A 143,197-nucleotide genomic window follows, 5' to 3' on the forward strand; every position below is an offset into this window, starting at 1 on the left:
ATTCAATTTAATGTCCAAAAATAAGGAAAGTGTTGGGGAAGCTAAAAAAAATGTTATGATTACCTCACACTCATTTATAAAAGACTAGAAGAAAAGTAATGGGCCCTATCAGACGTCGGCCCATAAATTAAGTCAGGCCCAAAAAAGTTCAGTTCAAACAGGCTGTGGTTTGCCAAGGCCCAAAGTGAAAGGCATCCAAGTCATATGTTTTTGCAAAAATACCAATATTCCACACATTGATATTTCTAATCCATTTCGTTGACCAAACAAAATTAACAATTGTAACCACTCAATTTATTAATCTTCATTTGAAAATTAATTTTATAAAATATTATTTAAATTCAAAATCGTTTAATCATTCAAACACATAAAATAAATGGACACTTCATTATGAATATGCTACTTGGTACATACACCGTTGATAAGCTTTATACATTTGAATGACTAAATGATCTTCGATTGAAATAACTTTTTGTATGGGTGATCTTCAAATAAAGATTAAGAAATTGAACAATTCCGATTATGAATTTTGCAAAGTCAAGATACGTTGCTCATTCCCTCAAAAAGAAAATGCAAGTATTATCCCTTTAATAGTGCAAATAAAAGTGCCGTTAGGCCAGAGCGAGTTGGTAACCTTTGAAAATGTTCCACAGTAAACTAAATATGCATGTTGAAGACTACCACATGCAACCATTACCGATGTTTTTCATGCATCAACTGCCATAATATCATGATTTTAAATGGCAATAATGATTTTTTTTTCTTTTTTCCCAACTAATAAGTGCCCCATTTTTTAACAGCAACCGGACCTTGAGATGGGTTGCGGACGACCCATTTAATTAGGACTTACAATTTGTCCCAACTTCTAAAGAGTCCTAAGGTTTGGCACGTCCATTTTCGGACCACCAGAGAAGTCATAATTTTGGGCGGTCATTCATTTCATATGGAAGTGTGGCAACTGCCAAAGAAAGCAACATTTCACATTCAATTGCTACTTCTTTTGTTCATGGTTCAGGTGGTGGTTCCTATTCTTTGTTCATTGTATCTCAACATGTTATTCTAGTATCCAATTGTTATTTAATATACGTTGTCTACGTGTTAAGTTCTTAGTCAGATCAGACATGAGGAGACACGTTAAGAATTATCTCACATTGAAAAAGAAAACTTTGCCTACAATTGGCTTGTAAAATCTCACAGAGTCGAACTCAAGTTGAGGCTCTTTTCTAGGACTTGAAAATAGGAGTTTATTACTGTTCTCTCCGAGACAGCTCAAGAATAGACCTTGACCTTAAAAATCGGCTTGTAAGGAAACGGTATCCAAGAGCTCTTAAACCACTATTTGCGAGATATGCTATTTTTCAGATGCAAAATAACTGGGTCTTAAGAGCACCTCCAAATGAGATGTCAAATTTTAAATATAAAATTTAAGTTTGACAGCCTATATGGCACCGTGGCATGTTTTAAAGTTTTTTGTTTCACCCGATATGTTAAATTAAACTGTGATATCATATTAAATTATTATAATAAATATTTGCAACAAAAATGATAATAAAAATTAATAAAATACATTTAATAATTAATTATAAAAAAAAGAATTGAAGATGTTGTCAATTTTGACAACAAAGACTAGGGTTGCCAAATGTTATGTCTCATCAGATTTGGTTTTTCGATTGAAAAACATTGTTGCTGTCTTCTTCTTTTGTTTTTTTTTTTTTTTTTTTTTTAACTGTTAGTACTGATTTGAACTCTTTAGAGATGCTCCAACACGTATTATCATGTAAAAGACAGAATTTAGCTGGAGTGACGAAATATAAACCACCCAATTGTGATCTTGTTAATTACCATCCATATGCATAACTTGTTGGACCTGAAGCTAATATTCTCATGGGCTCCAGCTCCGCTGGATGCCAGTAGGCAAGAATAAACCTTTTCCCAGTCGGATCTTCCTCAATATTTTGATAACGATTTCTTTCGTCTTAAGGGCATGGACCATACAGCGCAGGCACTCTAAATTTAAACCGTGCTGGTGAGGAAACTGCCATTAACACATCTTCGCTTACAAGTTACAACGTACCTTTGATCAATGGATATTATCACATCATCTCACAATTGTTTCTTGTGACTCTTAACTCCTATGAAGTATATGAGCAATACCAATTAAGGCTAATAAAAAGGCTTCTTTGGTTCTTTCCAAGGAGGCATGTTAGGCATGGTCGTCCATATACAAAATTAGAGACAATCGGGTGAGAGCAGCTTATAGTGTCTGAAACAAACTACAACATTTTAATTCGTGTTGGTCAAGGATTGCCCTTAGCAACTTGCTAGTCCATCATGTCTGAGATTTTATTATAAAATGACTCGGTACAATCAAAGTAAACCTCCTTGATATAAGTTGTATTTTGTTATGTCTAGTTTCCGATCAACATAAATTTTGTCATCTCTATCGATCCCTAAAATTCATGTAAGCCCAAATGAAGTCAGCCCATGCCCGCTAAGTGATGCAACATGGAAGCTTGGAGGATTCTTTCTTAACATTGTCTTAAAATTGAACGGTTGACATTTTGTTAAAATTAAGAAAGATAAATCAAACAGTTTACAAAAAGAAAAAGAAAAAGAAAGATAAATCAAACTAAAATAGGGTTTGCAAGAAGACGAGGAAGGGTTTTGAATGTATTTGACTCCGTGTTTGGTAACAGGCAAATGTTAAAACGACGTGTCACGAGAGAAAGCACACTAAAAGTCAAAAAGTGGCTAATGACGGGACCGACCATCCTCCTTTGGCACAAAACACATTCACTAAAAGGCTAAAGTTATGGATCTCTGTTTTATTTCAACTTTAGACTTGCAGCTGGAAGCTAGGGATCCCGGAAAAACTCCTTTTGAGGAATGGACGAGACTGGGTCATTTCTCATGAACAATAGATGAGGAACCTGATACTACCACTTTGGTTTGGAATCTACATGTTGATGCTCACGATTTTGGTGTTCTAAATGTAAATCCGTCTAGAATTTCCTAGTGATCAACAAAGTGCTTGGCTTATAGGTTAAGTAACTTAGGTCTTATTTATTCATATGAGTAATAAAAATGGAAAACTTCATTTTAATCCTTAAAAAAATATGAGGTTTAGACTATAACCTTTTGTAAGATTAAAATCCAATTTTAGTCCTGATAAATTTAATCATCTCATTTATTATTTATATTTTGATGTTTTATATATCTTTTTCTTTCCTTTTTAATGTATTAATTACATTTAAATATAATTTTCATTTCATTCATCATAATATATTTTAATGTCTAAATCTAGGAAAACTAATTTTTTATAATATATTCCAATTTTGTATGTTCTTCATTTAGGTATATTAATACATTTGAATATTTCGGTATATTAATCAATACAAACATATAGGTACATTAATTCAATATAATGCATTTTAGTATGTACATTTTGGTACACACATTTGGGTATTGACTTTTAGGTACATTAATTCAATATACTATATTTTGGTACATACATTTTGGTACGTGCATTTCGGTATATACATTTAGATACATTAATTCAATATAATACATTTCAGTACATACATTCAGGTTCATTATAATATATTTCGGTACAAACATTTAGGTATAAACATTTAGGTACAAATATTTCGGTATAAAGAAGTCAATTTTCTATATTTCGATACAGTCATTTCTATACACTTGCATATTTACATATTTTTGTATCACAAAGTTCTTTTAATATTTTCTCATTAATGTTCTTTATAATTAAAGAAGTAAATATGTGCATATTCATAAAATTAAAATTTAATGTGGAGAGATTAAATAAAAATACAAATTAAATAACAAAAATTAAATATAAATTTTAATAAAAGTACACTTCAAGGGATTAAATTGAATATGTAATCTAGTAATAGGTTTTTTTTTTTTTTTTTTTTAATTTTAATATTTTGTAAGGACTAATGTTCAAAACCCCCTAAAAGAAAGGCCAGACCCTCATGAGTAATCGTCTATTCATGCAAGACTTATTATACATTAACGATTGATAGTCGCTCGTGCACGAATAAATGACAGCCTATTTATGCAAAATGCATTAATACTTGACGGTCTCTCCCCACAGATATAATCATACAACTCAAGCTCATGTATACTACTCTGCTTCTACCTTAAACCCTCGTTATTTAGCCATCTCTTCATTTTAGTGAAAGATGCAAAACGCGTTTCGCAACTTACATAATTTTTTGGCACTATTTTTTTTTTTTTTTTTGGTTAACGTCCACTTGTTACGTACCAATCCAACTAATGCCACTTGAAAGAAGGTTTTTAAAAATGTTTAACGTTGACTTGTGAGTATTAAATTGACTAAGTGCTTCGTTTTTGTTGTTTCCGTGGTTATATGCACTCCTCCAGCTGGCTTCTCAACCTTCTCTATTATGAAAATTCTAGTACACTTTAGGATATTTTATATTTTAAAGTAAGATGTCAAATATGTCAACTTGGACTAAAGATATCAAAGTTCTCGAATAGAGATGTCATAATTGACGTGGCAGATGATTATTTGACTCCTTGTTTTCTAACTGTCTTTTTTTCCAGTAAACAAAGATGAAGCTAAGTGCCTTTAATTTGCCACTCAATACTACGATCTGGTGATATTTCTCTTCATTTAGAAATGAGAAATCTTCGGTTTGACTCTCATGGATGGAGAATTCGATACCAAATTAGGTTGCCGATAGTATGGCTTAGCTGAACTCCACCTCCTCTTAGGGTAAAAATATCGATGTACTAAAAAAAAGTGCTTTTAATTTATTTTTTACTCACTTTCAAAAAATAATACATGTTCCCATTGACAAATAATAGAATGAAAGCTAAAATCAATTGTAATTATCTTTTAATAGTAATTATGGGGCCAATATATTAATAAAATAAATATTTGATACATCGATAAGGATAGGGAGACTAAATTTGGAAAAAATTTGTAGACCTAATTTTGTAAATTAAATAACATGGAAGTTGATGATTAAATTATATCTTAGTTATTGATTAACGTGCTTGTTTCTTATTGATGACACATCATTTACTTTGCAAATTTAGTCTAAAAATTAAATTTTGCCATATCATATTCGATGGGGATGCTCAATAGGTTCATTGTCTAAAATCAATCTCCTATTTATTTTAGGGTAGTCACCTCCCACAGACCCTTGTCAGTTTTTGCCCGTTGATTTTTTTTAATTTATTTGATTCGACGGCCAGAAATTGATTGGGGTGTGTGAGAGGTAAAAATGGGTACACGAATAGCATCAAAGGTGGAGCCAGAATTTTAATATTGGGTGAGCTAGCTAAAATTAGTAGTATAAAATTATTATTATTATTATTATTATTATTTGCCTACATAAAATTATATAATAATCAACATGAAACAATGACAATGGAATATAAATTATTCTCAAAGTCGTAACCTTTATCAACAAATTCAAGGACTATATAAATAATTAACCTACTAATTAATTCAAGAATAAGTAAATAAAGAGATTAAGAATGTACCAAACGTGACATTCATTGGAAAATCTCAACGGAAAGTAAGAAAATTGTAGTGATAAGTGTTTTTTTCGAGGATTCAAAAGAAAATTTTCTTTTCGTTTCTTGAGTAAGAGGCACAGAGGCTAGATTGTATAATGTAAATGATCTTTTTTTTTTAATATCGAATAGGATAAACGGATGGGGAAGGGAGAGAAAACTCATTTATTATTTTTAGCATAAAAAAAAATTATTTATTAACTATCATGCACTAAATATACATTGAATAATAACTTGTTTTAAAATTGGGTACTTTATATAAGCTTCATGCATTAACATAAGCCATTACAACATGAGTTTACGAAAAACCTTCCTAGGCAACAACCCATCTTAGCTTTGTGAGTAGAGCTCCGCCAGTTGCACCACCCTTTATTTTATTTTTACGTTTAAGCAATAATCTCTCTTATTTTATTTCACCTACCAACCCCTCGTACTATAAATAACCCTCATTTCTCACGTCTAAAGCACCATGCACACAGACACAAAAAAAAACGCTTCTCCTTTGCTCACTAGAATACGAATCTTTCCATCTTCAACGTCTCATCTTCTTCCTGGCAAAAATGAAGCTCGTCTTTGCAACCTTCATGTTCGTTTGCCTTTTCCTCACCTCCTCTTTCTTTGAGGCATCAATGGCTGGTTCTCGTACGATCCTTACTTTTTCTTTCAACTAATTACTCTTTTTATGTAACTAATTAACCATGTTTCTCTTGAGTTCATAATATTGTTCTTTCCTCTCTTAGTTTGTTTCTAAAACTAAGAATACGGCAAATGTGAGTTAATCGTCAGGATAGTGTGTTCACTTTCTTACGGTCTAGTTCGAGTACTCTTTTGTCGATTAATTTAGAGTAGTTTAGACTAAAATTTTATCAAAATGAGTTATGTAAAATGCATATATGGTATTCTAATTAACTAATTAATCTATTTGTATGAATTTTGCAGCTTTTTGTGACTCCAAGTGTGGGGTGAGATGTTCAAAAGCTGGATATAAGGACAGGTGCTTGAGGTTCTGTGGAATCTGTTGCGAGAAATGTCAGTGCGTTCCATCGGGGACTTACGGGAACAAGGACGAGTGCCCTTGCTACAGGGACCTCAAAAACTCCAAGGGCGAGGATAAGTGCCCTTAATATTGATTCCCTTTCCTTTGTGTGGTGTTGGTATGCATTCGTGCCTGGGACGTACCCTACTAAAATAATGACGAAAGTTGATATTATTGTGTAATTTTTATTTATTAATCTAAGCCAATGTTAAATTCGATTTCAAGTAAGCAGATTATTGTTATTATTAGTATGTATAAAGTTAGTTATTTCATACAAGTTAAGTGAAATAAAGTGGAGGTTCGTACCAATGTCAAGGTGCATTTTTTTTTTCCAAGAATAATGATTTTTCAGTAAGAGAAATGCTAAAAGAACGCTGACAAAAGTGGAACTTTCCAAAAACTTTTGACATAATGTTTTATAATATTAGCATAGGAATTGATGTTTCTGTGAAGTGACAGAGAGTTCATAGATAGTTATACTTTAAGAGAGTTCCCTCAACATTTCTCTTTTAGTAATAATTTAGCAAGACTAAAACAACTTTGTCATTGTAAACAAGCACTAACAACGTTCCTCACTTATTTTAAGATTGAGTTAGTTAAGAGTCTTAAGACCATTCATTCATGCATTCGAGGCCCCGTATTTGCCTCTCTCTCTCTCTCTCTCTCTCTAAAATTGATGTTTGTTTGTAACAATGAAATATTGTATAAAATTAATGAGAAGCTCATAACTCATCTACATAAAAGGAGAACATCTTGTAAGAACGAGTTTATTGCCACGCATAAGTGACTATCTATTTATCTAAAATACATTAACCATCTGATGGTCTCTCTCACAAATCTGATCATACAACTCATGCTGATGTATACCACTCTTTGCCTTTACCTACAACCTTATTTGTTATTTAGCCGTCTCTCCATTTTAGTGAAAGATACTAAACGCGTTTTGTAGCTTACATAATTATTTGGCACTTTTTTTTTTGGTGTAAGTCCACTTGTTACGTACCAATCCAATGTAATGCCACTTAAAATGAGGCATAGGCAAATTTGAAAACGTTTAACATTGACTTGTGGTCAACATGAAATTGACTAAGGCCATCTCCAACCGAAGGGTTCAGAGAGCCAAAGGACCGAAAATAGTCCAAAAACAGTCTCAAATTGAGGGCTAAGCCAAAGGACTCGTGGGCCTCACGGGATAAAAAAGGGCCAAAGGGCCAACGGGCTAGCCCAACCTAGCCAGCTAGCTAGCCCTGGGCCGGGCCACAATTTCAAAACCAACGGCTAGCTGACGTCAGTTACCGTTGGATTTGAAATATATATATATATATATATATTTTTTTTTTTTCGGCCAAATTTTTTTTTTAAAATTTTCATTTTTTCCTATAAATACCTAAGCCATTCCTACACCATTTGGCACATAATTTTCACCATTCCATACTATCTCACTTCATTCTATTTCAATTATTCACCTTCTGTTTTCTTACCTCTTCCAATAATCTTTCCTTCTATTTTTTCAATAATTTTCAAATGACCTCATCTGCAATGAAAGGTAGGGCTTAGACCTGAAAAGAAGATGAAGCTCTTTGCAGGGCTTATAGATGGATCTCGGAAGATAGTGTGAGGGGGAGTTCTCAAACAAGTGAAGGTGTTTGGACTCGTATGTCCAAAAAATACTATGAGTTCTACAAAGGCACCACTCCACTGAATACCCGAAACCACGAGAGTTGTTCTTCAAGATGGAATGAACATCTTCATCCAAGTTTGAATAAATGGCATCAAGCACTATTAGTAGCAGCAAGAAGATATGAAAGCAGTGCCAATTACTACGACGAAGTATGTTTTCACAATTTATTTTAAATATTTAATTATATTACATTTGATTTCATAAATTAATTTCCTTTAATTTTTGTAATTATATGACATTTAATTTCCTTTAATTTTTGTAATTATATTTTCTAGGTACGCCAAACAGAGGAATTGCATATGGAGGGCAGCTCGAAACCCTTTCAGTATCACGGTTGTTGGGAAATTTGTAAAGGGTGGGTGTTATTTGAAGATCCACCACAACATAGGGTAGGTCCTACAACAGTGTTCGGAACTGTATCCTCAGCCGTAGATGGGGATGAAGATGGATCTCCTACCATTCAAGAAACAAGGGTTGAAATCCATCTTTGGGTGAAGGTTCCATACCTAGGGCTATGGGACGAAAAAAGGCCTAAAGGTTGAAGGAAAAAGGCAAGGCAAAAGATGATTACGCCGCTCAACAAGAAGTGGTGATGTCATTGCGATTAATGGCGGAGCAAAATGCCATTGCCGCTAAAGAAAGGAACCATAGGCATGAAGAACGGGCCAAACAAATACAAGAAGAGATGGTTGATAGGAATATGCAAAGGAACACTTCGGATTACACTCCAATGAGTAAGGCCTATTTTGATAGGAAAAAGAGGGAAATTATGGCCCGACAACAGTTGTTTACCTCCGACTATACTCCTACAATGGCAGATGATGAAGATGATGTTGATTATGAACTTTAAATTTAAGTTGTTGTAGTTTTTAAATTTAAGTTGTAGTTTTTAAATTTAAGTTGTTGTAGTTTTTAAATATAAGTTTTAGTTTCTAAATTTAAGTTGTTGTAGTTTTTAAATTTAATAATAAATTATGCTTGACCCTCGGTTGGAGATGGTAAAAAATATGATCCTACACTGTTCATTAAACTATTAATTTCTTGGAGAGCCAGGGGGCTAAAACGAGCCCTCTGGCCCTCATTCGGTTGGAGATGGCCTAATTTCTTCTTTTTTGTTGTTTCCGGGGTTATATGCACTCTTATTCCAGTCGGCTTCTCAACCCTCTTTTGTTATGAAAATTCTGGTACACTTTAGGATTTCTTATATTTTAAAGTAGGTTTTTTACTCAAAATGTTATCTGAGATTGACATAACTCCTCATTTTGGTCATTGAGATTTGAAATCGATAGATCCCTGAGTTTGTCCATCATCAATCATTTTGATCATTCCGTGAAAAATCTCTACTATATAAGGATTAAATGATAAAAAAACCCTTATTTTTGTCAAATCATGTTGGCCCATTGTTTATTAAATTGAGAGTATAAAATCTCCAAGAACATTTGAGAATCCCTTTACAAAAATTATCCAAAACCGCCTTAATAGATTCATTGTCTGAAATTAATCTCCTATTTAATGTTGAAGCAATAATCTCCCTTGTAAGAACTATTCTCTGATACTTAATTTTTTTTTTGGTAAACTTTTCTGATTCTTAATTTAAAGAGGAATCTAGAATCCCTTGCAATTTTTTTTTATATATTTTAGACTAAATATGTCACATCCCCGCCAGGGGGGACCACTTTCCGGGCCCGCTCCACCACTGTAGCACGATATTGTCCGTTTTAGGCTCCGACTACGCCCTCACGGTTTTGTTTCTGGGAACTCACACGAGAACTTCCCGATGGGTCATCCATCCTGGGAGTGCTCTCGCGCGCTACTCGCTTAACTTCGGAGTTCCCATGGAACCCGAAGCCAGTGAGCTCCCAAAAGGTCTCGTGCTAGGTAGGAATGAGAATATACATATAAGGATCACTCCCTTAGGCGATGTGGGATGTCACAAAATATTTGTGTCTTTTCAAGATTTAATTAAGGTGTTTTCACCAACAGACAACTCAGCATTCTCTGTTAGTTTAAATTACATGTAATTATTGTATTTTTTAAAATAAAATGTTAATTAATTATTATTAATTTTTGAACCCTATTAGTTGTTTGATGTGTTTTTTTTTTCCTGATTTACTGGGATATTAGTTATTAACTCTATTATCTCTTTTTTCAATTATGTTTTATCGATCAAAATAAAAAAATTTATCCTACAACATTAAACATTATCTCTTTTCCAAATGGATTGTTTTTATTGTTTTTTTCCCCAATGGTTGGTGATCCAACATAAAATGTACTGTGAATTTTTTTCCAATTTTTTTGTCAAACTATTTTTCTTTGCTGTTTTTTGACTTATAGTTGTTGACATACTATGTATATTATATATTGGGTACATTTGAATTTGTAAAAATCATTGATTGGTACGTTTATTTGCGGTTTTGGTAGTTTGATTTAGCATATATTGTTGATATTGGTACATTATTTTTAATTTTGGTACATCCGATTTCATATACATTATTTATTGGTACGTGTGAAGACCTGTGTTTTAAAAAATATTTTATTATTGTTGAAGGAAATGCTTGGTTTTTCTTGTTTTGAACTTGCAACTTTTTGTGGTATTTTAGTTTCCTTTGCTGATATTTATAGGAAGCCAAGGGACCCTCCCCTTTCAAGGCCGAAGGCTCTGCAACACGTTGGAGAGCTTTTAGATCCCACCCTAAAACACCTATTCTCCTAGAATTCTAAAATGATCCTCTTTCATATCTTAAAAATATATTTATTTATCGTTATGGTTATCCTAACAAAGAAACAAATCATTTGTTAGCCACGTTTTACATGCTATTTACAAATCTATCGTTTGATAATAAAAATTATTTGCAAATTGGTGGTAATTATCTATACCTTGCTGCCCAAGTGTTTCTTATCTTTCTGTTATTTTTTTTGTCGTCATATTATCTCTCTGTTTATTGAACCATCTCTTTCTTCTCTCGTTGCCGACGTGTTTTACTTACTTTATGTTAGTTTTTTCTTCTTTTTTTTTTTGTTGAACAAACGATGTTGTTTACATTAAAGGTTGGGGGAGTGGGCTAAGTCTCATAATGGGTGAGCAATAATAATATGATTTAAATTCATCTTTGGTGCGAATTGAACATAAGACCTCTCATTTATAAGTAAAGAGGACTACCACTAGACTGTATTACTAAGTGGTTGTTGGTTTGTTCTTTTAGCTTTGCTATAAATACCGTGTAACTTATTATTATTCCTGGCACTGGTAAATTGCACGATGGTGGCAAGAGAGGCTGTAATGCCTCTATGAGTCTTTCTGGCCCCGAAAGTGAGAGGTCATACGTTCGATTCTCGCCAAATGCGAATTTGAACTACATTATTGCTAGCTCATTGTAAGGCTAAGCTCACTCCCTCCCCTTTAGTGTAGATAATATCGTTTGTTCAATAAAAAAAAAATATATCACCTTGTTCGAACAAACTCCCTTCTTCCCTGCTTTATTATTTCAATTGCTTAGTTATTTTCTTAGTGTAGCGTTCCTTATGCAAACTAAATTTTGATGACATAGTCATAGAAAGAGAGAGAGAGATAAGATAAGCATACGGGCTAAGAAACCAGAAGCGGAGAGATGGAGAGGTGCTTCCTGGCCGGTGGTATATGTAGCTTGCTGAAAATGGGGTAAAGGTTCCATATTTTCTTTTAGTCATTCCACAGCTATTTTATATCTCTCTTGTTTAATATTTGGTGATTTTCTATATGGTATCTGTATTCCAGAACTAGGTTTATATGGTTTCAGTTTATTGGATACCCCCTTAATGTTTCTTTTTGTATACAAGTTGCTAGTCTGTTCTTGACATGCACTTTATTTAATGGTTTGACAAATACAATTCACTTAGAGATTTGTACTTTTCCAAACAACTATGTATTGTATATCAGTTTGAAATGGTTTTCTTATATATATATATATATGTGTGTGTGTGTCATGTGAACTAAAGACTTAAAAAAAATGTAAAAGTATTGGTCAAAATGTTTGTCTCTTCATCCTATCACTATACACACACTATATCAACTACTTATGTTACTTTACCAAAACTTTGAGTTGCTTCATCACTACTGACAGGTCCTGAATTCAATAAGATGAAAATAAGTAGTTGTTTTGTTGTCAAGTGAATCAGAAACAGGTTTTGGTCTGTCTGGTTTAATGAAATCTGATTTATCAAAACAACTTTAAAATAAATTGTGCTTTTAGTTTGTTTGATATGATACGGGTTTATATATGAGCCTTATATGTATACATACGTGTATTTATGTAAACTATTTTAGTTTTGAAATTGAATGGATATAAGTTTTACATATATATACACACGTCTCTTATATCTAACTCTTAGATAGGGTGTACGATTGAAATTATCATTATTTAGTTTAGTGCTGACTTGCACCATGTGATTACGAACGTGCGAATTGGACCAAGGTGTAAGTCAATGACGTAGAGCTTCATTTTAACTTTGAATCAAGGATGGAGGTGGTTTTTGGGGGGGGGGGGTGGGGGGGGGGGGGGGTTGGGAAACCTTCTTATTATTGTTATAACATATTGTTTTGATATAATTTGGATATGAATGTTGATTCTGAATGCGAACTGAATCTTAATGTATTTTTTGGATGATTAGTTGATTATGCATGTTATGTGAGGAATGAAATGGAAATTTGAGGACTACTCATGTGTTGGAAATGGTTGGATTATTGAGAAGGGAAGTTTGGAGATTATAGTAGTGGTTAAGATCTTTTGTGTAGTTGAGCCTGACTCTTGATAGATACTAGGTCTCAGGTCAGCCTAAAATGCACATGATCTTTATCGGGTAAAATATTATTTATTACCTATCATGCACTAAATGTACATTAAATAATAGCCTATACTAAAATTGGGTGGCTATATAAGCTTCATGCATTAACATAAGTCATTAAAACATGAGTTTACAAAAAACCTTCCTGAGCTTAAGCCAACCTTAGCTTTGTGAGTAGCTCCGCCAGTTGCACCACCCTTTATTTTATTTTTACGTTGACGCAATAATCCTCTTTATTTTATTTCACCTACCAACCCCTCGTACTATAAATGCCCCTTATCTGTCACGTCTAAAGTACCACACACTCGCCAAACAAAAAAAAAAAAAAACGTTTCCTTTGCTCACTGTAATACGAATCTTTCCATCTTGAACCTCGCTCTCATCTTCTTCTTGGCAAAAATGAAGCTCCTCTCTGCAACCTTCATGCTTGTTTGCCTTGTCCTCACCTTCTCTTTCTTTGAGGCATCAATGGCTGGTTCTCGTACGATCCTTACTTCTTTTTTTTCCACCAAATTACTCTTTTTATGTAATTAATTAACGATATTTCTCGAGCTCATAATATTGTTCTTTCATTTTTTTACCTCTCTTAATTTGTTTCTAAAACTAAGAATATACGGTAAAATATGAGTTACTAATTAATGACGATAGTGTGTTAGCTGTCTTACTATCTAATTCGGGTATTCTTTTGTCGATTAGAGTATTTAGAATATAGTTTTGTTAAAGTAAATTATGTGATAATATGTATATATATATATATATATATATATATATATATGATGTTCTAATTAACCTATTTGCATGCGAATTTTGCAGCTTTTTGTGACTCCAAGTGTGGGGTGAGATGTTCAAAAACTGGATATAAGGACAGGTGCTTGAGGTTCTGTGGAATCTGTTGCGGGAAATGTCAGTGCGTTCCATCGGGGACTTACGGGAACAAGGACGAGTGCCCTTGCTACAGGGACCTCAAAAACTCCAAGGGCGAGAGCAAGTGCCCTTAATTGATTCCTTTTTCCTTTGAGGTGGTTTTGGTATGCATTTGTGCCTGGGACGTATCCTAATAAAATATTAACGAGAGTTGATATTATTGTGTCAATGCCAAATTCGATTTCATGTTAAGCAAATTATTGTTATTATTAGTATTATATTTATGCATAGAGTTAGTTATTTCATGTTAAGCAAGTGAGTAAAGTGGAGATTCGTATGTTAAGGTGTATTTCATTCTTTTTCAAGAATAATGATATTTCAGTAATAATTTAGCAAGAGTGAAGAACCCTCCGCCATTGTAAGCAAGCACTAATACTTAATATCGTTCTTGCTAATTTTAAGATTAATTCGGTTAAGGTCATTCATTCATGCATTCAAGTCCTGTGTTCGAGTTTCTCTCTCTAGTAATATGACCATTTTATACATAACCGTGAACTCATATATAAAATTGATGAGAAACTCATAACACACACATATGTATATGAAGCTATGGAATGATAACAACTTATATGAATGGATTTACCACTACGAGGTGTTTCGATTCTATAATACAATGTATAAAAGAACTTACATATGATATTGCATTATTGTATCGGATCACAAACAATGACGGGAAACCTTCCATATATATTCATATAAAGGAGGGACATGCTGTTGGATCTGGTGAAGGATGTAGAAGAGATTATACAATTGGTTGGAAAATTCAAAGAAAAGACTTTGTGGGACAGGTTGACAGATATGCAGGGTAAAGACGTAACAATTTCACATGCATATATTGTACGTCTCATCTCTTCAGAGGCCATTTTGTCATGCATCCCCATCTCCAACTCTTATGAGACCCGAATAAGGATCCTTTTCGGATTCTCTTTGTGAGGATTTCAGAGATCTGCATATCGTGTCTGTCATCGTACATCGTACGGTCAGAAATTATTTTAAATTAAACACAAACAATACCTGATAAAAACTAATTGCACGATATACGATAAACAGATACGATTCACGGATCTCTGGAATCCTCACAAAGAGGATCCGGAGAGGATCCAGATTCATGACACCCAGTTAACTCTCCGATTGGTCCTTTGCCACGTCATATATATTTGCAAGACCCAGCTTGTTACTGACTTGTTCTCATCAAAACAAATTCTGATCTAACCAAGTAATGCCATGGCTTGAATGGTCGGACCATCCAACTACTTATAATTGTGTATCACACATTCAATGAAATATTCCTAGTAAATTACAGTAGGTGTAGCTTCAGCACTACATATCATTCAGTGTTAGATGTGATTTAACCGTTAGATTTGATTTTCAAACTGTTAAAGATCTTTTATTTTCAATCTCAATAATCTATTTTCTGTATCAATTAATGTTATGTAGTGTTGAAGAGATTTCCATCTCCTTTGTAAACAAGTGAACCGGTGTCGAACCTAATTTTTTATCTGAAGTAGTTTCCAACACTCGATTTTGTTTTCTACACTCTCTTTCTATTTTCCGGTAAAGAGGAATGTGGAAATGACTTGCAGTCTACTCATTAGGTTCCAGTTGTTGCTTTGCAGCTAGCATATACAGATGCCCCACTGTGAACAGCCTTCAACTTACAGATCACTTAGGCAGATATAGCTAGCTACTCTGGTTGCCTTCTTCAGGAGAAAAACAGAAACTCTCCTTGCCCCCTCAAGGACAGTATCCAGCTGTGGCTGGCACTTTTAGACGAAAAACCAATGCCTGTGCTGGTAGGGTTTTCCCTTCCAAGGACAAAATTTTGTCTCTCACAATAATTTCCGCAAAAAGCAAGCCTTTGGTAGAACAATTAGATCCCTCAAGTTGATGCAACTCATATGATTTGTGTCATGGACGTACCATTTACCGTTTACGGCATGATTATAACGATTTTGTTTTTATTTTTTTACAATCATTGAGGGAATAAATCTAAGTGGAGGAAAATAACAAATAAAGAAAATTGGTGAAAAGGAAAGATGGAGAAATAAAGGAGAATGCTTGAAATAAAATTTGAAACTGATGACAAGTTTTTAGTTTTCCTTTTATGTACATACATTTTTTCCACGTCTCACCCACCATCATTCCTTCATGCTTAAAATGGTGTATTGTGTTTGATCAACTTTATTAGACTCTCAAATTCAAGTGTATTTGATATATAAAACCTTTAAGGAGTCAACGAAAATCACCTATATTAAATAAAGACTTTTATGACTTCCAAAAAGTCTAAAATTTCTATGTTTTTGTGAGTCTACAAAAATCCATGTAGTTAAAATTTTAAAGGATTTTCAAGAGTCATGGATTTTGAGTGCTTTTATGGCAAGCTTTTTGTCATAACAAATCCTACCTATCCCATAAGATTTTAATGGATTTCATTTTTCTCTATTTTCTGAGGATATAGTACACCACCCAACATAATGCAATGACTACCATTATCAACACTTCCACCACCATGTCATCACTACTTCCTCCTCCATCCCCGCCACCATTATTGTACCATCATTGCCATGACCATCATCACCACCCCTTCTATGATCACCACTTTACCATCACCATAATTGCCACCTTTACCACCATCATCACTACTCCATCACCACCGTCCCCATCCCTACTCCACCACCCAAACATTACCCTGCCACCACAATCACCACCTTTACTATTATTGCTGCCACAAAAAAATACCAACTCTACTACCACCATTTTAATAATGAAAACTGAAAAATAATAATGCTTATTAATAAATTGGTCATTAAAAAAAATCTATGACAATACACAAAAGATTAAAATATTATAGCATTGTAGAATTTTGCAAAAGTTTATCATTTAACTCATTTCTTTTCCACAAAAGAATATCAATAAAATATAAAATTTTATAGAGTTTATAATAGTCAGTAAAAGTCTATTACATTTCAAAATCTACTAAATTAGTAAAAGTCTGTCTCTTTAAAAATTCTACAAAATTCTCTATAAACTACACCCTTTAATCTCTCTTTTTTTTTTTCTACTTATATCCCATATACGAAGTAGTTTCCGAAACACTTTTCTTCCCTTTGCACATTTTTATTTATTTTCTAAATTTAAATTAAAAAAAAAAATCAAAGCAGAACTAACAGGCATAGACAAACAGAGTGTGCAGGTAAATATGTGCCTTTTCCTTCCATAAATAATTTATAACAAAAGGACGAATCGAAATGTTGGTCAAACGTTCATAAACTTAAAATAATTTGCTCTCATATTTGCTATAGTTTGGTTGATTGTCAGTAGCGGAACAAATGGCTTAGTGCCGTTGATTTACAACTGATACTATGCGTTGACTTGACTTCACTACGCAAGACTTGGACTTGAATCCAAGCACTGACCCTGAAAATCAACGGATTTGCCGTTGAACCAAACCGAAAGGACAAGTCATATACAAATTAGCTGAAACTCCCAAGAGTATCATTATATGTACCTACAAGTAACGGGACAAAGCTTTTCAACGGTTATAAACGAAAAATCACAATTTAACGGTTATTTTAACTCCGATTTTGATGATTTTTTATAACTACACTCCTTGACCCTATATGAATACAATGAATGAATTCGATCTTCAATTTAAAATATTTACACAAGTGGATACCACAAAATCTTATGTTATACTTAATGAAAGTATAAATAAACTCTAAGTGTTAGTCAATCTATCGTTTTGATGGGATACGAATTCTCCAAAACTAATTTCAACGATCCAAACCGTTAAAATTGTTTGTATATGCTTGGAGATCACATCAGCAAAAAATCACAAAAAAAAAACATTCAGAGATCAAGTAACGGGACAAAGCTTTTCAACGGTTATAAACAAAAAATCACGATTTAACGGTTATTTTAACTCCGATTTTGATGATTTTTTATAACTACACTCCTTGATCCTATATGAATACAATGAATGAATTCGATCTTCAATTTAAAATATTTACACAAGTGGATACCACAAAATCTTATGTTATACTTAATGAAAGTATAAATAAACTCTAAGTGTTAGTCAATCTATCGTTTTGATGGGATACGAATTCTCCAAAACTAATTTCAACGATCCAAACCGTGAAAATTGTTTGTATATGCTTGGAGATCACATCAGCAAAAAATCACAAAAAAAAAACATTCAGAGATCAAGTAACGGGACAAAGCTTTTCAACGGTTATAAACGAAAAATCACAATTTAACGGTTATTTTAACTCCGATTTTGATGATTTTTTATAACTACACTCCTTGACCCTATATGAATACAATGAATGAATTCGATCTTCAATTTAAAATATTTACACAAGTGGATACCACAAAATCTTATGTTATATTTAATGAAAGTATAAATAAACTCTAAGTGTTAGTCAATCTATCGTTTTGATGGGATACGAATTCTCCAAAACTAATTTCAACGATCCAAACCGTTAAAATTGTTTGTATATGCTTGGAGATCACATCAGCAAAAAATCAACAAAAAAAAAACATTCAGAGATCAAGTAACGGGACAAAGCTTTTCAACGGTTATAAACGAAAAATCACGATTTAACGGTTATTTTAACTCCGATTTTGATGATTTTTTATAACTACACTCCTTGACCCTATATGAATACAATGAATGAATTTGATCTTCAATTTAAAATATTTACACAAGTGGATACCACAAAATCTTATGTTATATTTAATGAAAGTATAAATAAACTCTAAGTGTTAGTCAATCTATCGTTTTGATGGGATACGAATTCTCCAAAACTAATTTCAACGATCCAAACCGTTAAAATTGTTTGTATATGCTTGGAGATCACATCAGCAAAAAATCACAAAAAAAAAAACATTCAGAGATCAAGTAACGGGACAAAGCTTTTCAACGGTTATAAACGAAAAATCACGATTTAACGGTTATTTTAACTCCGATTTTGATGATTTTTTATAACTACACTCCTTGATCCTATATGAATACAATGAATGAATTCGATCTTCAATTTAAAATATTTACACAAGTGGATACCACAAAATCTTATGTTATACTTAATGAAAGTATAAATAAACTCTAAGTGTTAGTCAATCTATTGTTTTGATGGGATACGAATTCTCCAAAACTAATTTCAACGATCCAAACCGTCAAAATTGTTTGTATATGCTTGGAGATCATATCAGCAAAAAATCACAAAAAAAAAACATTCAGAGATCAAGTAACCGGACAAAGCTTTTCGACGGTTATAAACGAAAAATCAAGATTTAACGGTTATTTTAACTCTGATTTTGATTAATTTTTACAGCTACACTCCTTGACCCTATATGAATACAAAGAATGAATTTGATCTTCAATTTAAAATATTTACACTAGTGGATGTAGATATCACAAAATCTTATGTTATAATTTATATACTTAATAAAAGTATGAATCAACTATAATATTAATAATTATATACATTAATTTAATAATTTTATATCCCTAAAAAGTAAAAACTATAATAATTATATATATTAAATTAAATTTAAAAATTGATGACCATTGGATCGGTTGAGATTAAAAATTGATGACCATTGGATCGGCTGAGATTAAATTTAAAAATAGCTTTGTTGTGCACACGAGATTGGCTATTTGGAAAAAGAGGTAATATATTTTTATATGGTATAGTATTATTATTTTATTTCTTTTCATAATTATTTTGTTTAACTTTTCATAATTGAATGATTTTTAATGTTTGCTTTTTCTATACTTAGTTTATGCGGAAGAGAGTTCTGACGTAAAAAAGCTTACTGAAAACATCTTCAACATAACTCTTGAAGGTAATAGATCAAGCCAAAGTTCCAATACAATTTCATGATGATTGATGTAAATTGAAGATTTTGTAAATGGAGGTGTAAACTTTTGAGAAAGACTTATAATCTAAAAAACAAAAACTCTTTATCCTTGCACATTTAATATTTGTAATAGATTAGTAGTGTATGTATTATTTTTTTTATTAGGCTTTTATTTTCGAGTGTAGATATAGTACTTGAACGAGAAATGTTTTAATGTTTTGAAGTAATATTTATGTGGCAATGTGTAGTATGTGCAAATTTAAAAAAAAATATTTTTTTCTTAACGGGTCATAACGGGTCGGGTCACTTTACCCATTGGGTAAAGTGACACGACCTGTTAAGGACCCGTTAAGATAACGGGTGTGACACGACACAACCCGTTAAGATAACAGATGTTACACGAAAACGACACGAACACGATAGACACGATCCGTTTGCCAGGCCTAATGCTCATATTACCACTCTTTGCCTCTACCTACAACCTTCTTTGTTATTTAGCCGTCTCTCCATTTTAGTGAAAGATGCAAAATGCATTTTATAACTTACATAATTATTTGTCACTATTTTTTGGAATTTTATCCCATCCAGATCTACTAGGATTCTCACATCTTAGTCATTCATCATGTATTGTGTGATCAGAAATCATGTCTTTTTTATATTTAAAATTAAACACAAATAGTATCTAACGAAAACTGATCACACGAAGTACGATGAACAGCTAAAATGTGATGATCCTTAAAATCCTCACAAAAGATATCCGATGAGGATTCTCTTCCCATTTTCTTTTGTTTAAGTCCCCTTGTTACGTACCAATCCAAGTAATGCCACTTAAAAGGAAGCATTTAAAAACGTTAACATTGACTTCTGGTGAGTATCAAATTCACTAATTGCTTCGTTTTTGTATTTTTTTTTTTTATTGGGTCAATGCTTCGTTTTGGTTGTTTCCGTCGTTATATGCACTCCTCCAGCTGGCTTCTCAACTTTCTTTGTTATGAAAATTCTAGTACACTTCAGAATATTTTAAAGTATTTGATTTTTTTTTTTTAAACAAACGATATTAACTATACTAAAGAGATTGGGGAGTGGGTTAAACTTCACAATAGGTTAGTAATAATGTGGTCCAAATTCGTCCTTTGGCGATAATCAAACCTAAGACCTCGCACTTACAAGTGAAGAGGAATACTACTAAATCGTAGTACTAAGTGGCTAAAGTATTCGGTTGTTAAAGGAGATGTCAAATACGTCAACTAGTTCTTGAAGGTATCAAGGTTTTCTCAAAGGGAGATGTCATAATTAACGTGGTAGTTGAGTCTTTTACTTTTCCGAGTGATTTTTTGCTTTCTAGCTGCCTTTTTCTATAGCAAACATAGATGTAGTTAAATGCTTTTAATTTATTTTTTTAATACATGTGTTCATTAATTGACAACCAATAGAATGAAAACTAAAATCAATTTTAATTATCTTTTAATAGTTAATGTAACTATGGGGCTGCCACTCAATATTACGGTCTGGTGATAGGGGTGGGCACTTTGAACCAAAAACCGAAACCGAAACACGAATCAAATCGGACCGCACCGAAAGTTTTGGTTTTGCAGTTTTGAAACGGTTGCGGTTTCAAAACCGAAACACGGCAAAGAAAACGGTTTGGTTTCGATTTTGGGTTTTCAAAACCGCACCATATATTGAATGTTATGTTTTAATTAGTCCAACTAGACTAGTCATCCAATTTTGCACCACTATTCGACATCAGTGCCCTGAAACTCATCTTTATCTCTCTCTTTCTTAGAACTCATCTTCATCTCTCTCTCAAAACTCATCTTCATCTCTTCCACAGTTGACATTAGTGCCCTGAACTCACTGCTTGTATCTCTGCATGCGACCTGGCTGCTTGCATCTCTACAACTTCAGTGCTTGCATCCCCAGATCCCCTTCATCTGTAAGCCCTGAACTCTGCAAAACAGACTTGACAAATCACTCACCTGCATTTTTAAACCCATTAATGCATTGGTTATTTGGTGATGAAGTTGAATTTTAGTAGATGTGATGCGTAAGGATTTAAACCCATTAATGCATTGGATATTTGGATGTTGTCTCAATTTTAGTAGTTGTCATTTGCTGCAGTTTTGGTATATGTTAGCTACTGTTTTTTTTTGCTGCCTTTTTATCCATGGATGTAGTGTGGTTCTTGCCATCGCAGGGCTTTAGTGGCCTTGGTGGGACCATTATATCCATCCCATGGCTTCCAGCATAATATACATTACTTAACTGTACAAATCCTTTTACCTGTAGAACTAAATTAAATGAGAAAATTCTTTTATGTGCAACAGTGTTTATTGATGAACATTTCAAATGGTGCAACTGCTACATAGGAATGACGGTCTTATGCATAAATAAAATAGGTGTATATTTTAAATTGTACATTTTTTTTCTTCTCAAAAATCAAACCGAACCGAACCAAATAGTTTGGTTTCATTTTGGTTTTGACTTCAAAACCGCACCGAATCGCACCTCAAAAAGTTTTGGTTTCGGTTGCGGTTTTACTTGAAATAGCACAGTGCCCACCCCTATCTGGTGATATTCCTCTTCACTTGGAATTGAGAGGTCTTAGGTTCAAATCTCATGGATGGCAAATTCGATACCAAATTAGGTTGCCCATTATGTGGCTTAGCCGAACTCCCCCTCCCCTTAGTGTAAAAATATCGATGTACTAAAAAAAAATGTAACTATGAGGGTCAATATATTAATAAAATAAATATTTGACACATCTGTGGGGTAGGGAGACTAAATTTGTAAACTAAATTTTCTAAACTAAATGACATGAAAGTTGATTATTGAATTATCACTTAAGTGTTGATTAATGTGCTTATTTTTTATTGGCGACACATCATATAGTTTGCAAATTTAGTGTACAAATTTAGTCTACCTAACATTATTCAGGAAGAAGATTTAACATCTATATTGAATTGGCCACATCATTCATCAAATAAAATTATGCCATATCGTATTTGATGAGGATGCTCAATAGATTCATTATATGAAATCAATCTCCTATTTATTTTAGGGTAGTCACACACCCTTTTTTAACTCCCACACATTCTTGTTAATTTTTGTCCATTGATCTTCTACAATTCATTCAATCTGATGGTTAGAAATTGATAGGGGCGTGTGAGATGTAAAAATGGGTGTGTGAATAGCACCAAGGGCGGAGCTAGGATTTTAAACTTAGGTGCGCTAGCTAAAATTAGTACCATAAAATCATATGTTTAATTTTTTTTTGCCTACATAAGAGTATATAATAATCAAAATGAAACATGATAAGAGTATATTTATGCGACTTTATTATCTTATTTATTTGCATTTACTTAGTTTATTTCCATTTATTATAGTAATTTAAGTTATTTTTGTTTTATTGTAGGTTCAGTTGGTAAAGATAACAATAAATAGTCAAATGGAGCAATTTGGAGCAGTTTTGGACTTGGATTTGATAGCGTGCGTGGATAGCATATACGCCGGACGTTTTTGGTGTTTAAAAGGTGTTAAACATGTGCTAAAATTTGGAGAAATTAAAGTTGAGGGTTGGAAGGCAAGAAATTACACAAGAAAGAGGAATCCTAGTTTGAGAGAAATATTATCTTATTCTATCTGATCATATCTTATCTTATCTCCAGCTGCAAGGAAGAATTCTAATCACATTTCAACACTCTCCACCTGTTTCTTAGGGTTCTAAAATAATTCAAAATGCATAATCTCTTCCTTTTTGGATTCAGTCGTGCCCTATATAAGAAGTGTGTCGTGCCTACCATTCATTTATAAAAGCTGCTGGAGTTTTCAGAGTTATTTCCATCTTTGTTTTAAGTTTCAATGTTTATTTTTGATTTCTTTTCAGTTATGATGAACATGTGTAACTAAGTTTCTTTTTAGCTAGAGGTGAATTTGAAGTCATGATCTTATGTTTTATATAAATTGATTACTTCTAGCTATTGTTTCTTAAAACATGAATGTGATTTACTTATCTGCTTTATAGAAAACTTATTCTTGGATGTTTATTAAGGGTGCACACTTAGTTTGCAAGGATTTGATGCTAGAATATAAGGGAATTTCACCTAATCGTTATGAATTTATTATTTGTAAGTAGTAAAAGTCATTAGTCATAATTGAGTTAAGTAAATCCTTGGCAGGAGTATCATGCTTTCATAGTTATGAATGTTTTGGCAATGCTTATGATTTTCATAGAATTTAATGATCTTCCAAATGTATCTTTATCATGCTTTTCATAGTTAGGGAACTTGAGAAGAATAATTTAGTCGCATCACTGAGTTCAATTCAATGAACTTAGGAAAATCTATGAGTTAATTAGTGTTGTTAACAGTTAATTTGGGGCATTGTCTTTCTTGGTTTATAGGAAGAATAATTAGAAATCGATTTGTATGCATATGATTCATGAGTGGAGAAGAATCCTTTAGCTATTCTTTCATCCATAGTTTATTCACAACTTAATTTACTTGCTGCCATTTACTTTTGTTTTAATTAAATTCGTCCAAAATTCCCCAGTCATTGTTTTGTTGTTAGTTTAACTTAATTTTTAGTTTTATAAGTTTAATTTGTGTTGATTAGCATCCCTTCTAATCCCCGGAATAGAACGATCCCTACTTACTCGTACTATGATTGCATAATATACAGGGTTTAATTTGTGTGTTAGTTTCTACCACATCAAAATAACAATGGAATATAAACTATTCTCAAAATCATAACCCTAATCAACAAATTCAAGGACCAAATAAATAATTAGCCTACTAATTAAGTCTAGAATAAGTAGACAAAGAGATTAAGAACGTACCAAACGTGACATTCATTGAAAAATCTCAACGGAAAGTAAGGAAATTGCGAAGGTAGGATTTTATGGTGAATCCAAAGAAAATTTTATTTTTCGTTTCTTGAGTAAGAAGCACAAAGCTAAATTGCATAGGGTAAAAGGCATTTTCTTGAACAAATACAATAAAAGAAAAAGAAAGGGAGAGAGAACTCATTTATTATTTTTGACATAAAAAGTATTATTTATTACTTATCATGTGCTAAATATACATTAAATGATAACATATACTGAAATTAGGTGGGTTGGCTACATGCATTAACATAAACCATTAAAACATGAGTTTCCAAAAAACATTCCTGAGCTATATCACCTTAGCTTTGTGAGTATCTCTGCCAGTTGCACCACCAGCTGCACCACCCTTTATTTTATTTTTACGTTGAAGCAATAATCTCCTTTATTTTATTTCACCTACGTACCAACCCATCGTATTATAAATACCCCTCATTTCTCACATCTAAAGCACCACACACTCACAAAAAAAACGTTTCCCTTGCTCACTAGAATACGAATATTTCCATCTTCAACCTCTCATCTTCTTCTTGGCAACAATGAAGCTCGTCTTTGCAACCTTCATGCTTGTTTGCCTTGTCCTCACCTCCTCTTTCTTCGAGGCATCAATGGCTGGTTCTCGTACGATCATACTTTTTTTTCAACTAATTACTCCTTTTATGTAATTAATTAACCATGTTTCTCTTGAGTTCGTAATATTGTTCTTACATTTTTCTTTTCTCTCTTAATTTGTTTCTAAAACTAAAAATATACGACAAATGTGAATTCGGTCAATTAATTAGTCGGATAGTGCATTCGCTTTCTTATTGTCTAATTCGGGTATCCTTTTGTCGATTAGAGTAGTTTATAATATAACTTTATCGAAACAAATTATGCGAATTTGTATATATGATGTTCTAATTAACTAATGAACCCATTTGTATGAATTTTGTTATGAATTTTGCAGCTTTTTGTGACTCCAAGTGTGGGGTGAGATGTTCAAAAGCTGGATTTAAGAACAGGTGCTTGAGGTTCTGTGGAATCTGTTGTGAGAAATGTCAGTGCGTTCCATCGGGGACTTATGGGAACAAGGACGAGTGCCCTTGCTACAGGGACCTCAAAAACTCCAAGGGCGAGGACAAGTGCCCTTAATCGATTCATTTGCCTTTGTGATGGTGTTGGTACGGATTTGTGCCTTGGACGTACCCTACAAAATATAAACGAAAGTTGATATTATTGTGTAATTTTTATATTATTAGTCTAAGTCAATGCCAAATTCGAGTTGATGTTAAAAGCAAATTATTGTTATTATTATTAATAGTATATTTATGTACTTCTAAAGAGTTAGTTATTTCATGTTATGCAAGTGAATAAACTGGAGGTTGGTAAGGTGTATTTCATTCTTTTCCAAAAATAATGATATTTTAAGTAATAAATTAGCAAGAGTGAAATAACTTTGCCATTGTAAACAAGCACTAATAACGTTCCTTACTATAATTTCTAAGATTAAGTCAATCGGTTAAGATCATTCACTCATGCATTCAAGCCCCGTGTTCGAGTTTCACTTTCTAGTAATATGGCTTTTTATACGTAACGGTGAACTCGTGTATAAAATTGATGAGAATCATACCACATGCGCGCGCGCGCGCACACACACACACACACACATATATATATATATATATATGTAAAGCCATGAATGGAGAACAACTTATATGAATGAGTTTACTACTACAAGGTGTTTCGACTCTATAATACAATGTATAGAGAAACTTATATATGATATTACATTATTGAATTGGACGAACACAAACAATGACCGGCGAAACATTTAAAAGAAAAGATTTCGTGGGAGAGGTTGACAGATATGCAGGGCAAAGGCGTAACAATTTCACATGCATATATTGTGCGTCTCATCTCTTCAGAGGCCATTTTCACCGTGTTTGTCATGCATGAGGTCCCCATCCCAACTCTTATGAGACCCAGTTAACAGTCCGATTGATACTCTGCCACGTCACATATATTTGCAAGATCCAGCTTGTTACTGACTTGTTCTCCTCAAAACAATTTCTGATCTCACCAAGTAACATGGTGTCATGGCTTGAATGGTCGGACCATCCAACTAGTTACACTACTTGATTCAAAGTTCTCTAGTGTCTCACACATTCAATGAAATATTCTTAGTAATTTACGAGTTTTTATCATTAATAGCCAAAATTTAACACTTAATTTCATAAATATCATTTTTTATAAAAACTTTCAAATGTAGCAGAAAACCCTTGTGAATAGACCTAAATGCCCTAAAAATCCAAAACCTAATTACACAAAAAAGCCAAAACCCTTGAATAGATCTCCTTTACATCTTTGTTCAAAGTGTGAGGCCACAAGGGTAGTTGATAAACGTTGTAAAGCAATTGCGGGTAGTGTTGTTCAATAATCAACTAATGGAGTACAGGCTTGAAATTTTGCCACTCATGTCTGAAACTCAATCGTTACCATTGATACAAGATCGTCTTAAACGATTATGTTTTGTTCAATCAATTTAGTAGACATGATACTGGTTGTGGCTTCCAACTCATTGGAATCAAATTCCAATCTAATTCACAAGAGGGTCATTCCAACTTTATTCTTTCTTCTCTTCCCCGCCAATCTAATTAATCTACAACACCTTTTTGTAAGTTCTAAATTGTTGATCTCAACTCGTCCCAATTCTTATACCCAAAGCGAATGGATGTCATGAATCGATCACACTTTTCATTATACAAGTTTGTTATTCTGATCATGTTGGAAATTCAATTTTAGTTTTGGATTTCTCTGGAACGATTGAACTTCTAATAGGGTTTTGCTTCTTATGTTTATTTGGTTTTAATTCTGAAGGTATTTGGGTCTTTTTAAGTGGCTTATCTGCTATATTTGAAATATTTTATAAAAATGACATTTATGAAATTAGGTGTTAAATTTTGGCTATTATTGATAAATACTCGTAATTTATAGTAGGTGTAACTTCAGTGTTGCATATCATTTAGTGTTACGGATATTTTAACCGTCAGATTTGATTTTCGCAACTGTTAAGATCTTCTATTTTCAATCTCAATAATATATTTTCCGTATCAATTAATGTTGCATAGCATTGAAGATATTCCCGTCTCCTTTATAACCAAGTGAACCAGTGCCGAACCTAATTTTTTATCAGAAGTAGCAGTTTCCACACACTATTATCCGAAAACGAGGAATGCGGAAATGATATGCAGTTTACTCATTAGGTTCCAGTTGTTGCTTTGCAGCTAGCATATATAGATGCCCCACTGTGAACAGCCTTCAACTTACAGATCACTTAGGCACATATCGTTTATGGCATATGACTTGTAACCATTTCGCTTTTATTTTTTGTACAACCAAAAAGAGAATAAATGGAGGAAAATAACGGATAAAGAAGATTGGTGAAAGGAAAGATGGAGAAATGAAGGAGAATGAATGAAATAGAAACTTGAAACTAGTGACAAATTTTTATTTTTCATTTTATGTACGTACAATTTTTCCACATCTCATCCACCATCTTTTCTCCATACTTAAAAGGTGTATTGTATATGGAGTTTGATGAACTTTGCTAAACTCTCAAATCCATTCGATATATATTGTTAAAGAGTAAAAAATTTTATATTGAATAAGGACTTTTGTGATTTCTAAAAAGTCTATGAAAATCTTGTGTTTTTGTGTGTCAATAAAAATCCATGTGTATTCAAAATTTAAATTATTTTAAATGATTATCAAAAGTCATGAATTTTGAGTAGTTTTATGGTAAGTTTTTGTGATAGCAAATTCTAACTCTACCCTTAAGATCTAATGGATTTCATTTTCCTCCATTTTCTGATAATATACTCATCCACCCAACATAAAACAATGACTATAATTATCAACACCCATCACCACGTCATCACCACCATCTTACCATGACCATATCCTAATCCCCACCACCACTACCATGCCATCATTGGCGTGAGAATCATCAACATGTGACCACCACCTACACCATCATCACCAAGATTGCCACCTTTACCACCACCATCACCACCGCCCCATCCCTACTCATCCACCACACGAACATCACTCCGCCACCACAATCAGCACTCCTATTATTGCTGCCACAAAAAGCACCAACTTTACTACCACCATCTCAATAATGAAAACTAAAAGAATAATAATACTTATTAATAAATGGTTATTAAAAAATATACTTATTAATAAATAGTTATTAAAAAATTCATGACAGTACATATTTTTTATAATATTCTAGCATTGAACTCTCTAGAATTCAGTAAAAGTCTATCATTTAACTCGTTTCTTTTCTACAAAAGTATATTAACTAAAGTAAATGAAATTTTACAAAGTTTAAAGTAGTCTGTAAAAGTCTACCAAATTCGAGAACGTCTTATCACTTAAAAAATTCTACAAAAGTGTGTATAAATTTTAATACACTACAGCCTTTAACTCTCATTTGTTCTACTTATTTCCGATGAAGTAAGACTCGTTTAGATGTGCTTTTATAATGATTGAAAACGTTTTTAAAGAAAATATTTTTTGGTTCCAAAAAGACTGAAGGTGCTTTCTGCAAGAAGCACCAATTATGTGCTTCTTTCAAGAAGCACTTTTAAGTGTTTTTCCAGAATTTACTTACATTTTTACTAAGGATTGGTTTCAAAAACATTTTTACCAAAAACGTTTTCAGTCATTTTAAAAGCACATCCAAACAAGCACGTAATTTTCTAATACCTTTCCTCCCTCTGCGCATCTTTATTTATTTTCTAAATTCAGATTAAAAAAATTAAATCAGAATCAACAGACAAAAAACAGAGTGAGCAGGTAAATCCGATTTACTGTCGAACCGAAAGGCGAAAGGCGAACGGCGAAAGGACAAGTCATAGACAAATTAGCTGAAACTTTGAAGAGTATTTTTATATGTACATACAAGTTAAAAAGACAGCAGGAGTAAAATGAAATATTAATTGAAGTTTTCTATCACCTACTTGTCTTTCCATTTTCCTATACCGAAATTATATTGCACAGAGGGATTGCAGATTTCATCTCCCCCGAATGTTCGGCTCCAATGTCCCGGTGTCGGTGTGTATGTATTGCTTTCGGAGCTGTCCATAATCAGAATCTTCACGGTGAGTCGAAACGTTCTAACTACACTGGCACGAAAGTTACTATCTAAGCGCTTGAAGCTCTTGCTCAGGAACAATGGAACTGGCACCAACTGGCTCATATGAAACGATGTCTTGCAATTTGTATTTCCTAACCAGCCATGTCCCTAATGCTAATAATCCAACAGCTGAGGTAACTATAGCTCCAACTACCACCGCCAAAGAGTGTTGCTCCCACCACGACCTACAATTCTCCAACACAGTCCAATTTTAACAACGAAAAAATCATTTGAGTATAACTTTGTAGCAAAATTCGAAAGCTAATCTGGTTAAAGAAACATTAAGGAAACAGAAAATCAAGCAGCAAAGACAACGTCCATGAGGTTACCATTATGAATACTTGAATGATGAAATCAACAAAATCAAATTTCCAAAACCATATACTTCATTCCAGTGAAAAGAATGCAACACATGAGAAGCAATTTTAGAGAGCAAGAAAAGAAAAGGATGGAGAAAAACCGGATGAAGTAGCATACCAGCTTCTTCCCAGGCTCAGCCTTCACTTTGACCAACTGATAACTTCCAAATTTCTGAGGAAGCTGCATATGATGTTCCTTTAAGCGCACAATTATGCCCTGCAATTTTGAGTAAGGATTGAGTCAACACTCTAGTCAGCAAATGGAAAAAGCTCCAGTTGCAAGTACATGTTATCCAGCAACCCAAGCAACAGAAGACCAATTACCATTGCTTTCGCAGCAGAAAAGCAAGTTGCAGGTTCAGCAGGGAAGATTGTCCATCTAACAACGAAACCATTTCCCATATTGGTGTAGTTCATTAAGCGAACCTGAGAAGAGTTAGTGCTGTGGTTAGTAAAGTAACTGAAGATATACAAGCAAAGTAATATTAAGATATATCAGCAGACAGTAATAATAAGGCATACTGGCACACAATAAAGATCACCAAAGGGTCGCAATCGGTTGGGTTAGAGCATGTTACCAAGAACAATGAGTCTGAGATCAAGTATTTTAATTGACAACATGACAAAGATGAAACTCAAGGAATGAAGAAATCCACAGAATTATGAAAGACCTTTTATTTAAAATTTTATGACACCTTGGGGGAGGGTGGAGTAATTTCATCTTTGATTATTCACAGGTAGATGTTAAATTCTTGAATCATACTTGAGTATTGGTAGAGGATGATGCTACATGGTTAGGGTGGCCCAGACCCAACCCATGTCAATCATGCAAGACCCAATAAAAACAAAACAAAAAACTACGCTCTCAAGTCCAAGATAAAATAGCTAAACTTCGCAAAACTATACCTGGGAAATATCTACTTCCAGCTCATGAGCAATAGAATCTGCCAGTTCTGTGAAGTTGGGTTTCATAGTGTTATTGATGCTCAGCATCATATCGAAACTTATTAGCCCTATTTGAAGTTCACCTGTTATCAAACATTTGAGATGTCAACCAAAACAATAGGAAAACTTGCATTGGAAAAGCAAGTTTCAAATGCATTACAAGAGAAACTATAAACGAAAAAAAATTGTCAAATTGGATTGGAAATGAGTCAACCTAACATTGAAATGTCAGAGTAAGAAATTATACATCCAGCACTAACAACCTCAGATACACTGTTAGTGTATTCTGAATCAAAGTCCAATATGGTTCAATAATGACATTCTTGAATTTGAGAGCATCATAAAGGTCATTAGAACATTTGACTAAAAAACTAACTCTACCTGGAAGAAATGTTTCAGGCAATCCCACCTGGGGCAATGTTAGGAGAAATTTCTACACTCATATTCCGGCCATCAGAAGCTAAAGGTGCTGGAGGTGGGGCATTATTATAATTCAATCTCTTCCATAGTTCAGAACAATTAGTTTTCCAAAAGCCAATCTTATCGTTTTTCCGGTCATAAGTCACAAGGGTATTACGTGTAATGATTCCTGCACAGTTCAACAAACGTATAGTAAGCTATCCCCACTTGCAGTTGTGCAAATGCTGGGACCTGTTTGGGACATAAAAGGGGAGGGCATATGTTATTTCCAATGTGTACGCAATATGTGGTTGTACAAAAGGATTTGCAAAACAATACAAAACCATCCGATATAGAGTGATTTTGCAACCACTAACCTCCTAAAAGGGTAGTATCATCACCATTTTCAAAAACCCCCAGGCAATAAGCACCACCAACCTTTGTATGCTGAGGAACAAGCAAAACAGAGAGAAACAATGCATCAAAATGTGTGTGTAAAGTGAGATATGAGCAATAAGAATCATATACACAATGTTAGTGCAACACAACCAGGTTTATAGCGGAGAGAATGCAACGTAGAAATGAGGCTATACAAAATTATTACACTATTCTTAACTTGTGAACCCAGTATAGGAATTACTTAAATAATAGAATATTTGATTTTTCCTATGTGATGAATGACAAAGAGAGTTCTCTTAACGACAAAGAGAGTTCTCTTAACAAAAGTATAGATTATAGATAAGAGCTTCGAATTATGAAAGCCTAATAGCCTCAGAACAATCTTGAATCATATTTGCCACATTAATGATTTAAAAATAACATGCTCAAGAACAGTAAGTAATCAAGTTACCGGGAACAGGTAATTCTCTGGAGACAGTGATAACTTCTGCCCATTGCCGAATACCATATCAACCTGTGGAAAAACTTTTGATAGTTGGGTGACATCCCTAAAGCACAATTCCATGTTAAACTTTCAGATAAAGAATTAAGTCAATTAGTAAATCAAGAAATGCATGCAAACCTCACGCAATGCAAGTTTTCTACAAGAATTACCTTCCAGCTCCTGAAAAACAAATATCTTGATAATTTGGGTCAGGACCATGGATTTGTTTGAGGGACTCAATTTGCCTCTTAATCTGCACATTTCCCAACCAAAAAAATTTACCATTACTTGATGGTTCAAAGAGGGATGGACTGCAAACAGAAATACTTCCCTTAAATAATTTCCTCAGGTAAATAGTTCAATTGTTTTTCTCTTAAGTAAACAATAAAGCACCTTTTCCATTTACCTTTCTATTCAAAAAAAAAAAAAAAAAAAAAAGAAAAGAAAAAAAAAACCCCTTGACCTTTTCTTATAGGTATCAGGATCAGCTAGATTCTAGAAGTATTAAAACAGAGTAGGAAACTCAAAAGATGAAGACTTACAGCATCCTTAAACGCATGAAAAAAAAAAACCCTTGACCTTTTCTTATAAGTATCAGGATCAGCTAGATTTTAGAGGTATTAAAACAGAGTAGGAAAGTCAAAAGATGAAAACTTACAGCATCCTTAAACGCATGAAAAGCATCCTTTGGAAGGTACGCATAAGTAGTTCCACTATCCAATACAGTTCCATGCTTGCCATCAAAGATCTTGGGATTTAACTTCAAAGGTTGGCCGGCCACATGTATTTCCTTCAGGTCAATGTTGTAATACGGACTGTTTCAATCCCAGAACTAAAGTATATGTGTGAGATGCACAAAATACATTCTTCATGAAAATAGGTTTGAAATTATTGGTATTATAAAAGTCTGTACCTGCGAAAGCGATCTGAATTGGCAAATACCATATCAGGGGGAGATTTCATCCCACCAAGAACCATGGCACCCCCTCCTACACCCATCCCTCCATAGCATAATGAGAATGAGTCACTAATAACACCCTTGTCAACAAGTTGATCCATCACACTGAGTTGACCACGACCCAAACCGATAATGCCATCAGCACGTTGACGGTAAAGATCACCAGTTTCAATATTTTCACAACCAAAAACAGCACGCTGGGGCACAAGAACACTCTCGTTACCAAAAGAAATGACGTCCTCACCAAGTACCCCACTACTAGAGCTCATCTCAGCATACCGCCGTTCATAAGTGCATTGAGCTTCTTTATTGTCACAGTTACAATTGATATTACACTTCACAGGTTGATATGTACTAGATAAATCGGGCTGGAACCTGGGGTCCTGCAAAACAAAACCCAATTTAGCTTCGATACATATGAGTTAATTCAAATAATTTATACAGAATGACTGAAAAGAATTAGGAAAACAGGAATTGTTTGGCTCCAAACAAAGAAATAACTAAGAACCCATTTGGTAAAGTTGGATTTTTATTTCATGGAAAACCAAAAACAGTTCTCCGTTATTTCATTGTTTTTAGCAAATGGAATAGAAACTAAAACATTACTAAACAACAACTAACCTAGTGAAATGTGATGCACATTGTTTTAGTCCCTGCCTTATTATTTTTAAGAAGCATGCTAAACAGAGTAGGATTCTCTCCCCTCCTAATCCCCTCCCCTTCCCTTCCCTTCCCTTCCCTTCCCTCCCGTCCCCTTTCACTTTCATTTTTGTCTTCCTCTATTAAAAAGTCATCACAAGATGTTGAAGTGGCTTAAACGTGACTGTTCAAATAGGAGGGAGGGAAGGAGAAGGGAATTTAAGCGAGGAGAGAATCCTACTCCATGCTAAACTTTATATAGAATTTCAATCAAGAACACTAGACAACAATTGTCGAGCTTTTTCGGCTCATCAATTAAAGTCAATCCTAGATGCGATTCAAGCATTTATTCGATGCAATTAACAATTTAACATGATTAGGAAGGTATCCAAAACTAGAGAAATGGGAAAGTATAAAAATAAATAAGTAACTGTATGTTAAACAGGTAAAACCTAATTGCACAGTAACTAATAACTACAATTAACTTAAGCACGGAAATGAAGCCGAACCTGATGATAACCACACTGCGCACAGTCAAAGCAAGGCACATAAGTCACCGTACTTCCCGTATCCACAATCAGCGCGAATTGCTGCGGCGGCGTCCCAATCCACAGCCGCGTCGTGTAGTACCTGTTTCCAATTCCAAGTTCCCGAACCTTCCGATCAGCATATAATTCGAAATATCAAAGGCTACAAAACTAGGGAAATTTGGGAGGAAAGTCAAACCCGTTGGCGAGGAGGTCGTCATAGAGCCTCATGTGGGCGTTGGGCACCGATCTCTGGAGCCGCCGGCCGTCGAAGGGTCGCCGGTGGAGCCAATTGGATTTGGGAGACGAGAGATGGAGAGGGAGGATCATCGGACGGCGGTGATCGTCGGAAAGTGAAGCAAACGCGCAGCAGAGGTTCAGCAGCAGGAAGTAGATGAGAAGGAGCGAGGTCCGCCGAGCCATGGCTGCTGCCTACTACAACAGAGACGTAGAGGACTTTAGTCGTCCGTCGTCGCACGGTTCAAACGCACTGCTTCACAAATGAAATTTCTTTGGACCTGAATTTTACTTTTTATTTTAATTTTTTCAGAAGGTTTATATAGTCCCGTGATTTTTGGTGTGGAATTGGCGGCGATTTAATTTTACGGCGGTAAAAATACTAATTGGGCCGTTCCACGTGAACTTAAGTCAACGAATAAAAATTTTGGATGGCAATGTTTGCTAGCGATTGCCAGAAATCTTCTCAATTATGTTAGCCAATAATTTTATTCGTTTCTCTAGAAAATATTTTCTTAATAGAATGGAAAATTAATATTTTTCGGTCCTTCTTTGTACTTGGTAGGAAAATAATTAGCAATGTTTTTTCTCCTCCTACCCTCACGGAGCATGAGTTCAAATCTGCTGTCCTTATTTTGTGTGTAGCTTTTTTGTAGCATTTATCTGTGGTTGTCATGTGTTAATAAACTTAACATTTCTTAACTTTGTTGTCATAAACTTAACACATGTCAATTAATGATATAGGTGACACAAAATAGGTGCAGAAGATTTAATCTCACCCTCATGTCAGATGTTTTCAATTGATTTACTCAATCCAATGCTCAAAAACAAAGAAAAATTGCATAAGAAGCTAAAAAAAAGGTGTAAAAGACATAAACAAAAAATTAAATAGTTATCAAACGATTTCTAAAAACAATCTGCAAGGCCTTATAAGAAGTTGTTTCACTCTTCTTATTGCCAAACACCAACTTTTCTCACAATCTCGATCTCCATAGTTTAGAATATTGCTGGTTCAAAATATACATCAATTTCAACAAATCCAAAGGTAAGGACTAAAGTGAACAATAAGGAAAAACAAAATTTAAATGAATTTCTTTTATCCCAAATACAGCAAACATAAATTATTATTATTTTTTAAATTACTGAACAATATTCCATCCAGAATTGTGAATAAAAGTTTCCCTATGTAAATACAAATAGCATCTCAATAGTTTTAACTTTTACGTAAATAAAAGAAAAGAAAATTACAGCAGAGTTAATTCAGATCAATTCCAACGTAGCTATTGCCTTCCTAGTTCACATAACAGAGCACAACAATCAAGTGTGGGAGAGATCACAATATACAAAATCCTATTCCCCCAGTACAACGGGAGGATCACACAACTCTACAGTTTCGTAACGGACATTAACCATCCCTCTGGGATCCTTTCGACAGGATTTCGATATTACAATACTAAAGTTAGCTCCTAACAGGCTGCAGATATCCACACGCATATTTTCTGTTGTTCCAACACCTATAAAAGTCACTTTGCAACGTAGGCGGAAGAAACTCTACAAGATAGCGAAACAACAGGACAGTGAGATCAATCCATCTGCATCTATATTTGGGACTGAAAAATGAGAACAACACAACAGACGCCTAGAGATGCAATTTCTTACTTGCATGTCTATATCCGTCGCAGGCACCTGTCAAGCCGAGCAAGTACTTTTCTTCCATAAGAATTGCCACCCAGAAAGTCGGAGTATAAATTAACCAGATTTAGTAGAGCTTCATGGTAGATACCCTGTTCTTGTGCAATAAATGAGATTTAAAAACCACACAATTGAAACTTAATCAAAATCATCTAGGCTTAAAAGACCGATGAGCATATCAAAAGATAATTTCACAGCTACAGAGATCATAAGTTGATAGTTAAGAAACGTAGAGTGCTAGGATATCGTATCAATTTAAATCTTCACAAAACGTTTTCAAGTAAAATGAAGTAAAGTAAAAACATCCAAGCACTTAGATGATCTAACCTTAGAAACCTCGAGTGCTGTCTGGATGACAAAGTTCCCATACTGGTGAACAAGAAGCATTGACACATTTGGGTTGGTGACCAACTCAAATATAATCTGTGAAGATTGTTCCTCGCTTGACTCGGACAAGCATTTCTCCACAACGCAGCTACCAAACTTATTCAATGATATAGAAATATAACTGCCCTGAAGTTGTCTCAAAAGATTTTGTGTGATTTGCGGGATCCTCAAACCCAGTAAATGTTGCACCACGTAGTTTCTAGGGTATTGGGAAAATAACAGAAAACATTAAGTAAAGATTTAGAGCATTATGTTTAAAAAGTTTGGATGAAAAATCATAGGAACAAACCCAGTAGCGATCTACTGCAAGTACTGTTGCTTGCGCTATGATAGCAGCAACAAGGCGTTCTCTATTTTCACCACTAGAGTGTTCAATGCACTTTTGTAGCACACAACAGCCACTTTTGTCCTTCCCAATTGTGGAACAATTAATAGCCACCACAAGCAGAAGACCCTGCCAAAGAAAATGTGGCTAGAAATCAAGATACAATGTCCTGTACTTCAGGAGAGTGGATTCAAGGACTAGTTACAAGGAGCTTCTAAAACGATTCTTTAAGTAACATGGAAAGATTGGCGCTTCTTGATCACCAGATCTTGTATCTACAAGTGACATGATTTCTTTATTATGCATGTCCCTTTCTAAAATACCAACGTTGGATGTGAAAATATGATGTGGAACACAAGGTGAAAACCGTTGATATGAGAAGTAACTACGAAAATAAAGATTATCTATTGAAACTAATGATCTACATAACCTTCAATTACAAGATTCCATCATGTAAATCATGGATACAAAATTCATGTGCTTCACCGGACATATTTAGAAATAAAAAGCCTAAAATTTTGGTTGTTCAATTAGGGTGGAAGTGAGGGTCCAATCTAGTCCCTTCTGCAGTTAAAATTTAATTCCAAATGGATATATCACACTCTTTGTTTGAACAAATCACGACCCATGATAGCCTATTAGAAATAACATTAGGTGCATGGATGATAGTTTCCCGCTTTCAAAAGCTAATAGGCTAATAAAGTTCCAGCCACAAGCTGTGGATCGGCTTAAAATCATATAACTTTATTGATCAAGAGTAAGTACTTATCGTGGATTCTTGCAACACGTAACGATCACAAAAAAGACGAGCAGAACCAGCCAACATTCAAATCCAAATCCAACTGCAACATGTAAGACTAACATAACAAGATACAACGTTAATTGCAAATCGCGTAGGCTGTAGAGTAACAGGACGGAAACATTACCCTGTTGTCTTCCTCAGAAAAATTCTCTAAGCACTGTTCGATCACATGTTGGCCAGTTGTTGTTCTTACTCAACACAGCGGCAGCAGGGCTCAGAGCTCCCATAATCAACGACACTTGCTCTTGGCTAGTAACGTACTGCAACAATTTCTGTACAGTACGAGTCCTGTCACAAGAAAGATGGGAACAATTACCAAACTTATTTGGTCAGCAATCTTAGAAGTTAGAACAATTACCCACATATATACAAATAACAAATGCAACGGGCTTGTAACTTAAGTGATTAAGAGCATTTACGCAGACCATACCCGCGAGTGTCGAGGGCAATACAAACCAGTGACGCATGACTCTCCAATATCAACTTCGAAAGCATACGGGTCCTCTGCTCTTCGGTGCAGACCTCCACAAGCTTCTGAACGACATAGTTCCCGTAAGGGTCGAGCATCAAAACGACCACATTTTCCATAATCTCCAAGAATATTAAATCAATCACATCCCTGTTCGGTGCATCCTCCATTGTTTTCTGCAGAAAACGACAGCCGTGCTGCTGCTTGGCCAAAGCAGAGATATTTCCGCGCAAATCAGCCAACGACAGGCGATCCAGAGGTTTTTGAAACCCAGCAATGTCAGAATGCACCCAGCAATCTTGATTGGGAACAAAGCCATTCGAGCCATTTCCCACCCAGCAATTTTCACGACCAAAATTCCCTAAATCCCCACCCCCGCCGTTCTGTGAGTTCAGACGACTCTGCAACGCCTCGCCGCCGCAAAAAGGCATCGAATTTCCGCCGCTAAATCCGTGATCGCTTGATGGGTAGTTCAGCGCCGGCCCATTACTGTAATCGCCGCCGTCAATGCCTGAAATCCGCGACTGCTGGCGGCTGAAAGCTGACACATTTAGGCGAGAAAAGGCAGCCTCCAGGGTTTGATCAGAATGGGATTCTCCCCCAATGTGGTTCTGCAACGATGAGCTTCCGGGCACACATTCCGGCAACGAAAATTCCGGAGCCCAAAGCGACGCCGTTTCCGGGAAACCGCGAAAACCCTTCATCCTCTGCCTCAACAGCTATGAAATTCCGACAACAGAGTTTTGAGAGTGAGAGAAAGCTTCGAACTTTCCGAGATTTTTGAGAGAACAGGGTTCTGAAATTGCGATGAGAGAGAGAGGGAGAGGGAGAGGAAGAGGGAGATATTTAATTAGGGGAAATTCTGGGGGGAATTGAAAATATGGGAAAAAGCTTGACCAGTGGGAGACTGAAATGGGGAGTGAGAGAGTTTCAATAGGGGTCTGAGTTTGCATGCAATTTATGGAAAGTTTTCATGCGAGATAGCGTGAAGAGAAAGAGAATAAGGTGGCCATGTCTCTCTCTGTTCGCGGCGTATGTCTGTCACCTCAAACAATGGGCCCCAAAAGAAAATATTAACAGATATTGGGTCCATTGGCCAACAGGATCGTTGCATCTTTATGCTACTAGGGTTTTGTATTTTGTTGACATGAGTTGAACAAGTCTTACAATGGGCTAATGATAAAGTAGTTAAAATTTATTTTTGATGAGAATCGTCCTCTCACATATAAGTGAACACGCTACTAAGCCGCAGTACTAAGTGGCTCCAAAACATAAAATTTAAATCTGACATTTTATTTGGCATTGTGACATGTTTTAAAGTTTTGATCTCAAACACAATATGTCAAACTAAATTATTATTTTATTACATAATATTATGACAAATCCATTCTTTGTACTATACATATGATCAACTATGACAAGTCACGAATGAGGATCTTAGGAATCCCCAAATCTTCTCCGTTCATCGTACATCGTGCGGTTATAAATCATTTTTAATACTTTTATTTTAAATTAAATATAAATAGTACATCATGAAAATTGATCGCATGATATACGGTAAACGAATACGATTTGAGGATCCGGAGAGGATCCTCCTGGCTAAGTCACACACTCATATTCTGCATTTCTGGAAATACAAAAACAAAGAAATTTGAGGGTCAAATTACCATTACAATAGAACAAGATAAAAATCAGAAACCTAAATGCTTCACTTTGTATTGGAAAAGGCAGTTAATGGTTCATGTGAATCTAATTCATTGAAATTCTGTCCAATAAAAGGGAACAAATATACATCTCCAAAATAATAGATAGGATTGTTGTGAATAAAGCCATTTATAATAAATATTTTAAAATAAAAATAGAAAAATGTGTTTAATAATTTTATTAAAAAAATAAAGTTGCTTTCAATTTTGGCAACAAGAGTGAGGGTTGTTAATCCATATCATGTCATATCAGTGGCTTTTTGGTTAAAAAACATTGTTGCTGCCAATTTTTTACTATTAATACTGAGACATTTTAACATGATCTCCCTAGCATTCTCCTTTATTTGTTTTTGAATTTCATTCATTCTTTTTTTTTTTTTTTGGTGTATCCGAAGGGAAAAAATAAGAGACCCTCTCGAGTACGTCACTGAGAGTGAATTGTAATGAAAAAAAAAAATTGATAGGTAAATACAGAGATACCAGAAATTGAAAAGAAAAGGGTAAGTAACAGATACTAAGATGTTTGACAATAAAAAGTATGATACGATCAATATATAAAAAGAGTAGGTGTGTTTAATCATATCATACTTTTTATTGTCAAACATGTATCTATAACTTTTTTATATATTGTGAGACTCGGCAATTATGTGGTCAACGATCACACATATAAAGAATGGCTTACACATAGAAATAAATAAAGATGTGGTTTTCTACGATATTTAAGACTCCAGAGAATGAAATATTCTCTGGATGTTTTACTGCTAGAATTTTTTTCAAAATACAAAAATTAAAATTTAATGGTTAAAATAGTGTGGGATGAGTCAGTATTACGGTTTGGTGGTATTTTTCTTCGCTTAGAAATGAGAGGTTTTATGTTCGAATATCGTGGATGGCGAATTCGATACCAAATTATGCTGCTCATTATGTGACTTAGCCGAACTGCCTCTCTCCTAATGTAAAATTATCGATGTACTCAAAAAATACTTAGTGTGGGACTCTACGAACTGTTGCCCTAGCCAACCCTTATGCGGGCCTTCCCCTGGGGTAATTTGGGTGCCAAACTATGGTGGCCTCCATCCATGCATCTTATTTTCTTTAGCTTGCGAGACACGAGAATAATAAGGGATAAAAATCACCTTCTGGGGGTACGCTTGTGAATCAATCCCCAGTGAAAAAGAGAAGGGAAGGCAGTGAATCTTGTACGTTGGGAGAGATCGATGCAGTTCAATTCAATAGAGTTTATTGCATGCAGTACTTTGTCCTTGCACTTGAGCAGTCGACGACTAATTCCATAGAAGATAGACATCAATTTTTATCGGAACTCTGCTGCATAGAATGGATTCCACATGAATTTTTTTGATTTCATAGGTCCCACATCATATGAAAAAATCGAATGAAATTTAAAGAAAGAAAAACTTCGGTGTCTCTGTATTTATTGATAGGAAATGTTAAACACATACTTTTTGAATTGTTATACTACATTGTTTAATTATTATTGTTGATTTTGTTTCATTTGTTCAATTGACTATTTATAAATAAAGAATGATGTGTGAATGGCTCATTAAGAATATGAAAATCACTTTTCACTACTGATTATCACATTGGTTTGTGCAATGTTGTTAGTTTCCAATGCAATGACGTATTGTACTTATCAAGGGTGGTAATGAAAAGTTCAGAGAAAAAATTGGGCTATTGAGTATGGATAAGACTAGACAGGCCAACTTTCTGGTTTTTATTTTTTTTTTATTTTTATTATTATTATTATTTTTTTTTTTAATGCTCTGTACAATGCAATAACCCATCAAATTATGAGATATGTGGCATATGCAGTCTGCATATCAAGTGTCAAATTGGATTGTGAGCAGGGGTAGATCCCCCTTCAAGCAAGGTGGGTCAGCTGACCTTCACAAGTTCAAAAATCCTCCATAAAAAAGTTGGATGCCACCCTTTGAATCTTAAAAGTTACTCTCCAACTACTCTACGAATTGCCTCTATGGGCATTAGGCAGGATAGCCGCTAACCTCATGTCTTTGTATGCGTTGTTATGGTCATTTGTCGATAGGCTCACTAGGCATATGTTAGTATATGTCAACATTCTCGCTTAAAAGCTATTGACGTCAGTCAACATGCTCATTCGAAAGTTATTAACATATGTTGAGATGTGTGCAACATGACTTGGCAAATAAGTTCGGGCCTACCAAAGCTCCATGAAATGCCAATTTGCATATTATTCCGTCCCAAAAAACTTACATGCCAACTGCTATTCTTACTCCAAATAATATTTCCTGAATCTCCCACCGATTGTGAGACCCTGCAATCGGTCCATTGATCTACAAAACATCGTCTTCCTTTTGCTGCTTAAAAATTAACGATTTCATTTCAATTAATCCTTCATTGGTCTTTATTAACCACACACCAAAGCCCTTGGTTTCTGTTGAGTATAAAAAGATGGACAGTTTTTCTCTTTGTTTTTTTAGTCTAGCACGGTTGCAACCCCGTCATACCCAAACTAACAACATCGACAAATAATTCGCTCTTGCTACCAAATTATCAATGAATGATATTTTCATGCTTTTGCATTAATATTTTCACGTATAATTATCAAAATGTTACTGTACTGATGTTCAAGACTTCCTTCACCGGTTTCATCAATTTTCTTTTACTGGTCTCATCTCTGTCACATCATCATTTGACGGAAAAACTCCTTGAACCTTGACTACATCACTTGGATGGCAGGCTTTCTGACTTAAGGGATAGAAATGTTTGTACCGTGATTCATGAGATATCATACCATCCTTGCATTGGAACTACAAGCTTAAAATCTTCTCGAGGAAGATTTAGAGGTCTGCTTAAATAAGACTCTTAATCCTCACCCTTGTAAGTTGTAATATACACTCTCACAAATCGGAACAGTCCATTTTCGTAACCATCGTATAATAATCATCCATGCAAAAAATTAGAGATCATATCGTGATTTATATGTACGAAACCATTCATTGAGGTCTACAAACAGCAATTAAATTTGTCAGAACTGAAGAAATTAATTAAACGAAACTGTTAAAAAAAGTCATTAAGTTTGCAAAATCGGATAAAGAAACCGATACGAAACACTTCCTGATTTTGTATTTACCGATACTCTCAGAAGAACAAGAATTTACCGGTTTCACTATGGTACAAGATAAAACTGTTGCCTCAAGAATAACAAAGCAATTCGTTCTGATAGCAAAATTTTAACGAGGCGAAAGTTGCATCAGTTACATGGAAAGAAATCCATCCCGAATATTGCAACGATGCTTTGTCCGCTCACTAAACTGGAGAAAAGAATATTTTCTGTTTTCACTTATCAACCCGTACAAGATGATTGTGTGTAGCTCCATAATGCAACGGTGTTCAGTTGTCTAAATTTGTATAGTCATTTTTAACGAGTCTGGATATTTTGACGATTCAGAAAGATGTAACTTACATATGCACCATGGTTAGAGAATGTTACATCGAAAGAGCTTCGCTCCTGAAAGTGTAGATGGAGGACCCTCACGCCTAACTGGCTTGATTTGGTCCGCAACACAACTCAGATGTTCCAGTGCTTCTTGCAATCGCGTGGATGTTGATTCAGTTACCTGAATCTGCAAACCTCTTGAAAAGTGAACTGAAAAAAGTAGAAGGGAGGGCACCACTCCGTGAAACAAGATATACAATAAATGTTATATACGCAGCTGTGCCACTGCAGACCACAAGAGCAAACAACACTCCTTTGACTTCAGAAATGAAGAAATCCAACAACAAATAACCATTGATCACCATCACCAAAACCGCCACAGTCCATGCCACTTTCTGCAACATAGATCTTGTCAATGAAATGCTTCTCCAATTTTCAGATTACGAAAAGTAAATTTTCTTTTACTATGCAAAATGAGCTGCTGATAACCATAGGCAGATAGGCTTACTCTAAAATCTATATAGATGTTTTCTCTTTAGAGTCGAAAGAAATATGAAAGCTGAATTTGTGGATTACAAAGCGATCCAAGATCAATATCAACCATGACAAGTGATTACCGAATAGATAGAGCAAACCAAACTGACAATATAACAGTACACAGAAAGCTATAGAGTAAGCCCAAAATAGTAGAATAACAACGTTAACAACATACCTCGAGACCAGATCCAATCTTGAAGACCCCCATGACCTGCTCCTTGGACACCAAGGTAAGAAGTGGTATAAGGGCAAAAGGAATCTGAATCGACTGAAGCACATTAAGCCATTCATTCAAAACATCCAACGAAGCCTCAGATCTATTAAAGATAATTGCTACAACTATAGTTGGCACAATTGCAAAACTCCGCAGTGATCAATGCCCTCAGCCACTTCTTCAAACGAAGATTAAGGAAGCCTCCCATTATAAACTGCCCAGCATACGTTCCAGTTATTGTGCTACTTTGTCCAGCTGCCAGCAACCCAATACCCCAGATATAAAGAATCGGATAAAGCCCTCCTCCATACTTCTCCTGAAGATACTGACCTGCATTTACTAGTCCTATACTTTCCGCTTGTTTAGAACCATAAAATCCCTTCGCGAAAACAGTGGTGACAAACAAATTGATCATAAAGGAGATCAAAAGTGCAATTGATGACTCAATTGAGTAGTAGTTTAGTGCCTCTTGAACCCGTCCTTTCTTGTTTAGATCAATATTTCTTGACTGTACCAAAGCAGAATGCAAGAATACGTTGTGTGGCATAATGACACAACCCACAACTCCCACTGCCTGCCGAATTGTTTTCGAGCTAAGTCTTGGAACCACAATACCTGCAGGGAAGAGGAAGTGGATCAACACATTTCAGTACAACCAATAGTGTAACAATTTTCCAACTTGTTTGCATAGTAAGGTACAATTTTTACCCATTAAAAGTTCTTTCCCACTTGGTTTTGTGTCAACAAACATCCAGGCAAACGATAAACCCATAGTTGCTATGAGAACTGCAAACACAGCTTCCAACTTCCTCACCCCATAGTTCTCAAGAAATAAAAAGATGAAACTGTTGCACGAAAGAGAAAACACAAAACCCTAGTTAACAGATTTATCCCTATACGGCCAAAGTTGACCAGCTAACTCCCATACCCATTCTTGGCAAAAAAGAAAAAAAAAAACTCCCATACCCATTCACCATAAGAAAAAGACATGAACTTATCAATTAAAACATGATTTTAACACGAAACAATAAGAAATTTTTTATCCACCTGCAATTTTCACAGATAAGTAATCGTACTCTTCGAAACCATGAATCACCAACCCCTACTCATTGTAATTAAGTTTAGTTTTCATCAAAAAGTTGAGTTTTAATGGTGAGGATATTAAAGTCAACAACTGAAATCGAATCCAATTCCAATCCAATGCCACTTGATCAGCTCATTGTCCCAATAAATAGCATAAGTTCCTTTAAACCAAAAGTCAAGCTGAAAAATCACTACCCCACTTAATGATCCACTTAAATCACCATAATTAAGCAGTGAAAACCAAAATTCAAGAACAAATCAAAAAGCATTTGACAAGAAGAGAGGACACAAATCCCAAATCAAGACTTAAAAACAGAGTTTAAAACGAGATTAACGAAAGTAATTACTAAATACCAACCAATCCAAAGCCGTAATCAGAACTCCAGCCCAGAGCGGCAAGAACCCATGGCTCAGAATCTGAATCGCAATGGCGCTCCCAATCACCTCCTGAATGTCCGCCCCAATCAACGCCACCTCCGCCATGAACCAGAGCACCAACCCGGCCCATTTCGGATACTCCTCCCTACAGAGCTCCGCCAAGTGCCGACCCGTCGCGACCCCGACCCGGGCGGAGAGCAGCTGGACCAGCAGCCCCATGGCGGTGGCCCACATTAAAAGCCATAGCAGGGAGTACCCGGCAATCGCGCCCGACTGGAGATCCCCTTCTAAATTGCCGGGATCCAGGAACGCTATGCTCATCAGGAAACCCGGTCCGGTGAACAGCCACAGCTTCTTCCACGAAAAAGGTGGGACCGCCGTGGACTCGTCGTCGACGGCATCGTCGACGATCAGGATCTTCTCCCGGGCCTCGAACGCGACCTCCTCCTCGTCGTCCCATGTTGACGACGACAGCGACAGGGACTGCGGCTGCAGCAGGCGGTTGGCTTCGTCATCGTCCGCGTCGTCTCGCAGCTTCGACAACTCGTCGTCTCGCAGCTTCGACAACTCGTCGTGTTCGCGCAATTGGGCGCTCATGGTTCAACCGAATCAGAAACGCACCGAAACGCTTCCGTATCGACGTTTTTATTTTTTATTTTTTTTAGTTATGGTGAACTGTTGGAGATAGTGTTGGATTTGCGGGCTGCTAAACGGACGGACGGTGAGATTGGTCGGATTTTGTGGAGTGTGGAGTGTGGAGTTGGCATTTTATAGGCGGTTTTTTCGTTGACGTGGAAAAGGGAAAATGTTAGTTGCAGATGAAATATGTTGTGTTTGTGGCCATTAGGAGGTTGACACGTGTCCAAATGGTCAATTATGTAGTTATGAGAGTTTTTATTATTATTTTTTTTCACCTTACCATTTTGGAATAAGGAACATGGATCACGTTAATTTTAGTTTTCTTTTTTTGTTATACATAGATGACAAAGTTTACATTGATGAATTTTAAGTACGAAATTTAGAATTTCTAATGAAAGACATTATTATATAAATGTGTGATATTGGTCGATAAATTGTTTTAAGTGTGGCGGAAGTAGTGATATCAAGATAAGAGTTGGGGGTAGGTAGATCCGGCAGTTTCTGACATGACATGAAAACGATAATAAAATAACGGGTTTCGGATCAACATGATAATTAAACCCTCATTATCAGGTGACTCGTTAAGAACCAGTTAATAACGGGTATACACGTGGGTAATATGTGGATAACCCGTTTCGACCCGTTAAGAAAAAAATTATTTTGATAATTTTAAAGTTTAATTACTAAAAGATTTATTATCAAATACAATTGCCATATTAATATATACAATATATTATATATATATGTCACATCCCGGCCCGGGGCGAATCACTTCCCGGGCCCGCTCCACCACCGTAGCACGATATTGTCCGCTTTGGGCTTACCATTCCCTCACGGTTTTGTTTTTGGGAACTCACGAGCAACTTCCCAGTAGGTTACCCATCCTGGGATTGCTCTAGCCTTCTTCTCGCTTAACTTCGGAGTTCCTACGGAATCCGAAGCCAGTGAGCTCCCAAAAGGCCTCGTGCTAGGTAGGGATGAGAATATACATATAAGGATCACTCCCCTAGGCGATGTGGGATGTCACATATATTATATATATATATTTTTTTTTTAGATAACAATATATATATTAAATATATAGTTTTGTATTATTATTCTAATAAGTTTAAAATAAAAAAAAGTTTTAGTCATTATTTATTTTTATTACAAGAGTTCCTTATTATCATTACTAAGATAAATTTTACTTAACATGTTATTGTCCAAAATTAAAATAAACTGGTATAGTATTTGTATAGGCAAGAACTAAGACGACATACATACAAGTATGAAAAATGTGAAAGAATATATAAACACTCGTGATTCATCATTATTGCTCCACGAGTAGATAATGGTTACACTTACATTATCGTTTAGATCTTTAAAATCCTCCAAACCCTCATGAATAATGTTTTTTATTTGAGGGCAAAATTAATAAAATTAATAATAATTATTGTAGAAGTATAAAAAAAATGTAAAAAAAAAATATACAATCACTCATAGTGACAAGGTTTACAACTTTCATGAAAGATCAGCTTCAAAATCCAACACTATAATCCATCAACCTTAAATTTATATTTAATCGTCGATTGTCATTTACGCTTTATTCTTCTTACTGAATTTCATTTTTTAAATTTTCTTTTTTTGAAAACATGATCATCTAACAGATGTAAGAAGATGAACGGTTCAGATCTTTGATATCACGTTTCGATATTTACAGTTAATTGAAATATGAGTCGATGTCATATAGTTTGTAGAAACTTTATAAACATCAAGCAATATTTTCACTAACCGTAAAACTCTGAATATAATATCAACGATTTAAACCGTTCATCTTCCTGCATCCTCTAATAGATCATGTTTTCAAAAAAGAAAATATGAAATAACAAAATTTGATGAGAACAATGAAGCGTAAATGTAAACAACAATCAACGGTTATATTTTGATCTATGATTTATATGATTATAGTGGCAAATTTCGAAGTTAAGCTCTTCATGAAAGTTGTAAAGCTTGTCATTACGAGCAGTTTTAATATTTTTTCTATATTTTTTACACTTCTACATTAATTAAAAAGCTATTAAAGACTTTACTTAATTAATTATGCTATTAATTAATTTATACCCATTTTGTTTCAGAAGCAATGGATGCTAGAGATTCAGATTCAGTAAACCTTAGTGATAAGGAGTCCATGGAGATAATAATGGGAACAAAACGAGATTTTGGAAGCAAAAGTATAGACAATACAAATACGAGTCTTGCAAAGAAAAATGTTAGAGCAATCAATTTAGGTAAGCGAAAATATACTTAAAAGAAAAATGTGTTTTTATGTTTTGGATGTGATAATATGATATGTATTAATGTATATACTTATTTAGTATTATGTTTTTCATTTGATTATTTATTGGTTTAAAATATATTTTTCTTAACGGGTAACGGGTCGGATCATATTACCTGTTAATATTATCGTGTCGATTTCGGGTCGGGTCATTTTACCCGTTTATTTTAACGGATATTATACGACATGACCCGTTAAGATATCAAGTATGACACGAACATGAAAAATACGACATGAATGCCGCGTCTTGGGGTAGGGGTGGTGATCACTTTGGAATGTGTATCTTGGGGTAGGGGTGGTGATCACTTTGGAATGTGTAGTGACAGTAGAGATAGCGACCTGCAACGGGGACATATTTGTTATTTCCTTACTCAAAACTCTCACTCTTGTAGAGCCTAGAGTTCTCTCACCCAAACAACTCTAAAAAATGATACATTCCAATTTTTTTCATCGGAATTTGTATGCTATCATTTAAGATTGAACATTGTTTGAAGAATAATGGAACTATTCCAAAGTCTAAATAGAAATGATTTGGTGAGCCGAATTGAGCACCATTCTTTTGGTTTATGGGTAATAATGCATGCCATTTGGCGCATATAATGCAATCCACTGTTGGATTTGATTGGACTGTATTGAGATGCAAGAAAGTTGCTTTATGCCAATTGCCACAGAGTATTTTTCTATCAATTTTAGGTACGGCCATATCAAAGAAGCAATTTGAACTTGTATTTGTCGTCAAAAGAATTTAGTTATGGATGAGTTGGTTTAATCGAATTTGTCATGTAGTTTGAGTTCAGTTTTTTTTTAGCAAGTTCTTTCTTTTTATCGTCGATTGATAGTTATATATATAATTAGAGTCTCGTTATCTCGTGATATTCTTATGTAATTATTTTTCTTTCTTTTGGGCTTATGCTTTGTGGTCAACAACAAACTTCCCAAAATTCAGGGTCTCACACAAATCATACTACCATTGTAACAATAGTGTTATAAAAATTAAATTCAAATTGCATGATTCGTATGTTGGAAATCAAACTGAATTAAAACACTATGGAAGGAATTTAGTAGGGTGTAGGTAATGAAGTCATCTAACCAAATGTTAATATTATTGAGTGTCGATTTGCTCACTGTACTCGCGAGAATGGTAAATTAAAGCTTCAATTATATAATGTGAAACATACAAGAACATAGAGTCAAATATATTAAATATAATGTCGAACATACATGAAATTAGAGTAAAGACAAATTTATTATTTATCTTGAACAAAATAATATTTTTCACGAATTGAAACATAGGATTCTATCTTCTTTGTGGATAGATAGGCACGGTGTAGACGCCGCGAACACTATCAGCTGGCACACCGCCCCCTTACCTATTTCATGTATCCATCTTCGTCCTAGTCAGAACTCCAGGAATTTTTTAAAATCAATATTCGCGACCATCTTCAGACTGTTCATCGACTATTACAAGATCAGGGTCGGTGATGGGTAGAATACCTCTCAAGTATGCCATTTAAAATCAGTATTGTTTGCCATAACTCGGACTAGGACAGGTTGCATGGATACGATCCAGACCAACTTCTCTTTGTATAGATGCATATGTTCGTGTGCCTCCCAATAATGAAGAGGAGTTTGCTTGGATAGTGTCCATGCAACATGTCTAGTTTGAGTTAGGGCAAACAATACTAATTTTAAGCAGTATACTGGTGAGGTATTTGACCCAGAACATGGTGGCGATGGTGGCGATGGTAAACCAATTGACCATGAACTTGTAATATAGTCGGCTGTGACAAGACGAAGGTGTGTCAACTGATGGTGTTTGTTACTCTGACCCTATCTATCCACAGATCTATATATTTCAATTCTTGAAAAGTATTACTTTTAAGAGTATTATCTTTTGTCTAAGATTAAAGAATAAATTTGTCTTTTGACTTTATGCTCATGCAGTAGATTTATTTTACTATATTCAAATTATAGTGAGCAAATCCAACTCAATACTAAATTTTATTTTTTTTTATTTTGTCAAAAAATATATTTTGTTAGATTAGCCACCGATGAAATTTGAACCCACGCCATCATGCAATAGTTCAATTTCTTTCCACCAATGTGGTAAAGGGCCACTTGCCTAACAAACAAGGGAGATAAGAAATAACTCAATAATAATTACGTGATTAGATGACTTCATTATCTACAACCCGCAATTCTTTCCGTAGTGTTTTAAATCAGTTTGATTTCTATATATAGGAATAAGGCAATTTGAATTTAATTTCTGTCACACTATTATTAATTATAATGGTGAATTTTGTGGAGTTATTGGAGGATTATAGAACTTTGGGGGTATTATGTTTGGATTTTTAAATTCACTATTTCATGAAGGAAGCCAATTTTGTATTTTCTTTAAGGTTTTAATTACAAGCTGACTTGTCATAGTCTTAGGCTTGCTTAGGAAAAATGCTTTTAAATACTGGAAGTATGTTTTAGAGAAAATTTTTTGAAATCAATTCTTAGTAAAAATTGTGAAGTCTAGACTTAATAGTTTTTAGCTTCAAAGTTAGCATTTTTATTTTTGAATAGTCATTTATTTTTGGTGTAAGCCTGTCATCTAGATTGTTTAGCTGAGGTAGTTGGAAGCCCTGAGAAACTCCAAAGTGAAGAGACTGATTAATGAATTTAAATATTAATTTTCAATATTATGAAAATTCTTATGTACTACTTAAGTTTAATGTTTTTGAAACTAGCAATTTCAATGAACCATTCTATTTTTAACACAATAATTAGTCCGTTATTTTTATAAATAAGTAATAAACTAAATACATATAAAGAAAAAAAAAAGTAAAGTTTTCATAATACCCAAATTATCACTGTCCTATTAAGATCTCAAAAAAATAACAAAGTCACAAAAAACCCCCCACATAATGGGTGTTCATTCATTATTATTTTTTTTAAATATATTGTAATAAAAACACAATTATATTTAAAATAATTAAATTAAAAATATAATAATAAAAAGAGCAATTGTCTCACGTGTAAGAGTATGTCAAGAGACTAATAGATAGTAAAGTACAATCGTATTTTTGTAAACAACGATTTTGTCATAGGTTATTGGTGTAAGCAACGAATTGATTTTCGTTGCCTATAATAGTCCACCACGACTCTGAGTTCTTGCATATTGAAGTGGGTAACGTATGCTCAAGTTGTTGAGCATCATTTTTGCAACGATTATGCATTGCGTTGCGGATAATTAATACCAAATGCAACGATGGGGGCAACGACGGAAAGGCGTGGTGTATACCCTTCGCAGCCATTTCTAGACTTTTAGAACAACTGTTGATTGTTTTCTATCACAAATTTTCTTGTAGTGGGTGTACCTGTAGTTTCTGTAGAAACTGAGAATTTAGAGAGAGATTTCAGTTATAGAGGGGGGGAGAGAGAGTAAAACAAGATTGTGATTTCATTAACATCAACAAATCATTACACAAGGTATTTATACATAAATATCCTATCCCAACCATATGTGCCAGCTAAGCATAATGTACAACTAATCACTAACCATGCTAAGTTTAATAGCTAAGTAAACACCTAATCTGGTACATTGTTGCTGTGAGAGGTTGTACTCTCAACACACCCCCTCAAGCTGAAGGTCGGAGACCGAACTGAGAGCTTGTGAATAAGATCTGCAAATTGATCAGCAGCTAAAGACTTGGTAAAAATATTAGCAATTTGAAGAGCTGAAGCAACATGATACACACCAATATGACCAAGTAAAACTTTCTCCTGGATGTAGTGATAATCAATTTCAACATGTTTTGTCAATTTCAACATGTTTTGTCCTAGCATGGAAAACAGGATTGAATGCAAGCGCAATTGCACTTTTTGTTGTCACAATATATGGCAGGAGTCTTTAACAAAGGAAAGGAGATATCCTACAAAATTTTGCACACCCAGGTTATTTCAGCAACAGTTTAAGCAAGAGACCTATATTCTGCTTTGGTTGACGATCTAGCTACTGTTGCTTGTTTCTTAGCACTCCAAGAGATGAGATAAGGGCCTAGGAAAACACAATAACCATTGGTGGATCTTCTGTCCATAGGATAACCTGCCCAGTCTGCATCAGACCAAGCAGTGAGGCATTGACTGCCTATAGTGAACCAAAGACCAGAATCAATGGTGCCCTTGAGATATATCAAAATACGCTTGACTGCCTGAAGATGAATAGTTCTTGGAAAATGCATATGTTGACAAAATTGATTGACAGCAAAGGCTAAATCAGGCCTTGTCCATGTGAGATACTGTAGAGCACCAACTGTGGACCGATAAGAAGTAGGATCAGATAAGAGAGTGCCTGAGTGATCAAGTTTTGAGGCAGACACAGGTGTTGCACAAGGTTTAACTCCAATGATGTCTGTTTTCTTGAGTAAATCTAAAGCATACTTAGATTGGTGCATAAACAACCCTTGTATGACCTTTGAACTTCAATGCCAAAGAAATAATGAATATTTCCCAGATCCTTAATAGGAAACATAGCCTGAAGTTTGGAAATGATGGATTGACACTCAGTGGTTAAACTTCCAGTGATGATTATATCATCAACATAAACCAAGATGAAAGTAATGGAAGTATCTTTTCTAATAAAGAGATTTGTATCGTAGTAGGAGGAACTAAAACCCAAAGAGACAATAGCATTGTAGAAGGCGTCATAGCAAGCTCAAGGAGCTTGTTTAAGACCATAGAGTGATTTCTTAAGCTTGCAAACATGATGAGGTTTAGAAGGATCCACAAAACCAGAAGGCTGGATCATGTACACATCTTCCTTCAAATGACCATGCAGAAAAGCATTACTTACATCCAATTGATGTACAAACCAATTATAGATGACTATAACAGATAATAGAATCCTGATAGTAGTAGGTTTTGCAATAGGACTAAAGGTTTCTAAGAAATCCAAACCTTTATGTTGATGAAAACCTTTGGCAACAAGTCTTGCCTTGTACCTTTCAATGGTACCATCTGGTTTGTGTTTAACTTTGAAAACCCATTTGCAACCTACAAGGTTGTAATTGAAGTTGTGTGGAACCAAATCCCAAGTTCCAATTGATTGCAAGGCTTAAAATTCAAATTGCATAGCTTCCATTTAGGGAGCATGCTTGGATGCTTGGAGAAATGTAGATTAAGTAGATGGTAACTTTGTGAGAGGATCAACCATGGAGGAAGGTGGTGTTTGGTTGCCGTAAACACCTTGGTTTTATGAATGTCTGTCTTTGCTCTTGTAACTATTGGATGAGTATTGATAGGAGCTAGAGACTGTGAAAAAGATGGTTGAGAAGCAACTGAGGTAGATAAGATAGGATGAGATGACTCTATGTTAGAAGAAGTTGTTGATGAGGAACTCAATGCCTCTAGGGGAGTTGCAGGTGTAGGAGGCTTTGCAGGATACAACACAGGCAGTGGAAGAGACATAGAAGCAATGGTGTGATGATGTGAACATGTATTCTGAATTGAGACATGAAAAGTGAGATGTTGATAAGGAAACACAGATTCATTAAATATTACACATGTCTCGAAATATAGAGCCTATTAGTGACATGATCGAAGCATCTATAACCACTGTGATTCAAGCTATAACCCAAAAATACACACTGTTTACTCTTGGCATCCAACTTGGCACTTGCATACGGTTTTAGCCAGGGATAGCAAGCACAGCGAAAAGTATTTAAGGTATGATACTTGGCAGAGGCATGAAATAGAAGTTCCCAATGACTGATCATAGAAGACTGAAGAGGTAATCGATTAATAAGATATATATCAGTTTGGAAAGCTTCAACCCAAAACTTTGCAGGTAAACCACTGTGAGATAATAGGGTTCAACCCATTTCAACAACATGACGATGCTTCCTCTCTGCACACCTATTTTGCTCAGGAGTGTGAGGACAACTCAACTGATGGGTGATAACTTGATCATTAAGAAAGTTTTGTAATGATTTGTTTAGAAATTCACCCCATCAATCAAATCTTATACATTGAACTTTGAGCTCAAGTAAAGTTTGAACCTTTAAGATAAAGTCTTGAGAGTGGAGAAGACATCAGACTTAAAGTATAGAGGATAAAGCCAATTATATTTAGTAAAGTCATTCACTATTATTATGTAAAACTTGTATCCAGTACATGAGGATGTGGGAGAGGGACCCCATACATCGGTGTGAAGTAATTGAAGTGGCCTAGTGGATGTACAAGGTAAAGCTGTAAATGGCAGTCTAGAAGCTTTGCCTAATTGACTAGCTGTGCACATAGACAATTTATTAACAAAACCAATTACTGGCAGATGATTTTTATTCACCACAAAACTTAAAATGCCACTAGAAGGATGTCCAAGGCGTTGATGCCAAATCTGGAAATCAACCTTAGCAATCATCAGAGTAGTTGGTGAGATTACAATCCCAGAGACACCATTTGAAGCATTCTAGTAGAAGGGGTACAAGCCTCATTCACTAGGGCCCTGGAAAAGCATATTTCCAATTCTTAGGTCCTTGACATAGAATCCAAAATGATCAAATTTCAGAGCATACCAACTGTCATATACAAACTTGTAAACATAGAGCAAATTATGAGATGCCTAAGGAAGTAAAAGCACATCATTCAATCTAAAGGTAGCATTATTTGTGCGAATGAAAGCAGACCCAGTATGAGAAATGTACATACCTTTTCCATCACCAACAAATAGTTGATCATTGCCAGAGTATGGAATTGCAGAATTGAGTGCAGAAGGGTAGGTGTGACATGATGAGATGCATCACCATCAGTAAGTCAATAGCTAGGAGGGGTAGAGGCATTTATAGCAAACATTGCAATAGGAGCTTGTGCATTCGAGTTCGAGGAAAATTGAGAGAGACGATTGCATGTAGGAGCCTAGTGACCATATTGAAGACATAGTTGACATTGAACAGAGCGCCCAAAGGAGTTAGATTAACTAAATGTCTAACGAGAAGGGCCAACACCAAGAATACCACTAGAGTTGTTGTGATTCCAGTTGCTAGGTTTGTTTCCCCCAAAATTACAATTCTAATTGTACTGATGTCGATTTTGGAAACGACCACAAGAATTACCTCTATTCGACTGAGCACCAGAGGTGTTAGATTGTGCCATATAAGCATGAAATGGTGCAGCGGAGGAGAACGAAGCTCTGGTTTTGCGTTTTTGAAGCGAGATCTCTTTGCTCAGTAAAAGGCCATGAAATTCATTAGTCGTCACAGGCTGATTGCAAGTCTCAATAGAGTCAACAAATAATTCATAGTCATCAGGAAGACCAAATAAAATGTATGCAACGAGATCAGATTCAGAAATTGGTTCACCAGCAGCAACAAGTTTATCAAAGATATCTTTGATCAAATTAAGATAATCAGTCATGGAAGAGTCACCTTTATGAATCATTTGGATCTTCGATCGAAGGCTGTGAACATGTGTGCGTGAAGCACCAGAGAACTGCTGCTCAAAAGACTGCCAAAGGGAACGAGTCTTCCATTGCAATAGTCAAAGGAAGAAGATCTTCGAATAGCGTTGAGTTGATCATAATTTGATCACGCTTGCACTAGGTCTCATAGAAAGGATTGAGAACACGAGATCCAGAAGAATTAAGAACAAATTCAGGAGGGTAGAGATCCTCACCATTGACAAGGCCAAGAAGCTTGAAATGCTTCAGTGCAGGAATGAAGAGACTGTGCCAAGTGATGTAGTTCTGACGATTGAGCTTTGTTGGAATCATTCCTGCAACATTTGCCATGGAAATCGATCCAATCGACATGATCGAAGGATTAGAGATCTCGATGGGAGGGAGATTCACTGGGGAATTACGTGAAGAATGAGAATTGGAAGAGTTCGCAGCAATCACCATAACCTAATTTGGTGAATTGAGGACGAAAAGAAAGAAATCCAATACGCATCGACCTGTTTGGGAGACAGGAAAATTTAAGAAACACAAGAAAGTTTCAAGAAAGAGAGGGAAGTGGAGGATCGAAGTCGATTAGACAATGGTGATGATACCATGTAGAAACTGAGAATCTAGAGAGAGATTTCAGTTAGAGAGAGAGAGAGAGAGAGTAAAATAAGATTGTGATTTCATTAACATTAACAAATCATTACACAAGGTATTTATACATAAATATCCTATACCAACCATATGTGCCAGCTAAGCATAATGTACAACTAATCACTAACCATGCTAAGCTTAATAGCTAAGTAAACATCTAATCTGGTACATTGTTGCTGTGAGAGGTTGTACTCTCAACAGTTTCATCACGAGTGATCCCTTCTTCGTCTATGATGCATGAAAAAGCCGATCTTGGGTTACCCCGTGGGAGCCATTACCACCGTCTATCTTATCAGTCCACCAGTTGTAGGGCAGAAAGCGAAACCAACGGTTTTCCCCAATAAATTATGTAAACGCTTTCAACGGCTGCCACTGGGGCAAAAGGCCAGCAAGAACCTGCGCCACGATAGAAATGGTCAAGGCCTCCCTCAAAATTACAATATTTCACAAAGTTACGTTTTACTTCAATGTCAAACATGATGTTGCAAATGCGAGTCCCAACTTTTTTATGACGTGGATGAAAAACTTTTTGGACGTGGATATGGTTTACAGATCTGGAGTCTCTAGGCACATTGCGAGGAGTTGGCGGAGAGAGGGAATGAGAAATAGATGGATGGTGGAGGTAGGTCATGAGTGAGTTGTGGTAGCCGGGGGTGGGCTCTGACGGCAAACCAGAAGAAGCTACGCAGTCAAGCATATCTGGACGGAGAAGATGAACATTCAAATTAAAGAAATTGCAAATATTAATTAATTAGAGATGGGCTTACCATCTACCCCGCACAAACCCGCACCTCTTGAAGATGCTTGAAATCCAATCACCGAAAGCCCCAGAAACGAACAAGGAGAAAGCTCCATCATCCTCGAACAAGCAGCACACAAATCTGAACCACAAAGCAAATGAAACCTGTGGGAATAAAACATCACATAAGCAACAGTGCCAAAAACTGCACACACAAGGAAGGTGCGGTGTGAAGACGCGAGCCTCCAAAGCTCTACAAACCTTCTAGTAAAGCCGCGAAAAGTGGTGGAAAGAAATGGATTTAGATCCAAAAAGTTGCGGGATCAAAGGATGCTTGAGCGAATTGGGAGAGGTAGAAGATAGAATGAATGTAAACATGGAGGTGAGAAAACAGTAGGCAGAAAAGGAGGAAGGCAACTTATGAAGGCATACTGAAGTTCAACAAGGCAGGGAACGCAACTTACACCCTTGATCAGAGAAATAGTTTAGGCTAAGGATGTAAATCGAGTTTCCTGTCTTGGTGAACTTTAGTATGCTCTCATAATTTTGCTTAAATTTTTTTTATCTCCTTGCTTTCTCTTTGACTTTGCGTAGCTTCTATTATGAGGCGGACTGGGATTCTTTTAACGAATCCCCTAATATATATGCCTAACAACCCTCTACCAAGAACCCAAAGGACGTTCGGAAGCATGGGTCTCATGTTCTTTGTGGCAAATGAGAGCAAAGACTGCTGGTTATATCAAATGACACAAACAACATGTCGCGAATTAGTGGTAAATTAATTTGATCATCTAAGGCTTCTAATTAACCAATTAAGTGTGGCTAATCATAAAAGCAACTGATCATCAGTTGACAACTGAAAACCTACGTTTAATACAATACTCCTACATTTACTAATGCCTGTTGAAGCTAAAGCATCATCGCTTAGATTCACCTCAGCAAAACTAAGACAGAAGAAGCATATAGTATCTTGTTAGACAACTACTAATTAAGACAATACCGAAAAATGCGTAAACATAAGTGTAATCTTTGTTTCCAGATTATACAATATGAGGGGCGGTCTCATAATGTTTTACATAACAATTTTTGAAGATTGTTTTGAAAAACAAAAGCGACAAATAGAATTTTATTTTTATGATTTGAGAATGTTTTCAGTGATGTAATCCAATAATGATTTTTATAATATAAATTTTGAAATCGTGTTGGTAGTAATGGTGGTAGTGGTGGTAGAGATGATGGTTGAGATGATAATGATGTTGATAGCATTAATGGTGATTGGAATGTGGTAATAGTATTGACAATGATTATGTCAATAGTAGTGAAATATTGATGGTGACAATAACGGGGGAGGGTGCAATGAAAAATGCAAATAAAGAACATAAACTTGAAAAGTTAGAGGGGAACAAATTTAAAACTGGATAGGGGCAAAGATAATCCTAACCACGGCAATCCAAGTCAATCTTTGATATTAGTTATGTCCAAGCCAATCCGTTGCATCCAACTGTCTCAAAGTACTGGGCAAGTTTGAAAAAATCAACAGTGATTTGGTAAGATTAAGAAATCAAACGGTTTCCGAGTGAAATACCGGGAATACTATTTCCTAGAAGTACTTGTAAATTAAGAAATGTTCAAAACCTGGCCAATCTCTCTCTCTCAGTCTCCCTCTTCAACTCAGATGGACGCCTGAATTGCCGAAGATACCATGATCCGTCGTCACGGTGAGAGGGTGTTCGTCGTCGCACTCACACTCATTGCCGTCGTCACGCTAGTTGGCCTCCATACATCACACACACACACACACACACATATATATATATATATATATGGAGATGCTGAAAATCCCGAGTAGTAGAAGCTTGGCACAATTTGATTGGTTGATGAATCTATGCCGTAAAGCATAAACCCGTCATCCACCCCATATTATGACCAGTTGTTTGATTATACGATGTCTGGACAATATTTCAGGATCATACAATAATTTTCAATCATATACTAAGCATGAGATGGTTATAATAAAGACACAGAAGAATTTATATATAACTCTTCAAATGATCATTTTTCAAGAACATGAGCAATCTCCATTGGAGTTCACTAGTGTTTGCTGATATATAAACCACACCCAAATCGCTCTCTTCCGCGCAGATTGATCCGAAGGGAAATTTTGTGTGGCCTATGGAACAGTTAGGCAGTGGATTTGGGCACAAACTAGAGTTCAATGGCACTCATTCTCTATGGATACAACTATTCTCTTTCCACATCCAAAAAATAAAATCCTGTCAATCGCACTGATAAAAAAATTTCACCAATCAACACCTTTGCTTCAGGAGTAGAACAATTTTTCCCACTCTGTATATCAGCATTGTACATATTGGACACACCTTATTCTCCTCCTCCATAGAGCTATGAAACACGGGGAAAGTCATCAGCTCCGCACCATCCCTATTTGTGCCTAAGCCCAACCTGCAACCACACTCTCAGCGCCCTCTACTCACCGCACCCTCTATCAGATCAGATTGACCTACCACACCACCACCCTTCTAAACATGCAATCTTACAAAATGAATGAATGCTCCTTATCTGTCTCTTGGAGCAACATTTGATTAACCGGCCTTGTTATTAAAATAGCTAGCCGAGACTCGAGAGGTTTTAAAGAGACTCTTGGAGATGCTCTTAGTCGGTGAATAGATGAGGAGGGTGGGTAGTCTTATTGAAGTTGAGATAGCAGGGCAAACATTGTTGGGCGTGGCCTACACTTTGCAAGTAAAGGGTGAGCTTTAGGCATGGTGAGGCCAGTCCCTTCACTCATGTCCACCATTTCCTCACCAGTTCTTTCCCACTCAAAACACTGAAGCAAAGACCCTAATGCCAGCCCAACCATCCTTATTGCTAGTCCTTCCCCAGGACACCCCCTCCTGCCGGTCCCGAATGGCAACAACACAAAACCATCTCTTTCCCAGACGTTCAAAAACCTCTCTGGCTTAAATTGTCTAGGCTGTGCCCACAGCTTGGGATTGTTCTGTATAGCCCACGTGTTCACCAACAGCATTGCGCCACGTGGAACACGGAACCCTCCCACAGTGCACTCCTCCGATGATTCATGGGGCACCAACAATGGGTCTGCTGGGTACATCCGCAGGGTCTCGTTGATGATGCCCTGGAGGTAGGGAAGCTTGGGAAAGTCTGACTCCTCAAGCAGCCTGCTTTCTCCGATTTGGATGTCGATTTCAGTTTGGGCTTTGGCTAGGGTTTCAGGGTGGTTGAGCAAGAGTGACAGAGCGCATTCCATTGTTCCAGCTGAGGTTTCTGTCCCTGCCGATAGCATCACCTATGTGTGCAAAAGGCCTTAAACGGTTAAAACCAAGCATTGTCATGTTGTTTTCACAAAGTTCTACTTTCATCCCTATATTTTCAATTGTGTCGAATTTGATGTGTAGTTTGCAAATTCTTCCAGTCCAAGGAAATCCATCATCTTTTGTTAATGTCTATGAGAATGCCGTATTCGTGGCACATGGCACATAGGAGGCTAGGTTTGATGGATTTTGTACAAGAAATCAACAGAGAAGCTGACGGATGTTCTTGTGCTAGAACAATCTATCAAACACACGTTTTTAATGTCTTTAGTTTTCACATAGTTTCTCTTTCATCCATGTATTTGGTCAAAGGACATGCGTCAACTTCTATTTAATTATCTCGTGTGAAATTAAACAGAAGTTGACTGATATCCTCTGCATTGAAACAATTTCGAACTGCAGGGAATAAATTTGTTTTGATGCAATCAAATTACTAGGACAAAAGCGAAACCTTGTGAAAACTATTGAGGCTAGAAACGTTTTTTTTCTTTTTTGGATGGTTTTTTATTGGAGTATTTCGTATAATTCGGTTGAGAGTGCTTACTTGTATCATGCCTCTTACGATTTCATTGCTATAATACTCGGGATCAGTTTCTTGCAGATCAAGCAAGACATCCACCATGGACTTGCTCCTCTGTTCAGAAACAGAGCCCCTCTGCAATTTTCTATGTTCTTCAATCAAATTTTGCATGAACTCATCCTTCTTCTTTTGCAATAACACCAACTTCTTCTCAAGCACCGTTACTCCCAAATGCTTCAGAACCGGCATGAAATCTCCAATATTAGTAGCCCCACTCAACTCGAATGTCTCTATGACCATCTCTTTGAACAACTGAGCTTCCTCTGATTTCTCCGTTTGTTCCCCATAATACCGCTTTCCAGCAATCATCCTCATCAAAACATTAAGAGTCAGCTCAAAAAACGTTGACTTCATGTCTAAAATCCGAAACTCACCAGGTTTGGAACCTCGAAAAAGCCGGCTAAGCAGTGACCTGACTTCTTCCACACGGATGCCATAAAACATCTGAAGGCGGTGAGATGACAACAGTTCAATCGAAGCTATGCGTCTCATGTTGCGCCAGTGAGTGCCGTAAGAGGCCCAAACAAGGGTGGTGTAGTTGTATCCAAGGTGTTTTCCAGCTAGCAGCCCGGGACGGTTGGCAAAATTGACGTCGTTTTTGGTGAAGCATTCCTCGGCAGCGGAGGGAGAGGACACAACAATGACGGGGCGCGATCCGAATTGGATGTACAAAACTGGACCGTATTTTTCGGATAGTTTGGCAAGTGTTCTGTGGAGGGGTTTCTTGATGAGGTGGAGATGGCCTATGATGGGCAAAGAGAAACCAGGGCTTGGTGGGAGTCTTTTGTTATATTTCTGCAAATAGTTTTTGAAGAAAAGGAGAATGGTGAAGAGCAAAATGTAGTGGTAGAATGAGGTTTCCATTGGTATGTTGAATATGTCTGCAACACTAATGTTAATTTATATAAGATCAGCAGACGTGGGCATAGTTACATTCGCTAGATGTGTGGGCACATGAGAAATGATATGATAAGGACAAGGATATCCAAGGTAAAGTGGGAGTGACTTCAATCGAAGATAAATGAGAGAAAAGCGGTTAAGGTAGTTTAGACACGTGAACCAAAGACCTGTAGATGCTCCAATTAGAATGCAACTATGAGCCGGAGGCTTAGGTCAAAAGGGGTTGAGGAAGATCTAGTGAGAATTGGAAAGAGATTTTAAGAAAAGATATGGAGTACTTGAAGCTAAAAAAAGACTTAGTACAAAACCGAGCGCAATGACGTTATAGGATTCATACAATTGACTCCATTAAGCAGAATAAGACTTGATTGTTGTTGTTGTTTTGTTGCATAATAAGAATTTATATAAGATCATATAATCTGGTACTAATCAGTGTGGCTTTTTTAATTAGTAATATACAAGGGGAAATGTACAAATGGTGATGCTATCCAACTAGGACAGCCGCTTGAGATTCTAATTTGTAGCCAATCCATATAACATACATATGGAGATGCTGAAAATCACAAGTAGGAGCTTGGTACAATCCGACAATTTTGTAAAGTTAAGGACTCCAAGTATAATTATCTTAGGGATCTTTGACTAATCATTTGATGTTATAATATGTTGGTTGATCATACTGTACTAACCTAAGGCATAAACCCATCATCCACTTGTAGTGATTTCATTATACCACGTGGTGACAATGTTCCAGTACCGTACACCAATTTTACATCCAAACAGATATCAAACACGTGATGCCTAGACATTCCTCATAGAAACTAGAATTAATCTTCATTAGTGCACCCTCTTTGTTTTATTTTCTTTTCTTCTCAAGGAAGACACAAGAATTGTATACAACTCTGCAAATGATTAAATTTTTCAAAAACATGAGGCAATCTCCATTAGAGAGTTCACATAACAGCTTTTTCTCCATGCTCCAGTGTTTGCTGGTGAATAAACCGCACCCAAATTGCTCTCTTCCGCGCAGTTTGATTCGAAAAAGAAATTTTTTGTGGGGTATATTGAACAATAAGGCATTGGTTGTGGGCACAAGTTAGAGTTTAATGGCACTCATTCTGTACGTATACAACTCTTCTCTTTCCACACCCAAAAAATAAAATCTTCTCAGTCACACTAAATCGCAAAATCTCCCAATCAAGACCTTTGCTTCAGGGATTGAACAATTTTCTCACTTTGTGGATGAGCCTTCTACATATTGGACACACCCTATTCTCCCCATCCATGATCCTGCAAGATGCATTTCGGTAAAAATCTCGAAAACAAAAACATTACATGTGTGAAAGAAGAACATGAAAGTGAGCGGTGTATCTATAGCGGTGTATGTACCTTTGAGCACAGTCATAGCAGGTGGCACAGTGACCACAAGGAACGAAGAAGGAGTTGCGCTGCTCATCGTAACAAATTACGCATAATTTCTCGTCATATAATTCCTCCGAGGAGCTACTAGAAGCTCCTGAATCTTCATCTTCTTCATTTGTCCCATATGTCTGTCGAAGAAGCGTCTTCTGTGGCACTATAGGGTAAGTCTCATTAACTTCTTCCACTGCTGTTTCAACTAAAGTTCTATCATCACCGTCACAGGCTCCAAGGTATTTCAATATCAGAAAAACAACCACCACAATAAATCCTGGAAGTTGGACATAAATGAGACCAATAGTTGATACAATTACAAGATTGCTGATATAAGATACTGAATGATCAACAGAACTGAGGTCTATTTCTAATTTCGTACCTAAAATCGCAATGTAGGTTACCACACGAGCCACGAACGAAAGCTCAATGTACCAGTCACCAAGATCTCCCTGCAATGACTTCATTGTTTATGTTGGCACAAAATTAGTAACAATTTCAGACAATTTATGAAATCAGGCCTTACATTGTTAGGTGTGGTTAGTATGACATAGTGAGTATTGGGGAATACAAGGCTGAGACGGCAGGACCCCTTCGTTGTTGAACAGACGTCCTTAGCTTTCGTAACATCATACATCGTTGATGACACGCTTACATTCACTGATACAATTGCGCTATTAGGATTTGTGCTTATGAATTCAAGGTAATACTTGTCATCTTCCTCAATATTGTACTCGGCTTCTTTACCTGAACAAAAAGCCCATATGATGATCATTTTGCAAATAAACTTCGTGAGCATTTTTTTAGGCCTCAGAACACTTCTTTTTTCTGCAATCTAATTGTGGAATAATAGTTTTGAAAACGGAGAATCGGTTACCGATTTTGGGTTCATTGAAGGCGAGGCTGTCCTGAGAACTTGTTTGTTCCGGCTGCAATATTTCGATATTTTGTTCCCCTGTCAAAACGTGCGTTACATTTGTTTTAAGATGAGTCCAAAACCTAAATAAGATGCAAACAACAAAGACGATATTTTTCAAAGACGTGACAGTTTCCGTTGAATTTGTTTATTAAATGACATGACAGTTTTTCAATTTATTAAAATTTCAATTTATTTAAAGTTCACTTTGTAACTGAAAATAAATAAATTGGGTCCATCATGAACCTTATTTGCTTATAAAATTTGAAATACTAAAACGTGAACTGACGTGTTATTTGATGAACAAATTTGATTAACAAAATTGGTCGAGAAAACAGATTTCAAATTGGAACTAACCTTTAAGCATAGCAACTTGTAGTTGATTTAAGGTAGTAGCATGAGCTTCCAATCTCATGGACAAACTTGAACCCTTGTTTAACCAGAAGGAAAATCCCTGAAAAGAAAATTTCAACCCCTCTGGAAATCCAAATCAATAATTTGGAGGGCAAATGCATAATGTGGGAAAAAGTCCAAAACCATAAGTAAATAATTTAATTTAATTTTAAAATGTAAATTTTCAGTTCCTACCTTGCGATTATACGATGGAATGATCAAGTAATTGTGCACACTCCAATTTGTTTGGTAGTTCAATTTAGGCTCTTCAGAAAAAGCGTAGAGAGAAACCCCTTTCCTGTCAACATCTCTCACTTCAACATGTTTGACAAACACAGCACTAGCCTTCATCAATCGCGAAGAGCTCGACCCGAGCTCCATCCTACGGTCGCCATAGTACCCGTATCGGAGACTCACCGAAACTGCCAAAAAAAAACAAGTGAAATGCTTTGTTGAGATGGAAGGGTCTGTGGAAGGAAAATTGGTATTGAAAATGAAACAATTTATGTGTACATGCCACATATCCAGAGGGTCAAAGGAGTGAGGAGGCGAGCCCAAGTCTCCTGCCACCGCTGAGAGCCCGCCGGAGGCGTCGGGTGGGCCCACACCGGACGGTACATGGCTGCGAAGAAAGATGGGGAGGTTGCAGAAGGAGGTAGAGAGAGAAAGTGAGAGGTGTGAGAGGAAATTATTGTTCTGGTGGAGGGAGGAGAGAAACCATTGGGAGATTGGGGGGAAGAAGACTAGTAGTTTTGCGTTTGGTAGTTCCGTTGGTTCCCGTTCTTCCATAGCTCAACTAACCGTTTTTTAAAGTGGTTGGCGCAAAATTTGAATGGCAAGTTTTTTGAATGTTAGGTGTTAGTTAATTTCGGTTTGGGATAATCTTGTACTTGTAAGTTGTAACCTTCAAGTCAAACACTTTTGTATAGAACCTTCAAGTCAACACTTCTGTTTTTTTGTCGTTCGGTAGGATACTTACATCAAATATATCTAAATTGATGCATTATATAATATGGAAATACTTATATAACCAACAATTTCGTTGATTAATTTCTTTTTATAAAAGTAGTGTAGTCGTGCATCATTTATTGAAATCTTGAGCATCAGATCTCTAAGTTCAATAATGAGCATTGAGTATCCAAGATCTCCGGGTTATGACCTGGTTTTGGGTCAGAGCACCGAGGTCTCATGTTCGGGTCTGGGTGCTAGTGTCTCGAGCGACTAGTTCTCGAGCACCAGGTCTTGGTTCAAGCTTAGGCATTGAGGTCTCAGTATGAAGCTTAAGGCTATCTCCAATGGATCAGGTCATAGGGCTATAGGATGTGTTATAGCTTGAAATTAGCATAAAACATCTCCAATAAAGGTCTAAGCCAAAAGAAAAGGAGACCCATTGGGCCAATCTTTTGGCCATCGAGCTGGACTTTTAAGCCAACCAACCCATTTGAGGGGCCCAAGTTGTTAGCAACTCACTTGCTAGCAAATGTTAGCTAGCCTTGGATTTTTGAATTTCTTTTTATTTTTGGATGAAATTTTAAAAAAAAAAAAAAAAAAAAAACAATCTAATTCTTTTTATGTAAATACGTAAGTTATTTCAACACCATTTCTCACATCATTTTCATCCTTCCATAATATCTTACCTTATTTTATTTCAATTCTTCACATTCTTAAACTCCATCCGAAAACATTAACTTTTTTCTTTTTTTTTGAAGCAAAACAAACATAGCATTCCAAAAAATTATTAAGATTACAAAAAGATAAGAAATATGAGAGTTATTCATTCAGAAATATGGTAGTTTAATTCAATTAACCAATAAGTTAAAAAACAAACTTAAAATAATAAATTATTGAGGGGCTAAAAAATAATCATTTTCGATTGGAGATAATATATAAATATGATCTGATACTGTTCATTTAAAAATAATTTATTACAGAGCTATAATCTAAACGAAAGCTAAACATAACCACTTCAATTGGAGATGACCTAAGCTCCAAGGTCTCGTGGTCGAGCTCAGCCGTCGAGTGCATCGGATTGGTATCGAAATGTGAAATGCTCGAGTAAGATTTCGTATGTTGATACACGCGTCTCATCTGATTTCGGGTGCGTTTGACTGGTTCCTCATGTCCTTTTCCAATGTCAAATTATTGAGTCATTGAGTCTGACCTTGGGAATGCGTCTGACGTTGGAATTGAAGACGATGTTTGTGTTTTTTTGTGAAAGTTGGATCATGTCAGGGTCCATCGGACTCGATCGTGGCCAACTGCTAGAACTTGAGATTGTCATTTTAACATAGCTGTCTTGTTCGATAGCATCGCTAAATTTTGTATACTTCTCTTGCATCTTATCAATGCTCATCAGTTGACTAAAATCCAAGATAAAGTGACATTTAATTTTTCATTAACGAATTAAAGTAAATTATATTTTGCACCGTTGAACTTAAATTTAAATATTTTAATATCATTCACAAAGTTACGATTTAATCACAATGTCATGTCATGCATTATATGCACGCTTATACATATATTATATAAAGAAGTACAAACCACTTGCATTGCATACATCAAACACATCCAATGGAAGCATCATTCTACTACTACATTTTCCTCTTCATCATCTTTCTTTTCCTCAAGAACTACTTGCGAATATTGAACAAAAAACTCCCACCAAGCCCTTCTCTTTGTTTCCCCATCATAGGCCATCTCTACCTATTCAAGAAACCCCTACACAGAACACTTGCCAAACTCTCCAACACATATGGTCCAATCACATACCTCCGATTCGGCTCCCGCCCCGTCCTCCTCGTATCCTCACCGTCCGCGGCTGAGGAATGCTTAACCAAGAACGACATCGCTTTCGCCAACCGCCCCAAGTTTCTCGCCGGAAAACACCTCGGATACAACTACACCTCCCTCACCTGGGCCTCCTACGGTTCCCACTGGCGAAACCTACGACGTATAACCTCCCTCGAGTTATTGTCATTCCAACCGCCTTCAGATGTTTCACGACATCCGTGCAGATGAAGTTAGGTCATTGATTTGCCTGCTTTTCCGAGGTTCTAACAGCCGTGAATTTCAGACTTTCGAGATGAAGTCAACGTTTTTTGAGCTTACACTTAATGTTCTGATAAGGATAATCGCCGGAAAGCGGTATTACGGAGAACATATGGCGGATTTGGAGGAAGCGAACCGATTTAAACAAATTGTGAAGGAGACCTTTGAGCTGAGCGGGGCTACGAATATCGGAGATTTCGTGCCGGCTTTGAAGTATTTGGGAGTAACAGGGCTTGAGAAGAAGTTGGTGATATTACAGAAGAAAAGGGATGGATTCATGCAAGATTTGATTGAAGAACATAGAAAATTGCAGAGTGGCTCTGTTTCTGAACAGAGGAGGAAGACAATGGTGGAAGTTTTGCTTTCCCTGCAAGAAACTGAACCTGAATATTATACAGATGAGATCATAAGAGGCATCATGCAAGTAAGTCTCTGTCTCTTGACCAAAATATGAGAAATTTTAGAGTCAGATGCATTAATTTTCTGCTAAAAGATAATCTTTTAGTTTGTTTGGCTGATGTTCAACCTGGATGTCTGAAATATAATAATAGAAAATTTAGTCTAATATGTCTGTCTACTTGGCATTGCTCATAAATAATTTTATATTAGCTTTTTAGTAAAAATTGTCTCTGATATTCTCATAACTCATTGATCCTAAAAATTAAAATCGATAGAAGTGGTCCTTAAAATTGTTTATCATCAATCATTTTGGTCATTCTCCGTTAAATTGAAGAAATCATCAATTCAAGGAAAGGGGTTGACCTGACCAAAATACCATCAATTTAATTGAGATTTCTCACATCAAGACCAAAATGATTGACGGTTAACAATCTCAGATATCACTTCTATTAATTTTAAATCTCAAATATTAAAGTAATGAATTATGTTAATCACAGATGATCATTTTGAATTAAAAAAAAAAAAAAAAACCTTTCATATTTTGATACCTGTGAATATTATATAACATTGGCAACATGGATTTTTTGAATTAAACTAAGGTCAATGTCCAACTTTTCGCGTAGCTAGACATATATTTCAAATGAAAATTATTTTCTTTATGTAATAAAGTCAATGTCATTATACAGTATTTTAAGTTAATGATGCATTGTTATTTTATTTTTTTAAACAAACGATATTATCTACATTAAGAATGTGGGGATTGGATTAAGCCTCACAATGAGATAACAGTAACTTACGAGAATTGAACCTAAAACATTTTATTTACAAGTGATGAACAATACCACTAGCATGTAGTATTAAATGACAACGCATTGCTATCTTTTATGACTTTTTCATTCCCATGCGTGATCAACTTGTCATATCACAACAATAGCATTTCAGTTGCATAGAAGCCCTTCCCCATATTAGATCGCTCCACCAAACTAGTTACTTATACGTAAATTGACTCTTACAAATGAAATAAACCTTATGGCTTAAGGTTTTTTGCACAATTGCACCCACAGGTCATGTTAACAGCAGGGACAGACACCTCATCTGGAACCATGGAATGGGCTCTATCCCTTTTGCTCAACAACCCAGAAGCCCTTGCAAAAGCTCAGACTGAAATTGATAACCACATTGGACAAAGCTGCAGGCTACTTGAGGAATCAGACCTTCCCAAGTTACCCTATCTCCAAGGCATCATCAGCGAAACCCTCCGAATGTACCCAACAGGCCCATTGCTAGCCCCACATGAGTCATCAGAGGATTGCACCGTGGGGGGCTTTCACGTCCCACGTAGAACAATGTTGTTGGTGAACATATGGGCCATACAACATAATCCAAAGTTGTGGGCACAACCTGACCAATTCAAGCCAGAGAGGTTCCATAACCTACAAGAGGAAAGAGATGGTTTTGTTTGGTTGCCGTTTGGGGCAGGGAGGAGGGCTGCCCCGGGGAAGGCTTAGCGACTCGGATAGTCGGGCTGGCTTTAGGATCACTGATTCAGTGTTTTGAGTGGGAGAGAATTGGTGAGGAAATGGTGGACATGAGTGAAGGGATTGGTCTCACCATGCCTAGAGCTCAACCTTTACTTGCAAAGTGTAGGCCACGCCCAAAAATGCTTGCTCTACTATCTCAACTCTAAATGGGGTCAATGCATGTTTTCCTACCCCTGTTTTTCTCTAAGTTTGCTTCGTTTTGAATCCTTTTTTTCTTTCTCTTAACTCTAACCCACAAGAAATGACCCCGTTTTATCCAACAAAGGTAACATGTAGAGAAAATATTATTACGTGATAAGCATCCACTCAGAAGAACTTGGTCGATGTGTCTTATTAAAATCATAAATCGGAAATTGGCGGTGGTGGTGTTGGAAGTAGAGGTGAGTTCGAGAATCGAAAACCGAAAAAAAATTGAACTGAAGTCAAAAAAACCAAACCAAACCGAATGTTGTTGCCTGTGGGTTCGGTTCCAAACCGAATCGAATTGAAAAAACAAGTGAAATGCTTTGTTGAGAGGGAAGGGTCCGTGGAAGGAAAAATGATCTTGAAGATGAAAATTTATTTGTACATGCTGCGTATCCAGAGGGTCAAAGGAGTGAGCAGGCAAGCCCAAGTCTCTTGACACCGCTGAGGGCCAGCCGAAGGCGTCGGGTGGGCCCACATCGGACGGTACATGGCTGCGAAGAAGGATGGGGAGGTTGCAGAGAGAGGTAGAGAGAGAGAGTGGGAGGTGTGAGGAAATTGTTCTGGTGGAGGAGAGGAGAGGAACCATTGGGGAGCTAACCATTTTTTAAAGTGGTTGGCGCAAAATTTGAATAGCAAGAATTTTTTTAATGTTAGGTGTTGGTTAATTCCAGTTTGGGGTAATCTTGCAAATATGAGAGATTTTTCAATGTGGCTGACACCACGTGTCTATATAAAAGTAATGAGATTCTTGTGTTAAAATATTAATAACATAAAAAATAAAAAGTTCTCACAACTTATATAATAACACGTGATGCACCACTTGTATTACTGGAAAAATTTCTCTTGAAACTCGACACAGTTCTCACTTCTTGAAGTGTTTTGATATAGGAACCTTCAAACGAGCACTTTTTTTTGTTGTTTGACAAATGGTAGAATAATTACATTAGATTCATTTAAATTGACGCATTATATAATATGAAAATGCTGCTATGGCCAACTATTTTGCCGATTTTTTTTATTTTTTTTTTTACAAAAATGGTGTAGCCTCTTTCATTTATTGGAATCATAAGCGCCAGATCTCTAGGTTCCTGGCTCTGGATTATGACCTGGTTATGGCGCATTGAGGTCTCATGCTCGGGTTTGGGGGCTAATGTCTCAAGTGATTGGTTGGTTCAGGCTTGGGCATCGAGGTCTCAGGATCAAGCCTAGGCGCAAAGGTCTCGTGTTTGAACCTAACTATCGGGTTCACTAGACCAGTACCGAATGTCAAATGCTCGAGCAAGATCCCGTATGTTGGTACACGCGTCACGTCTGATTTCCAGTGCGTTTCACTAGGTCTTCAATCCTCATGTCCAGTTCCAATGTCAAATTATTGAGTCTACGCTAGAACTGAAGACGATGTTTGGGTTTTTTAGGTGAAAGTTGGAACATCTCATGTCATTGTAGGGTCTATCAGTGTTGAAGTTGTTAGGATTTCCTAGCCATTAGGGTTAGGTTTCCTAGTTTGTAGGGTTGTTTTCAGTAGTTGTTAATAATCCCTAGTCTTTAGGGACAAGTTGTTTAATTTTCTTCTAGTCGTGTACTACGTTGTTAGGTTTGTTAAAAATGTGGGCTGCTTATTTCTAGCTTTCAGTTTCTTGTAAGGATATTTAACGCCATTGTTGATCTTTTAATTGAATAACACATATTCTCCCAACTATTGAGTGTGCAAACAAACATTTATTCACAAGTTTTCTTAAGTGTTCATCCTCGGGTTCCAATATCTGGTACCAAAGCCCCATCACGGGGCCTAATCAAAGCTAGTTTCATCGTTCAACAATAACACCATGACCACTAAAAGTAGCTTTGTGCAACCTGCAATCCTGAGGTTCGATGGACACTATGATCACTGAAGCATGCTTATGGAAAATTTCTTGCGCTCCAAAGAATATTGGAGCTTGGTGGAGACTGGGATTCCTACAGTAGCAGACGAGAAGAATCTCACTGATGCACAGAAGAAGACCATTGATGATCAAAGGCTGATAGATTTGAAGGCTAAGAACTATTTGTTCCAGGCTATTAATTGATCAATTCTGGAGACGATATTGAAGAAAGATACTACGAAGGACATCTGGGACTCCTTAAGGCAGAAGTACCAAGGTACCGCACAAGTCAAGCGTGCACAATTACAAGCTTTTCGTAAAGAGTTTGAAGTTCTACATATGAAGAAGGGGAATCAGTGAATGAGTACTTCACGCGAACTCTTACCATAGCTAACAAGATAAGGATTTATGGGGAAAAGATAGGAGTGTGGTGGTCATCGAAAACATTCTAAGATCAATGACTCCTAAATATGACTATGCAGGTGTGCTCTATTGAAAAGTCTAATGATCTCGACATCTTGACCATCGATGAGCTCCAAAGTAGCTTGTTAGTGCACAAGCAGAGAATGGGTAGGCACATGGTGAATGAACAAGCTTTAAAGGTGACTCATGAAATCCAACTAGGAGAGAGAGGTGGACGTAGCAATTTCAGAGGAAGATGACGAGAGAGGGGTAGGAATATACCTGAAAAATCTACCCTTGAATGTTATAATTGCCATGAACTTGGGCATTTTTAGTAGGAATGCCCCTAGAAAGAGAAGGATCAAAAGGCTTCTACACTAGAGACAAGTGAAGAAATGTTGTTGATAACTTATGTAGATATCAAGGAAGCTGACATAAAGAAATTATGGTTCCTGGATTCAGGATGCAGCAACCATATGTGTGGTAAGAAGGAGATATTCATAGACGTTGATTAAACCTTCAGGAAATTTGTGAAGTTTAGGAACAATTCAAGCTTAGTTGTGTTAGGGAAGGGAAATGTTCATATAGAAGTCAATGGAATCATGCAGGTCATCACTGGGGTATTTTATGTGCCGGATTTAAAGAACAACTTACTGAGCATTAGGCAACTACAAGATAAAGGTCTTGCCATTTACATAAAAGGTGGCAATTGCAAGATTTATCATCCTAAGAGAGGATTGATTTGGGAGACATTAATGGCTGTAAATAGAATGTTGATCATTCTTACTCGTACACAACCACAAGAACATAAGTGTTTCAACACAGTTGTAGAAGATCAACCTCAACTGTGGCATCATAGACAAGGTTCATTTGGTTGCAAAAGGGTACAGTCAACAATATAGAGTGGATTATGCTGAAGTGTTTACACTTGTAGCTCGCTTGGATACAGTTCATGTCATATTATCACTTGCAGCTCGAAATAATTAAACAGTTTACCAGTTGGATATCAAGTCGGTATTTCTTCGTGAAGATTTGAAAGAAGAAGTGTTTGTTGCACAACCTTCTGGCTATGAACAAAAAGGGCAGAAGCACAAGGTATATAAGCTTTAAAAGACTTTATACGGTCTTAAACAAGCTCATCGAACTTGGTAGAGCCGCATTAAGTCTTATTTCATGAAGGAAGGTTTCGAAAAGTGCCCACATGAACACACCTTGTTTGTCAAAAGAATGAATGGAGGTAAAATGTTCATTGTTTTCCTGTATGTTGATGATCTCATATTTACTGGGAATAACGAGTCTATGTTCAAAGAGTTCAAGCATTCTATGATGATTGAGTTTGATATGAATGATCTTGGAAGAATAAGTTATTTTCTTGGTTTAGAAGTGCTGCAAAAGGTAAGTTATCTATATTAGCCAACCAAAATATGCTCAAGAAGTGTTGGAGAGGTTTAACATGGACTTGTGTAATACAGTTCATAATCATATTGTTCCTGGTTTCAAAATGAAGGCATAAAGGTTAATAGCACTCTATACAAACAAATTGTGGGAAGTCTCATGTACCTAACTACCACACGACCTGATATGAGGTATATTGTCAATTTAATTAGCAGGTATATGGAACAACCTACCGAACTGCATCTTAAAGCAGTGAAGAAAGTGTTGAGGTACTTGAAGGGCACAGTGAGTTTTGGGTTGTTCTACAATAATGGAGGAAATGAAGAACTCATTGGGTACACAGACGATGATTATGCTAGAGATCAGGATGATAGGAAGAGTACTTCAGGGTATGTTTTTATGTTGAGTTCAGGGGCAATCTCATAGTCTTCGAAGAAACAACCCGTGGTTACTTTATCTAAAATTGAAGCTGAGTTTATAGCTACAGCATCAAGTGCGTGTCAAGCAGTTTGGTTAAAAAGGATTTTGCAGCAGCTCAGTCACGAACAGTGCAAATCCACAATGGTTTATTGCAATAATAGTTCTACTACTAAGCTCTCAAAGAATCCAGTGATGCATGGTCACAGCAAACACATAGATGTTCATTTCCATTTTCTTCGAGAGCTCACCAAGAATGAAGTTGTGGAACTAGTTCAATGTTCCACGCAGGAGTAGGTAACATATATCATGACCAAACCATTAAAGCTGGATGTGTTTCTGAAACTGCGGGAGTTAATAAACTCATTGTTGATAGCATTCAACTTAAGGGAGGATGTTGAAGTTGTTAGGATTTCCTATCCGTTAGGGTTAGGTTTCCTAGTTTGTAGGGTTGTTTTCAGTAGTTGTTAATAATCCCTAGTTTTTAGGGACAAGTTGTTTAATTTGCTTCTGACTTTAGTCGTGTTCTGTATTATTAGGTTTGTTAAAAACGTGGGATGCTTATTTCTAGCTTTCAGTTTCTTGTAAGGCTATTTAACGCCATTGTTGATCTTTTAATTGAATAACACATATTCTCCTAACTATTGAGTGTGCAAACAAACATTTATTCACAAGTTTTCTTGAGTATTCATCCTCGTGTTTCAACAATCAGACTCATGGTGACCAATTGCTAAGATAATAAGATATTGATCTACTTATCAATGGAAAACAGCTCCAGCATATCAACATATCAATGGAAACTTCATTCTTCTTCTTATACTTTTTGCTCTTTTTTTCACTTTCTTTTTCTCAAAAACTATTTGCAGAAAATTAACAAAAAACCTCCCACCAAGCCCTCCTCTTTGTCTTCCACGTAAGAATCCTATGTGGACTTAACTAGTTATGATGAAGGAGAAGTAATATGTTGGTAATGCAAATCATTAGAGTTTGAATACGTGTAAAACCAACATCCTATAATTGAGGAAATACATCCAACGTGCTTCTAAAGCCACTCCATACACAGTTAGGATTTGGTGCAACGGGTGAACAACCAACCCTCCACGATAGATGGAAGTTGGCTACCATTGCATCATATAAATGAATTCCCTACTCATAAAGAAAGGGTTCTATGTTCGAGGTCTATCACCATTAGAATATAAAGGTCTCTAAATGAGTAGAAGAGTTTTTTACAACCACCATGTCTTCAACAGGTAAGTCTTCTACTCATATAGATTAACATGTGATATATGGTTCATGTTAAGTTAAATTTTTGCTCCAACATTTGGTATCAAAGCCAACTTAACAGGCCCTAGATCCATTGTATAGTTAAATTGCATGACAGTGATAACATGGTACTTAACTATTTTGGTTATTATTGGTTTCTCATGTGTTAATAACTATGTCACTTTGGATTCTATGAGAGATACCATTATCCCGGGCCCCAGGGTACGACGGGAGGTCCACAGTGCCGATGCTTTAGTATACGAAGAGGAATGAAGTGGCTTGTAACGAGAGCTACAATATAATCCAATTGTTCAACTTCGGACTCAATGAGTTGGCTCGTAATTTGGGTCTGGATATTTCGCCAACTCCAATGAAGCATAAGATTGAGAAGTGGAATAGCATAATCTTCCCCAGTGTTAACAATGGAATTTATAAATATGGGTTTGCTCAGTCTTAACAAGCAAACGATACAGTGGTGAACAAGTTGTTCGACACACTGGACATGATCGAAGATCATTTAAGCAGTTAGAGATACCTCTGTGGAGATGAACTCACACTTGCAGATGTTTGCTTATTCACTACGTTAATCAGGTTCGATCTCGTTTACAATCCGATTCTATTTTCTACTCCTATAATGACAGTTTGGTTTGAAGTAAAATGTTATGAACAATTAAGAACATTGTTCGATTACAGTAAGGAAGAATATTTGTGGTTTAAAACTCATGAAATGTTCACATTCTTTTTTCCAAAGAAGGGGATGTATAAATTGTTGGTAGTTTTAATCAGTGTATGGCATCAAGTAGATCATGCCATACTCTTGTCCAAAGACTTGTAATAATTGCATGATAAGATTCTTGAATGATGGCTATACAATGAAGGTCAATGGTAGTTTATATCTCTTGCCCAAAGGTGTGATATAAACATGCATTTAACAATCACTAATGGTTATTTCAAGTTTTTCATGTCTTCAACAGGAAAAGGAAAGACAAATACTCTTCTTGATGAGTGTAGAGGTTGTGTACACTCGAGCGCACCAGATTACGCCACACCTACTCCCACATTCGCTCCATCTCTAGTTCTTGGTCTCCAGATTGTTGGTATTTGAGTTTACGAACTAATACCAAATATGTGGGTGATACCTTGTTTAATTTGTTGTTATTGTCACGGATAATGTTAATTAGTGAGTCACAGGTTGAGAGTTTGACTAAATCATGATATATTTAGGGGTGTGATATCCACACACACCTTTTTACTTCTCTCACACCTTTTTAATTTTTGACCGTCTGATCAGGTGAATTGAAGAAGGACATAAATTAAAAAGGGGTGTGTGGGTAGCACACCCCCTATATTTATGAGTGTTTTAATCTGATTGGCATCTGAATTTTGATGGAATCAACCTATCACTATTTTGGTTTAAGCTGACCAAAACCCCTTAGATTTCTTGTTATCAAGTTATCAATTACTAAAAATTGTGTGTGTGTGAGTAATTGAAGGGAAAAATAGAAATACTTGATATTGGTTTGTAGTGCATGTAATTGATTCATCTATGGGAGTTAGAATCATCCATGTTATTTCTATATGTGATCGATGCCTGACAAAACCCTTACATGAGTAAGCCTGTTGCCTTTGATTTCCATTTAAATGGGTAAAGTAAATTCGTGTAAATCAATTTTTCAATCTTCTGGGTTCTATGATAATGTATAGTAAACATATATTGATTGAATTGAATAGCCATATTATTGGTTATTGTGTGAAATAACCAATATGGATTAAAAATTTTGAGTTTTGCAAACATGAAGCAAAATTGACATATTGTGTGTTTAAATAAGCATTGAGTTGTCCTACATTGCTTTAACTTGAGATGATCCTATGCAAAGACTCAAATATGTATGAAGTATAACCTGGTAGACGAGCATTAACAATGCAGTACAATTAGTGCTTCATTTTTGAATTATTTTTTCTAATATATACACACTATATACCAGTATTTAAGTATGACTGGCTAGGGATTTGATTCAGTTAATGTTTATCACGATATTAACACCATAAGATAATCAACTATGCTGCTTGTTGATTCCCTTTCTTTTTTGGGTGTGCTGTAATTTTCTTTCCAAAAACGTGTATCACACATTCAGAAGCTTGCATTCACGAGAACATGAAGCACATACGTACACAAATGATTAAGGTTGTAGCAATATGTGGGAGTATCCTTAAAATTGCTGTTCTCAATAAACACGAAGTGATGATATATGTGGACATGCATGAGATATGAAATTAAAAGTATGTGCTGTGAAATTTATTCTAACATGCCATGATAATGTGAGAATTATCGATGTTAATTTGGTTTTAATCTCTTTTTAGTTTTGCAGCATTCATTTCTCTCACCTGTAGAAATTGGACAATGCGCTTTGATTCGTTGATATTTATCAACACATGTGTGTCAAAAGAGAAGAAAAAAGGATTGTACAATTCTTACATGTGGCATCCACAAGAGAAATTAAACTAGGTTCTCGAGGTAGCTAATGATGTTAGCTTCAGCAAGAGAGAAGATGTGTGTCATTTATGGGTTTTTTGAAGCAATTATTTTCAGCATGCTTTATAATATTGACATCCATGTGGATGAAGTATGATATTACAATTCTAATACGGCTTGTTATATTGTGATTAATCTCTTTCAAGCACGCTGACAGTTTTTGTGAGATTAATTGAATATTAAAGGAAGTCATGAAGGAGACTATTGTGTCAATGTCATTTGTTGGCAAGACTCAAAGTATCAGGTTATCATAATTTGTCCCTTACAGCTAATCAATCCATGTGACCTTTGACTTATTTCAGGTTCGAGTTGATCCATTTCTTTACATGTTTGCGTCAACTAAGCAAGCTGTAGTGACTTAGTTGATGTAAGGGATTGTTTTTAAGGAAAACTGACGAAAAGTCCAAAAAAACTTTAGTTTTTTTAAGGTTACTTTGATCAAACTTGCATCTTAATTAAGATGGCATAGTATGGATTTTATCTCACAAGAGTTATGAAAGCTTCATCTTGCCTGCAGGTGTTGAAGATTTTCATGAAGTTACTCTTGTGACATATAATCTAGTACTAGAAACTAATTAATTTTCTTACCCAAAGGTGTAAATTAAAATAGTTTCATAAAGTTTCATTAGGGATTAAGTTCCATGTCGTCACAATGAGCCCCATTATAGTTTGTGATTTTGTGGCATAGAAATTGGTTGCATCATGATATACTCTGTCTCTTTATGAGACTTGTTGATGCAAAAATATTGGACTCATAAAGATTAATCAAGGATTGCCTAGGTACACATTGTTTAAGTATTACACTTGTAAATCTTTTCAATTTGAACTATGACGCATGTTTAGAGGATGAAAGTTAACTACTTATGAGTTTTCTTTGGACATCAAAATTGAAATGATGTGAAATTGAATTTGTTATGGATGTATAGATTTATGATAGATGCACATAAATTTTTTTTTTTTATGGCAAATTGCATGTCTTGATTAAAGTCGGATGAATGACATGTCTATTGGTCACCAAATGACCTGAATTTTTGATATGTTTAGCATATATATGTCAAATATGTTTCTGCAAATTTTTGTAATTTTCTGCATGAATTGTAATAATGGTAAAATTTAAAATAAGTGTAACTTATTATTGAAATTCAGTTTGACAACTTTATGTTGGTTATGGTATATTTTCTATTATGTCTAAAATATTAGGCAATTTTATTTGCCTCATTCTTTGTAAGAATATATTTATGAGTGTTTGCCCAAATGAAGGAATTAGTGAAAAGAAAATTGGGCTTCACATTAACTTTTGCAATATGTGTATAAATTTTCACGTGTGATTGTATGTGTATAAATTTTCACGTGTGATTGAGTTTGTCTTCCTTAAGTTAAGTTGCATCAATGAGTACTTGGTGCATGCTTAATTTTTCCTTGTTGTAATCATAACAATATTTTTTGCACTAACCTCTATGATGAGTCAATTTTATACCATATATTTTATCCTAATTTTAGTATTAATTTATTGGTTATTATGGTAGAACTTTGATACTTTGTTATGTATTTTTAAAATAGGACATTCAACTGGAGGATGTTTGTGAGTCTTTTAAGATGATTGTATCAAAATTCCAGATTTTTCTACCAAGTCGTTTGACCGTGGCAATGAAATAAAGGCCTAGCGCGCAGCTTTCCTATATTGACTTTTCTGGACATTTTGGGTATTTTGAAGTCAAGATGGCGTATTTTGAGGAAGATTCCTTCTGAGGATTTATAGGAGACGTCTTCAGCTTTCAAAAGAGACCTTTTAGGACCAAATCGGAGTTGATTTGATCAGTCAAAAATATAATTTTCTGATAACTCCGAATTCTAGTTCAAATAGGAAACCTTTTATTTTCTCTTTTATCATTTAATTATGTTTCCTAGTTTTCTTCTAAGACCTTTTCAAGGTAGATTTTATTTTGTAGTAGTATAAATAAGGCTTTTTAGCCATTAGATTAGAGAGAGGAGAAAACACACGCACTTTGGCTTTAGAGAGCCTTGACGATTCAAGTTTATTTTCAAGGTGTTTTCTATCCATGTTCTTAATAATATTTTGTTTTATGATTGTTCGTAACTAGTTTTGTTTGCTAGGGCGAGGCCACGAGCCTTAGCAAGAATATGTAGTTTCTTTTCAATTTATTTGTGATATTATGCATGCAGGTTTTGAATTGTTAATCACTGTGCTTTAAACTATCTATTTGTCTTTGTGATTGACCACCATTAGGACATTTAAAAAAGTAATTTGATGCAATTTTGGCGGAAGGATGTCCCTGAAATTGACTAAGGCTTCTTGTGGTTAATATGTGTAACTTCTTAGGATGGACAACACATCTTAAGGGTTATATGGTTTTTCAAAAGGTTTTCACAAAACTTCATGAATCTTGCATGTTCACATTCGATCTGGACGCCACAGACGAGTTGCATATATGTTCTATGTTGGAGATTCCAAGTAGGGCATACTTTAGGAAAACTTAACCTTCAAATATGCATGTGTAATTTATAAGTAATTGAAAGAACTACATTGGATTATTAAGGTGACGACAGAACCCTAGTGCTCAAATTTATTTTCAAAACTATTTTCTTTTGTTTTCTTTACTTTCCCAATTTATTTAATTGTTTTTAATTAAATTCGTTTTTAATATTTTAGGTCATAAAATCAACCTCTTCCAAACTTTGTTTTCAAATAATTAATTAAGATTTGGTTTTAACATAAATTATTCATTCAATCCCTGTTGAGAACGACCTTTCTTGAGCCGCTATACTACGACAACCTTGTACTCTTGCAAGTATGTTTAAGAGTTTTTATCCCTACTTTTGTAGGTGGTAAAATCGCTATCACTACTTCTTCAAGAAAACTTTTGTGCAAGATTTTGTAGTATCGACTTGTGTACATATCTTTTTATGTTTTTCATCAAAGTGAAAAAACTTCCGGAACTGGATTATGTAAATTATGATTTTAAACCTCAATAAATGTCAAAATTCTTTTCCAAAGAGAGGAATGTATAATGGTATGCGATCTTTTAGGGTATAACATTTTACGGCTTTTGAAATGTGGGAGTGCATGATAAGGATGCCCACGTTGCTGAAATGTGGAAGTAAAGGAAACTATTGCATGTTTCATTGTGCCTTGTATCACGACAGATTGAGTTAGTTTCCTTCAAACTTATTATTGATAATGTTTATGTTGATTCAAATTTGTAATGTGCAATTAAATGACAAATCATTGTTCCAAAGAACATGTTTAGTTGAGTCTATTATGCAGGACGCTTGGAAGGAAAAGTCTAGTGATTAAAGATTAAATTTCAATGTTCAATCAATGAAGGTATACCGGGTTAATATGTGGGAGGCTTGAAGTGTGATATAGGTCGAAGTCTATTATTTGGAATGTATTATGAGTTCGAGGATTGTAATTCCAGGGTGCATACAGTACTATTACATGTATTTTTTCCTGGAGTTCAAGCTTCAATGATCACTGGTAGATGCATATAAGATGTTAATTGCGTATAACTCAATGTGATCACTAAGGAATGATTTTGTCATGGACATGTAGCTTCAAACCACAGCGAGTTAACGTCCATGTGGGAGAATGTAAGAATCCTATGTGGACTCAACTAGTTGTGATAAAGAAGTAATATGTTGGTAATGAGAATCATTAGAGTTTGAATACGTGTAAAACTAACATCCTATAATTGAGAAAATACATCCAACATGCTTCTAAAGCCACTCCATACATGGTTGGGATTTGGTGCAACGGGTGAACAACCAACCCTCCACGATAGATGGAAGTTGGATACCATTGCATCATATAAATGAATTCCCTACTCATAGAGAAAGGGTTTTACGTTCGGAGTCTATCACCATTAGAATATAAAGGTATCTAAATGAGTAGAAGAGTTTTTTTTACAACCACCATGTCTTCAACAAGTAAATCTTCTACTCATATAGATTAACATGTGATATAGGGTTCATGTTAAGTTAAATTTTTGCTCCAACATTTGGTATCAAAGCCAACTTAGCAGGCCCTAGATCCATTGTATAGTTAAATTGCATGACAGGGATAACATGGTTCTCAACTGTTTTGGTTATTGACAGTGCCGATGCTTTAGTATGCGAAGAGGAATGAAGTGGCCTGCAACAAAACCTACCATACAATCCAATTGTTCAACTTCAAACTCAATGAGTTGGCTCGTAATTCGGGTCTGGATCATTTGCCAACTCCAATGAAGCATAAGATTGAGAAGTGGAATAGCATAATCTACCCCAATGTCAACGATGAAGTTCATAGATGTAGGTTTGCTCAGTTTCAACAAGCAAACGATACAGTGGTAAACAAGTTCGACACACTGGACATGGTCGAAGATCATTTAAGCAGTTAGAGATACCTGTGTGGAGATGGACTCACACTTGCAGATGTTTGCTTGTTCACTACGTTAATCCAGTTTGATCTCGTTTACAATTCGGTTCTATCTTTTCCGCTCCTATAATGATAGTTTGGTTTGCAGTAAAATGTTATGAACAATTAAGAACATTGTTCGATTACAGTAAAGGAAGAATATTTGTGGTTTAAAACTCATGAAATGTTCACATTCTTTTCCAAAGAAAGTGATGTATAAATTGTTGGTAGTTTTAATCAGTGTATGGCATCTTGAATGATGGCTATACAATGAAGGTCAATGGCAGTTTATATCTCTTGCCCAAAGGTGTGATATAAACATGCATTTAACAATCACTAATGGTTATTACAAGTTTTTCATATCTCCAATAGGAAAGGAAAGACAAAGGCTTTTCTTCGATGGCACCTGCCCTAGCTTCAACTAGGGTCGATTGTCGAGTCTTCTTTCCTATCTTTTCCTTCTTTTTTCCTTGCCTCTACTAATGTTTCTCCCCATTTTTCACTCCGGCCTGTCCTGTTCTTCAACTCCCGTCGGTATACCTCTTCCCAACTCTTCCTTGGTCCGATATTCAGCCATATTTCCTTATGAGTTCTTGTGTAGAGTTTCAGTGTTTTCACTGGCTTAGGTATTTTCAACACCACCATGTTCTCCTTGCTGTCTGCCATTTTTGGCAGTATTGCTCGTGGGTTTCTACAAGCTTCCTACTAATAGTTGGCTTATCACTCCTAGCTGCCAACTATCTCTTGCTTATGGTTGTGTGCTCTGGTAGTTGTTCGAGGTTGGAGGTGGTGTTTGAGGAGGCAATACTCGGTGGTGAACGACATTTATGTTGGCTGGCCTAGAATTGAGTAGGTGGAGATTACAGTGGAAGCTTCTTGGCTACCGTGGTGTTTTTTTGGGCTTCATTGTTGTTGGGCCCTCTTTCTATTTTTCTGTTGTTTTAGGTCCTTTTTTGGTTGTTTATAGGTGTAATCTGGGCTTTTGGTTTGCTTATCAATTTGAATTTGCTGTTTAATAAAAGTTTCACCTTGACCAAAAAAAAATAAGTGGACGTCATGATACCCGCTAAACTAATAAAGAAAAAGAGGAAATATTTTAGTCGATCTAAAGGGTAATTTGTTTCTCTACTGGGTTTCCTTAATCAAGTCATTGCCTATGAGTCGCCGGTTAATTCTTCAATAGGCACGCCGTCAGAGTCTTGGGCTCCTCCCTTTGCTTAGGAGCTTACATTTTCATTTTCTATTTCACTCCCTGATAGGGGTTGTTTTTACCCTTTCCTCCCGGTACCACTTCACTATCGATCACCCAGGAGTATTAGCCTTGCAAGGTGGTCCTTGCTGATTCACATGAGATTCCACGTGTCCCATGTTACTCGGATCAGAGCGCAAGCTAGTGATGCTTTCAGCTGCTGGACTCTCGCCATCTAAGGTGCGGAGTTAGCTCATGGGTTGAAAGTTGAAACAATTCAAGCAAAGCGGCTGAACCAATAATATAGGGTCCCCATCAATCCCATATTTCGGGTACGACACAGACTCTTCATGCAGCGCAACGTCAATCTCTTAATTGGTGTCAATCCTCAAGGATGGAAACCGTTGATTTTTTTTAGGAGAAGAGATTAGATTGCAGACCCGTTGGTCCTCAAATATATACCGGAATTTCTTCCAAGATTATTACATCAGAAGCATTCGTTCACTTGAGCTTCGTCGATGTATCTTAAAAGCATAAATCGGAACTTGGACAGATTGCCCTCATTTTAGTTTAAACGCAGTCCTCGGCGTCAAAAGCGTCAGATCGAAATTATACTCATGCACGACGACACGATGATCGTGAAGCTGTTGGTCCGTTGGATGATCATATCACAGAGCGTCGTCTCACCCGAAGCCGTATCTGCCGAAACGCCAATGACTAAGGGTTGGTGGTGTGGGGGTTGGGAGGTTGGAAGAGGGGAAGCACTCTCTCTCTCTCTCTCTCTCTCTCTCTCTCTCTCTCTCTCTCTCTCTCTCTCTCAAATATTGTTCAAATCAAATGAGTCAATATAGATTCCAGCTAGCTTTCCTTTGGAACTGGTACAATTCTTATTACCTCTAATTAATTATTTATTATTTAAATAGAGCATTTTATTTTCTTTTTAAAAAACTTTACCTAATTTTAATTTCATTTGTTAATATCTTTAGAATAAAAAGTACTTAAAATTTTAGTGTTTTATAAAAAAAATAATAAATTGAAATAAAAAATAAGGCTAAATTTTTTTTCTTCATCTCTTGGTGAGACACTACTTTTAAATCGACCGCTATAGTGAAAAAGTGTTAATCTTAACCCTATGGTGAAGTTCATTATCAATCGAAGTTCAAATTGAAATTTCTATCAAAATCTCATCCATGTGCAGGGGTAAAAAGGTCATTCCATTTTTTTTCTTTTCTTTTTGGTGATTCCACTTTTTTATGATCAACAAAATTAAAAAGAAACAAAAAAACAAAAAAACAAAAAATCCCTCCCCAATCCCTACCCTTGTCGGCCATAGCCACAAAGACCACCCACCATCTTCCCCCTCTCTCTCACATAACCCTAGCCATCCCGTCCACCACTGTTCTTCTTAAAATGAAACTAAATTCAATATTTCATAATAAATTATATTCTAACCTAATCACGGCGAGGTACTTTTTGATTTTTAAATCTTGAATTTGGACTATTGGCTCTCTTGAAATGAGAAAGTCTGATAATATGAACCTTGTAATTTTATTATTTATTTATTCTTTTATTATAGCTCTAAAAGTTTTAAAAATAAAAAAATTTATGTCCATATGGTGCTTTTGATTGGTTGATGGAATCAATAAAAATGAAAATAACAATTTTGCCCCTACAAATGACAGAAGAATGAGAAAAAATCCAATTTGGACTACGATTGATAACAAATTTCACCACATGATTACAATTAATAGTTTTTTTCACCATAGGGGTCTATTTAAAAGTAGGGTATCACCCAAGGATCATGCAAAAAATTTGGCCTAAAAATAAATGATATGTCAAGAAATGCAGGTATATTTTTTATTTAAAAAAAAAAATCTCGCGCTATGAGGAAAATTTATTGATATGAAAAAAAGCTATACCTAATCAAGGGGGGGACAAAAGCCTTACCTCTTATAAAGCAAGAAAAACAAAATATAAGAAAAGAAAGGGGGAATACACCTTACCCTGCTTGAAAATTAAAATACAAGAAGAAATGAGGGACTAGACTTTAACCCTCTTGAAAAAAGAAAATACAAGAAAAAGAGAAGGTGGACATAGGACCAAACCTCTCTCAAATAAAACCTAAAAGGTAAGAACCTACAAGACAAGCTACAAAACAAAAAAGGAAAATCCCAAAAAAAAAAATAGGTAAAAGAAAACCACACATCAAGAAGGGGAGATAAACCTGTAGGCCGACATAACCAAGAAATTTGATTGCAGAAAATGAAGAATCTTTATAGGAGGAGCTGCATGTCAAACAAGTGAAGATGAGAGAAGCCCTAAATTGGCCAATTTATTTATTAGCAACTGTATTCTCTTCTCAAAACGTACAGTTATTCCAACGAGTCTGGAGCGACCAAAGAGGAGAAAAAAAAAACTAGAAACAAAGCAAGATATCACGTTAGAAGAGTCATTTTCAAGCCATAAATGTTGCCAACCCTGCGCGTGAGCCAACTCCACAGTAAGAATGATAGCATGAAGATCCGCATAGAAAGCAGTGTTTTAAAAAACTCACCCCAAGGCACGCCTAGGTGGCCTTGGAGGCAGGGCATGAGGAAAATCACCTTTGTTTTGTGGGAGTGGGCGAAAACCCACCTAGTCTTCGTTAGGGGTGCCTGGGTGACCGAGCGCACCTGAGGCGTTCAATGGGCGTCCATTTTTTCTTTTTTTGAGTTGCCCAAATCTGAAATTTCCTGATCAGGGGCCGTTTGTCTGAAGAAGATGAAGTCGCTAGCGCCTTTTCTTTTCTTTTTTTTAATATTTTTTTCTTTTAGGTTTAAAATGACCCTACTTTGCTAACATTTATTATCCCACTATCTTCCTTTATGTTCACTTTTTGTTTTTTATATTATTCTTTTCTCATATTCAAAATAGATAAGCATCTTTTAGTTTTAGTTTTTATTATTTTTTTAAGATAAAGAAGCATATTTTCTTGGATATTCTACCAACAGGAAAAAAAGATAAACATATGTTTGTTTTTAATTTTTTAACGTTATATTATTTAAAAGATACATTATCTTATCCTTATTTTTTTTGAGACTACATATCTTACTCAAATATTACTCAAAACTCTCATAATTCATATAAATATGCACTTACTTAAGACTAAAAATGTTTGATTTCCACCCTATTTGTTTGATTGTTGATTAATGTGATTGCTTGGTTAAATTTGTTTGTGATGTGAGTTCAATTTGTTTGTGACATGTGCACTTTTGAATAACAATGAATATTTATTTTACAAAGTATTATATTTTTATATATTATATATAATTCTGTATAATATATATTAATAAAATTTAGGTCTCGTGAGGCTTCGCCTCATGCCTCAAGGCTTTCGCCTAGACGGGACCATCCATGAGACGCCTCGTCCACGCCTCCGCCTTTTAAAACATTGATATAAAGAAGTACAATGCCCCAAGCTCAGTGAGAAACCACTAAGAAAATAACCTGCAGAATCTCGAAAAATCCCACCACATGCCGCAAGACTCGGGTTACCTTTAGTAAGGTCATCTATATTCACTTTGACCCAACAAAATGGAGGAAGTGTCATCAGGTATATGATTGGTTACGTGTCATTGAAAAGAAAAACATGCAGTTAACTGAAAACATCAAGGGGATGATTCAAATACTTTGCATGATATTCATTAATTAGTGCCTCGTTTACAAAATCTGTTAAAAACCCTCGAATATCAAAATGTTGGCCAAAAAATATGAAAGCTGCATCCCAAGCAGCTCTCACTGTAGTGGCTTGAGATCGATTCTAACTTGAGTAACTTGAGATGAGGATGGTCGGAAACACCAACATGCAGAGGTGCGTCAAAAGTTCTGTCCAAAAAAATGTTTGCTAACACATGTTGTATTTGCTAAGTGTATAGTAGCAGAAAATTCCTCTTCGACATATATGCAAACCTCGCACCGTATGCTCTTTGTTCACTCATGAGCCATGTTACAACATCATCCATAAAATTGTATTTTTGTACAAAATCTTGTTGTTTTATGTTTAATATTTGTGGGTGCCTTTAAAACTTTAGCTTTAGTATTCAACAAATATTACGCTGACATCTTGTTCAAATCTTGTTGGCGGTGTGGGGGTTGGCGAGCTGTTGGAAGCGGCGGAAGCAGTCTCTCAAGTCTTGTTCAAATCAAATTATTAGTCAATTTTGATCTCAGCCAACTTTGCTTTGCAACAGGTACAATTCTCGTTGCCTCTAATTAATTAATTATTTATATAAACAGAGCATTTTTTTACAAAATAAAAAAAAATATTTATCTAATTTTGATTTAATTTGTTATTATCTTCATATTAAAAAGTATTTAAAATTTATTTTGTTCTATGAAAAATAAAAAATAAAAATAAATGCTTTGTCAGTAAAAGCTGTCATCAGGTATATGATTAGTTGCATGTCATTGAAAAGAAAAATATCCAGTTAATTGAGAACATCCAGGGTGGATTCCAATATTTTGCATGATATTCAGTACTGTCTCGTTTGCAGAATCTGTTAAAAACCCTCGAATCACACACTATTGTAAGTAATGAAATCTACAAGTCAAAATCTTAGTGTTGTAAATTATAAAACATGCAGCCCAGCTCTCACTGTAGTTTGTAATTGTTGCATTATTACCCTTTAGATTCTAACTTGGGATGAGGATGATTGGGGACACCAACATGCAGAGGTGTGTCAAAAGTTCTATCCAAAAAAAAAACATTGCTACACACGTTGTATCTGCTAATTTTGGCAACACAATAGATTCCTTCAGGGGTGGAGATTAGATTACGGCACTTTGGTTCTTGAATACATACCAGAATTTCTTCCAAGATTTTTAAATCAGAAGCATTCACTCACATGAACTTTGTCAATGTATCTTAAAAGCATAAATCGAAACTCGGACAGATTTCCCCCATTTTAACTTTTGAACACAGACCTCGGCATCAAAAGTGTCAGAACTAAATTATACACAATGCTCGGCAACAAATTCTCAGACTCAAGTTCAAAAAGGATGTGATCGGAGACACCAACATGCAGAGGTGCGTCGTGTGAGTGCTCGTTAACTGTTGGTTGCCGAAAAATCTCCCTCGGCATTTATGCGAAAACCTGCGCACCGTATGCTCTCTATGTGCTAAATGGGACCCCTCTCACAAGCCCTTGTCTAGTACTCTCTGCAAATTTAGATCATGTATTAGGTCAGCATACTTGTTTTTTCTTTGGCATCTGCAAACTAGCTCCCTATTCACTCATGACTCATGCTGCAACAATATCCATAAAAATGTTATTTTATGGAAAACTTCTTTTGTGTTTAATCTTTATAGTTATCTTCAAAACTTTAACTTTACTATTCCAATCTATTCTTAAGAAAATTATTCCAATCTATTTTCAGAAGTGGTTAACAATGAAAGCTGAAGTTCCTGATAATATAAATTTTAAAATAGTCAATCATGATTAGCCCTCTCTATACAATAATTTTTCGTGTGTGCTCAAAGTATGTTACAAATATGGCTCGGAAAGATTTAGGTAAAACTATTAATTATCGAGTGATGTTATCCTATCAGTGATAGATTTTTTTCATAGGTTGCCCAACCTTGCACCGTCAGATCGCTCTCTCATTTTCTCTCTCTTGTCAGCTAATTTCGTAAATGGCCTAACATAAACTAGTATATATTACTCCATATCTTTCTGTTCTTTACTTTCTTCTCCTACCTTCTATTTTGAGGTGTCTATGTGAGAGCGAAAGATTTATCCTCTCTCCCTTACCATACAGCTATATAGCTGGCCTGCTAGGTTTCACAAAATAGAACAGGAAAGGGGCAAGAATTTTTTATTATTTTTGCATAGTTAAATATGGGGAGAGTGAAGCTTCAGATCAAAAGGATTGAGAATACAACCAATAGGCAAGTCACTTTCTCAAAAAGAAGAAACGGGCTTATCAAGAAAGCCTATGAACTCTCTGTTCTCTGCGATGTTGATGTTGCTCTCATCATGTTTTCTTCATCTGGGAGACTTAGTCTCTTCTCTGGAAATAAAAGGTAGTGATATTGTTATTCTTTTTGTTCAAGGAATATTGTTATTCTTTTTGTTCTTTTGTTTAATTAGCAGTCAGATTAATCTGTAAATGCTAATATATATCAAGGAATATTTGTTCTTTTGTTTTTTTGTTTGATGGTACTGAAGCATTGAAGAGACTCTGGCACGGTATATTAATCTTCCCGCCAATCAGCGAGGACGGTAAGCAGATATTGACCATCAGATTATGGTTATGATCACATTCGATCGGAGCGTGTAATATTTCTTGTGTTCCTTTTGATGCATGGTTTTCATTTACCCTTCGGGTACGATGCCTTGATCTCCGTTTGGATCAACTTATGCAATTATAAAGTCAGCATAATCAAGAGGTAAATAAGCAGCACTCATAAGTTACATCCTTCCAAGAATTATATGTAAATTTGTTTATTTATTTGTATATATATGTTTTCAATTAGGGAAAGAATTTCACACACTCTTTTTGTCCTCATGCACACTCCTGTTTATTTCTAGCATTTGAGTTGAATAAAGAAAAAGAAAATTAATGAACAAAAACAAACATGGGTGCGCAAAAAGAGAAAATTGTTTGCAAAATTAATTTCCTTCATCTATTAATATCTTTATCTCTTTCAGATTTTTATTGAAGTGATGGTTAAATATGCAGTTTCTCCAAAGCGTTCTTGGTAAATTGTGGAGGGAAGCTGATCAAACCTATCAAGCAACCAGGTCTTGGTTCCCTACTTGTCTATGTTCTTCACCCTGCTTAGTTAAATTTCTAATGTAATCTTTTACCAAAATTCCTGGTCAAATTTAGCTAGTCAATTTATTTGGTGAACAAACGCTGGTGAGTATAGCAGTAGTACTCTATTGTACTGACCGTATTGTGATTGTTGCTATGATTTCATGTAATCGATGGATGCAGTCCGATGAGTGGTACTGATTCGGATCAACTGGAGGTACTTTATGAACATATTCAAGCACAAACAAGTTGATTGACACGGCTTCATATTTAAATCCTACCTATTTCTGAATTAATTACAGGAGATTCAACAAGACATCGTATGCTGCAAATCACAATTGGAAGAAATGGGAAATCGACTAAGGTGCTGCTATATTTACAAAACCCTAAACCCTATAGCGCGCATGTCTCCGATCACCGACAAATTACTATAATTAGCAAGCATCCTATGTATGCATTCCTCTTATATGTGAAGTGTCGATAGCAGGATCTTTGAAGGAGAGGATCTCTCTGAAATCAGGACATTGCATGACGCTGAGTACCGGGAACAGATCCTTGAGGAAACTCTAAAACGTTTGCGCGTGCGCAAGGTATGTTATATACTGAATACAGTACTTTGCTGGTATGCTCCTAGCTGCAACTACACCTGTTACTACGCATGTCGTTTATATAAATTTCAGCTGAAATTTATAACTTATGACATTAATTCATGGCAAAACATGTACAGCAAGTTCTGGAGGAGTATGATTCTTCTGCTACAATACTACAGGTCTGTTAAAGTAGCATTTTTGTGTGTACTTTATCTTTATAGTAAACATTTTTCGTCCTAACTGTATATGGAGAAACCTTTATAAGCATATCGCGGACATAGCTAGCCACATGATGTTATCTTTACAGGTGGTATAACATTTGTGGATGACAGAGTTTGATGTCTCATTTCGGATTATATTATGCTAGCACATATATTATAATGTGCCTGAAGTAATAACATCACGTAATGGTGGTCGTCGAAAAATTAGTAACTCGTCATAAGAGCATATACTTCAAGCATGCATGCCAAGAAGGAAATAACTTAAAGTATTCATTATTTAATATGTTGAACTGTGTATATACGTTTGCAGCTACCTACAGCTACAACAAATATACATGAACTTGTTACAGGAAGTCCACACAATATTCTAGTTGATTGGCTTCTACAAGGAGATCCACAAGTTCAGATTGTAAACTTTTTGAATTCAAATGGCTCTCTTCCCCTAAGGTGATTATAAATTATATTATATATACTGGCCAAACATGCATATATACAGAGAGCGCCCCTTAAAGAAACAGATGCCTTGTTTTTCAAAACAAAAAAAAAAAAAAAAAAGGGAGGGGGGGGGGGGTGGAGGGATTAGTTGAGGGCATCACACCACATCAGACTTCACTGGTCAAATTGTTTATCGTTCAATGAACCTCATAGATTATTTTTGCAAAATATTAGCCAATTTAGAAATATTTGAGGCATATAATTGAGTTCATTTGACAAACATTATGCTAATAAATATTGAAATTTCATCGAAACAACTATAATGGGGCAAATCTGGATTGAATTGAATTTTTTGAAGCATGATCTATAAATCGAAACTTATAAAATAGACGATTCAAATCATTGAAGTTTGAAGTAGAGTGAGTCTCACAATTAATCTTTTTTTTTTTTTCTTTTTGCAAAAACTAAAATCGCTTCCTTTAAAGAACCTGAATATATATATATATATATATATATATATATATATGCATACACACACATATTAATCTATATATCATTACAGTTATATATAGGTTAATGAAAAACTTATTAGTTTCGTTTAGTTAAATCAATGATTTTTTCTGCTTCGTGAGGATTAGAGATCAGCCAGCTGAAAGTAGATTTGACGCCATAGCTTCCCAATCAGCACTTGTTAGCGGACAAAATAGGAGTGTTGATGAGCATCGCAGCACAGGAAATGGTTTGGAGGATGACAATAATGGTTTGCAGCGTCAAGAATTAGGACAAGTTATTGATGTCAACTTTTCCGCGTGGAAGGATTTCTATCCGACAGGTATTTCTCTTTTGCATGTTCTGATAATTATATCCTTAGAAAAAAAAAATACATATATTATTTCTCTACAGTTCATGCAGCTAAACAATGACCAAGTCATGGTGCAAGGAATTGAAATAATTAAAAAATAAATAAATTTATTGACAGAAAATGAACACTTTCCTGCAGCTTCTTCAAGTGGACGAGGACTCTATATGTCATCACAGTTCAATCCACCACCAAGCATCTTGCACCCCAATCAAGATCAAAACCAACTTTGACATTTTGTATATATATTGTGGTTACAACTCGCATGATTTTACTGCCTTTCCTTCGAGTCTTATTACCATGTTGAAAGTCAATACAGAACTGTAAGAATCCGTAATGAACTTTTCCCTTGTTGCTATCATGCTATATAGTATATGCATGCATGGCGTTTTACATAGTAAAAAAAGTTACTCTTATCATATTTTTCATACCACATTTGTATCATCTTTATAATAGAGATTCAACCCACTTGTGTTGATAGGCCATTCCTCTATTAAAGAGATGATACAAATATGATGTGAAAAATGTAGTAAGTGTAGTGGAAGTTATGGTGAGGAGAAGGATAAGTATTATGTGCCTCTAGGAAACTAAGTGGGTTGGTCTTAAGGCAAAAGATTTCGAAAACACAATTTTAAGCTTTGGCATTCGGGAATAAGCAAATCGAGAAGCAATGTTGGCATCATCGTGGAGACTCTAACAAAAGATGTACATGTTAAGAGGGCTGGGGATAAAATTATAGCAATCAAAATTATGGTAGGACAAGAACTCGTCAATGTGATTAGTGTGTATGCACCTCAAGTTAGGTTAGATGAGAGTCTGAAGGTGAAATTTTGGGAAGATCTTTGAGTATTGGTTCAAGGAATCTCTCACATGGAGAAGCTACTCACAATAGGAGATTTAAATAGACGTGTAGGTAAGGAGACAGGCAATTACAGAAGGTTTCATGGTGGTCATGATTTTGGACAAAGAAACGAGGAGGGGAAAGACATTTTGAATTTTGCAATGGCTTATGATCTCTTTCTAGACAATACCTCATTTAAGAAGAGAGAAGAGCATGTGATCACCAACAAGAGTATGTCATCGTAACATAGATAGATTTCTTTTTAATGAGGAAAGGGGTCATATAACTAGTAAGGATTGCAAAGTTATACCGGGAGAGAGTTTGGCTAACCAACATCGCATATTGGTGGTAAATGTATGTATTAAAAGAGATAGAAGAAGGAACAAAACCCTTAAATATCGAAGAACTAGATAGTGGAATCTAAAAGGAGAAATACAAGTCACTTTCAACGAGAAAGTACTCACCCAATGCATTTGCGATACAAAGGGGAATGCTAGTCAAATGTGAGATTTCATGGCTAACTGTATATGAAATGTTGCAAAAGGGGTATTGGGAAAGTCCAGGGGTTTTGGTCCACATCAAAATAAATCTTGGTGGTGAAATAAGGAAGTAATGAAAAGGTAGGCTAAGAAGGAATGTTGGAAGACCTTATACAAGGATAAAACCACCGTTCTAAAAATTGGCCTAAGAGCTAGAATTCAGTTTGCCAATGCGATTATGTCCAAAACGTTAGGAAAAATCAGTGAGTTGTTAAATGCCAGCCTAGGTGCTCCTAGGCGACGTAGACGGCTGCCTAAGCGCTCCTAGGCGGAGTGCAAGATTTTCTAGGAAGAAAATCCAAATAAAACCCAAAATCGCAAAAACTTTCTCACCGCTTCGACTTCCTTTCTCTCTATACCACGACTTTCTTTGTCTGGCTGTCGCAGAAACACCAAAAAAAAAAAAAAATTTATAGAGCGGAGAACAAGAAGACGAAAGAAAAGGTTAGGGCTCTTTCCCCTTTTTAGGAACGAGAATATTCGATGTAAAGTAGAAGTAACCGCAAATGAAGAGAAAATTGGTTAATTTGATTTGGACATGTGAACCGAAGACTTGGAAAATGGGTAAAAGAAAACCTAAGAAGACTTGGAAAAAACTTTACAAACAAACATTGAGTACTTAGAGCTTACGGAAGACTTGACGCAAAATCGAGCGCAGTGGCATTTGAAGATTTATACAGCCGACCTCACTTATTGGGATAAGACTTTGTTTTTGCTATTGTTGTTGTTTGATAATTTGATATTTGTTATTGCTAATAATTTATAGGGTAAATACCCAACACAATCTCATACCTCATGTTTTAAACATTACAATGTCATACCTCAATTTATGAATTCGTTGAAATGTCGGACATCTGTTAAATATTTATTCAATTGGAAAGGGTCCATCTCCGGATCCATTCCACCCAATCACCTTATACGGGCCCTTGAAATTTGATATAACGGCTAAAGTTAATATAACTTTTAAAGAAACCTCCTGTTTGTAGTTGTTGAATCAAATTTCAAAATTCGGATTGATTGATTGTGTGAATTTGATGGAAGTAATCCAGAAAGGATCCCTTCCTCATTCAATTTAGCTTTTGAATGATAACGTGGCAGGAGCCTCACTCTTTATGCAATTGGAATAAAAAAATTAATTAATTAATAGTAAATTAAATAATTATTAAGGAAAGATTGAAAGCCATGAATGATGACAGATTAGAAATGAAAAGTTGAGAGTAAAGGATGAAGGGTTGAAGCCATTTTTCTCTCATTCGTCCTCTGCTTTTTCTGTTTTTTCTTTTCCAGATTTATTTGTAATTGGGGAAGGTTGATGAGAGTTATACGGGGAGAGAGTGGAATAGACAGAGTCGTTGGTGAGGTGGTGAGGTGGTTTGAGTCGGTGGTGTTGATATTTTGGGAGATCAGTGAGAGTCGGTAGAGGTGATGCTTCGGGTTTTGGGATTTGCATCTACTTTCAATCAACGGCAAGGAGAGAGGTGGTCCGCAGGCTCTCGCATAAAAACATCTGGAGAGGATCTGGTGATAGTAAAGAAATTGAAATCCACAAGTCTCAGCTATGATCAACTAGAGTTCAGAGGCTTTAATCTCTGATGCAGATCTGAATCTTAATTCCAGAGAGATCAGAGGCTCTGGCGGTGGGCCGGTGGCGATTTAGGGTGGGGGTGGTTAGCTTTCATGGTTGAGTGAGATCGGGGGTTAACGCTGATGGCGGGTTTGGGTGGGTGGGACTTTGGTGAGTAGTTTGGCTTCGACGGGAACGGCGACAAACGCCGTCATTGATTTTCTGCTTTTGCAGAAAGGAGAGGGACGAGAGAGTTGGAGAGAGAGAGGTTGAGAGGCAGCGTAAGAGGGAGAGTGAAAAGAGAGAAATGAAAAAAATAATAATTAATTAATTTTTTATTTCAGTTGGTTATGGAGTGAGCTCAGCCACTCTTACATATCATTTAACAACTAATTTGACAAAAAATTTAACATATCTAATATTGCAATAAATTCATAAGTTAAAAAATGACATTTTAATGTTTAAAGTATGAGCAATGACATTACAATTAAAGTATATTTCACATTTATTCACCAAGAGTTAATTCTTGAGTTTTGCAAAGCCCACTTCAAATAAATTTACACAAAGCTTCTTGTTCTTTATTCAAACAAAAGAGCAAACACCACCAAGCTCCTTATTCTATTTCTATTTACACATATCATACAACAAGTATCATCTTTAGCACAAGACTTAATTCTCCAGTTTCGAACCTGTACAAATTTAATTAGGGTGAGCATAAAAGCTTAGTAGGGACATTACACCTTAATATATATATATATATATAACCATGAGGATATTATTTTCATGTAGTTAAAACACATTAGAAAAATGATATGTATGAATACATAAAACTCCTTTCTTCAAACCCATAACATTAACCTAAACACTATATATGAAAATCAAAGAGGAAACTAAACATTTTATAATATGAAATTATGGGGTTTTGGCTGAAAGAGATTGACTATTGATTAACCAACCTCCTCGTACAGTCGTACTCCCATTAAAATTATTGGAAAGATGAATCAAATAAAAGGAATGAGAAGTCTAACCAAATAAGAGATTACTTCAACTCCTAGCATTCTTTCTCCTTCACTAGCCTTCTACAACTGAAACTATAAAGCTCTCCGTCTGACATTTTTATTATCATTAATTCTCAGGAGAACTGACTCCCTATTTATACAGGTTTTTGCTTCTTTTTAACTGGCTAAAAATTCAAACTAATCCTAACAATCATGAGGCCTAACTCTAGACTCTTCACCACTTGTTTCCTAGACCTCCACCTCCTGCTTCCATAGGCTCCACAAATTCTCCTGGAACTAACACTCAAGTGAACACCTCATGCTTGCTAGCAGTAATAGGAGGAATTCATCTGACTCTCACATGGTAACTAGATTGAGATGAAAAATCCTAGCCAATGAAAATAACACACCTCCTGATTTTAAATTCTTAGGTAGTGGTAAGAGAGAAAGAGGTATGAAAATCACAAGCTCAATTGTACAGTCAAAAGGAAATAAAAACAAATTTACCTTACGAATTACTTGTTGGCTACTCCAATTTGACTCTAGATAAGCATGGAATTATAGAACCAAAGACAAAATTTATCTCTTGCTTCTGAAATCGAAGAGAAAAAGCGATGGCTTTTCCCCCTCTTTAAGAATCAGGACAATTTGAGAAAGAGGAGTTTGTGAACTCCTTTTTGGAGTAATCGTGCAGGAGGAAATAAACAAATTAAAATATAATAAAAATTAAAATAAAATCAATAAATTAATAAACAACTAACTATTATATTTGTATTTTTTTGTCAAATAATTATATATATATATCTAAACCACATATTAATAAAACATTGTTTATCAACCAAAAACTAATAAAATTACTACTATACCCTTTAATACAAAACTAAAAGAAGATAATAGAAAAGAAAACAATGTGGGCATTAAAGTAATTTTGTACAAACAAGTTTTTACTTTTTTTTTTCTTCTAAACCTCACAACTATGTCACTTTATCAATACGCTTTCAACTCATTCTATCTTATTCTCTCTCTCCCCTAACTGTCAACCCCTATTTTTTAGGATGCATGTCAACCTGTTAAAAACAAATAACTCCGCTCATAACTAACCATATAAATTTTTGCGAGTTAAATCATATAGTTGCACCACTAACTAATTAATAAAAATCAATCGCATATGAACAAGTTTTAAAGACTCGACGCATCAAGCGTCAAGCACCGCCTAGCAAAGACAATTTGACCAAACAAACACCTAGTACCTCCATCACTTAATTACAAGGTCGGAATAATCCCAGTTAACATTTGTCAACAAATTAAACAAGAAAACGATAATCCTGCCCCATATGTGAGAGTCTTTGACTACACTGCTACAAAACTACCCATTACTAGCATAAATAAAAACGACAAGAAAAAGTTCTTACTGTCGGATATTAGGTAAAATCCGACAGGAAATGGTTGCAGTGGCGGAAAAGTGAAGCGACATGATTGCTTGTGTCAGAAAAAGACTGAATCCGCCAGAATTTCATGTGTCGAATACACACAACATTAATAGTCTCGTTAGAAGGTCTGACAACTTTTTTAATTGATAGGGCACCATTCTGAAATCGTGCTCAATGCTAGTGTTTAAAAAAAATGAAAAAAAAATGCACATGAATTACGAATCAGAAACCATTCTAACCATGAAGCAAACTTAAATTTAAATTGACAAATTTATTCTTCATCCATAAAAAAAATATTTTAAATTTACTTGAATGTTTATACCAGGCCAAACAAAATCTGAAAAATAAAGTAAAAGAAACAACAAACATTTGTTGACAACTTCATCTTCCTCAAAAGACTTGTTGCTCACAAACAACTTCATCTTTCTCCACTCCCTGTAAAAAATACATGAATCCAGTTGGTGCAATGTTTAGCTCAATATTCATCACATTTATTCAGGGCAGCATGCATACAAAAAAAAATAATAATAAAAACATGAGTATAATGGAGACTATCTAATCTATGGATGATGCTCATTCTGGGTTGAGCATTTATACTTGTATTTCTGAGATATGTGGACATCGTGGTTGCCGCTGCTCATTTTTCTTGCGGATCTAAAATCTGACATTGCTACTATTCCTTGTGTTCGCCATCATCTCCGATTGTCGTCTACAACACAAGTTCACGGACATGCAAATGCATTAGGCTCAGATTTCACTATTGCATTTGTGATGGAATTAAGAAATTAATGAGGGGACGAGATCTATGCCTTTTACCTTTGTGCGTCGGCAAACCAAGACGCCTGAAATAAGTGAGCTGGGCTCGGGTCTGCAAAGAAATGAAGGCAGATCTGTGTTCAAGTTTGTAGGTTTCAGAATATGGAGCTGCAATGGGAAACCATAGACAACTGATAGATGATTTCAGCTTGGACGGATTGATATGACAGAAAAGAAGGGAAGCTTTGGTTTTGATTGCAGGCGGGTAAGGTTTTTCTGAAATCAAAAGGAATGGAAGAAATTGCAGGAGAAAAATGGCGAAAGATAGGGTAAACGGCACATAAGGATCCTGACATTGGTGCCATCTGAGGACACCATTTTCATTGGTGTAAAGAGTGGGCACTGACATTGGTGGCAAACCTCAATTGCCACCATGCAGCCACCAAATTGAAGTACATGTCCTATGTAGAAGTCTCTATTGTAACAATAGCTACCCTTAATACATTGGTGTCAGCTAGAAACAATGCCACCAATATCATTGGTGCCATCTGAAAATAGTGCCACCATAAATCATTGGTGTCAAAGTTGCAAATTATGTTTTAAAAAAAAGGATGCCACGTATGGTACGGGCATCCAAATTAGAATTTCATGTTTCTTTTTCTTTTCCTTTTTTTTTTTTTTTGGGTGAGAAAACAAATTGTAATACCATTGATATATGAATACAACTACATATTTGCATACTAATCTCTTATACAATTTTGTACAAATGTTGGTATGATGATCATTAACAAATAGACTGAAATTTTAGAATCAATGAAGGGCTAAATGACAAAAACTTCCCTTACTGAAATCACAATTATGTTACAAGATTAAGCTACTTCAGACTTACATTTGCTCCTTACACAAAAAAAATCTACATTGAACGATAAAGGAGGTCCCTCATAACCTCCAGATTAGTGAATTTAGTGTGGGTCCCAGAATTAAGCTGGAATTTCCAGAACGTGGTTTTAAAAACTTAATTAAAAAATGAAAATGGTATTGTTTTCTTATTGTTAATTTGGAGGGTGCGATCGTCTGTGTCGGCAATGCATTTAGAATGTAAATTATAAACCCTAACAATTTGGAGAACATAAATTAACACAAAAATGCATTGTGTAGTTCTTTTGGGAAATTGAGGATGTGTTATGGATTTGTCTCGTTCATTGCTTATGAGTTGTCTATTATGATGATAAATTTTTATGCAAGGCATCTGGATCACGCATAATGTCTGATTGCTCTCACAAAACATAATTTCATGTATATTAGTATCTCAACCGACCTAGTTAATCTTTCTTAGTGTTTGAATTGTTCTGATCAATTAGTCGTACCAACGTTTTTTCTCTTGTACGACATTCTAATTCTACACTAAAGAATTTTTCGCTCATCTAAAATTTACTCCATTACATCACAAGCAAAGAGAGTAATGTTTACCATGTTATGTAGGTTGTTGTTTTCAAATATCACATCCGTACCAAGGGCTTAATTTATGTTTTGTTTGGCTAAAAATGTTGGCGAGCTAATAAACTGTAGAAAACTGGCGTGACTAATCAGCTTTGCTTTTGGAATATTTATCTTACTTTGAATTCTTATATATAACTATTTTTCTATTTATATCCTAGCTACTTTTTTAGATAGTTGAATGACTTTTTTTTTCTTTTTTTAATTAAAGAGACCAGTTCGTGGCTTGGCCACAACAGTTTATCATTCTAAAACATTGTTTGACTTTTTGCGTTTGAATAAATCACTACCATTTTTTAAAAAGATTATACCGTAATTTTTGAAATACTCGATGGGTTAGTCAAATTTTTGTAGTCCATGATTGGAATTATGATAAAGAAATAAAGAGGAGTGGAGTTCCAACCATTTGGCAGCCTGTTTATTTAGTCTGTACTAATACATTTTGCAGCACAAGTGTCCTGAACTGACAAGACGACAACAATCAAGCTTAATCTTTTGGTAATCACATTATTTTCCTAATCACATCTGGCAGCCTGTTTATTTAGTCTGTACTTACATTTGCTCCTTACACAAAGAAAAAACAATGTGTGTATAAATCATTTTCCTAATCACCAAGTAAATATGTATATATGTCATATAAAGTTAAAATCACATGATAATATTTTGGTTTCCTAACATTATGAGTGCGCTTGTGTCACAAGTTAATATCCTCTAATGTGTCGATTCTTTCATGTATTGACCTAAAGTCGTCTCCTAAGACCATTTCCAACCGAACGAGGGTCAGAGGGCTCATTTTAGCCATCTGGGCCTTCCAACATATTAATATGTTAATGAACAGTACAGGGCCATATTTGCCTTCATCTCCAACCGAGGGCCATAGGGTTCGTTTTAGCCCTGTCACAACGAACCGTCTCCAACCGAGGGCCAAACATAATTTATTATTTAAATTTAATGTTAATTATTTAATGTAATTTAATGTTGTTTAATGTTGTTTCATGTTACTTAATTTAATATAATGTTGTATAATGGCTTAGGAACTTATAGGAAAAAAATAGAAATTAAAAAAAATTTGTAATAAAAAAAAAAGCCTACCATTCCTGTCGAATATAACTGACAGGAATAAGTACAATGTTGTCGGTTATATCCGACAGGAATACTCAAAATTCTGGCCCAACCCGAGACTGGCTGGCTGGCTCATTTGGGCCAGATGATTAGCCCTTTGGCCCTTTTTTGTCCAATGAGGCCCATGAGCCCTTTGGCCTAACCTTCGGCTGGAGAAAGTTTTCGAGCTATTTTCAGCCCTTTGCCCTTCTAGACCCTTCGGTTAGAGATGGTCTAAGCCTCCTATAAAATCTACTTGATGAACGAGGTTGAAGACTCGACGCATCAAATTAATTGAACCGTCAAACACGTCTAGCAAAGAAAAATTGACAAATTAAATACCCATTTCTTTCACTCAATAAATCTCATTAATGATCATTGTTGAGAGTGAATTCAACGTTGAAAAAATAATTGACCTTATTTATGCTTATAAGTAATTGGATTATTCTCTATATTGCCAATTAGCTAGTTTTATGGTGGAACCTTAACTTTCTCCATGGTGTCAAAGCAAGTTGTCCAGCGTGTGAAGCCCAACGGCCACGCGTTTCACGTCATCCGATTTGTATTGTCCACGTGCTAGACTTGAAAATTCGCTATATGTGAAGAAGCGTGTTGAGAGTAAATCTCACATCGAGGAAATGAGGGACCTTGAGTCTACTGTGCTGGTGGGTATTGATTAATTAGAAATGAAATCCCACTTGACCATAGGCAATGAGGGATTTGGATCTCATCTGGATTCAAATTGTGAAGACTCTAGGAATCCTCACATTCTAGCCGTTTATCGTACATCGTGCGGCTATAATTTTTTTTGAATTTTTTTATTTAAAATTAAACATAAATAGTATTTAACGAAAATTGATCACACAATGTACAATGAATAGCCATGATGTGAGGATTCCTAGAATCCTCACAAAGAAAATAGTCCTTCCCCATATGACAGACCTTGTGCTGGTGGGTATTGATTAATTATATAATTGAAATCCCACTTGACCAAAGGCAATGAGTAAGAAAATAATAATAATCCTGCCCAATATGATAGACCTTGACTAATGAGAAATGTTTGGCGATGACGAGAGTTTATCCTTAAATTACTTCTTGGTCTATTTACAGAGACTGATTCGTGCTTCACTATTCATATTATAAATCAATATGTAAAAATTATCTTTGCAAAAAAATCAAGGTTCTAAAAAACGCTAAGCGTTAGTCGGGCGGCAAGCTAGCGCTTAGCGCCTAGGCGGCTAGGCAGGATCTAGGCGGGCGCCTAGATGGTCTAAGCAAATTTAGGTAAATTTCTTGTATATTTTGTAAATAAGCGTATATTGATACATAAAAAATTATACTTATATGAAATTCATAGATAAGATAATAAAAGAATGATATGCAAAAAAGTATCTAACAAGTTCAAAATTTAAAAACACATTAAGCATATATACCATATAACTTAAGACATTTTGAATGATTAGTAAGTTAAATTAATTAAATTCAGAGAGATAAAATATAATTCAAGACATTTTAAATAATAAATAGATAAACGGTTTGTAACGTTGGTGTGAGTCAACCAAGTGTTTTTAGTATTTAATTTAGATTCCTTAATTTACTAGGATTTCTTAATTGTCTCTTGTAATACAAATTATGTTTAGCATTGTATATGCATATTGTTTCTGATAGAGAAGAATACAACAACAAATTAAACTCTAAAATTAGTCCCATTATGCTTTTACCTAAGTTGTCTATGTGTTTTTATACAATTTGACGATGAAACAATATTTATTAATTTGCTTTTTTTTAAAATGATTTATATAGAATAATTTATAATATTAATGGTTCCTATCATAAGCGCAAGTTCTGCTAACTGAGCACCGACTATTCTGCGAAGGAACTCCTGCTCAGACGGCCGAGTTAATTCCTTGACTAATTCGTTGACTAACATGCAGACCGCGACCGACAAGGCTTTCCTTCCCCTTTAAAACCCATCTTGCAGTTCCAAATCCAAAAACAGAAAACAAAGCCAAGAGATATGGATTTCCACGTCCATCTATTGCCACAATTTGCCATATTTTATATTCTTCTGATATGCTTATTTGTGAGCATAGAGTCGGTAATTCCAAGCATTTCCACAGACAAAGAGGCCTTGATCTCATTCAAATCAACGACCAATCTCCCTCCATCTTTTTGGGACCAAAGCTCGTCCCCCTGCACAAACTGGACTGGAGTTGTATGCAACAAACATGGCAAGAGAGTCGTCGCTCTTGACCTCTCAGGCTTGGGACTCACAGGCTCCATAAGCCCTCACATTGGTAACCTCTCCTTCCTCCATTCCCTCCAACTCCACAACAACAAATTAACCGGAACAATTCCCACTCAAATTTTCAACCTTTTTCGCTTGAGATCACTCAACGTAAGCTCCAACATTATACAAGGTTCACTTCCATCAAACATAACCCAACTGATGGCACTCCAAATCCTCGACTTCTCCTCAAACAACATCACAGGAATCCTCCCTCAAAACCTCAGCCAGTTGAAAAATCTCCGAGTCTTGAATTTGGCCGGAAACAATTTTTTTGGTGCGATCCCACCATCGATTAGCAACCTTTCATCCACCCTCACAAATTTGAATCTAGGCACAAACAGTTTCAGTGGTACTATACCTAGTGAATTAGGCCACCTCCATAAGCTCAAAGAACTCGACCTCGCCGTTAACCACCTCACCGGGACTATTGCCCCCAAGGACGAATCCACATAGGGACCAGGGAGGTCCCAGGACCCGTCGGCAATCCTAAATCGTTGCTATAAATTTTCCGAGGACCCCTCGTACTCAATCATGAGGTCTGTGTAGGTTGCAATGGCTGTCTTCTTCTTGGAGAAGATGACCGCGCACGGGGAAGAAAGAAATAGGGACCCTTCCTGCCTCTCTCCTCCTTGCTTTTGCCATGGTCTCATTCATCGGTGCCACCCACTTCTCCTCCAACCTTTCTGTGTCGTCTGGTGAGGGCAGTACATAAGCCCAAACTTTCCCAAATTATTTCAACCATCTTAGTAATTTTTCTTATGGGTGAAGTTTCCTTCATAAGGTTAGTAAGATGGATATGATCTGTCATGGGTTGGCGAAATTTGGTGGTGGAGCTACCATGGCTTCGGGAGAATGGGGAGGGAGGCGGTTAGTCGAGGTATGGCAGCTTTGTTCTTAGTGAGAGAGAAGGTGGATGTTTGGAAACTAGTAAAAGAGAAAAATGGTGTGTTTGGTTAGAAAGATAGTGGGAGTTTGGGAAGAGTTTTATTTGACCGGTGTTTTAATTTGCTATCCACACACCCCTTTTTACTTCATACACACCTTCTTAATTTGCGGCCGTCGGATCGACTGAATTAAAAAAAGATCAAATGACAGAAATAAATAAAGGGTGTGTGAGACGCAAAAAGGGGTGTGTGAATAGCACACCCCTTTAAATTTAGTGGTTCATATTAGATAATCAATAACTTAGGTACTCCCTAGTAACTTATGAAACCTCGTAATGGACGCTTGAATTATGATTTTATAATTTGTAATATTGTTTTGCATATGATTTTTAAATGAAATGTATTATATTTAAATTTTCAATGTTATTTTTGTCTATAAATTTTTTGACCTTTATAATTGGGACCCTTCGAGTTTAAAATCCTGGATCCGCCACTGATTGCCCCATCCATATACAACATCTCCTCTCTAGTTTTGTTCACTGTAGCTTCAAACCAACTGTGGGGTGAGATTCCTGGCAATATTGGTGACACACTTCCAAATCTTTTGTCCTTCAGAAATTGTTTCAATAAATTCACTGGAAAAATTCCTACTTCTCTACACAACATCTCTGGAATTCAATCAATTCGCATGTCTAACAACTTTCATGAAGGAACAGTTCCACCAGGCCTAGGGAATCTTCCATTCCTTGAAATGTACAACATTGGTTTCAATCGGATTGTTAGCTATGGAAAAGACGGTCTAAATTTCATTACTTCTTTGACAAACAGCACCCGTCTACAGTACCTTGCGGTCGATGATGATCAATTGGAGGGTTTGATTCCGGAGTCCATAGGCAACCTTTCCAAAGTTCTCCAAAGATTGTACATGGGAGGGAATCGAATTTATGGTAACATACCGTCCTCAATTGGTCACCTTAGTAGTTTGACATTGCTAAATGTGAGCTATAATTCAATTTCTGGTGAAATCCCACCTGAAATAAGCCAACTGGAAGAATTGCAAATGCTTGATTTAGCAGGAAGCAAAATGTCTGGCCATATTCCAAACTCACTAGGTAATCTCAGAAAATTGAACCAGATTGATTTATCTGGAAATTACTTTGTTGGTAGCATACCCCCTTCTTTTTCCAACTTTCATGAATTGCTTTCCATGGATTTATCTAACAATTTGCTGAATGGAAGCATTTCCGGAGAAATTCTAAACCTTCCTAGTTTGAGCACCATTCTCAATCTGTCTAACAACTTTCTGAGTGGACCTTTGCCTGAAAAATTAGGAGTTCTAACAAGTGTTGTCACTATAGACCTCTCCAGCAACCAGTTTTCGGGGTTGATTCCCAGCTCAATCGAACAGTGTAAAAGCTTAGATGGATTGTTCATTGCCAAAAACAAACTTTCTGGTCCCCTTCCAAATGCTCTTGGAGAAATTAGAGGTCTTGAGATTTTAGACCTCTCCTCGAACCAGCTCTCGGGCTCTATTCCTGATACACTCCAAGACCTACACATCCTTCGATACTTGAACCTCTCATTTAATCACTTAGAAGGAGTGATTCCTAATGGTGGAGTTTTCAGAAATGTCTCTAGTGTCCATCTTGAAGGCAACCCTAAGCTATGCATGCATTTCCCATGTGTGAATCGCAGGAGAAAGGTACTTGTCCGAGTTCGTATCACTACTATTGTCTTGGCAACACTGGCTGCAGTATGTATTACGGTTGGTCTTTTGCTGCATATTAGAAAAAAAAGAGGCTCAGGCGGCAAAGCAACAACTATAGAAACTAATTCTGGTTTGCTACTAAAAGGGCAACATCAAATGGTCACTTATGAAGAGCTACGTGGGGCAACCGGGAATTTCAACACCGAAAATTTGATTGGAAGTGGAAGCTTTGGGACTGTATACAAAGGTTTTTTGAGAGAAGGAACTGAGGTTGCAGTGAAGGTACTTGATGTGAAAATGAGAGCATCTTGTAAGAGTTTTTTGGCAGAGTGTGAAGTGTTGAGGAGCGTGAGGCATCGGAATCTTGTTAAACTGATCACCTCATGCTCGAGCTTGGACTTTAAAAACATGGAGTTTCTTGCTTTGATTTACGAGTATTTGAGTAATGGGAGCTTGGAAGATTGGATCAGTGGCAAGAGAAAAAATGCAGATGGAGATGGGTTGAACATTTTGGAGAGACTAAATGTGGCCATTGATGTGGCGTGTGGATTGGATTATCTGCATCACGATTGCGAAGTTCCAGTTGTGCATTGTGATTTAAAGCCGAGCAACATTCTTCTGGATGGAGATATGAATGCAAAGATTGGAGATTTCGGGCTGGCAAAGCTGCTGTTGGAGAGAACAGAGATTGCCCAACAGTCACTTAGCTCCACAAATGTCCTAAAGGGCTCTATAGGATACATACCCCCAGGTTGGTAATTATATAGTTCTGACCTATTTCTCAATTGAAAGAATATTTAGTTATTTTTCAGTAGGCCATGACACCTATTGTGTTAATAATCGGTCCATTTTTCGTGATAAGTACTGTAGATTAACACTTGGTACCAGTTAATCACAGCAGTTGAAGCAAATATGTGTGTTTTTTAATATACTGACTTGGAGATTGAACACTACACTGTAGAGTATGGTATCCACCAGAAACCCTCGACAGCGGGAGATGCATACAGTTTCGGAGTAATGTTGTTGCAGCTCTTCACCGGGAAAAGCCCCATCCATGAAAGTTTCACAGGAGATCAAAACATCATCAGATGGGTGCAGTCAGCCTTCCCTCACGACGTGATCAAAGTGCTAGACTCTGAGCTGCTAAACGACCTCATCATCCCAGAAGTAGAACATAACTGCATCATCCCAATCATTGAGGTTGGCCTCTCTTGCACTTGTGCTTCTCCCGACGGACGCATTAGCTTGAGGGACGCCCTTCACAAATTGGAAACTGCCAGAAAGACCCTTTCTAACCGTTGAGAGTGCCAAGCATAAATTTTAACGACTGCCGGTTTATGTACTGCTTATTGTGTGTTTATAATTTCTGCTTCTACCGACTATCGTTTCAGATAAGCTTTATTATGTTTTTTTTGTATGTGTGGTTGATTTTGATTCCTTTGCCGTGTTACTTGCTATGTTTTTAACCTTAACGAGATTTGGCGTTATGTCCTCCTCATTTGTATTTCTCTTTTTATTTTAATTAGATTATGGGTTCAACCCTCTGTTCACCCAAAAAATGTCATCATCATAACAACAGTCCCCGATTCCCATCTAGGCAATTAGTTACGTTGCACTTTGATACCATTTTTAATAACCAAAAATCATATAAAAATGTTAGTGATCCCATAATCAACACCAATTAATCGTCACATTCCGATCCTAAGATGCATCTAAAATCAAACGCAATGATCTTGAAAGATAATTGTTATTGGCACTCCAAAAATCTCATTGTACACTACAAACTTTCTATATTTGGAAAGAATAAAAAAAACACTTGTGAGAAGTATAGAATGAGATTTTTAAAGTGTCAATAAAACTTCCCTCTTGAAATATTACAACATACCGAAACAAGAAGTAGATGTATCACAATTTACACTAGAGTAAGTCATTCATCAATTATACATTAAAATTTCAACAAGTTAACAACAAAAAACTCTTGTTCCACAAAAATTATTCAAACTAAACAATAATGCATGGTACAAGAACCCAACTCTCAAAGCACAGTGTCCATAATTTCTCAGATTAAAAGTATCAATGGAATTGAGCATTAAACTCCACTACCACCAATGGGAGCTTATCTTAAAACAACAAGAATTTAAGACAACACACGCACTTGGTTATATGAAACGGGTACTTTTCCTTCTGGGTACTCAAAAGTAACAAGTCTGGTAATTAGACATTTCAAGAAACTAGAAACGGTCAAATCACTGCACACCAAATTTGACCAAGCATCCTACGTATAAGTTTCTGCATTGAACACATGCAAGCTCTAATCTTTTTTCCATCCGAGTTCAGAAGGAAACCCCAGAAAAAAGCCATGAATTTTCACATCACCGTAACATTGTTCTCTGTTCTTGCATGCATTGTTCTGAGTCTTAACTCAGCATTCACTCCAAGCATTGTCACAGACAAGGAGGCGTTGATCGCATTCAAATCAATGGCCAATGTCCCTCCAACTTTCTGGAACCAAAGCTCATGACTCAGCGCCAACTGGACCGGCGTTTCATGCAACCGAACCAGTGGGACTTAACGGGTACCGAACCAGTGGGACTTAACGGGTTGTTTCTCTTGATCTCTCCGGCTTTGGACTGGTTCCATAAGCCACCATGTTGGTAGCCTGACAGAGCTTCAAGTCTTGAACTTGGCACGAAACAATCTCAGCGGTCCAATCCCGCGATCCATAAGCAACCTCTCTTCCACCCTCACAAGTTTGAACCTTGGCACAAATATATAGTCTCACCGGTATAATCCCAATGGAATTAGGTTTTCTTCGTAAGCTCAAAAACTTGATCTTGCCGGCAACCAACTCACCGGCACTGTTGCCTTGTCCATATACAACATCTCTTCGCTAGTTCACTTCACCGTAGCTTCAAACCAACTCTGGGGGTGAGATTCAAACCAACATTGGTGTCACGCTTGCAACCTTCTCTACTTTCGAATTGTTTCAATCTGTTCACAGGGTAAATTCCAGCGCCTTTGCACAACAGTACAAGGATTCGAGGGCTCGGACTGTCCAACAATTTTCATGACGGTTCAGTTCCTCAAGGCCTTGGAAATCTTCCCTTCCTCAAAATGTACAACATTGGTTTCAATTGGATCGTTAGCTATGGTGACAATGCTCTTAATTTCATTACTTCTTTGACGAACAGTCGGTTAAGTTGGTTTGCAATTGACAAAATTCGTTTGGAAGTGCGTAATTCCAGAGTCCATTGGCAACCTCTCCAAGGTTCTGTCGAAATTGTACATGGGAGGGAATCTAATTTATGGTAACATACCTGTCTCAATTGGTCTATTCAGTGGCTTCTTATACCTAGGGTATTCAGTGGCTTCTTATACCTAGGGATGGACAATGGTTATGGCGAGCGGGTAACCGCGGTTATTTACCCATAACCGTTTATGTTCATGCCCGCATAACCGTTTACCCGTTGGGTAATTGCCTAAACGGTTATACTCATACCCATAACCGTTTATAAACGATTAACCATACTCATAACCACATACTCATTTAACTATAACCGTTTACCCGTTTATCCATTGAGCCATTTTTTTACCCATTTACCCCTTCTTTTTTACCGTTCTGTATCTAGACATAAAGCACAAGAGTGTAGCAAGTGAGATTAATTGGAGTCTATCTTCTCCGGTCACGGCCATGTAAGTGTCCTCGTATGTCAGATAAGCTCCCTGAACTGAAATATGGCCATAGTCTCCGAAGTAGAAGTTGTAGATTGCCCCGTACCTGTCTCCCTCTTTCTCGAGAAAGTTTTGGATCAAAACACACATGCCTCTGTCCCTCTCGTGTACACATGCAGTTCTTGAACTTTTGGGAAAAATTAAAAACACAAATGATCAATTGCTCACTTTTATAATTAAATTTCCACAACTCGTCCAAAACGCACTTATGTTCATAATCACTTTTCATAAAAGTGCTTTTATTAAAATAAACGGTTTAGGGTTTTTATTTTTTATTTTTTTAATTTCATATATATTAAAATAAACGGGTACCCATTTATAACCTCGGTTAATACCCATAATCGCCCATTTAAATTTCACGGGTAAACGGTTATACCCATAACCATTTAATTATTTAAACGGTTACCCATAACGGTAACCGTGAAATTTAAGTGGGTGGGTAACCGCGCTTACTCATAACCGATGGGTTTTTGCCCATCCCTACTTATACCCACGTTAGTTGTCAAGCCAACGGTACTGCCTATCGCCTAGCCCGCTATGCACCTAGGCCATCTTCAACCAAAGGGTTCAGAGGGTCAAAGGGCCAAAGATAGCCCGAAAATCGTTTTCAACCGAGGGTTAAGCTAGAGGGCTCATGGGCCCCAAAGAATCTGAATGGGTCAGATGGCCAACCGACTGGCCATCTTCAGCCAGCTTGTTGGTTTGGCTTTTTTTTTTCTTTTCCATTTGCCCAACCCAATTTCTTTTTCTTTTTTTTTATTGGTTCTTTCAGCCCACTTCAAGTTTAGGAACCTTTTTGGTCCTAGCCCATTTATTTATTTATTTTTTTAATAGCCCACTTCTTTTTTTTGGGACGTTTGTTTATTTTATTTTTAATTTCTAATTTTTTTTCTACACAATTTCTCATATATTCTTCACCATTTCATACTGTTTTATCTTATTTTATTTCAATTTTTCACATTCTATACTATAGCCCTTTGGCTCTCGATTGGAGATGGATTTTTGTGGCAGGGCTAAAACGAGCCCTCCGATCCTTTGGCCCTCAGTTGGAGATGGAGGCAAATATAGTCATGTACTATTCATTAAAATATTAATATCTTGGAGGGCCAGAGGGATAAAACGAGCCATCTGGCCAACCTTCGGTTGGAAATGGCCTTAGAAATGCTAGTCCTTTTGTTTGGTTAGATTCCCCTCTGGGCTTTGTAGCCGACGTCCCTTTCGAGGATTTCTTCTCTGTAATGGATTGAGCATTTGCTCCTTTTGTGTGTCTATCATCTATGAAATGAATCTTGGAGGGCCAGAGGGCTAAAACGAGCCCTCTGGCCGACCTTCAGTTGGAAATGGCCTTAGAAGTGCTAGTCCTTTTGTTTGGCTAGATTCCCCTCCGGGCTTTGTAGCCGACGTCCCTTTCGAGGATGTCTTCTCTGTAATGGATTGAGCATTTGCTCCCTTTGTGTGTCTTTCATCTATGAAATGAAAATCTATTGTTTTTATCAAAAAAAAAAAAAAAAAAAAAAAAAGGTCAATTCAGTAGTTTAACTATGCGACATGTGAGCTACAATTCAATTTCTGGTGAAATCCCATCAGAAATTGGGCATCTGAAAGAGTTGCAAATGCTTGGTTTTGCAAGAAACAAATTGTCTGGCAAAATTCCAAACTCCTTAAGGTAACATCATGAAATAGAACCACATTGATTTATCTGGAAATTACTTTGTTGGCCATATACCACTTGCATTTTCAAACTTTCAGAAATTGCTTTCCATGGACTTACCGGACAATTCGCTCAACGGAAGCATTTCCGGAGAGATATTTCTAAACCTACTTAGTTTGAGCACAAATTTGAATTTGTCTACCAACCTTCTAAGTGGACCTTTGCCTGAAGAAATTGTATTACAACACGGATTTTCTCGCGTTGGTTTAGGAGTATTTGAGTAATGGGAGCTTGGAGGATTGGATAAAAGGTAAGAAAAAGAATGTGGATGGAGATGGATTGAATATTTTGGAGAGATTCAATGTGGCCATTGATGTGCCATGCGGATTGGATTATCTGCATCATGATTGCAAAGTTCCGGTTGTACATTGTGATTTGAAGCCTAGCAACATTCTTTTGGACGGAGATATGACTGCAAAGATTGGAGATTTCGGGCTGGCGAAGGTGCTCATGGAGAGAACAGAGAACGCTCAACACTCTCAGCTCCACAAATGTCCTGAAGGGTTCCATACGATCCATACCCCCAGGTTAGTACTAATTATACTGTCTTCTCACTTGAGAAAACATTTAGTTATATGTCCAGTAGTCCATGGTAATTATTGATATATTTTGCATATTGTTAATACATTAAGTCCCGTAGATTGATATTCAGTCCTAGTTAATCATGATTGTTATAGCAAATGTGCTTGATTTATAATCTGCTGACTTTGAGGATGAACACAACAATGTAGAGTATGGTTCCGGCCAGAACCCGTCAACAGCGGGAGATGCATATAGTTTCGGAGTGATGTTGTTGGAGCTCTTCACTGCACACACATGGATAAGTTTACAGCGAAGATCTTTCGAAAATTCGAATCTTGCACTCTCAGGGGTTCGGATATATGAGGCTGGTTTTTTCATATTGCTGTCAATAACACATCAAAACCAATAGTCATGTACTTTTTCTAACTTGTTTTGTTCCGCCATGTTTGGAGATTGATCGATTCAAATTACAAAAACAAAAAAAATTCAAAAATAAAAATAATGAATTAAACAAACGTCTAACAAAAAAATGGAGAAACACTCAAGTTTTAATTGAAGTCTAAGCAAAGTAAGAAAATAATTAGCCTAGGTTAAGCCTGTTTTTTGATTAAGAGAATCACGTACATGCTTTTGATCTTACTAAAGTGCAAGAAACTAACTCAAACGATCTAAACTTAGGGAAAATAAAATTCAATGTCGAATGAAATAAAGTAAAATATGTATTTTCAATTGACTTAATTCATACGTACAATACATTTGTTTTTTGAGATGAATTCTAAATTTAGAAGAATATCACTTTAAACAAAAAAATCCAATTCCATCTCGTCTAGGTAACCAAATCACCGGACCCGTGAAGTACAATATTTTTTGCTTTGAACTTTTGAAATTTCAAAATTCGTAAGCCAAATCAGATCGGAAAAAACAAAGGAAAATTAACGAAAAGTCCAAAAAAACTTCCCTTTTAATGAAAAGCCCTTTTTAAAGGTATAATTAATCATACCAGAGAAATATATAAATGTGATTTTTCGTTAAAATTGAACAGTACCAAAAGTGTTTTGTTAAAACTCCTAAAAAAACAAACCGGTCCAAAGAAAAACCCAACAATTTCAGGTTTACAAAGCGCGCAATCTTTTTAACTTTCAAAAATCCAATTAAAACCCCACCGCAAAATCAAAATTTGAAATCCGGTTCATGAGAAAGTCACGTGCGCTCCCCAAATTTGAAGTTCGACCAAACGAACGCGACAAACCGCTCCAAAAATTAATAAAAACAATAAACCCTCCAAAATTCACGTCAAATCAAACAGCGCGAAAAGCAGAAAATTTTGAAGCTCTTGAAACATGGCGCTCTCCCTTTCTTTCTCAAAACTTCAAAGTCTTCAACTTCCTCTACAAATCCCCATCTCCCCCCTCACTTTCTCACACCTCCATCTCTCTCTCTCTCTCTCTTTCCCTCTCTCCAAGCCACAGCGAGTAAAGTCCAAAGCTCGGCACTCTCAGAGCAATGGTCTCTACCACTGTGGCTGAGCAAGTGAACTGCAGTCGGATCACCACTCGCGCGGCTGCCAAGAGGAGGGCGATGGCAGCCTTGACGGAGGATAACCATTTGGTTAATAAGAAGCGCGCGGTGCTCGGAGACGTTACCAATGTGGTTAGCGTCGGCGTTTCAGGGAACTCTAAACGAGTTGAGCTGCAGAAACCGAGTTATTTGACCGAGAAGGAAAAGAGGGCCGAGGCGGCGCGTGAGTTTGAGGACCCCCAACTTTGTGGGCCGTACGCCTCCGACATTTATGCCTACCTCCGCCGTATGGAGGTACTGAAAGACCCCACCCTTTCTAACTTTTCAATTTCTTCACTCGATAATTAGATTGGTGTTGGACTGTTCGATTCGATCTTGATATTGGGCTAGGGTTCTTGGGTTCAATTTTGATAATGGTAATTCCAATTTTGATGAATCCTGCAACTTTTTGGATTTAATCTCAATTAGGGATTATGTTTTGTGAATTCGGGATTTTGGGTTTGCCATGAATAATGAGTATTTGTTGTTTAGGCGGAGCCGAGAAGAAGACCGTTGCCTGATTACATGGAGAAGGTTCAGAAGGATGCAAATGCTAACATGAGAGCGGTGCTTGTGGATTGGTTGGTGGAGGTTTCAGAGGAATACAAGCTCCTCCCAGAGACTCTTTATCTCTCCGTTTCTCACATTGATCGATTTCTCTCAATGAATGTAGTCCACAAGCAGAAGCTTCAGCTTCTGGGAGTTTCTTCAATCTTCATTGCCTCGTAAGCCTGCAAATCTGTGGATCTGTTCACTAGTTTGCCTGATTGGTTCTGTTTCTTTTGATCTGAAATTCATGATGCTTTTTTAACTGATAGGAAATATGAAGAGATTGATCCTCCTAATGTGGATGAGCTCTGTGACATAACTGAAAATACATACAAAAAAGAAGAGGTATTTGATCTTTTACTTTTGGTTTTACATCCGATGGTTGTCCATCAGTATCTTAGGTAGATACATGTGCTTTATACTAAGTGGTTTTCTGGTGGTTATAAAGGTGATCAAGATGGAGGCTGATATACTCAAATCCCTAAAATTTGAAATGGGCAATCCAACTACCAGGACCTTCTTAAGGTAAGGATGAACCTGACATTCAAAAAACTCACTCTTTTTGGTACATTGTTTTGGTTTTCAAGCTTAAATGACTTTGGCTGATTGATTTTGCCCCTTCGGTGAACTGTTTTACAGAAAATTCACTGATGTTGCTCAAGAGAGTTACAAAGTAAGTTTTCCTTCTCTCCTGTAACATATATATGTGGATTTGACAAGTTTATGGTCTCTTGTACTGACAGGTTGACTGTTTTGTGTGGTTTGCAGACTCCCATTGTGCAGTTCGAGTTCTTGGTTGCCTACCTTGCCGAGCTGAGTTTGTTGGATTACAAGCTTGTCAAATTCCTGCCTTCTTTGGTAGCTGCATCAGCTGTTTTTCTGGCAAGATTTATGACTCAAACAAAAACACATCCTTGGGTAAGGATTTGATGAATTACTTATGCTGACTCCTATTGTTCCATGTATGAAAAGCAATTACTAAGATACATTCATTCATTTCAGTGTCCAGAGCTGCAACAGTATACCGGATATAAAGCAGCTGATTTGAAAGAATGTGTTCTTGCCATACATGACGTGTGCTTGGGAAGAAGAGCAAGAAATTTGAATGTTATTCAAGAGAAATACAAACAACCTAAGGTACTTTTATCAGAAATGTGTTTGACCTTCTCTTATTTTCCAAATCTTGGAAACAATCATTCTAATAGAGTCATTTTATTTTTCGAATGCAGTTCAAACAAGTGGCACATATTCCTTGCCCTCAAGAAATACCAGTTTGTTTCTTTCAAGATCTGAAAGCATGAAAGAGTGATCTTTTTGGCATGGTCTTATCCAGTGTGATAGGAAGATCTGGCTTTAAGTTGTATTTGGGGAGCTTAATGAAGGGCTGGTAATGTGGCCAATTGCCATTTTGTGAGGAGATGGCATGAGCTTCAATCTGCTTTCGGACCATCTTGATCAGTTGCACTCGAGTAAACTTCTCCATGTTAGACTTTGGACAAGCTGGTTCCGTACGCATCATTTGTCGAATCAACACTGAAAGAACTGTGATGCTGGTTTATGGTTTAGCACTGAACCAAGGAGCCATTCCATCCCAAATGTGTTGCAATGATGTGTGCGTGGGATCTAATTGTCCAAGCCAGCATTTTTGAGCCACAGATGGAAATGGAACAATACACATGAGCAAGAGCGTTGCCTTGTCAAACTGAACAGCCAGCCTTCCCATTGACGAAACTAATTTAATGATCTCCCAGAACAGAGGACAAGAATGCTCATTGCTTATGCTCCCTTTTGAGCTTTGAAAATTATGTTTAGGTTATAGTGGTAGATAGTATTTCGTAGGTATAGAAGTGTTGTGACGCAAATTTGCAAGTTTGCTGACTTCCAAGTAAAGTTTGGTTGTATTGAGAATAGAAAATCATGAGCTATTACTAAAGTATATTTCTCCATAAATTGGAAATCTCAAATTTTAATTACATGGTACATTTGAAATTTTAGTAAGAAATACATTGAAAGATGGACGTGCGAGTTTGTTTAATGGGGAAAATGAGAGTAAAATAACAAACCAATGATATTTGAGATTAAAATGAATGAGAATTTATGAATGAGGAACATATCAATCGGCAAGTATTTTTTTTAAATCAAATTTATTTTTTTAATTATTGATGATTCAGTGGTAAAGAACGGATTGCGAGATTTTATTCAAATTAAAAATTGAAGGTTTTGGGTTTGAAACTTGTTGGTATGGAAACCAAATTTGTGATCAGGAAAAGCTTAAATGCCTTTGTGAGTCTTCTTGGCTCCTGGAATGAGTGGATAACTGTGGTTTGCCATCAATTGTCCCCTTTTCAAAAAAAAAAAAAATATTAGTTCTTTAAATTTTGATTTTTAAAAGTTTAGGGAAATATTAGTTACTTTCATCATCAGCGTTAGAGCATACCTACAACTTCGTCCCAGAATAATTTACGCATGACACTTAACTACTAACTGTTATTGCTATGGATTAACCTAAGAATTTACACATTATACACCAACGAGGACTGGTAACAATGACAATCAAATATTTTTTTTGTTTTGGGGGGGTGGGGCGGGGGCGGCGCGCGGGGGGTGGTGGTGGGGAACGATACCTAAATATGACATGAATAAGATTTCAAGTGTTTTTTATAGTCATGAAGTTGATGGTAATTATAAATCGTACAGGTACATGTTTCAGTTATTACAGGCGGTATTGTGCATTTTATTCATGATGATTAGTTGATTCAAGGGTTAAAATCGTTACTATAGCTTCCATAGTCTCCATGCAATTTTCCATTAGATAGCAGGAATATGTGTCCACAAGATTCATAAACTATAAAGAAGGATTATGAGTTATTTTGATTTTGGTGTATGACTTTAAGATGGATGTAGGGTTTATATGTAAAAAAAGAAAAAATGATGAGGTTGTAAATAATGTCATGTGACACGACGTGATTAATTAAAAATCTTATCGAAATCTATTCTTAAGGATTCTAAACAAATACTGACATGTGCTGCAATGGAATTGGTTCAAAATCTTATCGAAAATATGAACACGTGACACTACAGAATTGGTTAAAAATCTACTCGAAAATCTATCCACAAAAATTGTACTTTGGATAATGATATGTGACATGATAAAGTTAGTTAAAAATCTAATCCGAAATTAAAAATAAAATTATTTTGGATGTATTGAATTGACTTTTTAAGCTTTTAGTCTTCACCTATATGTAACTCCATGTTCTTCTCTCACATTTGAATTCACCTACAGTTTATTTTAAAAAAAAAATAAACGAAAAGGGTTTGAAAACTTTGAGTTTTAACAATAAGGACAAAATAAATGGTAAAGTGAATAGTACAAGGATTGACTTTTTAGTGTAAAAATATGATTTTTCATTAAAGTGACCAGTACTAGAAATTTTTCATTAAAGTTACCTTTATTTAATCTCTCGTTTTCTCTTGATTTTTTTATTTTTAAATTTTGGTGTTGGTATTTACCTCCACAAATCCTCATCGGAATGTCGGACTCCAAGAACACTGGCATGGCTCCGCTTTAAGGCCAAACCTCCGGCATGGAGCCCCAATCCCAACAGCAGCACCACTACGACGCACCAGCTCACAAAGGGAAGCCCAACCTCCTCACCTCCTTCAACATATGGCAGCCAACCCAGCGCATCCGCAGCATCGGGAATTAGTGTCCTTCTTGCAGTGGCTGCCTGGATGTGGACTATTACTCTCAAGCCGGAGACATTCATCAAAGCCGTCGGAGATAAAGTTGCACATTGTTATTGTTCTCTAGATCGCGCTGTGCGAGTTGAGGATTTGATGCATCTGTACGTGCGATACCCGTCCTTGGAAAATTCTCCTCCTGAGTCAAGGTGGTTTAAGCCGGGGAAGAACCCAAGAAAAAATGGATTACAAGAATTATCGAAGACGACCAATGCGAGTGCAGATTCAACCACTTTCACCCTTTTATGGCGCTCTACAATTTGTCTATTATGATAATATTGTAGGGCTGTTAATATTAACTTTCGAATTGCCACATGTTACCTTCCTTGTGTGGTCTAGCCTGTGGATTGTTTCATGGCGCTGTACTCGGAGAAGGGAGTTTATGGATGTGGCTTCAACTTAAGCTATAATGTGGTCTCTTGCTCTACGTCCTTCTAAGGGCTGGTTTGGTATTGCTGTGCTTTGAAAAAAAGCTGCTTCTGCTGTGCTGTGAGAATAAGCAGCTGTGAAATAAAGTAGCAGAGTGTTTGGTAAACTTTTTTGTAAAAGTGCTTTTGAAAAAAAAAAAGCAGTATTAAAGTGTTTGGTAAACTTTTATGTAAAACAGATGTGAAAAAAAGCCGGTTTTTCAAAGCTGGGTTTTGCAGCTTCTTGTTTTTGGCTTTTTTTCACCCAAAACTGTGAAAAAAAGCTGAAGCTAAGTGTTTACCAATACTAAAGTGTTTACCAAACACTTTAATACTGCTTTTGAAAAAAAAAAAGCAGTATTAAAGTGTTTGGTAAACTTTTATGTAAAACAGATGTGAAAAAAAGCCGGTTTTTCAAAGCTGGGTTTTGCAGCTTCTTGTTTTTGGCTTTTTTTCACCCAAAACTGTGAAAAAAAGCTGAAGCTAAGTGTTTACCAAACACAAAAACAGCTCCCAGCTTTTTTTGATAGTAGCTTTTTTCATAATCACCTCAGTACCAAACCAAGTCTAAGGTTGGTCATGACTGAAAAATAAAAAAATTGCGCACAACATGGCAAACAAAGATTTGAGAATAAACTAACAATTAGATTGATCTGACAGTGTATATTATTAGTACAAAATATAATTATGAGAATGTTAAATATAAGATAATGATATATTATTATATTTAAGGCTTGATACATGATGAGTTTTGAGAGGATTTGTAGTGCTATTTAACAAAATTCAGAGGCAAGTTAAACCCCACACAAATTATTTTCATACACATGATGGCAGGCTGAGGTGAGAGGCGAAATAAATATATACTATTTTTTTTCCAAACTTTAAAATAATATTGGTAAAGTAGAGTATTATTATTATCATTTTTGTTGGGTCTTAATTTATTTATTTGTTTTTCAAACGTGGGTGTTTTATTTTTGTTGGAATGGCGAGTCAAAACAAAATAGGATAATGGTTCTTTACTTACAGTTAATGAGTTTTTACCGTTCAAACATCATATGTGAAATAGTTTATTTTCTTAATCATAATCTAAATATCATATAGCAAAAACTTATTTAATTTTGAAATCTTTTAGCTACTTATATGCATAAAAAATAAATGAACTGTTCATCATGAAGATATTACTTACGAAAATTGTTGATGGGTTTAATATATATAAATGACTAAATGATCTTCAAAATAAATGATTTTTTGCAACTATAATCGTTAAATGATAATAAAGAAAATGAACGATTTTGATTATAATATTAAACAACAAAAATTCGTTAATCATAAATAAATGAACAAGTATTCGTAAGAGAGGACACGAGCATTCTCCAACAGAATATTATCAAATATTAAGAATAATTTGTTTATTAATATTTTGAAAACTCCCATAAGTGTAAAATAAAAAGTAAAAAGAAAAAAATAGCTTGACCCAAATGCCCGAATGAATATTGCAAAAGACACATTCCAAAATTTCAAAAATTGAACCAGTATTGAAGCAAAGGGCGAACCGAAACGTTCAGAAGCAGCAGAAACCCAAAGGCGCCAACTTTACTTTTCAAAATGGCGCTCTCATTTTACTCGCTACAAAACTCTCCCCCCTCCTCTTTCTGAACCTCTGACCCAAAACCTCGAAACTCACAGATTCGAGCAGAGGCAGCCATGGCGGATAAGGAGAACTGCGTGCGTGTCACGAGGTCGATGAAGCGGAGGGCCGAAGCGGTGACCCCGGAGCAGCCGGCCACCAAGAAACGGGTGGTGCTAGGAGAGCTCACGAATGCTGTTGTTCCGGTGAATAAAAGCTTCGGAGCAGAGAAGCAGATCAAGAAACGCGGCGCCAAAGGCAAGGAGAAAAAATTAGTGCCCGCGAAGGCGGCCCAGGACATTGATGCGTCGTCGGATGACCCCCAACTGTGTGTGCCATATGCTCGTGACATTTATGAGTATCTTCAGAAGCTCGAGGTAAAGGGTTATCGAATTGCAGCTTTCTTTCTTTCGAACTGGAATTTATTGGAAAAATGGGAGTTGGGTTTTTCTTATTTTTGGGTTCTTAATATATGTTCTGGTTGCACTGAAATTTGATTTAGGAATAAAGGCTGAAGTTTTCTAGTGATTGGTTTACGTAAATTTTTTGATTAGTCAAAGATTAAGCTGTTTTCAGAAACTTCTGCAGCATCTGTGTCCTGGGTTTGGTTTGAAGTGGAATTTACTGGAAAATGGGAGGTGGGTTTTGTTAATTTTTGGGCTTTTTATTTACCAGTGGTTCTTCTGGTTCCTCTGAAACTTGAATTAAGGATAAAGGCTGAATCTTTCTTGTGATAGTTTATGTACTTTTGATATGCAAAAAGTTTAAGCTTAATTAAGTAAGTTTTGTGGTCTATGTATTTTGGTTTTGATTTGAATTGGAATTTGGGGTTCTTTTGAGTTTTGGGGCATCTGGGCTAATGGTGATGACGGTTTAACGTTCAGGCGGATGAAAATCGCAGACCTTCACCTGATTACATGACAAAGATTCAAAAGGATGTCACTGCTAATATGAGAGGAATCTTAGTGGACTGGTTGGTGGAAGTTGCAGAGGAATATAAACTCCTCTCTGACACTCTTTTCCTCACCGTTATGTATATTGATAAATTCCTGTCTTTGAATGTTCTCAACCGGAAAAGGCTTCAGTTACTCGGTATTTCTTCAATGCTCATTGCCTCGTAAGTCCACGAATCAACGAAATTTTTAAGTGATGTTTCTTGTTTACATAGATCAAAATTTGTAATCTTATGGTTAATGTGGCAAACAGAAAGTATGAAGAGATCAGCCCTCCACATGTAGAACAATTCTGCTACATAACAGATAATACGTATGATAGGGGCGAGGTGAATTTTCGTATATCTATTCCTCATCTTAGATTTTAATATATTGCATCTCCTTTGGTTTTGTAATTGTAGTAGTTTAGTTAATACTTGTTCTCATTGTAAAGGTGTTAAAAATGGAGGCTGATATACTCAAGTCCTTAAATTTCAACTTGGGAAGTCCTACAATAAAAACATTACTAAGGTAAGAAGTCTTGGTACTGTTTTTCTTGGACATATTTTATCAATATGCTATTGAGATGCTGAGTTTGATAGCTTATTGGACTGATTAACGTTCATTCACGCTTTGGTTTGCAGGAGATTCACTAGATTTGCTCAAGAGAGCTACAAAGTAAGCAAAATCTCTTTCTTCTCTCTCTTTTTCTCTGCTACTTTGGTGTCAGTTCATGTGGGAAGCTAACAAATTGTTTTGTGGTCTTTACAGGATCCTAATCTGCAGTTAGAATTTTTGGGATACTACCTGGCAGAGTTAAGTTTGTTGGATTATGAATGTGTTCGGTTTTTGCCTTCTTTGGTGGCTGCGTCCGTTACATTTCTTGCAAGATTTATGATCCGGCCAAAGGATCATCCTTGGGTAAGAACTTGTTAGAGAACTTTTAACATCATTCAACTCATAGTATTGAATGCAATTGCTGAGTTGTTTGCTTCTTGCAGACTTTGTCCCTGCAAAGATATTCCGGATATAAACCAGCTGATTTGAAGGAATGCGTTCTTATCATATACGACTTGCATCGTAGTAAAAGGGGAGCGTCTCTACAATCCATAAGACGAAAGTACAAACAGCATAAGGTATATTCAGGCTAAAATTTTAACCCTACTGATTTTGATTTCATTTTCCGCACCATAGGGATGTTCTGAATTGCATTGTTTTCTTGAAACAGTTCAAATGCGTGGCGACTATCTCTTCACCTGCAGAAGTACCAACTAACTATTTCGAAGATCCGAAGGCATGATTGTTTGAGTACAAGAAGACTAGGGTTTAGCTGCAAGATGAATCTGGGACGCAGTTCTTTGAACTGAAAGTTTGTCAAAATCCGTTCTGGTGCCGCCGCTCATGCTAATCGTTGTGACAGAATTTTGTAGGGTTTCAACACTCGATGGTTTTGCTTATATAGTCCCCACTAGGTTTTGAATTTTCTTTGGTCAGTTGGTAGATTATTTGTTGGTGGAGAGAAGTTAGATTAGCAGGTTGATGTTGAATGGGTGTGAAAGCTTGTAATGTTCCTCGTGTTTTCAATCCGTAGAAAATTAGATATGTTGTTTATAGATCCCATATCTTTTTTCCTCCTTTAGTTTCACTTGCATTCTGCTTGAAAGATTTGTATTTGGCAATCCAACACAACATTTGGCAATCAAGTTCTAATTCCCCGTGTTTAGATTAGACAATATGAGAAATGTTAGCAACTTTCTTAGTTACTTTCTTGTATCAATCTTACTTTTCTTATCCTATGTGTACTCTACTAGCTAACAGGATCCTCTTCAGATCCTTTTGGAGAGGATTTTAAAAATCTGTAAATCGTGTTTGTTTATCGTATATCATACGGTTGGTTTTTATCAGATATTGTTTGTGTTTAATTTTAAATAAAAATATTTAAAATGATTCTGATCGTACGATGTATAATGAACGAATATGATTCATGAATCATCAAGATCCTTATAAAGAGGATTCGGCGAGGATCCGGATTCCTCCATTAGCACTCAAACTAAGTTTTTAATTATATTAAAATTCTTTGTTAGTATAATTAAAATTTAGTTTGTCAAACAGAAAGTAATTAATCTTTTAGCTTTGTGTTTTAGTGGAATACATGTGCCATGAGTACAAGCGAGGGTTGACATATTTCTTAAATAAATAACGGTCAAGTTGAAAGTGTTTTTAGAATAATTGAAAACATTTTTAGTGAAATTGTTTTTGGGTTCCAAAAGCTATTTGCCAGAAGCATTTCAAGTGCTTTTCTAGTATTCACTTGTATCTTTACTAAGAGTTGATTCCAAAAACACTTCAAACAAGCTCAAAGTTAATGTTATTTGTTCTTAAAATAGGATTCCACACTTAAATTGTTAATTAATATTATTATGTGACACAAATAAATCATCCGTTTCAATATCATATTAAAAGCATAAAATCAATAAATAATTGGTAATCTGTGAAAAAATTTAAGAAGGTATACATTGAGATATAAACTTGGAATATTTTGGGAGTTTTATTGCTTGCCACCGCAAATTATGGTGTATGTTCATCAGACACATCTGTCACTTGTCTTTACTACCAACTTTGGTTATTTTTAATATTAAATGTATATTTTCCGATTTTGAAAAAAAAAAAACTAATATTAAGTGAAGGACACATAGAAGATAAAAGTTGTACAGTGAACATACACTATAGTTATAGTGTTGAGCAAAATGCTCCTAATATGCCATGTTATAACCCCATGTCCCAAAAAATTTGATCTAGATACATAGCCGGTCCTACACCTTGGTTGTTACTTAGAGCATTCCCAGTGAGGGGCCCTATATGGAGTTGAAAAAATGGTGGATATAGCCCATTTTAGAGCTCCGAGGAATCTTTGGGGTTTTATAAAAAAATCTCTCCCAATGAGGGCTATTTTTTTCGGGCTCTATATGAGACTATATATATTTACTTATGTAGTAATTTGATTATGCGATATATATAATTTTTTTGTTTACTTTTTCTTAAGTTGATTTTTAAGCGTGTTATCTTTTTTTTAATTTATTTTTTATTTTTTTTAATGAACATTTCAACCTAAAAAAGTTCAAATTGTCACAAAGTTAGATTTTATCACTTATGAATCGTCCGTTGAATTAGATTCTCTTATCTTAATCTCATCCGTTGAAACATACAAACCTCCACTTCGCCCTCTGATTTGATTTTCAAGTACAATACAACAATTTACCTAGCACTAATTGGTAAATTAGTAAGATAAAATTGTGAAAAAAATTATTTGAAAATTTCACCCACTAATGCCCATGAACGTTAAATCAATTTGAAATTTTAATTCTTATGGAATTTAAACAATCATTAATTAGCCAAATTGCAAGAAAAATATTTAAGAAAAAAGAATTAAGGGAGAGTATAAGTGTATTTACAAGTGAGGAAAGAGTGATGAAATTTTGCACACATGGGTTGCTACTTTTTTTGTGGGATCCATTGTTTTTTTTTTAAAGCTAGATGTAGCCCAATTTTAAGCTAGCCAAGAAAAGAAGCCCAAGTGGTGAATCTAGCCTCATTTTCCAACTCATTGGGGATGAAATTTCTCACTAAGTCTTGAAATGTAGTAGCCTCGTGGAAGATAAAGCCTCCATTGGAGATGCTCTCTTACTGGCTGTGCAGAGAAAAATAGCCATTGGGCCTCCAGTGTGTGAAAGTATGACCTTTTTTCAACTGTAAGTAATAAAAACAACCATTGGGCGTCCAGCGTATTCAATGCTAAGGCCATTGTTAGTTATGTAACATCAATGTGCTAAAACTGAGCCAGCTAGGCCATTTGAGATCATCTAAGCACTAGGCGATTGATCAACGTAATGATTAATTGTTTGATGTTTAAAAATAAGAAAGGAGTTTAAACTCGCCTAGTCATCCATCTAGCTTGTCTAGACTAGCTTGATTCCTCTAAGTTGACTTAAGCATGCTAGGTGGGTTTAGACGGTTTGGATGATTTTGTGACTTTTTATTTTATTTTATTTTTTATATCACTTAATTTTTTTAATTCATTATCTCAATATAATTATGTTTTCTTTTATAATCTTGATTATGTTACCGTTGAGCCCGACAACCGGCGTGGCCTTTTGGTTGGATTGAGCTTTATGAACTTTTTACAGTTGGGCCAAACTTAAAGTAAGAAGATTTAGAGCTGATTTGGTATTGCTGTATTTTGAAAAAACATTGCTTCTGCTGTGCTGTAAGAATAAGTAGCTTTGAAATAAAGCAACAGAGTGTTTGGTAAACTTTTTTGTAAAAGTGCTTTTGGAAGAAAAAAAAAAAGCAGTATTATAGTGTTCGGTAAACTTTTATGTAAAACAGCTGTGACCGTGTGAATGACCAAAAAGAGTATAATACTTGATGTGCCATTAATTTAATTTTCTTAACAAATAAAGGTGAATTACTAAATATACTTTATTTTTTTCAAAGTACAGCAATACCAAACTAGCCCTTCAATAGCACTTATGAAAAAAAATGGTTTCTAAAGAAGCAAAATCCCACACCAAACTGAAACCTATCTTGTTATCCAGCATTTCATACTATGCTCTTTTTTGCTTAACTACTTAGCATAAACACTTCAGTTCAAGATTCGAAGAAAAAACCCCAAATGGGATGTATCTAATGTAACAAAATTAACTTTAATGAATCTCAAGATGCCATGCATCAAGTCACAACGAAGATCACCTTACACATATGGGAGAATCTAAGCATTTGGAAACTTAGCAACACAACATTGTCAAAGAAAATCGAGAATTTCATTCAGAGAAAAGAAAGGGCAAGTCTCAACACAAAACACTACACTCAACATAGAGGTATCATCCTACTCTCCTTCATTGACCACCAGACAGTGTCTTGATAATATCTAAATCACTTGAAGATAATACCAAATGACAAAGTTAGCCAAATCAGTTTTTCACAGGTTGGCAAACAAATTGCTTAGAATGATACGAAAACTATGGAGTACGTACATCAATGATGCTAAGGCAAGACACCCGGAAGTACTTTCCACATGTTGTACCAAGCACAACAATGTCAGAAAATAGAACAAATGGTAAGCCAGATGAAAAATACAAGTATAGTAGGCAAACTAATTCTCATTTTATTAAAATAAAATGAATAAAAGCATAAGTCTCGGGATTCTGCAGCATATATGATCATATTTATGTTATACATGGGAGCACGAAGAAAGACCCAAAATACTAATCACTAAAGGGCATTCCTATTCCATACTAGGATACAGAACTAGACAATAAATATTGGGAAGCCTTACAAGATTTAACTTTAATTATCCTCAATGGTTGCTGCTGCGGTCTCTATGGGTGTTGGAATTGCAACTGAAGGAATGCCGTATGTATGATGGCTTGGGAATAATAGTTAGCATATTGTTCGTAGTGTTGGTGACTACAAGCGGTCTCTGCAATTTAAAGAACTGGACAAGGAGAGGAAAAACATAATGGTTCAGGTGACTACAAGCAGTCTCTACGATGAGCCTTTGCCTGTACATATCAGATGCGGCAAATGGATCACAAAGTATTGAGAATCTCACTCTTGCCTCTTCACAACCTTTCACCCAGTCAACTCAAATGTTGAATTTTGAATGATATCTTCTTTGTATTACCAAGAATGACATGCGGATTACAAGGGAGGAAGATATATTTAAGGAGATGACAGCACCCCTGCTTTTGTTATCAGTGTGCACCACCCATACTTACAAAATCCTAAACAAATCTCCACTTACAAAATGATGGACTCAAGGAATAAACAATAACACCACTTACAAAATCCTAGCTAGTAAACACAGATAGAATACATAATCGTAGTAAACGATATAGGCACAGATAGTACGGATCTGCATCATTTTTGGATGACTGTCATGATAAAAATATATATATATAAATCGACTAAAAGAACCAAATCTAACCATATTTTTCTACAAATAAACAAAAATAGACAAATAAAATTAACAGAAATCATGAAAAAAAACGAAAAAAGGATATTAATCAGCCTAAACCAAAAATTGTGAACCAAAAACACAAACCTAGTACTAATTAAAAAGAATAACATAAATGAAGAATTCAGAAAAAAAAATATAAAACACGATAGCAGATGGAGTGAGAGAGATAAGATACGAGCACATATCAGGAGGTTGGAGTTTCAGAAGAGACTGCGAGAGCTTGAAGAAGACGATGAAACGGCGTCGTAGAGGGGTGTGCTGAATTGCAAGAGATGAGGGAACGATGCAGGACAAATCAGAAGCAGAGTTCATAGATTAGAAGCAGAGCAAAGCTTTATCCTTTCTTATATACCTAAACCCTAAGATAAATCAGAAGTAGACCTTCTAAAAAAAATAATAGAGAAGTAATCAATTGTTCTTACTTCTCTCTTAATTTTTCTTGTTTCCTCCACAAACCCTAATTTTTCCCCGACACCCTATACACTCATCCCTTTGATCTCCCCACCCCTCTTTCACTCTCACTCTCCCATCCCCAAATTTAAAAATCCAAACAAATAAATAAGGAAATTTTAAACAAGAGAAGCTTAACAAAGGAAGGACTCCGAGCCGGAGAACGCGACCTGGAGAACGAGAGAGATCACTGGGATTGAAGTTTTCTGGTTCGGGTTTTGCGAAAGGCGTGCTGAAAGTGTAAGTAAAAAAGGGTAATTTTGGGCTTATTGAAAAATTCATTAAAAATTTTACTGTTCACCCGTGTCTTTCTATAAGCTAGTTTTTTGAAGCTGCTTTTTGCAACTTCAGGTTTTGGGCTTATTTTCATCCAAAACTTTGAAATAAAGTTGATTTAGAGTGTTTACCAAACACCAAAAACTCTCTCAACTTTTTTTGATACTCACTTTCTTTAAAATCACCTTAATACCAAACCAGGGCTTATTGCAGCTTTGGCTAACTTGGCATAAGGTTCTTCTTTTTCTCAGTTATTTCTTAAATTTCTTAAGATAGGTGACCAAATAAGTGGAATGACTAATATGTGTTGTATCGTTGTGGTGCTTCGTGATGAAGTCCATAGTTATGCTAGAGGTTTTGTTTGCGAGATCCTGCACGTCAACCCAAGAGCGATAGAGTTCTTCGCTGTTAGGGAGGGGTGCGGTAGGCGTTGGAGAAATAGAGGTTTCATGTGATGCTTGAAAGTGATGTCCTCTATGTTGTTAACTCGATTGGCAGCCTGCGTGGTGATAATTCCACGTCTGGTTTAATGGCCGCTGACATAAGGATTGGCTTCCACAATTTAATTGCTTCTTGTGTTTATCATGTTCCCCGGAACATCAATAAGGATTGGCCCATGCCAGGTTTTGTTTCTTGTTAGTTCGAGGAACCTCCTGATTTTATTCAAGACACTCTCTTAGACGATTGTATGCCCCCTTAATTTCCAATAAATTCCGTATTGTTTCTCTTAAAAAGAAATAGAATGACTATCAAAAGTGGAAACTGGAAATACTTGTTAGGTTTAAAAGGCTAAAAATACAATCCAGTCTAAAAAAGGGTTCTTTGTCCCTAAGATGAAATTGTGATCACATATATATGATTCAAGATTTGTACCACAATGATTTCGTCCTTACAATAGTAGTACTCTTTAAATCCTAAAAGACAAATGATTTTTACATACTTTTTTTCTCTTTTACACACTTGTTTATTTATGTTCCTTATTTCTTGTTATGTATCCAATATAAAGGTTACAAGAAAAGAAAAGAGTACGTAGGAAAAGAAGAATGGCGCGACAAAATTAGTCGTCGTGATAAAAAGATCAAACGCATGTTATGTGACTACTTTGAAATAGAGTAGAGATTGTAGAAACTCATAGTTCTGTAAGAGAAAGTTTAGAGGCAGAGAGAGAAAGAATTGTAGTGAGAGAGGGAATTGTAGAGAAAGAAGTTGTTGCACAAAATGATTTCATTATATCTCAACAGAATGTGTACACACCCATATCTAAATAGGTACAATCAGTTATATCCCCAACTATTCTAACCAACATTGTCATAGCTTAGCTAAGCAAAGTTTAATCAGGTACATTATCATTTGATGGTCCTATTATATCCTTAACACACCTCTCAAGCTAAAGTTAGGAGATCTAACTGAAAGCTTAGAAGTTAACTTTGCAAATCGATCAGACGACAAAGACTTAGTAAAAATATTTGCAAGTTGAAGAGGAGAAGCAACATGATGCACACTGACTTTGCCACAGAGAACATTTTCTCTGATATAATGATAATCAATCTCCATATGCTTAGTCCGAGCATGGAAGACAAGATCGAAAGCCAGGGCAATTGCACTTTTATTATCAAAGAAGATTGCAGGAGTCTTGAGAATGGAAAAGGAAATATCCTGCAAGATTTTACAAACCCAACTAAGTTTTGCAGTTGTATTGGTAAGAAAGCGATACTCAACCTCAGTGGAAGACCTGGTAATAGTGCATTGCTTCTTTGCACTCTAGGATATGAGATTAGGCTCAAGGAATACAAAATAGCCACTAGTTGATCGTCTGTCCACATGGCATCTTGCCCAATCCGTATCAGACCACGCAGTGAGGCATTGAGACCCTTTGGTAAACCATAGACCTGCATCAATGGTACCCTTCAAATAATCGAAGTATTTGCTTCACTGCCTGCAAGTGAATGATCCTAGGAGCATGCATATAATGACAGACTTGATTCACAGCAAATGCCAAGTAAGGTCGTGTCCAAGTTAGATACTGTAAAGCCCCAACAGTTAATCGATAAAATGTAAGATCTGAGGGAAGAATGCATGAGTGATCCAATTTTGCAGAATCAACAGGAGTAGAGCAAGGCTTGACACTAATCATATTTGTTTTCTTTAACAGATTAAGTGCATACTTGGACTGATTTAGAAATAACCCTTTCGCATACATGTGAACTTCAATACCCAGAAAGTTGTGAATATCACCCAAATCCTTCACAGGAAACAGAGTTTGTAACTGAGCAATAACAGAATGACATATACTAAGATGAAAGTGATGATAGAATCCTTTTTGACAAACAAACTAGTGTTAGAGTAGGAAGGTAAGAATCATAACGACAGAACCAGGCCCTAGAAGCTTGTCTTAAACCAAAGATGAACCTGTTAAGCTTGCAAACATGTTGTGGTTTGGTTTAATCAACAAAACCTGGTGGCTGAATCATATAAACATCATCCTTTAAAGTACTATGCAAGAAGGCATTACTGACATCAAGTTGATGGACAAACCAATCATATGAAATAGTAATGGATAATAGAATTCGTATCGTTGTTGGCTTTGCAACATGACTGAAAGTCTTAGAAAAGTCAAGTCCCTCTTGCTGATGAAACCCTTTTGCCACTAAACAGGCATTATACTGTTCTATGGAGCCATCAAGCCTATGTTTGACTCTAAACACCCATTTACAGCTAACCAAGTTTAAACTCAGATGAAAATGAACTAAATCCCAAGTACTAGTGGACTGCAAAGCTTGGAATTCTTCCTTTATGGCTGCCATCCAGTTGGGATTCTTTGAGGCTTGCATAAATGTTGTAGGTGTTAGAGGAAGACAAGCAATGGAATCAATAGAAGCTGAAAAAAAATGTTTTGTGGCAGTGAAGACCTTTGGTTTGTGAATGCCAGCCTTAGCTCTTGTAATCATGGGGTGAGAGTCAATAGGCACATGGGCATGTGCTGAAAGTATTGTAGATTGTGGGATGCTTAAAGAAGTAGATAAAGGAGATGTAGAATTATCAGGTGTTGTAGAGACCTGATTATGTGATGAACTATTTTGGCTGGCAGACTGAGAGTTACTTGTTGCAGAAGAAATTGGAATGGTGACAGTAATGAGGGGAGAACTTGAAGATGGGGCAACTGGAGGGAGTCAAAAACTGAAAACAGGCCAATCTTAAAAGAAACAGCTGCTCATTAAATGTAACATGCCGAGGGACATAAACCCTATTAGTCATAGGATCAAAACATCTGTAACCACTATGATTGAGACTATACCCCAGAAAAATACATAGCTTACTATTTGCTTCAAGCTTATGAGAGGAGTAAGGGTGCAACCAGGGATAACAAGCACAACTAAAGGCTTTAAGAGTATGATATCTTGGAGGAGCTTTGAAAAGTTGTTCCCATGGACTAATAAAAGAGGATTGAGGATGCAATCTATTGATGAGATAGATAGCTGTTTGAAAGGCCTTGACCCAAAACTTGGTCGCTAACCCATTTTGAGAAAGAAGAGTCCTACCCATTTGAACAATATGCCTATGTTTCCTCTCTGCACACCCATTTTGTTCCGGGGTATAAGGATAACTTAGTTGATGGGTTAGGCCTTGCTCATTAAGAAAGTTCTGAAAATTCTTGCTTAAAAACTCGTCCCCTGAATCTGACCTTAGACATTGTATCTTACAATAAAAAAGGTTTGAACTTTGAGAGCAAAAGTCTTGAAAACTGGGTAGACATCATATTTATAAACCATAGGATATAACCAGTTGTAGTTAGTATAGTCGTTTACCAGAATGAGGTAGTATTTGTAGCCAGTACATGAAGCAATAGGAGAAAGGCCCCAAACATTAATGTGTAGTAAATGAAAGGGCTTAGTAGAAGTACAAGGCAAAGTAGAAAATGGTAACCTACCCTATTTACACTCAGTACAAATAGAACCTGTATTGATAGAACCAATAATAGGAAGTGGGTTTTTATTGACAATAGTGTGCAATACTATACTCGATGGATGGCCTGAGTCTTCTATGCCACAAATGAATATATGTCTTAGTTATCATCAATGCCTAAGGAGAGAGTGCAATTCTAGAGGTACCATTAGATGCATCCTAGTAGAAAGGGTATAAACCACCTTCACATGGGCCCTAGAAGAGCATCCTCCTAGTTCTTAGGTCCTTTATATAGAATCCAAATGGGTCAAATGTCAGAGAAGCCCAATTATCATAGATAAACTTGTAAATTGATAACAAGTTATGTGATGCTTTGGGAACTAATAATACACCATTGAGGCGAAATGTAGCATTTTTAGTACGAATTAAAGTGGATCTAGTATGAGAAATGCACAAACCTTTGCCATTGCCATCAAAGAGTTGATCACTGCCAGTGTAAGAAATGGTAGAGTTAAGAGAAGTTGGATCAGGTGTCACATGATGAAAGGCACCACTGTCAGTTAACTAATAGGTCGGTGGAGGAGAAGTAGTGGTAGTCATGCCAGTGGGAGGCCCAACATGTTATCGTTGAGATGCAAACTGAGAAAGTTTCTCGCAATTGAGAGCTTCATGGCCATACTTGAGGCATAATTGACACTGAAGAGATCTTCTAGAATTATAATTGTTGGAGTTTTGACCAGAAAATATGGATCTTGAAGAAGGAATATGACCAGGAATACCTTCTGAGTTGTTGTCGCTGTTGTGATTATCTCCAAAGTTCTGATTTTGATTGTATCGATTTTGATTTTGAAATCATCCACGAATGTTGCCTCTGTAATTATGAAAACTAAAGGAGCCTTGCTGAGCCGTGTAGGCATGAAACAATGTAGAGGAGGAGGAAGAAGATGATATGGTCTTGCGTTTTTGAAGAGAAATTTCTTGACTAGGAAGTAATCTGTGTAGTTCATCAGGATTGACAGACTCAGTTCTTGTTTCAATCGAATCAACAAAGGACTCATACTCCTCTAAGAGACCAGAAATTATGTAGGCAACAAGATCGGATTCAGAGATCGGTTCCCCAACCGCATCAAGTTTATCAGAAATTTCCTTATGAGAATTGAGATAATCAGTCATCAAAGAGTTGCCTTTCTGGATAGTTTGAATCTTTGAGCGTAGGCTGTGAATGTGAGTACGAAAAGCACCAGAGAAGTGGTGCTCCAGAGATTGCCAGAGAGATCTCGAATCATCCATGCCAACCGTCAATGGAAGAAGATCTTCAGATAGTGTCGAATTAATCCAAATCATCAGGATTTGATCTCTTTCGCACCAAGTCTCATATGCTGAATTTGGAACTCGAGATCTAGGAGAATCAGTCACAAATTGAGGAGGACACAGATCGGTGCCATTAACAAGCCCTAAAAGCTTGAATCGTTTTAGAACCAAAAGGAAAAGACTGCACCAGGTGATGTAGTTATGATGATTGAGTTTCGTCGCCACCATACCAATGATATTCTAAACTGTAATCGAAGAGAGGGATTGAATCGACGAATTTGTGACCTCGCCATGAGAGCCAGAATGAGCCGCCGGAGAAGAGGAGTTTGCAGAGTTCGTAGTAGTCACCATTAAAAAATCAAGATTTGAGAAGAGAAAAGAAGAAATTGAGAGGATTAGAGAAGAAATTGAGAAAATTAGGGCTAATGAGACCTGTTTGGAGAACAAGAAAGAGTGAGAAAATTCAAGAAAATGTAAGCAGGGGATCGAAGTCGGTGGACTATGGTGAAGATACCATGTAGAAACTCATAGTTCTGTAAAAGAAAGGTTAGAGGCAGAGAGAAAGAATTGTAGTGAGAGAGGGAATTGTTGAGAGATAAGTTGTTGTACAAAATGATTTCATTATATCTCAACAGAATGGGTACCCACCCATATATAAATAGGTACAATCAGTTTTATCCCTAACTATTCTAGCCAACCTAACTGTCATAGCTTAACAGCTAAGTAAAGTTTAATCAGGTACATTATCATTTGATGGTCCTATTATATCCTTAACAGAGATGCCTCCTTTGAGTTCTGCAGTATTAAGATTTTCTGCTGCATCTCTCTCACCACAAAAAGACTAAACAAAATCTATCTAAACTCTTGCTTCCAAGTCCGTCCAAGATTTTCAGGACGTACGCTTTCCATGCATGAAATTACCAGTCAGGGTAGCGTATCAGTCGTCAGAGAAAGCAGCTTGGATCTTTGAACAAATGGATGCCGTATGTCTTGGCACTTCATCGGGAACGAAGGGAAAGGAATGCTCAAATAAAGCAGGAAAACAAAGAAAGATTGAAAACTTTGGAAAGAGACTCACGCATGATTTGACCACTCAAATTAATCGATCGTCTACTTTAAGCAAATAATTAAGAATTATATTATATGTCTCCTTCTTAAATAACAAAGAAAAGGAGAAAAATCAAGAGAGATTCGTATGGCAACCTTTTGCATGAAGAAGAAAGCCCTTGGATGTATATGATGATTTCACTCTTTCCGATGTTCTAAAAAGCAACACATATATTTCTAGGCCTATATCCAAACCCGACAATCACAACCCCTCCAAACAACTAGCTAGCACAAGAGCCAACTTTTCTATACTCTATTTTTGGGTTCCTCACTTTCGTCCTTCAAACTTTTATTCCTCATGGTTTGGTCCATGAACTTTTGCAATTGTGTTTAACGAGGACAATTGCTCACAATCTATTACAAAAGTTGACAAAACAATCACGTTGCGTATGAAAAGAAATAAAAAGAAGCCGTTTGTAGGAAGACTTATAGATTGAGGTGAACTTGAGCTTTGAAAACATCCTCTTATCTCCCTTGGTTCAGATCTATACCATGTTTCGAAATATCTCGAAAGAGTTAGGTTGTCTTAAGAAAGACCCTGATTATATCAATGACCTAGACCAATGGGCTTGGTCGTTGGAGCCACTTAGTGTTTTGCTACATATCTACTCTGTCATTGTGAAGTTGTCATTCATTTTGGTTGATGCAATGTGCAATTTCGCCTAAAACACTAGCCAGCCCGCATTCAAGGCCTAGCCACAAGATTGTTGTCAACTTCTATATCAAATGTCACTATTCTCCTTATCATATACACTTTTTGAAAGTTTGTGGACCAACTTGAGATGGAAAATAATTTAGGAACCAAAGCGAAACCATTCCAAAATTAAGGAACACAACTGCAATTAATCCTTAGTTTAATAACACTCAAATAAAAAAAACCCTTATTAGTTTAATTCTGGGTTGGAGTGGAGTGAGATGCATGAGTGCCTTGTTTAAGGGGACTGGAAAGCCTGGGAGGGTTCTGACCAGAAAAAGAAAGCCAGGAAAAGTTCTCGTGAAACACAAAGAATATTATACAAAAGAAAAAGAAAAGCAAACAAAAATGAGTTCTCGTGGGAAGTGTCCCTTGTTTGCAGGGTATACTCAATTGCACCACATAACCTTTTATTTTCCTCTCTCTCTCTCTCTCTCTCTCTCTAGACTTCCAAACAAAGCCATGTAGCTTTTCCGCACTTTGCCTTTTTAAAACTCCTTCTTCAGACCCCTCCTCCATCTTTCTTCTTCTCTTAAACCTGAAAGTTGAAACCCCCCACAAGTCTCAGTTATGCAATTTCAGCAGTTCATCGTAATAATCTTGGTCTTTCTCACAATGCTGGCCTCCGGGGACAAGGAAAGCACAATGCAACTTGATGTGCAGAAGCTGAACTACTCGTCGGCATCACCGAATAAGCTAGCAGGGGAACAAGAGAATAATAAGCAGCAGCCGCCGCAGCAGCAGCATCGTTTGAATCCAAAGCACTCGTTTGAGGTCTTCTTTTCAAGCAAGAGGAGAGTTCCTAACGCTTCAGACCCTCTCCATAATCGTTGAGGAATTAACGTCAAGAAACAAAAAAATTAAGGCGTAAGCAAGCACTCATTTTGTCAACTTTCATCAGGCTTCATTGGTAAATGGCTTTTTTAATTTCATAGCAAACGTGAGTTGGAACAGTTGGCTAGGTTAGTATGTCCTCCTCTTCATTCTATTTTGTTGTTTCGTATACGAAATCAGTGTGTAAATTGAACTTGTTTTTTTTATTATTATTATTATTATTATTATTATTATTATTATTATTATAAAGCCCCCTAGGGCCCCTACCCCTTTAGAAAAGAAGCCTGAAATGAACCTGAAAATGCCTGTTGCTTTTGTAGATTGTCCATTTCCAGTCCTTTCCACTGCTCCAGTTTTAGGTTTTTTTCAGGATTTGCAATGTACCATTGAGATATGAATTGTTATATGTAGCATGTAGCGTGATATTTTCTTAGTAGCCACGATTTTGGTGGCAATGCATTTGTTTGCTACTTATATGTGTCTTCTTAATGGGGCTTCTGAATACATATCTTCAGCAATAACACAAATATATTATAATTGTGACGTTTTATGTTGATAATATAAACTCACGTAGAAAGTTATCTTTGTCGGAAATAAGGTTATTATATTAGTAAATCTTAAGAAAAATTTACATAAAGATGATGAGATGGTTGTATTTAGGATTATCCTGTATGCTGTTGGCGTTGGCAGTTGCCATGGAATTCTTGCATTGAGAAGCGAAATCGAAAATTGTCTTTTGACCGTTGAAATTTGTACGGAAAAGATATGTTTTTTTTAGTTTAAATAATTTCTGAAATTGACATAATTTTTTTATTTTGGTCTCTGAAATTTAAAATTAATAGAACTGATACTTGAGTTTGTCAATTATCAATTATTTTGATTATTCCGTAAAAAATCTTTGTCAAATAAAAATAAAATGACAAAAATACCTTCAATGTTGTCAAATCATTTTGATCAATTGATTATTAAATTAAAGGTATTTTTCTAATTTAGTTTTTATTTAACTAAATTTTTCACGAAACGACCAAATTAATGGTAAACAATGTCAAAAGATAATTAAGCCACCGTTTTGTCCTAACTAATATTAAGCCCGACTCTTCTTGGACTATCGGATTGTTTACTATCATTTGAATTTTTTAAGTATTACTCTTTTTAATAATATCAATTGAAGTGTTTTTTTACTAACATTAACAATTATACGAAAAATTCAGTTAAACTAGTTTTTGATAGATTTAACTATAAGAACCATAACTTTGAACTTGATTACAATCAAACCATACATATTGATTACTACTACCAAGCAAAGGGAATAATGTAGCAGTTGTATTGTGCTTTGGACTTTATGGTCGAATTTTAAGTGGAAGATTGCATGATTGGGCGTGGCTTGCAAATAGCCTCCAAGGGCTTGACCCTTGGCATGGTAAGCCCCAAACCCTCACTCATATCCACCTCCTCTTCACCAATCCTCTCGCACTCAAACGACTGAACCAAGCTTCCCAGCGCCAACCCAACCAACCTGTTCGCGAGGCTGGCCCCAGGACACCGTCGCCTTCCAGCCCCAAATGGAATCAGCTTATACCCTTCGGACCCCTCACCACTCCACCCTTCAAACCTCTCCGGCTTAAACTTTTCGGGGTCCTCCCATATCTCAGGGTTCCTGTGGATAGCCCACGCATTGATCACGAGCATTGTGTGACGCGGCACGTCGAATCCCCCTACCACACAGTCCTCTGAGTTTTCATGAGGCACTAGAATTGGAAATGAAGGTTACAAACGATACGTTTCGTTGATTACATTTTGCAAGTAGTTCAGGTTCGGCAAGTCTTGCTCTTCCAACAGACGATGATCAGATCCAGTCTTGGTATCTATCTCGGCTCTTAATTTCGCCATTGCACCTGGATGGTTTAGCAATAGTGCCATTGCCCATTCTAGGGTTGTTGCTGTTGTGTCTGTCCCAGCTACCAGCAACACCTACAATTAGTATTGATTAGTCGAAATTATAATGCTGTTATTGTGTCTACTGTGCACACCTGTGATGTGACTTGGTCATATGTAACGTGATCATGCTTACTCGAAGTACAAACATGTGCTTATGTGACCATTAGATGAAAGATACATACAAGCAGATGTGCACCTGGTAACGCATAATCACTCAACTATTTGATCAATACATCTACATACGTCAAGTACTTGTGGAACGCATGACAGAGATATTGTTTTTACTATCTGAAATTGGACGCGACTAATGGTAAGGCCTAGAGGGATGCAACTCTGGCTTGAACAATTAATCGAACCCTAACTTACTTTTACAATTCGAGTTCATCAAGTTGGAAAAATATAAACTCAATAGTAGAAGATACGCTCAGTGGCTGATTCAGGATTCGAACCTTGGGAAGTTTCGATGTTAAAATACAAATTTTTTAGGTAAAACAAAGTGCAAAGCAGTTTCAGTATATTCATTGAGCATTTCGTTGAACACTTGGTAAGCTTGTTATCATTAACCAAACCAGGGTGAACACTTGTCAATAGATATCGATATATGCCAAAACAATCCGACTGAGTGATATCGAGAGGATTTGTCGATTGCTATCGATGTAATTTGTCGAGATATGTCTAACAGACATTTCATCAAACACTTGATAGATACAAAAGAGACTCATGCCCAAACATTCTAAGGGTCCTAAAAAAACTTTTAGATGTATATTTTCCAGAAACCGAATAATTGTGGGACCACCTTGGTCCCAATGTACATGCGTGCCTGGGTACATTACAATAAACTTGAATTCAAATTGACACGACCTAAGTTGCAGCTTACCTAAATATTGGAGAACTATATTTTTGTAATATTTTCTACTGTTAAACTGAAAAAAAAAATTCATTTTTGATTTCGAGGAGTTTAACCGTGGCGGAGCCACATGGAGATTAAAGGAAGTTCAGGACCCATCCTGAAATTTAAACTTATATTAATTGTCTACTGATTATTGTCCATCCTGGAATCTATACCTCTTGGAGGTATCTTTAGGTCCTGTGGTCAACACCTGGTGATGGAAAACTACCTTTTGTTTTTTTAAACCCCCACCTAAAATAAAGTTTACCGTATATAAACCCTTCTGATTTCTTTTAAACCTTTTTTTTTTTGTTCGTTCATATAAAACAAGGTACAGACATTCAGGAGGAAGATTCAATAATATGAAAAGAGAAATCTCATAATAATAGTTTGAGCTAGTTATAACGTTATTATTAATGTTGCGTAAAATATCGAACACAAATTCTAATTTTTTCATAGAAATTTTAAAGCTCCGTCACTTTTATTTGATTAAAATTTTTCATGATATTACTAAAAAAAATTTCTAATTTCTTTTATTAGCTTAAAAGCCCCTTTTGGCATGAAATTTTGACTCGGCACTGGAGTTTGATACCAATTTACGAATGCATCATGTCTTGAGCCTAAATTCTCTTTGTGTAACAAAAAAGTTGCAGGATTAAGAAATTTACCAAAATGATTCCCTTGACGATTTCGTCGGTATATAAGTGGGGATCTGTTTGTTGCAGCGCCAAAAAGTTGTCGATCATCAACTTCTTCAACTCTCTGCCGTTCGTTTCAAAACCCGCCGCCAAAATCCCACGGCGCTCCTCAATCAAACTCTGCAAGAAGCCGTCCATCTTTTTCATCAGCCTCACCATCTTCTTCTCCAAACCCGTCGCATCCAACCACTGCAAAACCGGCAAAAATCTCCCAAATTCGTCGCCGCCGATAGGTGCACGGCCTCCCTCATAACCTCCCGGAAATTCTTTGCCGTCCTCGTCGTCTGCCACGTCTTCGCCGAAGTACCGCTTCCCCACCACCGTCATCGTCATCACGTTGAACGCAAGCTCCGTAAATTTGGACTTGAGCTCGACCTTTGACTTCTTCATGATCTGATTCAGTAAGAGACGGACTTCTCCTTGCCGGACGGTTGAAAACGCGGCGAGGCGGGAGGAGGAGAAAAACTCGAGAGTCATGACGCGGCGGAGGTTACGCCAGTGGTCGCCGTAGGATGCCGCCGCGACGGATGTGAAGTTGTAGTGGAAGTGTTTTCCGGCGAGCAGGCTTGGGCGGTTGGCGAAGGCAACGTCGTGCTTGGTGTAGCATTCTTCAGCGGCGGAAGGGGAGGAGACTAGGAGGACTGCGCGCGAACCCCATTTGAGGAGGAGGATTTTTCCCAACTTTGAAGAAAGGGAGTGGAGGGTTCGGTGGACTGGATGTTTTAGAAGGTGAAGGTGGCCGATGATTGGAAGAGATGGCGGGGATGGGGGCAGACTCGTAAATTTGTGTTTTGGTTTAAATTTGGTGAGGAAGGTGAGGAAGATGATGATGAGACCTGTAGTAGCGTACCAGAAGAATGGTGATTGTTCTTCCATTTTTTTCATTGTTTGATTTTTTTTTTTTAAATTTATGTAAGTGTGGAGTTTTATAAATTTCAAGTGTTCTTGGTGGTTTTGTTTTTATAATTGTGATTTAACTTTTACTGCATAATTTTTATAAATATTTTGGCAATTGGTAAGCAAGAATCGATAAAACAGAGAGGAAAATAATGTAGGAATAAAAATTTGGAGTACAAGAGATACGAGGATGAAGTTGACAGAGAGTTTCATGGTGGGAAGTGTAAGATACGAGGATTAAAATTTGGAGTGTAAGATACGAGAAGGAATGTGGTTGCCGACTAGTATGTCTTCTTCAATTCTAATTTGGCATGATTCTTCTCCATTGGCGGTATGTGTTTTTTAACATTCGGATTTTGTTGGTTTGTCTGATTTTTGATTTTCAAATGACTAAATATAACTTCATTTTTGTATGAAATTGACGTATGCGTGCAGTGAAATATAAAGTTATAAAATATAATATTTATGAGGTTTGGCAAATGTGCTTACGTATTCGGGGGCAACAATAATACTTTTTTTATTTATCTGAAATAATATGCGTACAAAATAACTCTCACTATTTTCTCTCTAGTCTGGCTCACTGATATTTTCTTTTGCATACATCTTTTTTTTCTCTTTTTCTTCATTTCCTCTGTATGTTTCTCCTCTCTTTGTTCTTCAATCTTTTATAGGCAAAATGTCTAGCAAACTCTATCAAACTTTTCAAACCTACCAAAGATTTTGCTTTTGACAATAAAGTAGTCATATTTAATTGCTTAATTATTACAACGGACATTCATATCTTCATTTACAATAATTTCTAATTGAATAAAAATTTCTCGTACCTTATTTAAAAACCAAAATTCATTGTGGAGACAAATTAGACGGAGAGCCATTGTGGAGCATTAAGGTTCACGGCAACGAAATCAGGCCCATCTAATTCATCACCACTAATTGAGCCCGTTAAGTATTTACATGAATAATGACGATAAGTGTTGTTTGATTACTAGAAATGTTGTGAAGTGCATCTTAAAATAAAATTTAAAAGGTAAATGCTAAGATGATTTTTTTAAAAGTGAAACTCTCTATGAATTCTTTGACACCTCATGTTTGGCGCAACGTTTTATAATGTTGGCACATATATTAAGTTAAACTGTGAGGTAGCAGAAAGTTCGTAGAGAGTCCTATTTTAAAAGAATCCTCTTAACATTTCTCATTTCAGAACTGCTTGCACATGTTGGTGCTTATTCAAGTGTTTTAAATTAAAAGTTCAACATATTTATATTAAAATCACACTCTCAAAATCACGTATTCGTTTAATTGTATTTTAGCCAAGCAATCCCAAAAAGGCTCTAAACTTTGTATGAAGTCAAGCCCTTGGAGGCAATTTGCAAACCACGCCAAAGTCATGCCATCTTCCCTGTAAAAAACAAAAGTAAATTCCAAACTTTGGTTTGAAGTTTGAATCATTTTGTCTTAAGAAAAATATATTTGCCGACCTTTTAGCATGAAAAAAGGACCGATCAATTTTCACTTCTATATTTTTAAGGTACAATTTTAGCACCTAGGACCTCCTATTTTCTAAAGTTTTAATTTGTTATCGACCTTTTTAATCTGTCAAAATGTGTTTATTTCGGCATATGACAAATTGAGAGTTATTACTGTTGCGTCTAATCTTCCGTTATATGTGGGATCTACTTTTAGGCTGACATCTAAGTCACACTTGCACTCATTAAATTAAACTATACAATTGGTTGCCTGTTTTGAGACATAATGCATCGATTTAGGATAATCAAAAAATCATGATGAGTTATTTTTGTCCTCGTGGTGCAAATGTGGTTACGTTTTAGCTCATAAACATGTTATAGACTTCCAACGTCGTCATTTTAATAAAGAATCACATGATTAAAATTGAAAGTACAAATTGGTACGATATAAAAAATAAGAAAAATTGAGATTTTGTGATCTCAATTTGAAAATAATTGCAAAGCCGAAAAATTGTACAACGTATTATAGCCCAAACTATTTGGTAAATGTGTAAACATAAGCGGCCACTTCATTCGAAGGGCCTAATTCAAACCAAAGGCCCTAACCTAACCAACCAAACCCAGCAACCAATAAAATTGATTCCCATTCTGCCATGCCCAAACCCACCTCCCCTTAGGAATTTAATTCCTCCAAAAGTGGGAATCCAATTCCTCATTTTACCTGGGGCCCTCATCACTGTTCATTCATCTTGGGATGGTAAACGAAGGTTTGATCCGGAATCGGAATCATTCCCACTCAACTCATTCCGATTCCGTGTACATAAACACGCGCCTATGGTAATCCTTCCTTTTAAGCTTTCAATCTTCGCGTATATATAACTTTAAGGGTAAATCTTTGTTTAATACGTTCATGTTTCGTGGTTTTCAACATTTAGTACATTAAGTTTTTTTTGTCTCAAAGTTATACCTTAAGTGTAAATTTTGGAACAGTCTCATACATCCGTTAGTTAATTTGTTAAGTCTCCCGTTAACTGTGACGTGGCGCTCATGTGGACAATGACTGAGCGCCACATGTCATCCACGTGGAAATTAAAAATAAATTATTTATAAAATAAATAAATATAATAAACAAATTATATATATATATAATAAAAAATAAAAAAAAAAAAAAAATTTCATCTTCCGCAAATCCCACCCGTGCTCACCCTCCGACCCTCCCATCACCCACCCCTAATTTTTTAACTTCAAATTTTGAAAGTAAGACAAATCAAGCCACTGCCACCTGAGCAAATGGTGGACAGAGAAGAAACCAAACAATAAATAACAAGCTTTCTGGGATTTGGGTCTCCAGGAGCAAAGGAAAAGAACAAAAGAGAGAGAGAGAGAGAAGTATAAACCGACATCACCATTTGTGACTACCTGCGCCTACCCTCCCATCACCCACCTCTTCGTCTTCCTTAAATCCCACCCGTGCCTACCCTCCCACCCCAGTCGTCACTGGATACCCTCAGTGTTCATGTGCCTTTTAGC

The 143,197-nt window shown here is 36.1% G+C and overlaps 12 protein-coding genes, 1 long non-coding RNA gene and 4 pseudogenes across 17 annotated transcripts; 10 read left to right on the top strand and 7 right to left on the bottom strand.

Moving 5' to 3' along the window:
* The first annotated feature begins 6,024 nt into the window (after positions 1-6,024).
* LOC103945299 (peamaclein-like) lies at positions 6,025-6,916 on the top strand. Its single transcript, XM_009355848.3, has 2 exons — positions 6,025-6,213; positions 6,511-6,916. Exons 1-2 carry the CDS (start codon positions 6,132-6,134, stop codon positions 6,693-6,695), a joined length of 267 nt encoding a protein of 88 aa, XP_009354123.2. The 5' UTR covers positions 6,025-6,131; the 3' UTR covers positions 6,696-6,916.
* A 1,248-nt stretch (positions 6,917-8,164) lies between these two features.
* Positions 8,165-9,114, top strand: LOC125475458. Its single transcript, XM_048580190.1, has 2 exons — positions 8,165-8,437; positions 8,564-9,114. Exons 1-2 carry the CDS (start codon positions 8,264-8,266, stop codon positions 8,828-8,830), a joined length of 441 nt encoding a protein of 146 aa, XP_048436147.1. The 5' UTR covers positions 8,165-8,263; the 3' UTR covers positions 8,831-9,114.
* A 4,015-nt stretch (positions 9,115-13,129) lies between these two features.
* LOC125475596 (peamaclein-like) lies at positions 13,130-14,273 on the top strand. The gene is made up of 2 exons (XM_048580569.1): positions 13,130-13,590; positions 13,923-14,273. Exons 1-2 carry the CDS (start codon positions 13,509-13,511, stop codon positions 14,105-14,107), a joined length of 267 nt encoding a protein of 88 aa, XP_048436526.1. The 5' UTR covers positions 13,130-13,508; the 3' UTR covers positions 14,108-14,273.
* Positions 14,274-25,235: 10,962 nt separating this feature from the next.
* Positions 25,236-26,087, top strand: LOC103945300 (peamaclein-like). The gene is made up of 2 exons (XM_009355850.3): positions 25,236-25,398; positions 25,724-26,087. The coding sequence occupies exons 1-2, from the start codon at positions 25,317-25,319 to the stop codon at positions 25,906-25,908; spliced, it is 267 nt and encodes an 88-aa protein (XP_009354125.1). The 5' UTR covers positions 25,236-25,316; the 3' UTR covers positions 25,909-26,087.
* Positions 26,088-29,662: 3,575 nt separating this feature from the next.
* Positions 29,663-35,182, bottom strand: LOC103945301 (aspartic proteinase 36). Its single transcript, XM_048580208.1, is given in 13 exon segments — positions 29,663-30,142; positions 30,436-30,532; positions 30,640-30,741; positions 31,222-31,343; positions 31,642-31,666; positions 31,668-31,849; positions 32,037-32,106; positions 32,510-32,606; positions 32,713-32,795; positions 33,201-33,357; positions 33,456-33,883; positions 34,649-34,769; positions 34,866-35,182. Coding segments are annotated over 13 exon segments (1,890 nt in total). The 5' UTR covers positions 35,090-35,182; the 3' UTR covers positions 29,663-29,960.
* An 827-nt stretch (positions 35,183-36,009) lies between these two features.
* On the bottom strand, positions 36,010-39,613 carry LOC103945302 (pumilio homolog 12-like). 2 transcript variants are annotated; one of them, XM_009355852.3, is made up of 6 exons: positions 38,540-39,613; positions 38,234-38,397; positions 37,272-37,436; positions 36,923-37,181; positions 36,563-36,687; positions 36,010-36,454 (listed from the first exon to the last, which is right to left on the bottom strand). In XM_009355852.3, the coding sequence occupies exons 1-2, from the start codon at positions 39,280-39,282 to the stop codon at positions 38,247-38,249; spliced, it is 894 nt and encodes a 297-aa protein (XP_009354127.2). In that variant the 5' UTR covers positions 39,283-39,613; the 3' UTR covers positions 36,010-36,454; positions 36,563-36,687; positions 36,923-37,181; positions 37,272-37,436; positions 38,234-38,246. The 2 variants fall into 2 exon arrangements, with proteins under 2 accessions (XP_009354127.2, XP_048436166.1); XM_048580209.1 differs by having other exon boundaries at positions 37,272-38,164.
* A 3,757-nt stretch (positions 39,614-43,370) lies between these two features.
* On the bottom strand, positions 43,371-46,689 carry LOC103945303 (annotated as a pseudogene).
* Positions 46,690-57,048: 10,359 nt separating this feature from the next.
* On the bottom strand, positions 57,049-58,387 carry LOC125475421. Its single transcript, XR_007256811.1, has 3 exons — positions 57,960-58,387; positions 57,727-57,863; positions 57,049-57,355 (listed from the first exon to the last, which is right to left on the bottom strand). It is a non-coding gene; the product is annotated as an uncharacterized LOC125475421 (long non-coding RNA).
* Positions 58,388-60,402: 2,015 nt separating this feature from the next.
* LOC103945348 (cytochrome P450 81Q32-like) lies at positions 60,403-62,554 on the bottom strand. The gene is made up of 2 exons (XM_048580157.1): positions 61,593-62,554; positions 60,403-61,023 (listed from the first exon to the last, which is right to left on the bottom strand). The coding sequence occupies exons 1-2, from the start codon at positions 62,490-62,492 to the stop codon at positions 60,403-60,405; spliced, it is 1,521 nt and encodes a 506-aa protein (XP_048436114.1). The 5' UTR covers positions 62,493-62,554.
* A 786-nt stretch (positions 62,555-63,340) lies between these two features.
* On the bottom strand, positions 63,341-65,903 carry LOC103945304 (E3 ubiquitin-protein ligase APD2). 3 transcript variants are annotated; one of them, XM_009355856.3, is made up of 8 exons: positions 65,765-65,903; positions 65,443-65,669; positions 65,212-65,308; positions 64,816-64,893; positions 64,465-64,685; positions 64,321-64,390; positions 63,915-64,215; positions 63,341-63,815 (listed from the first exon to the last, which is right to left on the bottom strand). In XM_009355856.3, exons 1-8 carry the CDS (start codon positions 65,865-65,867, stop codon positions 63,737-63,739), a joined length of 1,176 nt encoding a protein of 391 aa, XP_009354131.2. In that variant the 5' UTR covers positions 65,868-65,903; the 3' UTR covers positions 63,341-63,736. The 3 variants fall into 3 exon arrangements, with proteins under 3 accessions (XP_009354131.2, XP_048436167.1, XP_009354132.2); XM_048580210.1 differs by having other exon boundaries at positions 64,321-64,399; XM_009355857.3 differs by having other exon boundaries at positions 64,321-64,399; positions 65,761-65,902.
* A 1,881-nt stretch (positions 65,904-67,784) lies between these two features.
* LOC103945306 lies at positions 67,785-70,422 on the top strand (annotated as a pseudogene).
* A 16,074-nt stretch (positions 70,423-86,496) lies between these two features.
* LOC103945308 (agamous-like MADS-box protein AGL104) lies at positions 86,497-93,160 on the top strand. 2 transcript variants are annotated; one of them, XM_048580211.1, is made up of 11 exons: positions 86,497-89,960; positions 90,106-90,159; positions 90,311-90,326; positions 90,620-90,681; positions 90,878-90,911; positions 90,997-91,058; positions 91,182-91,284; positions 91,422-91,463; positions 91,816-91,952; positions 92,573-92,772; positions 92,941-93,160. In XM_048580211.1, exons 1-11 carry the CDS (start codon positions 89,776-89,778, stop codon positions 93,030-93,032), a joined length of 987 nt encoding a protein of 328 aa, XP_048436168.1. In that variant the 5' UTR covers positions 86,497-89,775; the 3' UTR covers positions 93,033-93,160. The 2 variants fall into 2 exon arrangements, with proteins under 2 accessions (XP_048436168.1, XP_009354141.2); XM_009355866.3 differs by having other exon boundaries at positions 88,797-89,960; positions 92,579-92,772.
* A 10,096-nt stretch (positions 93,161-103,256) lies between these two features.
* LOC103945349 (probable LRR receptor-like serine/threonine-protein kinase At3g47570) lies at positions 103,257-107,854 on the top strand. Its single transcript, XM_048580588.1, has 3 exons — positions 103,257-104,254; positions 105,209-107,158; positions 107,369-107,854. The coding sequence occupies exons 1-3, from the start codon at positions 103,543-103,545 to the stop codon at positions 107,707-107,709; spliced, it is 3,003 nt and encodes a 1,000-aa protein (XP_048436545.1). The 5' UTR covers positions 103,257-103,542; the 3' UTR covers positions 107,710-107,854.
* Positions 107,855-108,893: 1,039 nt separating this feature from the next.
* LOC125475424 lies at positions 108,894-112,781 on the top strand (annotated as a pseudogene).
* Positions 112,782-113,675: 894 nt separating this feature from the next.
* Positions 113,676-116,451, top strand: LOC103945309 (cyclin-A3-2). The gene is made up of 8 exons (XM_009355868.3): positions 113,676-114,184; positions 114,422-114,654; positions 114,748-114,823; positions 114,927-115,003; positions 115,118-115,151; positions 115,247-115,396; positions 115,481-115,615; positions 115,708-116,451. The coding sequence occupies exons 1-8, from the start codon at positions 113,876-113,878 to the stop codon at positions 115,777-115,779; spliced, it is 1,086 nt and encodes a 361-aa protein (XP_009354143.2). The 5' UTR covers positions 113,676-113,875; the 3' UTR covers positions 115,780-116,451.
* Positions 116,452-119,900: 3,449 nt separating this feature from the next.
* On the top strand, positions 119,901-122,908 carry LOC103945310 (putative cyclin-A3-1). Its single transcript, XM_009355870.3, has 8 exons — positions 119,901-120,630; positions 121,138-121,370; positions 121,460-121,535; positions 121,640-121,716; positions 121,830-121,863; positions 121,957-122,106; positions 122,187-122,321; positions 122,414-122,908. The coding sequence occupies exons 1-8, from the start codon at positions 120,331-120,333 to the stop codon at positions 122,483-122,485; spliced, it is 1,077 nt and encodes a 358-aa protein (XP_009354145.2). The 5' UTR covers positions 119,901-120,330; the 3' UTR covers positions 122,486-122,908.
* Positions 122,909-137,082: 14,174 nt separating this feature from the next.
* On the bottom strand, positions 137,083-140,606 carry LOC103945350 (annotated as a pseudogene).
* Positions 140,607-143,197: the final 2,591 nt, after the last annotated feature.

The sequence above is a fragment of a genome, unplaced genomic scaffold (assembly GCF_019419815.1).
Source record: "Pyrus x bretschneideri cultivar Hongxiangsu unplaced genomic scaffold, Pyrus_bretschneideri_v1 Contig15, whole genome shotgun sequence".
Taxonomy (NCBI): domain Eukaryota; kingdom Viridiplantae; phylum Streptophyta; class Magnoliopsida; order Rosales; family Rosaceae; genus Pyrus; species Pyrus x bretschneideri.

Excerpts from the sequence above, each read along its gene's own strand:
- LOC103945349 (XM_048580588.1), top strand. The coding sequence starts at position 103,543 with ATGGATTTCCACGTCCATCTATTGCCACAATTTGCCATATTTTATATT. Across the intron at positions 104,255-105,208 it reads CGGGACTATTGCCCCCAAGG|TATACAACATCTCCTCTCTA; the intron begins ACGAATCCACAT and ends TTGCCCCATCCA. Across the intron at positions 107,159-107,368 it reads TATAGGATACATACCCCCAG|AGTATGGTATCCACCAGAAA; the intron begins GTTGGTAATTAT and ends ACTACACTGTAG.
- LOC103945302 (XM_009355852.3), bottom strand. The coding sequence starts at position 39,282 with ATGAAGGGTTTTCGCGGTTTCCCGGAAACGGCGTCGCTTTGGGCTCCG. Across the intron at positions 38,398-38,539 it reads ATTGCCCTCGACACTCGCGG|GACTCGTACTGTACAGAAAT; the intron begins GTATGGTCTGCG and ends TTCTTGTGACAG.
- LOC103945304 (XM_048580210.1), bottom strand. The coding sequence starts at position 65,867 with ATGTACCGTCCGGTGTGGGCCCACCCGACGCCTCCGGCGGGCTCTCAG. Across the intron at positions 64,894-65,211 it reads ACAAGTTGCTATGCTTAAAG|GGGAACAAAATATCGAAATA; the intron begins GTTAGTTCCAAT and ends ACGTTTTGACAG. Across the intron at positions 63,816-63,914 it reads TGCTATGACTGTGCTCAAAG|GATCATGGATGGGGAGAATA; the intron begins GTACATACACCG and ends TGCATCTTGCAG.
- LOC103945309 (XM_009355868.3), top strand. The coding sequence starts at position 113,876 with ATGGTCTCTACCACTGTGGCTGAGCAAGTGAACTGCAGTCGGATCACC. Across the intron at positions 115,397-115,480 it reads AAACAAAAACACATCCTTGG|TGTCCAGAGCTGCAACAGTA; the intron begins GTAAGGATTTGA and ends CATTCATTTCAG. Across the intron at positions 115,616-115,707 it reads AGAAATACAAACAACCTAAG|TTCAAACAAGTGGCACATAT; the intron begins GTACTTTTATCA and ends TTTCGAATGCAG.
- LOC103945348 (XM_048580157.1), bottom strand. The coding sequence starts at position 62,492 with ATGGAAACCTCATTCTACCACTACATTTTGCTCTTCACCATTCTCCTT. Across the intron at positions 61,024-61,592 it reads TCGTAAGAGGCATGATACAA|GTGATGCTATCGGCAGGGAC; the intron begins GTAAGCACTCTC and ends TTGCACACATAG.
- LOC103945299 (XM_009355848.3), top strand. The coding sequence starts at position 6,132 with ATGAAGCTCGTCTTTGCAACCTTCATGTTCGTTTGCCTTTTCCTCACC. Across the intron at positions 6,214-6,510 it reads GGCATCAATGGCTGGTTCTC|CTTTTTGTGACTCCAAGTGT; the intron begins GTACGATCCTTA and ends TGAATTTTGCAG.
- LOC103945308 (XM_048580211.1), top strand. The coding sequence starts at position 89,776 with ATGGGGAGAGTGAAGCTTCAGATCAAAAGGATTGAGAATACAACCAAT. Across the intron at positions 91,285-91,421 it reads AACGTTTGCGCGTGCGCAAG|CAAGTTCTGGAGGAGTATGA; the intron begins GTATGTTATATA and ends AAACATGTACAG. Across the intron at positions 92,773-92,940 it reads GAAGGATTTCTATCCGACAG|CTTCTTCAAGTGGACGAGGA; the intron begins GTATTTCTCTTT and ends ACTTTCCTGCAG.
- LOC103945310 (XM_009355870.3), top strand. The coding sequence starts at position 120,331 with ATGGCGGATAAGGAGAACTGCGTGCGTGTCACGAGGTCGATGAAGCGG. Across the intron at positions 122,107-122,186 it reads GGCCAAAGGATCATCCTTGG|ACTTTGTCCCTGCAAAGATA; the intron begins GTAAGAACTTGT and ends TGCTTCTTGCAG. Across the intron at positions 122,322-122,413 it reads GAAAGTACAAACAGCATAAG|TTCAAATGCGTGGCGACTAT; the intron begins GTATATTCAGGC and ends TTCTTGAAACAG.
- LOC125475458 (XM_048580190.1), top strand. The coding sequence starts at position 8,264 with ATGTCCAAAAAATACTATGAGTTCTACAAAGGCACCACTCCACTGAAT. Across the intron at positions 8,438-8,563 it reads GTGCCAATTACTACGACGAA|GTACGCCAAACAGAGGAATT; the intron begins GTATGTTTTCAC and ends TATATTTTCTAG.
- LOC125475596 (XM_048580569.1), top strand. The coding sequence starts at position 13,509 with ATGAAGCTCCTCTCTGCAACCTTCATGCTTGTTTGCCTTGTCCTCACC. Across the intron at positions 13,591-13,922 it reads GGCATCAATGGCTGGTTCTC|CTTTTTGTGACTCCAAGTGT; the intron begins GTACGATCCTTA and ends CGAATTTTGCAG.
- LOC103945300 (XM_009355850.3), top strand. The coding sequence starts at position 25,317 with ATGAAGCTCGTCTTTGCAACCTTCATGCTTGTTTGCCTTGTCCTCACC. Across the intron at positions 25,399-25,723 it reads GGCATCAATGGCTGGTTCTC|CTTTTTGTGACTCCAAGTGT; the intron begins GTACGATCATAC and ends TGAATTTTGCAG.